The 121,896-nt window shown below is 37.9% G+C and overlaps 2 protein-coding genes across 3 annotated transcripts; both read right to left on the bottom strand.

Annotated features, from left to right (window-relative positions):
* Nucleotides 1–1,033: 1,033 nt before the first annotated feature.
* Nucleotides 1,034–61,713, bottom strand: GYS2 (glycogen synthase 2). The gene is made up of 16 exons (XM_036759622.1): nt 61,390–61,713; nt 57,883–58,064; nt 56,197–56,388; nt 50,429–50,611; nt 39,818–39,962; nt 30,330–30,447; nt 29,176–29,296; nt 25,909–26,015; nt 23,396–23,455; nt 22,482–22,560; nt 18,521–18,634; nt 15,335–15,461; nt 10,457–10,552; nt 8,508–8,671; nt 4,446–4,526; nt 1,034–1,515 (listed from the first exon to the last, which is right to left on the bottom strand). The coding sequence occupies exons 1-16, from the start codon at nt 61,508–61,510 to the stop codon at nt 1,300–1,302; spliced, it is 2,106 nt and encodes a 701-aa protein (XP_036615517.1). The 5' UTR covers nt 61,511–61,713; the 3' UTR covers nt 1,034–1,299.
* A 16,001-nt stretch (nt 61,714–77,714) lies between these two features.
* Nucleotides 77,715–108,683, bottom strand: LDHB (lactate dehydrogenase B). Of its 2 annotated transcripts, none has more exons than XM_036759190.1 (8): nt 108,363–108,683; nt 101,517–101,651; nt 94,950–95,067; nt 89,917–90,090; nt 88,461–88,634; nt 86,605–86,722; nt 80,265–80,388; nt 77,715–78,196 (listed from the first exon to the last, which is right to left on the bottom strand). In XM_036759190.1, exons 2-8 carry the CDS (start codon nt 101,643–101,645, stop codon nt 78,029–78,031), a joined length of 1,005 nt encoding a protein of 334 aa, XP_036615085.1. In that variant the 5' UTR covers nt 101,646–101,651; nt 108,363–108,683; the 3' UTR covers nt 77,715–78,028. The 2 variants fall into 2 exon arrangements, with proteins under 2 accessions (XP_036615085.1, XP_036615086.1); XM_036759191.1 differs by having other exon boundaries at nt 77,828–78,196; nt 108,367–108,450.
* Between the last annotated feature and the right edge of the window lie 13,213 nt (nt 108,684–121,896).

Genomic DNA, 121,896 nt, shown 5'->3' with positions numbered 1-121,896 from the left:
GAATACGCATAAAAGTTAAAGATGAATCAGCATGGCCTGTTAGAAAGACTTCCGGATTTGGACTCAGAAGAACTTTGACACTTAATAGCTAATTAGGCCATTTATAATTGCTCAGGTTTAAGTTTATTCATCTATAAAGTGGGGATAATAATGCCTGTGGGACCTATCTCATAAGATTGTTATAAAGAATACGTGAGATAATGTATACAAAATGTATCATAAATCTCAGCTACTTTAATCACTGGGTGTTAAGTCTCTTACATTGGTGGTTTCATAACATTAAAAAAATTAGTTTATTTTTATTTAGTCGTTTATTTCCTACAGAAGAAGAGTCATATGCAAAGAATTAGGATTTCCAGTTATGGAAATTTAAAATTCTTTGGACTAGTTTCTATCTGAGAGAAAGGGAATAGTCTTCTATTATTATTTCAAAAATGAATTTTGGCTTGTAGAGATTAATATTGAAAATGAAATTTAATTCTTCCGGACCAAAGATGGGCATTTCCTTGTGGATGATGAGTCTCTGAGTCATACAAGCTAAAAAGAGAGAGTCTTTTCTTGTGCAGGGAATGACAGTATTCATATACACCCCAAGCAGAGTCCAAGTTCCTTGAGAGGGACTGTTTCACTTTTGCATTTATGTCCCCAGTGCCTAACACAGTTCCTGGCATATAGTAGTTACAATAAATGTTTGGTGATTGATTCACTCAACTGGCTACTTTCAAACCATAAACTCTGGAGCATGCACTACTAGGGTCTGGACCCTTTGGGAAAAAATGCTTTGAGTTGTCGGGAAGGCAATCACTGTGTCTTTATGTTTAGCACATGATAGGTGACACTTGGTTATGATTCTCAAAAATAAAAAATATTAAAAGAAAATTTCTCAATGTAAAAAAGTATGTTTTGATATTGTGAGGCTTTCCTGATGGAATATTTTCTTCTCCAAATTTTTTAGTTTGCTGGCTAATCACATCTGAGTAGAGAAATTAGGGGAAATACTTAAATAAATAAAACCCAAATGAATAAAACAATGAATTTTACTTATTGGATTTTATTCTAAGGATGGTAGAAATAAATTGTCATATATTTTCTATCTTTTCCGACTTTTTCAGTAGTGACCAGTTTTCTATTACACAAGAAGAAAAGACACTTTCTTTAAAGTTTATTTTATTTCTATAAAGAATATTTTTAGTTATGTTAGCTTAAGTTCCTTAATACGTGGTGATCCCTAATGACTATGTTTTGAAGTTACCGTTTTATAGATGATAAACATCCATGAGAAGGCAATAGTACAGAAACTCAATTCTTGTGTTCACCATGTTGCTTTTTCTTTTCATGAGGGACTTGACTCAGAGAAAAGGGAGACTTAATATTGAGCCGATCCTTTTCAGCCTCTTCTTCTTCATCATATCTCTCATCCTCATCTTCCACATCACTGTTCTGAGGACTAGAATGCTGAGAGCTTGTAGGTGATGGTGGCACTGATGAAGGCCTTGGAAATTTAAAACCTTGTGTCTGCCAGAAACAAACATTATAATGACCGGTTACTCTTTAGCAAAAGTCTGCTTAGTGAAGTTCTCCCATGTGCCTACTTAATAAAGCATATGCCAACATATTTGTCGTTGTCTGCCCAGGTACCAATAATCCGTGGTTTATCCTGACTCTAGTGGCTGATCTAATAGAGCAATCAGCAACTTGAAAGGCCCAGTGACTAGTGCAGTGGAAAGAGGGCTAGATCTGAAGGTGAAGAACCTAGGTTCGAATATCAGCTCAGTTGCCTACTTAACCTAAATAAAAGGAGATAAGTTCATCTGTAAAAGGAAGGGATTGGATTAGACAGCCCCTAAGATCCTTTCCTGATCTAAATCTGTGATCCTCTGTTGATCACTTCAAATGTTCTTCTGCTGATAGATCCTTTGTGTAAGTAATCAGTTATTTAGGCCAGGAAAATTTTGTAGATGGGCAGACCTAAAGGCGATAATGATACCTTTTATAATTAGAAGGCAAAACTAGGAATGGCCTGAATCCATTCAGTTCTTTTGGCAAAAGAGTCTCTGTTTAGCCCTTTTAAATAGAACTGTTCTTCCACTTCCCTTGTCCATTTTGCCCTTTGAAAGGGGGGTGGCATGGGGGAACACATCTATCAGTAGTGGCCATGCTGAAGAATGGGGTATTCCTGCTGTGGATGCTTTAACATTAAATCACCAAGGTTCAGTAAGAATTTTTATTGAAATAAGAGTTACTGTAGTTTCATTTTAACATATTTAGGACTTTTAAATGATCATCCAATCAAAACAGAGATTATTTGCCTTTTTGAATAGCTTCTTGATGAAGTTTTGTGAGATAACTAAGTCGTTGTTCAATCATTTCAGCCGTGTGACTCTTTGTGACCTCAAATTTGGGGCTTTTTTGGCAGAGGCACTGGAGTAGTTTGCCATTTCCTTCTCCAGTTCATTTGAGGAACTGGATAAGGAAACTGAGGCAATCAGGGTCAAGTGACAGGGTCAAGATAGTAAGTGTCTGAGATCAGATTTGAACTCAGAAAGATGAGTTTTCCTGATTCCAGGCCCAGCGCTCTAGCTACTGCTCCACCTAGCTACCCCCAGACCACTAAGTACACACACAGACTATATTGATGAAGGCAAAAATGCTTCTTTAAATGAATATTTGGAACCTTATAAGTGAATATTATTATTCTACCGCCTTTCAAAAACATTTGAGGTAGCAGAGTAATTTCTTTCAGTGTTGGGGTCAAAGTCTGCCCTCTGATCCCCACCTCACCTTTCTTTGGGAATATATCACCTACAGTTATAATGGAATTTAATAGGAAACATGCTTCCATGTTCAAATGCTATGTGCTGCTTGCCTAGGGAAATTTTTTTAGATGGCATGAAATAACTGGACCCTAGAGTACAATAGAAATTTCAAAGCTATGACACTCCGGCCCTGAAATTTGTTCTTGAGCCATAAGTACAGCCAAGTGAGGCAGGGTCATGTTTTATACCCACCAAGGGCTAGAGAATCTGTCCCTTGAGGAAAGAAATGTATGCCATCTGCTGGAGAGTTGTACAACTGCAGGTATCAGCAAAGGCCCTGAGGTGAGTTGCCATAAGGTGAGGCTGAATTTTGCAATACACAAAGTTGAACAGCAAGACTCAGAATGGAGCAAAAGGAAGCAAAAAGGAAGGGGAACAGTGGCCGCTGGTGGTAGGTGGCAGGTGATCAGAAGCGCTGAGGACAAAGCTAGGTGTTGGCCCAGGTAAAGGGGTCTTGGAGCACTTGGAGCAAGCCTCAGACCCTCCCTGGCTGGAGCCCCACCCAGTGTGAGCCACAACCACAGTACAAGTCTCCTGGAAAGAGATGCCAACTAGGGGGAAATTTCTTGATGCTATACGGGCTCAGATGTGAGTTCTTTATGTGTCCATTAATTTGTTCATAAAAATTTTTATGTATTCACATTTAGAACCTGATATTTTATAAAAAAAGAACTTGTAGCTAAACTTTTCTTCTGTTTTAAAAAAAATCATTTATTTTAAACATTCTTTTTTAAAAAATTGACTTCCAAATTCTCTCCCTCCCCCTCCCCTGCCCACCAAGAAGGCAAGCAGTACAGCATCAACTAACTATATGTGAAATCATGCAGTACATATTTTCTTATTTAGCCGTATGGCAAGAAGCAAGAAAAATAAAGAAATGAGAAAATGATACTCCAGTAGGCACTCAGAATTCATCGGTTCTCTCTCTGGAAGTGGACAGCATCTTTTTTTAATCACAAAACTTTGGAATTGTCTTGGATCATTGCAGAGGGGAGGGAGCTAACCAGTCTTCAACCATGTTGGCCTCTAGATTGCAATGATGGACTAGTCCTGATTTCTGAGAAATTTACCTGCAACCAGTCTTGCCCTGTCTATTCCTCCCAGAGATCAATCATAGCTAAGATTTTAATTCTTCTCTACATGGGGCAGGCATGCATGCTTGTCATCTAGAGGTTTCAAACATAAGTTTCTCCCCAGCTTGTTCAGAGAAAAGGAGAGGGCCATCTATCGACCAGGTGAGGGACATTAATCAGCATTCTCTCCTTTATTCTAGTGTCTTACAAAGAAGTATCCTTTCTCCTCACCAAAGCCAAACTCTCTAGTCCTACCCTTCATTCTATCCAGCTCCATTTTCTTGCTCACACAGTCATCAGTCTTAATTTTCATTCTCTTCGTATCTGCTTTGATTTGAATGTGAAGAAGTATTGTATATTGAATTTGTCAGTAATTATATGCTACTAATAGAGTTTCTTATGAAAAAGAAGTCTACGTATGTATGAATATATAAATACATTTTATAAATATTAGATATAACAATATTAAACATGGATAATAATAAGTTGTATATATACATATATGTATGTATATGTATACACACACACACACACACACACACAACTTTTTTCTTACCGTTGGTGGTGGTGGATATTCAGCATGGAATTTATCTGGAAAAGCTCTGCTCAGTGTCAGGCGTCTGGCATGCATGTAGTACTACAATAGGAAAACAATTTTACATTTTTTTTAAAGAAATATAATTTTATATGTTCTTCATTGGTTTCTGAGTTTTGAAACATTTTCTAAACATTTCATTCTTCTCTCACATCTGCGATACTTGTGGCATTGCAAACAGTACAAATTTACTTAGGTTCTGCCTTCCTTAAAAAAGCAAAGGCGGTACCATGCTATTTTATCTAATAAAAAATGCAAGGTCTGCATTGCCCACCAGGTAGCACTCTACCTAGGAGAAGAGTCTAAGTTTTTGTCAGTCTTTCTGTCATATTAGTTTTCATAAAAGCTTAAGTTATTACCCTGCTTAGCCAGCTTCCCCCATGGCTTCAGGCAGAAGTACTGGCCAATTTCAGAATTTAGTTACTGGATGAAATAGCATACCACTCAAAATGTAAAAGTATGTAATCTATGCTCCATACTAGGAATTCCATCACTTTTTCAACCCCCTTGCTTCTTGGTTTTCAGTAAACTTTCCTGTACCTCCATTTAATATAAAAGGAAAGAAATTCTAGCATTTACCATGCATACACAAATAAGAAATAAAATGGACTAATTAGTTTTAATAATATGGCATAATTATTTATCCTAATTCTTCATACCCCTTGATAAACTTCTCATACCCCTTGGTAAGTATACATAGCCCAGGTGGAGAACCATGGCCTAAAATAGCTCTTATCTCATTCCTGGACTCGTTTCTGCTGGTTCACAACCAACATCCACCAGACTTAGATTTACCTAGTATACTGTGATCACAGAGTTTATTTGATGAAAAAATAAAAGGAAAAGGATCACATTTTCCTTCATGAAGCCATTCATCTCTAGCCATCTAATAAACCTCTTCCCACTTACCCTACCAAATCTTTAGGAGTGGTTGGAGAAATTCCTGAATCACCTACATCTGTAGATCTTGGAAAGGAATAAGGGAAAGGGTACATATATATATTATATATATGTATGTATATATATATACATACATGTATGTATATATTTGTGTCCAGGACCAGTCTCCCTTCTCAGTTCACCATCCCCATTGAACTTGATTTCTGGGAATTTCAGTGTTCAAGATCTTCTTTTACCATAGTTATTCCTTTTTTCCCCTGCTCCAGGGTCACAACATTCACAGAGCTTCTCCCTGGCAGTCTCATTCAGTAACCAATATAGTGATCTGGCAGATCACAATCTAGTCTTCTTATGGAAGCCCCATAGTCCCAATGCATATATATTTTGCTTGTGTCCCTCTATCGTGTGGCTTTCTCTTTATTACAACTGTGCATTCCCCAAAACTTCCAGGGAGGGACAGTGGGCAATCTCCCTCTTGTATGTCCCAGGATCATCATGAATCTCTTTGCCACTCTTTACCCCAGGCTCAGAGAAAGATAAATCAAGCAGATAGAAGTCAAGGCATGGCCACAAATTACAAAATATAGAGGAAAAATGCTATTCTGGACCTGATTTTGACTAGTTCAATGTCAAATTGAGAGAAGTACAAATGAAAGGAACCTTGGGGGAAAGCATCTACTAAATCTTATTGCATTAGAGAAGAATAGTCTAGTATGCATTTTAAATGTTGGGAAAACCAATTTCAAACTGTTCAGAAAAAGGCAAGATCCAATGTCCTAAATTTCTGCAGAAGTCACTCTAAAAGCAAAAGTGGGGGAGGACTATTTAAATCAGTCAGTCAAGAAGTGTTTATTAAATGCTAGGCACTATGCCGGCTGCTGGGGATACAAAGAGAAAAATTAAAGAGTCCCTGCACTCAAGGTACTTAAAGACTGGTATGGTTTAGTAGGGATCTCATTTAGCAGCTCGAAATTTTAAAAGACCTTTTCTGGAAGATGGAAGCAAAGGCAGGCCAAAGAAAATGACCATAAAAGAGTAGCATCATTTTCTCTAAGTGTAGTGTCAGGGTTACCAGTCCCCAGAAAGAGCTAAAACTGGCAGAGCATGCTAAAGATAGCAAAAGGGAATTTTTCAAGGTTATGTGCAAGGCAAGAGAAAGATCCCAAAAGGGACAGGGCAACTATTCAGGACAGAGCAAAGTAAGTGAGATGTGAAGGTAGAACTACTCAACTCTTATTTTGCTCCTGTTTTCCCAATGAAGGGATACTTGAAGAAAGCTATCATAATTTCCCCATCTTCTTTTCTCTAGGATAAACATCCCCAGTTCTTTTAACATGATATGGACTAAAGGCTTTACATCATCTTGGTTGCCCTTCTTTAAACACTCTTGTTTATAATTGTCCTTCCTAGATTGAAGCACCCAGAACTGACTATGATACCTCAGTTATGGACTGACCAGGGTAGAGTATAGTGTAACCATTAGCTACTTGTTCCTGGAAAAGATACTTTTCTTAATGTGAGATTGCATTAACCTTTTTGATGGCTGTATTACGCTATTGACTTGTATCGACAAATCCGTTCTGCTACTTGTTGGACATCTTTGCCTCAGTGACCTTTAAGCATTTCCTTTCAACATGCCCAAAACATAACATTTTATATTTCTCTTTAAACCTATCTCTTCTGCAAACTTCCCTGTTTCTGTTGATGGCACCACCTTGCTTATGGTCTGTGATCTTAATATTCATCCCTAACCCTTTGTTCTCTCTCAAACCTCATATGTAATCAGTTGCCAAGTCTTATGTATACTTACTCTTTGATATCTAGTTTGTGTTCTAATCCACTTCCTCCTTTACACTAACATGGCCCCTACCCTACTTCAGGTCCTCATCACCTCTCATGTGGACCCTCAATCTCTAACCTATCACACTGATATTTTTAAAGGACAAATCTGATCAGGCCACCTCTGACCCCACTCAAAAGTCTTCAATGACTCCCTATTGCTCCCCAGGGTAAAAAAAAAATTGTCAAATTTTTTAAAATGACTGGAGAATTACAAAAAAAAATAGAAAAAACTCAAAGAAAATTACCAAAAACTACTACATTCAATATTATGCCAACAAAATTAAATACTTAAAGAATAAATATTTACAAAAATATATGTCCAACTTTATTTTTAAGAGAGATGCCAAACAATTGAAACTCAGAAGGAACATTGAGAAATCCACAAATGAACTCCAAAAGAAAAAAATTCCCTTGCATCTGGACGAGGGAAGTATTGTTACATAAAATTTGGAAACCACTGGCCTAAGTTTTGACCACTTCTATGAATGGTTCAGGTAGATGAAAGAAAGATGTCATGAGAGTTGAGGAATTAAGATGCCAAGGTGTTCAGAGGAAGGCAGTGAGTAGGGGTCAGAGTAGAAAAAAATACTATGAGCCAAGTACTGAATTTAATTGAGAGGAGACTTACTGACACCTGGAGATCCAGAGACGACAGCAACAAAGATCTGGACAGAATAGAGTGAATTTTAAAAGAAATGAAGTGTCTTCTCAGTTATGCTGACAGGAGAAGAGACTGAAAATGGAATGGAGAAGGAGTACCCAAACTCCCTCTCCTGGACTTATGTGTCAAGACATGTGAGAAAGGGAGCATGATCCTTAGAGAGGGAGCCAAGAGATAGTTTGTCTTCAGAGGAAAGCTAGGTTTCAGAGAAAGACAGAAAGAATGTGAAAGGAAGAGATCTAGGGTGAAAGGGTGTTTGTTAACAATAAAGAAGGATTCCACTGGAAAGGAAAGGCAGAGAACTAGGGAGAATTATGACTGAGTTAGTTGTGCAGTAATGATGGCAGCCAGCATCTGCCTCCTTCACCATCCTTGATGCAGATTCCTCACAGACCTGCACAGATCCCATGTTCATTCCTGACATCTCATGAGGCACAGGTCACCTGGCAAGGTGGTGCAATGGAGACAGTGTGGCCCAGAATGGAAGTAGAACCTGGGATCCTGAAAGGTGGTAGCTTAAGGACCAGGTGAGAGAGTGGTTTGGTCAGGGGCCACCATTTTTGTGCCTGAGGAAAGATCCTGACAGCCTACATCTGGTTCAAACTCTAATGTTCACTTACCCTGCCTAAGTATTTCCAGTCCAGCAGATCAGAGAGTCTTTCAGTTCTGTTCCTCTGGATGATTCTCTGGCGACGAGACTGTTTGCAGAATCCGTAGAGAAACTGAGTAAGCTGATTGCAGGACTCATCTGGTGAGCAGAACCTCCTATCCACAATGTAAATACCTGAAGGGCATGAAGGCCAAAACACTGGTAAAATTTCAGTTTTTTGTGACACAAGTTTTCTTTCTGCTTTCCGTCCTATTGTTCTTTTTCCTCCTTCCCTTTATACCCTGTTTATATTATTCTCTTCCTTCCTTCTTCCTTTAGATTGTCACCTGTTTTCTTCCTTGCCTAAAACCCACCCTTTTCCCTATGATCCTTTACTTTCTCTGTGACATCCTTCTAACTAGCTGTACTTGGTTAAAAGTAAAGAGCTGATAGGGTGGGAGCCTTGGAGTACCACACTAGTATGGCAAAATATGTGTGACAACAGTATTACAACCACAAAATGTCAAAGGAGAAAGAAATGGCTGTGTATGATCAAAGCCTGAATGTTATTTTCTAGCTTTATTTGCTGCTAGGTTGCTTAGATGTGGTCTAATTTTTTTTTACATACATTGGTTTTATTCACTTTTTTTATCATTGTGGCATGATATCATACCAAGAGTATGGTGAATTAATCCTATTCTTGCACACCATCTCACAACATCTTCTGGTGTTAAGAGAAATATGTAAGCAAACTTGTATAATTGCACAGTTGTCATAAAAGTCTATTTCATTGTTAGTGGGGTTCCTATTTAATGGATAAACACATTTAAATAACATATAGGTGACTATAATAGGATTGTACTTGTAACCCAATTTAATGTGAACTAACAAGAAGGTAAACTGCTCTTGTTTTGAAGCAGGAGTTCTTAATTTGGGGTCCATGAACTTGTTTTCAAAAATGTTTTGATTAGTATTTCAATATAAATGGTTTCCTTGGCAATCCAATATATTTTATTTTATACATTTAAGAACATTATTCTAAGAAGAGGTGGGTGGGTCATAGGCATCACTAGTTGCTGAAAGGGCATATAATGCATAAAAGGTTAAGAACCTTTGTGTTAGAGCATCCCTCCTAGGGAAAAAGAAAAAAGAAAAAGAAAAAGTCTACAAGCCTCATAGGAAATCTATTTAAAGGCCAAATCATGGGTAAAGTCAGGGCTATTTTAGTCAGAAATAATACATGCTTATTAATTTACTCACCCTCACATTTTGGTTATTATAATACTTATCCTGGACAGTAGAGGGCAAAATAGATACATAGAAAGCAAAGGAACTGATCCATGAACTAAAGGACCATAGGATTTAGAGCTGATAGGTACCTCAGAAATCATTTAGTTTTCTCCATTTTAGTGAAGAGACTAAGTCCCGGGAAGGCTCATTGTTTTCCTAAAGCTTACAGAAGCAGTAAGTGTCAGCACCAGGATTCCAACCCACATCCTCTGACTCCAAATTCAATAATCTTTCTACTACATTGCTCAGCCTATCCTCGTGATAATGACCTGTTTGGGGTATTGGGACAGATCATTGAGGTTTAAAACCTTGTCTTGATCTATAGTCATAGATGTAAATCTAACTTTTATTTAAAACAAGAACATAAATATTCATTAAATATATTGTTAGTTCTATAGAATCAGATATAAGACGAAAAACAGGCCAGCCTTATAGACTGTGTATGTGCATATGTGGAAAGAAAAAGACAGAGAGAGATAAAGACAGAGAGACAGAGACAGAGAGGAGATGATACAGATAGATGCATAGATATTTAGATAGATAGATATATACATAGATGATAGATAGACAGACAGATAGATAGATAGATAGATAGATAGATAGATAGATAGATCTCACCATATATATGTATGTGTGTCCATATATTTAATCCATCTTGTTCTAGGTTTAGCGGAACAACAAAAATCTTACCATAAGCAGCTGGGTCAGTTACGTGTTCTTGCATGAAACAGCCAAAGCCAGAGAGGTTTGTTGTCACACTAGGAATGCCCATCACAGTGCATTCAGCTGTCAATAGTCAGGGAGAAAGGTTCTACTTTATACTTAGAACAGAATTATCTTGTGGAGAAAATAGGCCATAGTTTCCATCTATCTAGTGCCAAAAAATTTCTAGTCCAGGTAGGAAAGGTGGTTGACATTTTCCTTTCCAAAAATACTTTTGCTTACTCACACTGAGTAGAGACCTCGTCCTAAATTGCAAAGCAGGCAAAGTATATCTTTAACATTCCCAGTTTCTGTCCCTTGCTGCCACCCTCCCCACTTCACAGTCACCAGTGAACTTCAGTTCTTTCCCTTTTCTCCCAAAGCCAGAAAAAAGGTTTAACAATTTTTTTTCATTTAAACTGTAAAATATTTATAAGACTTAGTGTTACCAAGGGATAAAGTATTATCTCTGAAAAATAAAATTTGTATTTTAATAGAAGTCAAAGTTTCAACCCAAAGCAATGAATATCGAACCATTTTCATCTTTATCATCACAGAAGCTTATAGAAACCCTCAGCTTGTTTGGTAAATCTGAATGTCAGTTGGGCCCAGAATATATAGAATAGTAGTATAAAAAATAGAGTATGGGCAGCTAGGTGGCACAGTGAGTACAGCACTGGCCCTACAATCAGGAGGACCTGAGTTCAAATCAGGCCTCAGACACTTGACACATTTATTAGCTGTGTGACCTTGGGCAAGTCACTTAACCCCAATTGCCCTGCTTTCCTCCCTCCAAAAAAAAAAGATTATTAAAAGAACAGATTAAAGCTGTTAAGTTTGGTAAAATGTAAGAGTGAATTTTTTCTTTAATTTTGGTTAATTACATTTAGGTAGAAAATCAGTGCAGCACGATGTAATTTATATGCTGTCTCTGAAACAGACCTCCATTTATTTGTATGAGAGCAAAACCAAATGAAGGCAGTTAGGGGGTGCAGTGTAAAGAGCTGTGGCTAGAGTAAAGCGGACCCGAGTTCAAATTTGACCACAGAAATATATTAGCTGTGTGACCCTGGGAAAGTCACTTAACCCTGCTTGCCTCCATTTCCTCATCTGTAAAATGAGCTAGAGTAGGAAATGGCAAACCACTCTAGCATCTTTGCCAAGAAAAGCTCAAAATTGGGTCACAGAGAATTGGACAGGACTGACACAACTCAACAATAAAACAGAGTCATTGAACAAAATTACTTTTTTACTAGTTGTAGGTATGATTTTCAGTCTTAAGAACTTATGAATTATTTATATGATGGGCTCATAGGAAATGTACATTTCAACTAAGGCAGGGGTCATAATGGTTCCCTGGCTTATAAAAGAATTAAATTTAGGGTCTTAGGGTCTTAGTTTTTTGGTGAAAATGTACTTCACTTCAGATTAAAAAAAAAGAGGGGAGATGGTAGAGCTTTAGATACTAAGATTAGTTAATTAATGTTTCTGACTTTCCCGGCAGAGATCACAAAGCATAGTTACCAATACACTAAAGATTTTGAAACATATATAGCTACTGCATAAAAGGAAAAAAAAATGTGGTCAATACAATGCTGTTTATTAATTATTTATATTAGAAACAGATTGTAAAACTCCAGGAATTAGCCAGAGGGCAAATGACAGCATACTGTTTAATTTGAGCATAGAGATAGGTGAGAGAGGAAGAAGGTTAGCCTTCATATTAAGTCTAAACTCAAAACACTTAGCTCTTTACTTTGTCTCTCGGTATGCATGTGTGTGTCTATATAAATGTGCATATACATATATATATATATATATATATATATATACACATACACACATATATAGATATATTTTCTGTCTACATGGTCTACAAAATATGAGATGATACATTCATTAAAATCAGGCTCTTGTTTGTATTATATATTCCTAAGCATAACACAGAATAGGGCTAAGATAGCCTGTACATGAGAAATAAATGATAATAAAATTAGTTTAAATATACGTTCACACTCATATTCTCAGGCCAGAATAAAGGATAGCTTTTAGTCAGTTACATTTTTCCTTCCTATTCAATGGTTAATGTTGAGAAATACTAGGAATTCTATGATAAATGAAAAAGCAAAATATGTTAATATAAATTAAGAGGGGATTAAGGTACTACAAACTGTTTTAAGAGATTTATGTGGAGTATTCAATAGCCAATATCAACTATTCAAAAATGAAACTAAACTCACTGAAGCTAAACTAACTAATTTATGTGAATAATACCCTGACTTCTTTTAGGGGACAGAAAGTCAGTTGAAAGGCTACCATGTCCTACATATCAGTAATCCTCTTTATTCTCTTCTCTCCTCATTCTTCCCTTAAGAACCTAGAGTTTTGGGGGAGTTTTTTTCAATGCTGATTAATTTGCTTCTTAGAAGAAACCTGAACAGTGAGATTATATTCTATGTCCATTTATATAGACCAATAGCTTACTCTTTCTATTGCAAAAAACCAGAAAGGTCTTTCACTCTGTATTTTATATTTCTTTGGACACTAGTATTCACTTTTTACTACAATTGAGTTTCTGAAGATTTTTAAAGTTCTTCATTGTTGTAGTCAAACCTATAATACATAGTTCTCCAACTCTGCCTTCCTTTTATCTGGGTGTTTGTTCAGTCATTTCAGTCATGTCTGATTCTTCATTGGACTTTTCTTGGCAAAGGTAGTAGAGTGATTTGCCATTTCCAGCTCATTTTACAGAAGAAGAAACTGGGGCAAACAAGGTTAAGTGACTTGTTCAGGGTCACATAGCTAGTAAGTGTCTGAGGCCAGATTTGAATTCAGGAAGACGAGTCTTTGTGACACCAGGCCCAGTACTCTATCCATTGCACCATCTAGCTACCCTAATTTGCCTTAGCTGGGTCTAAAATCAATAATTTCGCAAGGGCTATTGTGTCACAAAGACGCAATAGTTCTTTTGCCATTGATTTTAAAACTGAGTATTTTCTCTGAAACTTCTTCCTCTAAAATAACAAATGAAATTATTTCTAAACAAGCAAAGAGGCACATTTCTGGTTAACTATCAGACAAAAAAAAGTCAATATATTCTTTGCTTTCGATATAAAAGCAATTTTTTTGTCTTTTAATTAGGTGTCATAGATCCAGCTAAAAATGGTAACAGTGCTACTGGGTCCATGAGAAACCAATGAGGTAATGGTATTGAAAATAAGCTATGGAAAAGAAGAATACCTGAATGATTACACAATATACTATTATATCACTCTGGTATTGTATCATGCTTACACTTAAAAGTATACGCTCTGGAAGTTATTTTAGGGAACAAAGTAAACAATTGTTAATTATTTTTTTAAATGAGAATACCAAGAGGGTGAAAAGGATGCATGCATATGTCTGCATGTAGAAAAAAGGGTTCTTAACCGGTGATCCATAAACTTAAAAAAACAGCAGCAACATTTTGAGTTGTATTTTAATATAATTGGTTTCCTTAGTAATCCTATCTATGTGTTTTACTTTGTTTTTAAAAACATTATTTCGAAAAAGGGTCCATGGGCTTCTCTAGACTGCAAAAGGGGTCCATGACCCACAAAAAAGTTAAGACCCCCCCCCAATATAGAGGAAGCTAGGTATAACAATGGATAAGCAGATTGTACATAAAGGAAGGAATTCCTAGTTTCAAATCCTGCCTCAGACACTTAATAGCAGTGTGACTGTGTACTTCTCTTTGCCTGTTTCCTCATCTTAAAGGGAATAAATAATTTACTTTTGGGGGAGTTGTTGTGAGGATTAAAAGGTAATGCAAGGAAAGTACTTTGTAAATCTTAAAACACTACCTAAATATGAGTTATTATTATTATTTACAGTCAATGTCCCATTGTTCATAGTAATGAATGAGAATGGAAATGCAGAAAATAGAAAATGCAATTATCCCTTCCACATTGCAGGGGCATAGGAGCATGGCACCCTGAGATCTGGAAAATCCACATAAAATTTTCTGTCCCTCCCTTTGTACTAGAGAAATCTGAATAATTATGATATTAAAAGATAAAACATCTTAATATTATATAATAGTATACATATATTTTATGCATTTATGAGTTTTTAAATTTTTTCTCTGCTGTCTGCTGGCCTTTGCATGTCATCTGCACATGCGTCATCCCCAAAAAATCCCATTTAATTTCTTATGTCAACCCACTATATATCAGAAACCGTGATGAGAAAAGTTATGATGAGGAAGGGATAACTATATTACCTAATCTAATATATATATTATATAACAGGACACTGAAAATGAGTGCATGCTGGCCAGTAGAAATTCCCAGCTTCCATAAACACACACATACACACACACACACCCCTTTATACACATACTTCCTCATAAATTCATATTTTGCTCTGGTCCTCACCTTTGGATCAGACCTGTCTTCTTCCCTCTGCCCTCCATTCCAGGTCATCCTGTTCTCTTTCTTAAACCCACAAACCAACTTAAAGTTAACTATAAATCAATACAATTTAAAAAAATAAAGCAATTCTAGAAAACCATGATGAAAGCAATGTATTATTGACTAATATTATTTTTTAAAAATTTTTTATTGCTACCTTTTGTTTTTATATCACCTTAATTTCTGAATATATTGCACTCATCTGTTCTAACCAGTAAACCATCCCTTGCAACAGAGATTTTAAAGGTAGGCAAAACCAAAAAAAAAAAGCAGTTAAGGAAAGTCAACTGGTATCTATATCATCTGACAGTATGTTCTCAACACATGTCCACATGCATGTGCATGTGCTCATGCATGTGCTCACGCATGCATGCATGTGCATGCACACACACAAATCTTTATACATAATACTAACCTGGAGTATAACCCCAGGGTTCATAGTATGATGGAAATACTCCAAGATGACAGCCTCTCACGAACTCCTCATAATCCATAGGTAATAACGGACTGGTTGAGGAAAGGAATTCTGGATGTAAAATCACCTAGTTAAGCAAAACTCACATGAGAAGAAAGGAAAGGAGGAAATTAAAGCATAAAGGTATCTTATTGTTAATTATACAGTGTCTTAAAATCCTCTCTTTGACTTTTAGTGGTTTCTACAGCATGGCCTCCTCTTATCTTTCTAGCCTTGTGTAATGGCAAGCAAAATGGGACTTTTCACTGTTCTTTGTTTGAAGGGGACAGGTAAAGTGGGATCTTTTACCTTGGAGTGTTTCTCTGCACTAAGACAATCAAGAGTCACTATATTGTATATGATGTGGTGCTGGTGGTTGGAGCTTTCCCACACTGATTTCTCACGCCCTAAATGGTGAGCCTCAAGTGCCCCAGGGCCCTGAGACTGGCATATAAGATCTGAGGTTGGCGTTTGACTTTTGGGGGTACGCTCATTGAAAGTATATGGGTGACGAGACTCTGGGCAAGCCGTTAACTGCCCTGCCCCGGCTTTGTAACCCAGACAGATAGATGTTGGTGCTTCTCCAGTAACTATGAATTGTGATTTGAATCAGACAAGGTCTGTCTATTGATGTTTGTAATTTCTGTTTGTATTTGTCCTGAAGTTCAAGGAGCTGATCTTTTCTCCCTAACTAAATGAATGATACATGTATGTTTGATTAATCTGAGATTATAAACCCCTTAAAGTTGCTTTCCTTAGAAAAGCTGATCAAAGAACCTGTGTTAGCAGCCCTTCTGTGTGCTGGTTGCCACCGTAGCTGCTAGCAGATTGTTGTTACACCTTGTTCCCCTTCTTGTCTTCAGTAGCTCAGCCAGTCTGGCCTTCTAGCTATTCCTCACACGTGGCATTCCATTTGCAATGAACTCTCTCCTCATCTGGGCCTCTTAGAATCCTTTGTTTTCTTTAAAACTCAGCTTAAGGGCCACCTTCTACATAAGCCTAATCTTAGCTTTATATTAAGCTAATATAATAGCTTTATATTCATATTGCATGTATTTTGTAATATTCACATTATATGCACATGTCCTGTCCCTTGTTAGAACATAAACTGCTTGAGGGCAAGGGGTGTTTCATTTTTGTTGTTGTATCTCCAGCACCAAACAGGGCCTAGAACATAGCAGCCCTCTAATAAAAGCTTGTTATAGATTATCTTAATTCAGTAGTATTCATTTTTATAGAAGGTATAAAAGATTAAATTAATTGGAATTTGCTGCCAATAGGGCTCTAGAATATTATCAGTGCAAATTAATTGACACAGAATTCCCAACAGGAACTTTTACTTGAGGTTCAAACAGGGCCGTTTGTGAAATTTGTTAAAGTATTGCATTTAATTTGGCAGACATTAAACATCTATTATGTTCATGGCATTAAGCTGGGTTCCAAATTAATAAACCACATACCTTCTTTCGAATTGATTATTTCCAACTTTTCCTATATATAGATAGCTTGTTTGTACATAATCTACATGTTGTCTCTCCCATTAGACTGTGATATGCTTGACAGCAAGCACTATTTTTGCCTTTCTTTGTATCCCCAGCATTTAGCACTGTGCCTGGTGTATAGAAGGTGCTTATTCAATGCTTATTGACTGACTGACTGACTATTATATAGTTATCAGCATTTTGGCATGACACTGAGTGAAATTCAATTGTCAACCTGAAGTATAGAAATTGTCTTTCTTGATAAAATGTAAGGTCCTTGAGACTAGTAACTGTTTGATCTTTGTCTTTGTGTTTCTAGTGCCTAACATAGTTCCTGGAACATTGAAGGTGCTTAATAAATGCTTATTAATTGGAAAAAAAAACAAACTGACCACTGAAAATCTAGTTGGGGAAAGTTTCATCTAGGAGTATGGTAAAACTAGAACCATCCACATACAAAGTCAGTCCAGATCTGCAGCAAAACAAAAAGATAGCACAAATAGAAAAAATAAGTGATATTAAGCCTTTCAGGGATAGATCCTAGATCATAGAATCAAAGACTAGTGAAAGAGACCTTAAGGATCATCTATCCCTCTATCTTAAATTTTAATATTGGGAAACTGAACTCCAAGGAGATTAAATGACTTGCCCAAAGTCGTGTACCTAATTAGTGGCCAAGCCAAGATATGAATCTGGGTATCTTGATGTCTAGTCTAGTAATTTTGTTTGCAAATGAAATCACAGGCCCCAGTGCAAAAAGGAAAAAAAAACATAAACAAATGTTAATAAGGCATATTATGAGGATTTACTTGGTAAAACAATCTTTAGAGGATGTGCCAGAGGATTTGTCCAGATTCAATGCAATCTCCTATATTTGACTTTTATCATACAATAAGAACTTTTTAGAATTCTGATCTTTAAAATATTTTAAGTTCAGTAATGAAAGAGTTAATAATGTTTATTATATTCTACTACTTCATGAAAAGTAGACCAGTACATTTTAGCAAGAAATTAAACAAAGGTTTTAACAAGTGAAAATTTTAAATTCGGTTTAGCCCAAAAACCCCACCCTTCAAAGATTCTGGTAAAACAAGGTGTAATAACAATTTAGATTTGAAGATCTTTCCCTCCCATTAATAGGTCATGTGCCCTGCTTATATCACAGGAAGCTTAAGTCACATGTGGTGGGAGGAGCTTGCTGAGAGGAAAAAGAAAGTGTATCATAGGAAATGCTCAGAGAGAAAGCAGTTAGAGCTAAGGGAAAGAGCAGACATGGTTGTGCTGTGAGTGTGATTGCTGGTAGCAAGGCCCCAGCACTGGGGGCAGATGGTTATGGGATGAAGTGGTTCTCTGATGTGATATTGTGTATTGAATTCTTTGCTGCTATGATGGATTGGGCTTATTGGTTCTGGGCTCTAGTTCTCTGGTGTCTGAATAAATGTTTTACTTCTTCTACTTTCTATGCGAAGAGTCTCATATTTTGTGATACAGAACCACATAGGCATTTTGACAATTATCATCTATATTGTGATTATTGCCTTGCAATACAAGAGTACAACATGAGGTTGTATTCTTATAACCTGAGCTTCTCGTCTGTGTCCTATAGCAAAGATCTGTAAGTGAGAACTTAATTTTCCAAAACATAAGTCAGAACAATTAGCTCTACCTTGACTCTGTCTGTCCGGCTATTGAAAAGTCCAATCCGCCGGATGGTACTGAGGATGGGATCAGTGGAATCATCGATCATGTTGTGAGTAGTCACTGGAGGCAAGCTTTGTCTCTAGAGGTGTAGGATGAAGAAAAAAATAAGTTTTAGGGATAATCTATGTGTGATTGGAATCAACAACAGCTGATCATCAGCATTTCTTCATTATAACAATATCCTCCCATTAGCATGCCATGGTTTACAAAATGCTTTCCTCATAACCAAGAAAGTTGTGTAAGTATTCTCTCCATTGTAAAAATGAATATTTTGAAGTTGAGCAGTGAAGGGATTTGATCGATCACACAGTTAGGTTTCATAATGGGGACTCGAACCCAGGCTTTTTGATTAAAGGTCTAGACTCCACCCACTATAACCATACTGTCCTTCCTGTCATGATCTTCTACATACAGAGGAACCAAGTTCTCCTTGGGATCTACATCCCAAACAAGCCTATAGGGAGCATAGCAGACTCTTATTGGAAGGGAACATTTGAAATGCTTCTGGGTACAAAGACTCATGAAAGAAATGAGAGGAGTGAAGATTTCAACCAAGGCACTGAAAGAGAGAGGAAAATGGCCAGGGAGCCAACAGGCTGCTGTGTCTGACATTTCACACCATCAAGCAGAAGGCTTTCCCTTTTCTATGATGGGATGCAATAGCTGCAGATTTCTTAGCCATAGTTTCCTTCCAAAATCCCAGATCCAGTGCTTTGATACAAGCCTTCCAGGTCCTAGGGCATCTGAATTCAATCAGGGGTCAAGTAGCAAGTAGCCCTTTGTTCTTTCCTAGGTTGCTTCCTTATGCTGAAGTAATGGCACTAAATGCCAAGAGAATAGGTTCACAAGGCTGTTTTTCCTGTTTAACTAGTTTAAAAACCAAAGTTGGTAGAAAAGCTGGTTGTGAGCAGTGGTTGAATAGGTGGTGAATCCCATCAGGTTCTAGAAACTGGAATGTGGCCATGAGGTGCTGCATCATGGGAAGTTTGTTAGAAGAGATATAGACACGGGGCAGCTAGGTGGCACAGTGAGTAGAGCACCGGCCCTGGAGTCAGGAGGACCTGAGTTCAAATGTAGCCTCAGACTCTTGACACACTTACTAGCTGTGTGACCTCGGGCAAGTCACTTAACCCCAACTGCCCTGCCTTCCCCCCTCCAAAAAAAAGAAGAGATATAGACAGACTAGATAGATAGATAGATAGACAGATAGATAAGTAGAATTTTTGTGGCTTTTCTTTCTTCAGTGAAACTTTTGAATATTTAGTCAAATTGAGGCTATTTGATTTAGGAATTAAAGACCCAGTTAAAGACTCTCCCCCTTCATCACCCATCCCCTCAATAGATAATCAAAAGGATTCCCCTCCACTAAAATTGGTGTTGACCAGGCCAGAGTTTCACTGTAATCATTGTAATATCAAACTACCTTGGAAATTTGTTCTGGTGCTTTTCGCTGAAGTGATAATGTTGAGCTGCCATATTATGTTGCATTTTTGAATAACTATGGATGTGCTGTTTCTATAGAATTGGTGTTCATCATTATCATAAATTTAATACAAACTTTGAAAAAACAATCTGCACACAGTAGATTCATGATTTCATACAGAATCCTCTTTTCTCTTCCTCGTATATTGGAATGTTTGTTTTTGTTGGTAATTGTTAAGCTCCTGATAAAAAAGCAAATTAAATTTACAAATCTTTATGTTCAGTGGTGAAGGGAAGGAAGGGAGGGAGGGAGGGAGGGAGGAAGGAAGGAAGGGCGGGAGGGAGGGAGGAAGGAAGGAAGGAAGGAAGGAAGGAAGGAAGGAAGGAAGGAAGGAAGGAAGGAAGGAAGGAAGGAAGGAAAGAAGGAAGGAAGGGAGGAAGGAAGGAAGGAAGAAAGGAAGGAAGGAAGGAAGGAAGGAAGGAAGGAAGGAAGGAAGGAAGGAAGGAAGGAAAGAAGGAAGGAAGGGAGGAAGGCAGGGAGGAAGGAAGGAAGTGAGAGAGGGAGAAAGGAAGGAAGGGAGGAATAAAAGGGGGAGGGAGGTGGAAAGGAAAGAAGGAAGCAAGGAGGAAGTAAAAGAAACGTGAATTACTATGTGCCAGGTGCTGTGCTAAGAGTTCTGTAAATATTATCTCATTTAATCCTCACAACAACCCCAGGAGATTGATATTATCATTATTTCCATTTTGTAAGTGAGGAAGCTGAGACAGGTAGAAGTTAAGTGACTTGTTCCGGGTCACACAGCTAATAAGTATGTGAAGTAAAATTTGAATTTAAATCTTCCTGACTCCAGGCCCAGCACTCTACCAATGTAGTACCTAGCTATTTCTAGGTAGAAAGGAAGAAAATGGCCAGTGGGTTGGAAAGCATTAAAGAAGCACAAAATCCTCCAGTTCCACTAATCAAGGATAGAGCCAAAAACATTCAACTTTGGTCAGTCTTTAATGCCTGAAAAATGGAGGAATCACCTGAGAAAGAAATTCAGGGTGAGGGGTAATGTGTATACATTGCATAAGTAAGATGTGGAAAACATTCAAGGAGTGACACACACAATCCACCACCATGACTCCCTACATTTTCAAGAGCAGTATTGGAAAATTGCCTTTTTTGAAATGTCAGACCTTAGGAATCCACCTGGAAGAACTGTTATTAAGACTTGAGTTCTTTGTAAATCTCTTCCTGAGATGCACCGCCTTTCATACCCCAAAGCTCCTTGATTCAATCACCGGATGAGTTACTAGCTCCCCTTACCCTCCTGTAAATTTCTTTGGTGTTCTCATGTAGCAGTCATAGAGTCTCAAGAGAGTAATCTCAAGAATTTGTTTTTCCTATTCTATAAATTGGTAAAGGAAGCAAGCTGAGACTTAAAATTCTCTCTAATTCCCCAGAAGTTTGGGAAATGAATAATGGGAGAATTTATTATTTGATTTTCATCTTTTGTTATAGATCTTTCAAACCAGTGTAAATTGCTATGATGTTAAATGATTAATCCTAGCTGGTCATAGAGTTTCAGAACAAAAAAGTAAGGTCTATTGGGCAGTGGGTAGATAAATGATGAATCTTAACAGGTTCTAGGAATCTTAATGTGACAATGAGACACAACCCATATATCTCCACGTTTATATAATGAGGAGACTGTCTATCCTAGTTATACAGAGGATCATACAAAGTATACTCTAAAGACTAGGCCTTCATTCACCAATCCTCCATTGGAGAATGTCACTATAGGTAGTGATTACCATCTTTGTCCCTGGATTTAGCTGAAAAGACAAATAGGTAAATACACATGAGAATTTTTCCTTGGTTTGCCGCTGCAGTAGTAATATTAAAAGCCTATCCTCTGTAGAGATTTTCTCTCTCTCTGGGATTTATTTGAAATCTAAAAATGTCCTGAAAGTCTTTTCTCAAAAGGGGGCACTTGATTCTTTGAGTTGTGTTGTCTTTTGGTATTTTTCAGCACTGGTATTACCTTAGTCATGTTTCTTGATGCTTTGCCTTATCATTATTATATATTAGCATGCTTATTCCCCTGCTCCTTCCACAATTAATCCCACCTCCCCATCCTCCCCACAGAGCAGCTGGCCATACTACAATTTAACACACACACACAGTTTGCTATGGTAATATATACATATACATATACATATATATATATACACACATGTGTATGTGTATGTATGTGTGTGTGTACACACACAGTGTCTTACACATTTACATGGGGAAAAAGTTCACTGAAAAGATATGCATGAGCACATTTTAAGTGAACATGTTAGAGCTGCCCTTCTTTCTTTAGGATACATACACACACACACACACACACACACACACACGTATGTGTGTGTGTGTGTGTGTGTGTGTGTATAAAACAAGATTTTAAAATACCCATTTTCATTCTGGTTTAAATTACTGAACTTCTAGAAGCACGGAAAACTTTTTTCTTTTTTACCTGAGTGGAAAAGATGGCTCTTTTCATAATTGTCACATCATCTCTATCCAGGATCTTATTCAAATCAGGAATTTCTCCTCTGTAGAAGAAATATACAGAATGCAGCAAATTAAAGACTCAAAGTTTGTGAAAGATGTGAAGGAATTCCCTTTCAACAAAACTGGTTCCCATTTACAAAGCATTCTAATCCATTTGACTACTTATACAAGAGACATTTAAAATGGGATCCAGTCATTACATTTGGCATACTCCACCAGAGTACTATTTACTGAAGCTGTATCTGCAGCATACGGATTTTCTATGGAGATCCCCACTCTAAGTTGGACTGGTAATAACAAATGATCCAACGTGGGTTATATCCACCAATATCCATTTAGACCACTACCATTACCACAAGTTAACTAAAGGAAAAGCTTCTCTACATAGTTATTTACAAAGACCTCAGACTACAACTCAGTCCACCATGTAAAAACCCTAATAAAGCCAAAGATGACTTAGAATTTGAATGCATAATGACTTCGCATGTATAATGGGTGTCATATTGCTTGCCTTCTTAACACATTGTGGAGAGAGGGAGAGAGAGAGAGAGAGAGAGAGAGAGAGAGAGAGAGAGAGAGAGAAAGTTTGGAACTCAAAATTTGAAAAAAAAAGAATATATTTTTTTAAAAAATAATTTGATTGCATATATAAAGATCATTCTCATTTGGTTTCACAAGAAAATTTATTCTGTTTGTATCAAATTATGAGATATACAATATCCTGGCCACCTGACATAGCACACATTTAGAAAAGTCTTTGTACATGGTGTACATTTTATATATATATAGTACTTATATATACTTATAATATATATTCTGAATAGAAATCATTTTTAAAAATCCAAATGTTTGAAACAATGTCTTCAGGGTACCTACCTTAGTAGTGCATCATAGAGTTTCTTTCCAAACTTTTCTTTCACTGAATTTGCAGTGTCCCTATTTAAAATAAAATATTTCAGAATTAATTTTTGGTGTCACAGTTTTTCTTATTTAAAACTTTGAATGCTATGAAAAAAGCCATTATTTTACTTCCTTTGAAATTATTCTGACAGCCTACCTATTGGGAAATAGCTAAATAAGTTACTGTGTATAAATGAAATGAAATATTATCATGCCATAAGAAAGGATGAAATGGACAGTTTCAGAGGAAACTAGGAAGACCTCTATGAACTGATCCAGAGTGAAGTACGTGGATCCAGGAAGTCCAAAGGAGGAGAAACAAATGCTTGGGAAAAAATAAAAATGAAAATTTTTAAATGAAAAAGAAAAGAATTTGTACTGACAACTGAGAGTTAAGACTAACTCTACCTATTTTCTATAGTGACACCTCCTCCTCCTCCTCCTTATTATTATTCTTATTATTATTTGCATCCCAGTCTAATCTTCAACCTTCTGCTGGCACCACATCTAAAGTATCCCAAACTGTTGAGAATTTAGCCTGTGGTTTATATAAAACTTTAATTTTAACTCCTATCAACAAGTACAGGAATTCAAATATATGTACACATACATATATAGGTATATATATATACACATACATACATATTGTATATGCATATATTAAAATGAGGACAGAAAATGAATAAGTGAAATGAAACAAAAAATAGATTGTAAATGAGTATAGTGTGTATAGTTCCTTTAGTTAGTGATTCCTAACACCAATTCAAAAATGTATATATTGACTTTTGTACACTAACACATATAACCATCTTTTTGATTCCTTTTTTTTACTTTTTCTGTGAATTTAAGACAGATATATTACTGTTATCGTTGTCTTTAACTACATAATTGTAATGACTGTATATGGTTCTTTTGGTTCCACTTACTTTATTTGGCATCATTTCATATTGGTCTTCTCACATTTTTAAGAATTTATCATATTTTGTTGCTTCTTAAAGGCACAATAACATCACCTTGCATTCCTACGTGACGCTTTTATTCAGTCATTCTCCAATCATTGGACACCTGCTTTTTGCTATTACAATGGTGCTACTAAGAATGGTTTTATGTAGATGGGTCTTTTTCTTTCCTGGCAATAAATTCCTTGGGGATATAGTTTATTAGTATCTCTGGGTCAAAGGACTATGCATATTTTTGTGACATCTATTATGCAATACTATTTTGCTTTCTAAAAACATTGGACAATTTCTCAACCCCAGAAAGAGTAGTGTGCCTGTTGTTACTATAGTTCTGCCAATTAAAAATTTTAAACCACAATACTTAAAAATATCTACTATGTTCAATGCGCTGTATTAGGCACTGGGAATACAATGATAGAAACAAAATATTCCCTGCCCTCGAGGAGCTTGTATTCTATTGGAAGGATGGGACATGTATGAAAATAAATGCAAATTATATCCAAAGTAATAAAAAGTAATTTTAAGAAGGAGAAAGTATAACTTTGGGGATTAGGAAAGTCTCAATGAAGGAAGTAGCATGTGTGGTATATTTTGATACATAGCTCAATCTAGGGACCCTTTGAACTGGAAGGAAGGAATAGTACACTACAGACATGGAGGATCACTTCTGCAAAGTCTCAGAAGCAGGAAATGAAAGTTCATGCATAAAAAACAACTAGACCTCGTCAATTTGACCTCCTAGAAGAGAATTGTGAAGGATAGTAATAAGAATGAGACTGGAAATAAAGCAAGCAGGAGGAATTGGAGAGACAGATTATAGAGGTAATTAATGTCAGACTGAATATTTTGTACAGTTTATTACTGGAGAGGAAATAGGGAGCCATTGAAGAATTTGAGTAGCCTGGAAATAAGGTCAGGTCTGTGTTTTAGAATATCAGTTTGGCAGCTTTTTTTTTTTAAAGAAAGCCAATTTGATTGTACTATACTAGTTCCAGCTCTTTTTCTGGGTCATTATTGAAGTAATTTATTATTTTTTCTTCTAGAGACTTTTCAGGATTTTTCAATCTTTAATATTATTGTGTTGGAGGTGTTATTTTTTCTACTTGTCCATTTTCTTGTTCTTTATTTTTTCTTTCTCTGAGAGACTATCCTTTTTTGAAGGCATTTGGTGGTTCCATTTACCTGTCTGTCTATCTAATGATTAGTATTTCCATCTCTTTTTATATTTGGGGATATCAAAGAGTTGTGCTTCTCACTCTACTATGTTGCCAGAAACAATTCAATCAAATTATAAAGAAGTATCTTACAAAATGTACCCAGACAGTCCATTCCAGTGCAGAACATTAACAGTCACATAGACAGCCATAACTCAGCATAAGGCATTAACTGAGCAGGGCTCATATGGAATTCATTCCCTAATAATCTTGACCCAAGAAAAAGGTGTTCAAGGATATGTAGTAGAAAGTAGTTTTTAAAAGAAAAAAATCTTTTCAGGCTTAGAGCTCAAGAATATTAACAAGAACTGTTTACCACAGCTGCTTTCTCACTGCTTGTCCTTTCAAGGTTTCCACATTAAAATTATTTGTCTTGGCAGGCATAATGAAAAACACCACAACCGTGACATCACTTTTGTGCACCTGAAAACAGAAAAAGCAACAAGAAGTACCAAATGTTGAAGATAAAATGAAAAGCATAGTAATTGACATTTAAACCATAGAAAATACTATTTATATTTCAATCAGCTAAATAGTAAAGATCCTCATTTACAACCTACAGTGTCTAATTCTCTAGCCAAATGTAAGCCCTCTTTATTTAGCCTTCTGAGTGCTCCTTTCATGTATCAGTTTAGGGATTACTTTTTCTTCCAGGTTGGCTTTTCAACTTATAATTTTGTAAAGTTAGAAGTGGAAAAAATTAGGGGTTAGGACGTCTTCACCACACAACTTTCATAGCTTCTATATTAGTTGAACCTCCCACACTGTTTTAATCAACTAAGTATCCTTATCAACTGGCTTTTCTCCTATCTTATTGTTAGCAAACTCTCACTTCCCGATACTCTTATTCCTGCGATTCAGAGTCACTTTCTTTCAAGGCAAAAAAACCCTTTCCTGTTCCTTTTTCCCTCTCTGCCAATTTTCATCAATGTAGTTTAGTTCTATTTGTCCCTGGTCCCTATTCTTCATTGCCCTCCCCTTTCATTGTACCTTTTAAAACAGCTTATCATTAACAAACTCTCCACCATCATTCATCTCTTCTTCTTACATTCTCTAGCTCTTTATTGCTTACTGAGCTGACAAAAACAAAGTTTTCTCCAGAATACACCTTGTCCCTTATTGTAGTCTCAAGTGCAAGGTTTATTTTTCCTGTCATGGGCCAAAAACTGAGCCTAAAGGAGAAGTCAAATTATTGCTTCTCCTCCACATGAATTTCCCAATGCTATAGCTGGTACCATCATTTAGCAACCTCACATTGTTTGAGGTTCACTCCATCCATTTATGTCACCTTGTCCAGGTCCTCATTGTAAAATCATCCATGAGCTTTCAGGTAGGCTTCTCTCCTTGTTCAAGTATGCCTGGATTATAATTGTCATTTGTACTCCCAAATTCGCCCTTACACTTGGGGATTTAAATACTGTTTCAATCTCCCTAATCATCTTAGTCTTCCAATTAATCAGCCTTCTCAACTCTCATAACCTACATCTCAATTCTACCTCAGCCACTCACTTGGTTGAGCACATGTTAGAATTCACCGTCATCCCAAACTATTCCACCTTCATGATCTTGAGTCTCTCTTTCCGATTATAATCTTCTGTCCTTTCATTTCTCCCTCTGCCTCATCCCTCCTAAATCTATTGTCTGTTCCTACTGTGATCTCCAACTCCTCTCTGTTCTCCCAGTCCATCATCCTTAGTTTGGCATCACTTCCTTCCCTTCATGGTCTTGATGCTATCAAACAAGTAGTCATCATCTTCTTCCCCTGGTTCCCCCTTTTCCCCTTGTCCTTCCATGATTCCTTTCCTACATATTCTCCACCTTAGGTTACCTTGACATTCATCTTCTCTACTTCAACTCATGAGCCACTGAACACTGCTAGAAAAATGTCACACTACTATACTGACAAGGTCTGCTGCAAAATTCACTTTGAAAAAAATCTCAACTAAACCTTGATTGATAAATGGCAATATTTTTATTTTTTCCACAACTGAAGCTTTACTACATCCTTTGCAGTGATTGTCCCAATACTTTTCCTTTCTGCTCGTCAATGCCACCCCACCTTGTATTCCTCACAGTAATTTATCTCACTATTTTACTGAGAAAATACTCTGTTGAGTTCTATCACTTTCCCTTCTCTGCACTTTAAAATCTCTCATACATTTATCCATCTTCTCCTCCTTTGTTCTTGATTACATCCTCCCTTTTTCCCACTGGGCATTCCCTCACTCACCTCTTTAATCTCAACATCTACTTGCTGCCTCATTTTTTTGAAACAAAGGATGTAGGGAGTATCCAGGTGGAGGTGATGTGGTCAGTGATAATGAAAGCTACAGAGGTTAAGAATGACCAAAACTAAGAGAAACAAGATCTAAAAACTAAGAAAAGATCAGCCAGCTTGGCAGATCTAGGAATTTGGCAATTAAAGTGAGGATACACATAGGATGATAGTTTGAGGGTGTGGCAAGTGAAAATATTATAAAAGTTGAGGACTGAGTATGTTTTTAGGCAGTGAGGATAGACCGGATTTGCCATGGGATGACTCTCTAGGTGGGGAGGGGAAATGGATATACTCAGAAACAAAGTTGATATTTAAAAAATAGGAAAAGAATATTTGAAAGGATTCAAGAAATGTAGGATTCCAATATGTTTTAACTTTCTATAGATGCTTTTATTGGTTGCATGTTTTGCAGTTGCGCTTAGTTCAGAAACCTTACATGCCAGTCAGACAGCTAATAACCATTTATTAAGTGCCTAGTATATTGTTGTTGTTTGTCCTTCGTGCTCAAAATGCACCATGACATCAGGGAGGTGATGCTATGACATGCAAGTGAATTGGATTTACGTGAGAGAGGGCTGACTATATACTAAAGAGGTAGCTAGGTGGCTCAGTGGATAGAATGCCTGGCCTGAAGTCCGGAAGACTCGTCTTCCTATGTTCAAATCTGGCTTCCAAAACTTACAAGCTGTGTGACCCCAGGCAATTCACTTGACCCTCATTGCCTCCATTCCCTCATCTGTAAAATGAGATGGAGAAGGAAATGGCAAAATACTCCAGTATCTTTGCCAAGAAAACCCCAAATAGGGTAATGAAGAGTCAGACATGACTGAAATGACTGAACAACACCTATGTAATAGGCACTGTGCTAAACAATAGGAATACAAAGAAAAGCAACTCAAGAAACTCACAGACTAAAGGGGAAGATGACATGCAAAAAACTACAAATAAGCGATATACAGGATAAACAGAAAATAATCAACATTATGATGGAAGGCACTAGAATTAAAGGGAATTGGGACAGGCTTCCTTTAGGATATCCTTGTCCTATACATGATTCAATAGAACTTTGAAGAGTATCTTTCAAGTAAAAGCAAGCATTTTGGCAATGGAAGGTAAACATTCAAGTGGATAGTGTGACCTTCTTAATAAATAACCTGAAATGCATAATCAGAATTAAGGTAGGACTCTCCTGGTTGAATAGTTTTATGCTTTCATGAAAACTCTGTTGGTAGTGCTAAAAGCCACTCCACTCATTTAGAAAAGCAGATAGTGTTCCCCACATCTCAGAACCCAGAGTTTTCTTACCCGTAAGAGGAAGTTTAGCCTGGATAAAGCTTCCAAGAAGATGTCAGCTCCTTTGTTTGAAAATTCATATCTCCCAGCAATGAAAAGGAATAAAGTCTTTTCAAGGTCAAAATCAAGATGACTGAAATGAAACGAAATAATAATATGTGTTCATTTGGGGCTGGGAAATGACCTAACTAGTATTCATTCCTCTTACAATGTCATTTGAGGTTCTTAATATCTTTGAGAAGCCTCTTGGCACATTTTTCCTGAACTATTAATGTTGGAGTCCAAAGAACCCAGTCAAACACTATTAAAATGGACCCCAGGGGATTTGATAGTGATTTAATTTTCAGTTCAATACAAATTTTATTTCACCCATAAACACTCTACTATGATTAGAAAGGGTATTGTGACAGAAGGATAAACAATCCCTACTTTACAATGGAGTTCACTGAAGGAGATGCACTAAAAATCTGTTTATTTTTTACAATTTATTGGAAAAGAAAAGGGAATCCTTTCTTGCTGAGAGTTTTTGGTGGACCTTGGGGACCCAGAATTGAAATTTGTGCCAACTCGTGCAGTAAAGGATTCACTATAGATTTCTGTAAATATATTGCCTATAAGGCAGCATATCACAGTGGATGAGTCAGGATGACCTTCTTTCAAGTCTTGCCTCTCATGTGTATTGGCCATATGTGTTTGGTCCAATCATTTAAGCTTAATTCTCTAGACAACTTTCTAAGACTATAAGTTGCAGAACAATTGACTATCTGCATTAGTGGGAGGAATTTCCTTCCCTATAGCTACAAAATCATAGTTCTTGACCAAATGGAATATATCCTATGTGGATGAAAGGAATAGATTAGTGGGAAAACATGGAATTCTTTTTCATCTATGGTTATAATCCTGTATTCTGTGTGCTGGATAACTATTAAAATTCATGTGCTTCTTTGAGTTAGAGAAAGCATATTGGTATAATGGGAAAAGTGTTAGATTTGGAATTAGAAAACCTGGGTCCAAATCCTAGCCCTGCCACTTGCTCCTTGTGAGACCCAGATACTTCATTCTCTGGGCCTCAGTTTCTTAATCTGTAAAGTGAGCAGGTTGGGTTTGATGACTTCTATGGTCCCTTCCAGTTCCAAGACCTCTGATCCTGCTGCCCGTGTACATACCCATAGAAATGACCACGAACAAAATCCTGGATCCTGGACTTGTACAAAGCATGCAAATTTTGAAACTCATGCACAGCTGAAAATTTCTTAATGCTCAGACCATTTGGAGTAACAACATCTGAAAAGGCAGAGAGAGGTCAGAGCAAGAGATTTAGTGAACTTTAAGCTCGGTATAAGGCAATAGTATGATGTTGCAGCCTAAAAATCCAACATGATTTTAGGCTATATTAATAGAAGCATAACATCCAAAGAGGAGAAGTGATAGTCCTGATGTTATCTACCCTAGTTAGACTCCATCTAGAGTCCCGTGTTTGGCTTTCAGTGATACTTTTGCAGCTTTGGGAGGCCACTGATAAACTGAAGTATCTCCACAGAAGGGTAAGCAGGATGGCAAGAAAACTAGTCCATAGTATAAGGGGTCGTAGTTGAAGGAATTGGAGATGTTTACCTTGGAGAAGGAAAGACTTTATCAAGAACATGGTAACTGTCTTCAAGTATATGAAGGATTATCAAGTAGAGATGTATTGGACTTCTAGTGCTAGACCCAAGAGGGCAGAACCAAGAGCAGTGGAAGCTCCCCGGAACTGGATTTCAATTCAACACAAAAAAAACCATTCTAACAACTCAAACTGTCAACAAGTGGACTGGACTACTTCAGGAAATAGTGGATGCACTCTCATTGGGGGTTATCAAAGAAGTGACCATTTGATGGGTACAGATTTCTAGTTAGGCACAGACAGGTTTAAATGACCTCTAAGGTCACTTCTGGCTCTCTGAGATTCTGTGATCCCTCATAAGGCAGAAAAGCCTCAAGTTCACAGTGTTTCAAATTCAGTGCATTTCCCACTGCATGAATCTTTGCTTCAACCAAATCTTGAAAAAAGACAAACTAAAGATTCTAAGGAAGAGCATTAGGGCATGCATCTCTAGCATGTACAATAGCAAATAGGTGGGACATGAAATGCAGAATCCAAGGGATAGCAAATAGACCTCTTAGGCTGAAACACAGTGCAAGAAAAAGAATAATACGAAACAAGTTTGTATGATTAATGAGAGCCAGACTATGAAGATCTTTAAGAGCCAAGGTGAAGAGTCACTGTTTTGTCCTAGAAGCAACAGAGAGCTATTAATATTTTTTAATCAGGATAATGACACTGTCAGTGAATAAGGGAGTGATGTGGTCACGCTTGTACTAGAGGAAGATCGTTTTCAGAGCTGTATTTATGAAGAATTAGAGAGCAGTGTAACAGAATGCTGGAGTTACAGTTAAATATTACTGCAACAATCCATGTGAGAGGTGATGAGGTAAGGGAGTGGTCATGTGAAAGGAAAGAAGGGGAGAGATGGGAGAGAAATTATGGAGGTTGAAGAAAAACAATAATAATGATGACTTGGCAACTGATTGGATATGGCAAGCTAAGGAGGTAGAAGAGTCAAAAATGCTGCTGAGATTATGAATCTCTGTGACCAGAAAGGGTCCTCCATAGAAACTAGGAAGAGTAGAGAAATGGATTAGAAGTAGACAAAGATAAAGTTTTATTTTAGACATGTTGATTTTGTGATATCTTTGGGCCATCCAGTTCAAGACATAAAGGTGGTGAGGAACTGGAAGTCAGGAGAGAGATCAGGGCTGAATGTGTTCTTCTGGGAGTCAATAGGAGTTCATGAGATTACTGAAAGAAGGGAGAGAGAGAGAGAGAAAGAGAGAGAGAGAGAGAGAGAGAGAGAGAGAGAGAGAGAGAGAGAGAGAGAGGTGGGAGAATAAGACATGGAGAATAGTCTATCAGAGGAACCTTGGAGTAGACAGCTAGAAGGAAAACCAGGAGAGACCATTATGAGTGAAATCTGAGGCAGGCATGAGAATTCAGGAGCAGGGGTGGTCACAATGTCAAAAGCTACATAGAGATAAAAAAGAGTGAGGACTTAGAAAAAGTTCTTGGATTTAGCACTGAATAGACTTAAAAACCTAAGAGCTAGCCTTTTCATCTGGCTGTGAGATTGGAATCCATATTACAAGGGGTTTAATGAGGAGGAAGTGGAACAAAGAAGTACAGATGGCTTCTGATCTTGGAGCTATGGAAATGAGGAAACATAGTGGCCAATATCTTCCTATTTAAATAACTCCTCACCTAGAAGGTGCTGGTTATGCCATGTGTGGCTTGTCCATGATGCAGATCTGGAATATGTGAAGGTCTAACACACCTTTTCACCTAACTGCCTCTCCCCATCATATCTACCAATATTGACATGCAGATCCAACTCCAGACACACATCTATCCCTCCTTAAGATGATGGTACATGAAACTCTGGCCTAACATATGTAGAGATAGTCTCATGTTACTGGGTATTTGGAGATGAGATAGAAAGAGGGCATAGGAAATGATTGAGATATACCATACTCAGTGTTTGTGTCAGGCCCAACACAAACACACACGCACATATAAACACGTGTATATGTATGTATATATATATCCTCATCCCAGAGCCACTGAAACTTCTCTTGAGCAGAGCTAAGAGAAAAGGACCCTACTTCAATCAAGCCTTGGAATTCTATTGTTCCTCAGGTATCCCAGCCATTTCTCCCTCCCTAGTTCAAATTTCACATGGTGAGGGAGGAAGGTCTTAGCTGGTCTAAACAGGAAGGCTAAGGCTTCACCAGAACCTGCCATGGTGGGGGTAGGGAGCAGCCCATATTTGTTCCTCCCACTCTCCCTGGGCCAAAGTATCTAGCTTGGCCACAAGAAAGTTTATGATTAGGGAATACCTGCCATTCCCAGTTTCATCCTCATGTTTCTCCTCCTTGCAAATTGCTGGGAGATACTGGGAGCGTTATAGGTAAGGCTATTGAGAGATGGAGAGATGCCCGACTCCAACAACCCAGATTCTATTGAATGGCATAGATCACAATCTAACCTTCCTAATATTGGCCATCCTAATCTTCTCCCCTCACGTTACTGACCATAGCCTATCCTGCAATGTTTCTTGTTCATCCTTTGTTTTGAAGAGGACCAATAACATCATGAGTGATGTCTTAAACTTGTATGTGAATTGGATTTAATTGAGGCAGAGTTGCACAACGTCATCAACCTCATTGTCTCTTCCAGAGTCACTGAAGCCCAGTGGCAGGATAAAAGTCAAGATGACTGGCATCTTTGATGTCTGACCAAGCTTTTAAGCATTTCAAAGCTTCAGTTGTATTCATGGCCATTGGAACAAATTGTTCTCATTCACCCATTCTGTCAGGGAGATCTTCACAAGCTTGGAGTGGACATCTGCCTAACTCACCAGTGGCTTTGAGGCCTGTTGGTTGCCCTCAACCTGGTTCAACCCCTCTACCAAAATAGTTTTACAGGGTGTGGCCACTGAGCATGCTACAGCTTCCTGGAGAATGGACTATAAGCATAATGGGGGCAGCTAGGTGGCTCAGTGGATAGAGTCCTGGGCCTGGAGCTGGGAAGACCTGACTGAGTTCAGATTTGGCCCCAGATACTTACTAGCTGTGTGACCCTGGGCCAGTTACTTAACTTCTGCTTGCTTTAATCCAATGGAGAATGAAATGGCCCTGAGAAACAGTTGATCTACTCTCCCCAAGAGTCTGCTCCCATTCTACCACTCTCTCTGCTCCTCTTTTCACCCACAACCAGGCTCCAACCCTACTTCAGGAATATTTTTTCTGTTAGAGGGTGCTTTAGATTTGCTTCCCCTGAAGCAAAATTCCTAAATTCAGGTAAATCCCCACCTGAGGGGCAAATATTCTCCCAGCTTTTCTGTACCTCACAAGGGAGGTAAAGTGTACTTCATTTGCAGTCTCCATGAATAGTTACCTAAAATGTGATTTCAGTAGAAAGTAAGCTCCTCAAAAGTGAGGATTTTGTCTTTGTGTCCCCAGTACCAAGCGCAAAGTGGGTACTTACTAAGTGGTTAATTGCCTGATATCTCAAATTTCTATTTCTCTCTTATTGTGTAATCCTTCATTCATTCAGTGCTGTTGCTGTGATTGCAACATTAATTTGGGGATGGGGGAGATTCGAATGAAAACACAAGCACAGACATGCTATATGAGGTGAATACTAAGAAGAATGCCCTTGGGAAAGCCTTTCGAGTTTAATGATCAACAAAAGTCCATTGACCTTTCTGAGTTATGAGTGTCTAAAGATTTCACAACTTCAGTCCTAACCTTTCTCTCACTAGTCAGAGTTGAAATTGATTAAAATGTCACTGATCATAAGAGGTTCAGAATAAAACCCTGAGACTCCATTTGAGCTCTAAAGTTCTGATTCTATATTTGAACCACGATAATTAACATTCATATAGACTTTAAGGTCCAAAAAGCACTTTATATACATTATCCCATTCATCCTAACAACCCTATGAAATAATCGTCTCTATTTTACAGTTGGAGTTAAGTGGTTTTTCCCAGGTCACATAGCTCATAAGTGAGGAAGCAGGAATTTGAAGGTCTGGTCTTTCTACCATGCCAAGATGCCGTCTCACACGGATCTGAGCCCAGATTGTTTTGATAGTATATGCCTCAATTAAAAAGTAGCAATAATAAAGGTAGTAAGAACTCTAAGATTTTTTACTCCTTTTTCATTTTTTCAGTATCTATTTACTTCCCAATACTTTCTGATGCTTTATTACTACCCCTAAATTTAGTATTATCACAATTATTATATTGCCATGGCCCAAATATAAGCAATTGTTCTGTCCTCTCCTCTTCTCTTCTCTCCTCTGCTCTCTTCACCTCTCTTTTTCTTTCTCTCTCTGTCTCTGTCTCTCTGTCTCTCTCTCTTTCTTTTCTCAACAGGTGTATCTTTTTGCTCTTGCTCTCACTCCCTGCTGAACCTATTAGCTTCTGGGCAATGGAATAAAGTGCAGATGGTAGAATTTCTGGTATTAGTGGGAAGTCAGGGAGTTTTTGGAAGCAAAGAAAGGGCCTCCCCAGTGCCATTGAGATCATGTCCTCCTCTTCCCTTCTATGCATCTCAAAAGCTGTTAATATCCCCAATTCTCTTCTTTTTCACTCTACTCTCCGATGAAGAGATGGTCCCTCTCCTTCCTATGCAAGACTAACCCCTGTACTCATCCTGTATCTCTCCCACAATATCACCCCTACATTTCTCTCTGATCTTCAATCTTTCCCTATTGTCTCATTTCCTGTTGCCTCTAAACATGCTCAGGTGTCCTCCATTTTTTAAAAGAACTCTCACTTGACCACCCCATTGCCTTAAGCCTTCATTCTATATCTCTTTCTTTCACAAATAAACCCCTATGGGGGGAGGGGAACTGTCTCCTTTCTCTTTCTTTTGTAACCTGGTTTCCTAACCTTCATTCAAGGGAAACTGTTCTCTTCAAAGTTACCAACGATTTCTTAATTGCCAAATGGGTTGGCTTTCCCCACCCCCAATCTTCATCCCTCTTAATCTCTTAGCAGTATTTGCCACTGGTGACTATTTTCTTCTCCTGGATATTACCTCTTTTGGGGATTTTGTGACTTTGCTCTCTCTTGGTTTTCCTCATACTTGTCTGACCAGTCCTTCTCAGTTTCCTTTGCTAGATCATCATCCATATCCCACCTCCTAACTGTGGGTGTTTCTCAAGGATCTCTCTTTGGCCCTCTTCTCATCATTCTCTATACACACTCTCAGAGACTTCATCAACAACCATGGGTTCAATTATTTCTACACAGATGACTCTCCTATCTATATTTCTAGTCCTAGTCACTTTCCTGGGCCTCAGTCCCACATCACCAATTTCCTATTGGACATTGTAAATTAGACATCTTGTAGGCATCTCAAATTCAGCCCATCCAAAACAGGAACAATTCTCTTTCCTCCAGAATTCAGTGCTCATCAGAATCTCCCTGTCTCTTTCAAGGGCTCTACCATCCTTCTAGTCACCCAAGTCTGCATCCTGGGAATAATCCTCAACTTCCCACTTTCCCTCACACCACATATCCAACCAGTTGCCATAACTTGTTGATTCTGTCTCTAAAACAGCTCTCTAGTCTGTCCTTTTCCCTCCAGTTAAAAAAAAAAACCACCACAGTAGTTCAGCTGATTCTCTATAGTAGGAATGAAGAAAGGCCTCTTTCACTGACTCTCTGCTATTCCAAGACTTTTTGTTAAGGATTTGTTCAATCACAGTGTAAGGTGTTCGTTTGGTGAACATTTACTAAACAACAACAGTGTGCAAGGCTTTTTTCTAATACACAAAACTTTATCACAAGTAACCTTCAAACCAACAGGAGAGATAGGATATGTACACAAATAAATGTAACCTGAGACAGGCTATAGTAAATGTCGTAAGCATTGTTAAAACAAAAGGCAACAGGACCCCAAGAAGGGGTCATGAAGAGTCACGTGACTGAAATGACTGAACAGCAATAACAATTGTATAAAATGGGATTTTGTATAAACTATTATCTATAATTGAATATAGGGATTTGAATAGAAATAATAATAATAACCATAGGAGACATATTTTTGGCACAGGAGAACAAGGATTAAGTAGCATTTGAGTTGAGCCTTGAAAGACGGATAAAATTTCAAAAAGATAAGCCGGTAAGAGAAGGGAGGGCCTCACAAACCAAATAAATGAACAAAGATAGAGCCGTTAAAATTGAAAACTTTGATTAGGAAGTAGAGGTAATCCCATTTCTCTGGAGTGTATGGTACGTGTAAAAGAGTCGTCAGAGACATGGTAGGAAAACTAATTTGGGGCTAAATTGTGGAGGTCCTGGAATGCCAAGTTATGAAATTCGGATTTTACGCAGTAGGCAATAGATAGTTATCGAAGGTTCTTAAGCAGAAGGGTTAACGGTATCAAAAGTAGTCTAAGAAGATTAATCAGGAAGCAGTGTATAGGATGGATGAGAGTTGGAAGGGAAGAGAAAGTGGAGTCAGAAAGACTACTTAAAAGACTGTTGCAATAATCAATATATGAGGTGATAAGGATGATGAAATAATATATAAAGGGGAGATGTCCACCAGATAAAAATGGTTGGAAATAAGAGCCTGGAATATGAGAGGTAGGGTTAGTGAGGTAAGATAGGTAGAGATAAAGGTAAGAGGGATAGAGATAGAGATCTGAGGCTCGCCCAAAGTCATAATAGTTGAAGCCCATTCAGGAAGGATGCACAGAGAAGAGAAGGCTAAGGACAGAGCTTAAATTTAGGAGTCAAGAGAATAAAGAGGAGCCGGTTAAGGAAAGAGGGAAGAAATAGTCAGAGAGTCTTAAGGAGAACCAGAATCACGGAAGTCAAAGGAAGAGTTATCTTCAAGAAGAAGACTGGGGAAAAAAATACTTTTTTAGGTTTAGAAAGATGAAGACTGAGAAAAAAAGAAAATTATATGTTTGGTAATAAAGTAGTCATTGGTGAACTTAGAGTAGGTTCGATAATAATAATAACAATGATGATGATAACTTATATGGTATTTTAAAGTGCTTTTTATATACATCGTACCATCAAACATTCAGTGGAGTGGAGAAGGTGGAATTCGGATGAAAGGGCAGTTGGAGGGGAGGAATGTAAGTTCTTTGGGAGTAGGATCTGTCTCGTTCTTTGTATTTGTATGTCTTGGGCCTTGAACCACATCAGGCATATGATAGGTTATTGAAGATGCAAAAACAATATAGCTAATTCACAGGATGTAGGAGTCAAGTCAACAGGCATTTATTAAGTGCCTACTTTATGTGAGGCATAAGCACTGATGATACAAAGAAAAGTTTAAAAAATTGTCCCTGCTTTCAAGGAACTTACCACCTAATGGAGGAGGAAATATGCAAATAATTCTATACAAACAAAAATGTACTTACTAAATTGGAGATAATCTCAAAGGGAAGGCACTAGCATTAAGGGAGGTCAGAAAAGGTTTCGTGAAGAAATTAGCATTTTAACTGAGACTTGAAGGGTACCAGAGAAGCCAAGAGACTGAGACAAGGAGGGAGAACACTCCAGGCATAGGGCGGGGGAGAGGGTGGAGGGAAAGGTAGGGGAGTGGCTTAGCCAGTGAAAATGCATGGATTTGGAGACCACTATCACTGGATTATTGAGTGTGTGGAAGGGAGTAAGGTTTAAGAAGACTGAAAAGGTAGGAAGAAGCCAAGAATAGAGTGTTCTTACAATAATTGGCCCTTTTTAAAAATTGATCTTGACTTCCATTTTCCTAGGTGGAGGCCTAGGCTTAAATTTCCTTAAATAGAATTTTTTGGCTTAAACTCATTGTGAAAACTCACTTCATACCAGAGACAATTTTAACCATGGTTTTCGATCTAATCTAATAATTATTTATTAAGCACCTACTATGTGCCAGGCACTGTGTTAAATGCTGTGGATACAATTAATAAAAAAAGATAGTCCCTGCCCTCAAAGAGATTGTCATCTAAAGGATGAATGAAATCTAATGATTTCCATTACATGCTGCAGAAAACAAGAATTATGTACATCATATGTACAGCTGAGGGATATCATCAAAGATCCACCTAGAAAAAGAGATAAGGCAACCACAAAACAAGGATAAGATGCAATGAAAGAGAGTTCAGTTATTGCATTAATATCCTAGAGATATTTAAAAAAAAAAAAGGTAAAAGGAAGGGTTGCAGAGGAGGCCCTTCCTGAAGGATTTATTGAAAAACATGGACCAGAATTATCCAAAATGAGAAAGTATAGAGATGTTGTAATCTGCATGGGGAAAGAATACCCATGCACAAATGCATCTAAATGTCTAAGCATCTATTATTCTATATATACATATGGAATGGCATTTTATACTGTTTTATATGGTATAAAATGGGTTGGTTAAGTGTTGCATGCAGCAGACAGAGAGTCAGGTGTAGAGTTGGGAAGACCTGGGTTTAAATTTGTCCTCAGACACTTACCAGCTGTGTAACCCCAGGCTCAACCCTGTTTGCTTCAGTTTCCTGATCTGTAAGATGAACTAAAGAAGGAAATGGCAAACCATTCCAGTATCTTTGCCAAGAAAACCTCTGAAAAAGTAGTCAGAAGAGTCAGACATGACTGAAATGACTAAATGACAACAATGTTATAAAATGGAGTTTTGTATAAAATATCATCTATGATTGAATATAGGGATTTGAATGGAAATAATAATAATAATAATAATAGTTATTATTATTATAATAACTGGCATTTATATAGCACCTTAAGTTTTGAAAAGTATCTTACAAGTATCTGATTTTATCTTCAAAACATCCCTAGGACATAGGTGCTATTATCCCATTTTACAAATGAGGAGACAGAGGCAGGCAGAGATTAAGTGGCTGGGCCAGGGTCACCCAGGTAGTAAGTGTCTGAGTCTGTATTTGTACTCTGATCTCCCTGATACTTAGCCCAGCACTCTACCCACGGGGTCACCTGGCTGTCGCAGGTTACGGGTACCATATCATTCCTCCCCATCCCTCCATGCCCCCACCGCTTTATCCATCAACTTCAGAGCCTAGCGACAGACTGTGTAGATGACAATTACCAGGTTTTCTTTTCAGCATGTGTTCAGCTTCTATGGCAGTGATTTCAGAAACCGTGGTGAACACGTGAGCACAATGGACTGAAGCTCTCTCCATGCAGTACCGATGGTAAATCTGTCTCTCCCCAGCTTCTTTGTCTATATCAAACTGATAAACAAAGCACACATTTGCCTCTGTTGAAACTCCTACACAAATAAAGTAGAACAGATCTTTCTCACTGCTTTTGTTCTAGGCTGTTTGATAGGGCAGAATTGTCTGTGGTGTTTCAGGCCTTAACAGAACCATGACTAGGAATTTTTAAGCCTGGGGGAATATGTAGTTGGGTGGGGGTGGGAGGGAGTGGGATTTATAAACCAAGCACCAGTCAGGCCCACTCTCATGCTGGAAATTTCACTCGATAAATCTAAATTGCATGTTGTTTTAGTTTTTATTCCAGCACCCAAAACAAAACCAAACCAAACAATTAGCACTAATAGAACTACATATAAAAATCTCCAGCTTTTGGGAAGCTTATGTGCCAGCCTCTCAGACAGGTAAGAAAGATACACTTATCTTACCAAGGCAGGCTGTTCTTTAGCCTGTCCTCCCACCCATTGCTAACAAGTGAATTTTCCTGGGCATAAGAACATGGTCCCAGTAATAGAGAAAGTTGGGTGCCAGTCGATAAGCTCCTTGGTAATGGGACCCTAAATGTAGAGGAGGTGGTGGCCCAGAGCCAGATGACAGATCAGGAATAGTTGTGCCAGGCAATACAGACAGTCAGAGGACTACAAGGTATAGGGATGATGGGCCAAGGGGAAATCAGGGGATAAAGGTGCCCCCCTGGATGTTGTCACCCTGATGAAGACTCAATCTCCACCCTAGATGTGGTCCTGAGGCTTATTATATGAGTGCATGGCTTGGCAGATATGGTTGAAATAGGAGAGCGCATGGCAGATCTTGTCTATGACCATATGCAAAAAAACAGCATTCCTATATAAATATGCAGCTATGATTTAAAAAAAAAGAAGAAGATTTAGAGACAGACTGGGATAGGCAAACTCAGTTCCCTGGCGTACCTTGTTATATTACCTTCTAATCTGATACTAACTTCCCAGCCTGTAACCTTTCTCCTTCACTGGTTTTCTTTCTCATCTCAATCCTTTTCACTTAAGTCTCCTAAATAAACTGGTATCAATGTAACCTGAATCATTTTTTGATTTATTCTCACTCACTTCAGTACTTGAAATCTATCCCTCTGCCCCTAAGCAAGAGCTGTCTTCCTATGTCTCACTGTTCGCTTAATCACTGGGATTCCCTTATGTGGAATATGGAAGTCATTTGCCTAGTGTTGAATTTTGGTGAACAGCATTTCTTCAATTGTAAAATATGGACAATTAATGGTCTAAAAGGATCTTCCAGATGTTTAACATGTGGGTTTCTGGTATTATTAGCATTTTAAATGTATTTAATATGAAATTTAAATGAATTTAATTTAATTTAAATGTATTTAAAATGAGTGTATGTATGTATTTAATGCATGAATGTATTTAATATGAAAATAACATGTGGGCATCAAAAAATACCATTTTTCCTCCTAATTCTGGTACTTACCAGCCCCCTCTTTCTTCTTAAATTCATCCTACACCCCTTACACACACACACACACACACACACACACACACATACACATGCACATGCATACGCACATACACTTCCACATTTCCCCCTCTCTGGCAGTAATCCCTACTCCATCAAGTCTTAGGTCCACAGATATACTGAAAACCTTTGAAACAAATTTAATCAAATATAGAAAAAGAAATCTCACTTATTAAAATGAAATCAAAGATGCAATTCTTGAAGGTTCAGCAAAATCAGGGGTTTTTAACCCAACGCCTCTAGCCTATGTTTAAATATACTTTGATAATTGTATTTCAATATAATCAGTTTCCTTTGTAATTTTATATATTTTATTTTATAACAATATAATTCTGAGAAGAGATTCTTAAGCTTTATCAGTCTGGCAAGGGTGGGAAGGGTTGTAATAAAAAATAAAAAAGTTAAGAACTACAAAAATCATTTCTTTACTTCTTTTTTAAATTGTTTAACAAAAAATTGACATATAATATTAATACTCTATAGCCCAGCACATTCATTTCCCACACTTAAAAAAGAAATTGGACTATTTCTTTCCCTTGAGACTCTAAACTCTCATAATGTCTGAGAATATTGCCTGTAAACATTGTAGGCGAAAATTCAGCTCAGCGTAAGAAATAATCATTAATCTTATTTCACAGAAGTAAAATGATTTTCCTAAGTTTATGGCCTGCATGATCACTTTATGCTTCATTAAATTAATTGTAAAGCATTCTACTATTAGCTATTTACATAGAAAGAAATTGCCAGATCCTACTGCTGTTTTCCAACTCCCTGGTAACCTTAAGAGACCATGAAAATTAACTTTCACTTTTATTTGAGTGGCAGTTCTTTTAGGTAGTAACAATATAAAAAGTTCATGTCATGGCGGATGCTACTAAACTCTGCCACTGCCTTCTAACTACTCTAATTAAAGATTCCTTCTATAATTTTGTCATTTTAAAGCTTTGCCTGGTAATGCTACGAGTTCTCAGGCTGTTAGAACTTCAAAGAATCCCCTTGTTTTATGGATAAGGAATAAAGGAAGAGGAAAGCCAAGTTTCTTACTGAAGATCATTTGGTGTGGATAGGTGCTAAGAACCCATCATTAAAGGTGCTTTAAAACTCTACCTACCTGGAAGAGTTTGTTGTGAGGACCAAAGGAAATAATGTATACAAAAGTACTTTGCAAAATGTACAGAGTGTCCCTAAAGTCTGGACGCGTAGGAAATTTCATTAACATCTCATTAACCGTTTCACCAAAGACTCTGTATTGTTCAGCGACTTCTTTTTCTGGGGTAGGCTAAAGGAGAAGGTGTACTCAAAATCACAGATGCAACATACTGATTGAATGCATAAAGAGTGAATGTGCTAAAATTGATGGCAATGTGGAGTTATTGCATCGAGTTCACATGAATCTTGCAAAGTACATCAACCTTTGCATCAGAAATGATGGAAATCACATTGAAGATATTATTTGTTCATATTCCAATTAAATAAAATGTTGTTGAAAATGTCATTCATTTCATTTCTTGAAACTATGCATTTTTGCCTACATGTCCAGACTTTAGGAACACCCTGTAAATCACTATTCAGGTGTTAAAAAATGATCATTTACAATTAACATTTTACACTGTAGCTGTTCTATAGACTTTCAACTTTGTCTGGAGCTCAGGGACATTTTTGGAGAATATGAAAGAGAGTTCTTGTCTCATCAGTAATAAAGAACTGTCATCTCTAGTGTGTTCCTGGGCTTTAATGGGCTAATTGGGCCTAATCTCTTATTTCAGTTTTGTAATCCCCCAAATTTTTAAAAGGGGGAGAGTGGAGGAAATGTCACTTAAATTCTCAAAACTTGGGGCATTGACTTTAAGTTACACACCCATTTTATACAGATAAATATATGCATATATATAAAAACATATACATATGTATACATACATACACTCATATGTGTGTCTCTATATATATAATCTCCTTTTATATATATGTCTCTATATAGACATATATATATATATCTATCCCCTTTCACATATATTCATGTATGTGTGTGTGCATGTGTGTATGAAAGGGGAGTTTCTACCTCTGAATTCTCTATACCTAGGAGGGAAAAGGGAAAAGGTATAATTGTGCTAGCTTTGTAGATAAAGTTATGTGTAGCCCTGGATTGACTGATTATTCCTACAATGCAGAGCCATAACTAGAAGTGAGGTAACTAGGGTGGGCAAGGAGGACTTTGGCCCAGAATACCAACGTCTGGAAGGCCCACTTTGCCATCCTCATACTTTATGTTCTCCTCCAGCTCTGCATTGTGTGGTGTAACCATCTCTGATCCCACATATGGCCCTAGGAGACCTATTCCTCTTCCTGTTTCTAGCAGTTGAGGCCTCAGCATGACCCCACTTGGCCAGAAAACCTGGAATTGGTCACCTCAGAAAATGCCGAGAGTCGTTCTCTCAGGGTAGCTTTTCTGTCCCTGCCCAGCCTTGTTCCCTCCCGCAGTTCTCTTCCCAGTAGTAGTACCACAGGATCTCTTCCTACAAGAAACACCCTGGCATCTTGAACTATGTACTGTGGGACAGGACAATCTCATGGTTTCTCTACGGTTTTCCCCCATTTCTCCCCATTTCCTTCAACTTAATTTGCTCCAGGTACCAAGATTCCTAGTTCAAAATCTATCAGAATGAATGAAATATCCTATTGCTTGGTTGATGGATAAATATCAGTTAAAGATACCTCTGCCACTTAGTGACTCAGTGAGGCAGTGAGTCGAGTTTCTAATGTACATGGTTCACTGGTACGTGTAGGTGGAGAGTCAACCTGCCATTTAATTTATTGGTACATACTAGGCCCCTGGGGAGGAGCTGTTGTTTACAATGAGGTAGTCCTCTTGGGCTCATATGTCATAAATCATATCTCTTTACCATGCAAGTGATTAACTAGAATATTTCAAATGCAGGTATACAATATAAAAAAATCTTGAACTTCTAATCTGTCTCTGCTCCCAAACTTACAGATAAGGGCAAAGTTACCCATCAACATAGGCCATGCCAGTTTTACCCTTCTTCCTTACTCCGCACTGGTTTACTCTTCTTGGGGGCAGGGTTACACAGTCATTATATTCATGGGTATTTTTACACCTTTATAACAATGAGAGATAATCTGAGATTCTGTGTATCTATATTATTTTCAATTTCTGGGAAGGAATAACACAAATTTAAAATATATTTACTACTTGAGATAATCTGCCTCCCCAGACTTTGGACAAAGTAAGATGAGCCATTGTATTCTCTGAGGCTCTTTCTGTGCTAGTGAATATGAGCCAGGTTAGGCCTGCAGTTGTGAATGGTTAGGTGAGAATGAGATTGATAGGCTTCACTCAGTTGTTGAGGAGGCAGCTAGATGGCTCAGTCTCAGTGGATAGAGCACTGGGCCAGGACTCAGGAAGATCTGAGTTCAAGTGTGACCTCAAGCACTTACTAGCTGTGTGTCCGTGGGCAAGTCACTTAACCCTGTTTGCCTCAATTTCTTCATCTGTAAAGTGACCTGGAGAAGGAAATGGCAAACCATTCCAGTATCTTTGCCAAGAAAACCCCCCAAAAAGGGGCCACAAAGAATCAGAAAAGAATGAACAACAATCAATTCAATTATTGAGAAGGAAGGTGATATAATAAAAAGAGCCCTGGAAGTCACTGCATGAGGAATCAGAAGAGCTGGAATCTAGTTTTTGGCCCTGTCAATGATCAGTTTATGACCCTGTGCAATTCACTTCCTTCAGGGCCTCAGTTTCTTTCTCCATCTTTGAAACAAGTGGGCTGGAATATATAATATCTCAGGTCAGTTCAAGCGCTGCTACTCTGAGTTTTGTGTTCAGTAAGACTAATTGGAGCTGGTTTTGAGCAAGCACTTGGTCGGATGAGGATAAAGTAGGTACCAGAAAATTTGTGTTGATGATAGGGTGAGAACATTTCAAGGGCAGGGCTGATCTGGGCTTAATACAGAAAAGGAAGCAGAGATTCCTCCCAAGACCATTATAGCAAGGCAAGGCCATAATTAGAAACTAATTGATGCTAAGCAGACAATTGAACTGACAGATGTTAGAATAGAGAAGCTGGGTGAGTAGAAAAGCAAAGGCCTGGCCAACAGAGGCGGTTGCTGCACCCTGGCCTATGAAGGAAAGTTGTGTTGACAGAGGTTAGCAGTTAGGCACCGTGATTGGAGTCAGGAAGATCTGAGTTCAAATCTGACTTTGGTGTCTTGGGATTTACTAGTTGTGTAACCTTGGGCAAGTCACTTAAACTTTCTGAAGCTCACTTTGCAAATCTGCAAAATGGTGGCAATAAAAGATATACTGCCTATGTCATAGGTTTGATGTGAGAAACCATAAAGTTTATATGGGTTATTGCTCTTGTACTGGGGCTTACATTCCATGGAACAGTTAAACACCACGATTTAATAAGGGAGTTGGGGACTTAAAAGTTGTGTAAAAAAAAAAAAAAAAGTTGTGTAACCCAAGGGAAATCATTTAACTTCTGTGGGACCCGGTTTCCTGATCTTTAAAATGAATACGGGACTGGGGAGGACTAAATGACTTCTAAGATCCCTTTCAGCTTTAAATCTATGATCCTAAGTTGCCAAAAGGCAGCTTTAGTTTTGATGTCAATCTAGAAAAATTTCCCAACAACTAGAGATAAAGAGAGTTGTAAGGGACTGCCTGTAGTGGGTTCTTCCTTAGTTGTAGTCTTCAAACAAATGTGGCGTGACCACTTGTTGAAGACATCGTAGAAGGAATCCGTGCTCAGGTTTGGGGTGTGCTAGAAGATATATGAGGTCCTTTCCAATTCTGAGAATCTACAACACTAGGAAGAAGTCATAGACTTGCAGAGCCACCTTTGAAGAATTATACCCATTCTCCCCCTCCCCCTACTTTTTCAGCTTCTTTTTATATATTGTCTTTCCCCATTAGATTATAAGCTTCTTGAGTAAAGGGACTGTTTTCTGCTTTTCTTCGCATCCTCGTAGTGTTTAGCCCAGTGCCTGGAAAGATGTACATGAATGGATGCACATAATAGGTGCTTAATAAATGTTTATTGACCGGCTGAAGAAAGGTGTGGTCCTCTTGTTGTTCAGTCATGTCCAACTCTTACATGAGCCCCTGGACTTTGGGGTTTTCTTGGCAAAATTACTGGAGTGGCTTGACATTTTCCTTCTCCTGTGTGTTCCCATTTTACAGATGAAGAACTGAGGCAAATAGGGGTTAAGTGACTTGCCCCAGTTCACACCTAGCAAGTATCTGAGGCCAGATTTGAACTCAGATCTTTCTGACTCCAAGGCTGGTGTTCTAGGTACTGTACCACCTGGCTATCCAAGGAGTGGCCCTGTATTTGGGTATCAGGATCATGAGAACTGTTTGGAAGTGGGAAGCCAGAATCAAGAGAACCGTTGTTTAAGGTTGCTTCTACCTCTCCTCACGCTGAAACAGCACTACCCCCACCTTTTAATCTGGGAATTCATTTACTCCATGTACGTTCAAGAAAATATACTATAAAAGCAAAAGGAAATGTCAGGATGCTTCTTGTTATAGTGATATTCCTATGTTATCATGGTTAGGAGTTAGATGGACAGATGCATAGACTGTGGGGGTTAAAGGTGAATAAATGCCACCCTCCTCCTTGTCTCAGCAAATTCACACATGTGAAGTATCTCTGATAAAGGCCTCATTTCTCGAATATATAGAGAACCAAGTCAAAATTATAAAAAATAGAAGTCATTCCCCAACTGATAAATGGTCAAAGAATATGAACAGGAAGTTTTCGGACAAAGAAATCCAAATTATCTATTGTCGTATTAAAAAATGCTCTAAATCACTGTTGATCAGAGAAGTGCAAATTAAAAGAACTCTGGAGTACCACCTCACATCTATCAGAGTATTTAATATGACAAAAAAGGAAAATGTTGGATGTTAGAGTGGATGTGGGAAAACTGGGATGCTAATGCATTGTTGGTGGAGTAGTGAACTGATCCGACCATTCTGGAAAACAATTTGGAACTGTGCCCAAGGGCTATAAAACTGTGCATACCCTTTGATCCAACAATACCACTGCTAGGTCTGTATCACAAAGACATACCAAAAATGGGAAAAGGACCTATTTGTACAAAAATATTTATAGTTGCTCTTTTTGTGGTGGCAAAGAATTAGAAATTGAATGGATGCCCATCAATTGGGGAACGGCTAAACAAGTTGTGGTGTACGATTGTAATGGAATATTATTGTTCTATAAGGAATGACAAGCAGGATGATTTCAGAAAAACCTAGTAACACTTAAATAAACTGATGCATAGTGAAGTGAAAAGAACCAAGAAAACATGGTACACAGCAACAACAATATTGTTTGATGAAGAATTGTGAATGACTTAGCAGCTAAGTCTTAGCTATTCTTAGCAATCCAAAGATCCAAGACAATCCCTAAGGACTAATGACAAAGGATGCTATCCTTCTCCAGAGAAAGAACTGATATTGATTAAATACAGACTGAATCATGCTACTTTTCACTTTCTTTCTTTGTTTTTTCTTTTATTCAAGTCTTCTTGTACAAAATGACTAATATGGAAATGTTTTACGTAATTGTACGTGGATAACCTGTATTTGATTGCTTACTATCTCAGAGAAGGGGGAAGGGAGAAAGGGAAGGAGGGATAGAATTTGGAACTTCAAACTTTGAATAGAAATATTTAAAAATTGGAAAAAAAATTTACAAGTGTATCACAAACTGACAATGCTCCCTTAGATGACAGATTTTTATGAAACTTGTAACTTGATGTCAATTTTCCCAGGAAGAGACAAATAAAAATTTTTGATCAGTTTTGATTGCCTCTTAAATAGCATAAAATTCATTCCTTCTACTCATGTAAAAGTTAAATATTTTTTTCTTGTTCTTATCTATTATCATACCTTAGTTCACCTTCCTACTCAACTTAACTGGGGCTGGTTCAGGTTCCTACAAAGGGAAACCAAACTATAAACCATTTAGCACCACTAATTTTTTAAAATGCCTATATATATAATATATATATATATGCATATATATATATCACTTGATATTCTTCTATGTGTCACCTAAAATAGAATTTAAGCGAGTTGTAGGAATTCTTATCTTTTTCATGGTATTACTTTTATTCTATGATGAACAATAATAGTAATATAAAATAAGTAATATGAAATCAATACATATAAGTTTACTTCCTTTTCCCAAAAGAACAAAATTATAATGTGAATGTCCTCTACTGCATTTATATTGAGAAAAGTGTTTCTGAAGGGGAAGCAATTAAGAAGGTTCAAGATATACCTTGACTTAGCATTCATTGTTATTATTTACCTTACTATGGCTGATTTTAAAAGCAAAAATATCCTGTGCCCTTCAGATATCTTGTCTCACACAAAGTCAGATACGTCCACTAGTCTTGTCACAGACCACTGGTTTGACCTTAGCAATCACCTTCTAGGGAGCAGCTAGAAAATTCTCTGAAGACTTTGCTGCCTATCAGATTCCTTAATGAGCATATTTTAAATGAATTCCTTATGTTTATCATCTGGCCTTTGGGTCATGTTGACCTTTTTTATCCAGGAAAGCTGTCACTGATTGTTTTATGAATCTTAAGTTTTGTTGGTATGAACTCTCCTGCATGATGAATATCTTTGAAATGAAAATACCACTTTCCATTCTCATCATCGAACGTGCCCTCATCCATCCAACCCCAAAACACACCTGTGTTCTATTTCATAGAATCATAGACTATTAGAGCTGGAAGAGACCTTGGAGTTCATCTATTACAACTTCCTTATTTGACAGGTGAGAATATCTATGCATCATGGAGAAGAAATACTTTAGCTAGTTTAGTCTTTAGAAAATTTAAGATTAGAACCACATAGTTACTCTGAAGAACTAAATAAATATGCAGAAAGACAAACGATCCAACTGGTTAAGTAAAATGGAAGGATGCCAAATTGAATTGCAATGGAAAATGGTGTTGGGTTCATGTTCTAAAGTAAGTACACATGAGGGTATGGCCACTGAGGCATACAGTTTGCTCACCTTGAATTATGGCCCAGGTTTTAGTATTGCACCCCTCCCATTGTTTACATGCCAAATTTACCCCCAAAAGAGTTAAAAGGAAACAGTAAATACTGACCCCCATCCTATGAAGTCCTAACCACTTGTTTATTTATGGTTGGGAGGAGAGAGGGCTCATACTGAGGGGCAGGTGCCTATGATTTCCTGGATGACCAAGGTGTGGATAAAGGTAGTACCATCAGGACTGAAGGAAGAAAGAAGCCCCCAACTTGCACCAGCCATTGTGTATGCTTTATCCCCAAATCATTTAGGGGGTACTAGAGTGGTTTGCCATTTCTTTCTCCAGCTCATTTTACATATGAGGAAACTGAGGCAAACAGGGTCAAGTGACTTGCCCAGGGTCACACAGCTAGTAAGTGTCTGAGGCCAGATTTGAACTTAGGAAGGAGAGTTTTCCTGGCTCCAGGCCCAGCACTCTATCCACCATGCGACTTAGCCACCCCCATCTCCGCTTATATTAATTATAGCATTATCAATGAAAGTGAGAAGCTGAGAGTATTCTGTATCATTCTCTCCACTGATGGGATAATGATACCTATCTTCATACCCATCACATTGCCAAAAGTGGGAGAAGCTAAGGACACTCATAACATTGGATCCTCCACAAACCTTCTAAATACTTCATGTGATTTAGGTTGTATGGCCCCAAAAGATGTTTCCTTTGAAAGATTACAACTGTGCCATGTTTCATGTGCCATTTACTAGATGTCTGATTTTCCATGAGGAGCATGGTTATGAACACTGAGTTCTACAGTCTGACTTCTTAAAAATCAGAATCAATAATTCTGATCATCATTAATAATCAAAAAAGAAAGGGGGAAGAGGTGGGAAGAAGGGGAAGGAGGGAACAAGAAAAGATTACTTTACCTTATCAAGGTGGTTATAGAAATCAGCATTTGCTGCACAGAGGTACCTTCCAAGCAGTGTCGCATGAGTTGTAAATATTGTGGCGATAGGAAGTCTTCTGGCTCGAGAAAGAATTAGTCCAGTTCCAGCCTGCCATTCGTGAAATTGAACAATGACATGTTTGTCACTCACATGGTCAGTCACCTAACACAGGAAGAAAAAAAAACACTTAAAATTTCCAAATATTTTCACATCTACAGGTTTATATAATTTTATTCACACAAAAGCCTGTTTGTAGGTATTCATTGTTCTTTATTTCATACATAATAAAATTGAAAAACAGAGAGATTAGATGGTGGTACAGTGGAGAGAGCACTGGGTCTGGGGTCAGGAAGACGAGAGTTCAAATCTGGTCTCAGACACTTACTAGCTGTGTGACCCTGGGCAAGTTACTTAACCTCTGTATACCTCAGTTTCCTCATCTCTAAAATGGGGATAATAATAGCATCTGCCTCCCAGGGTTGTTGTGAAGATCAAATGAGATAATAATTGTAAAGCTCTTAGCATAGTGTAAGCATTATAAATGTTAGCTAGTCAGTAGGAAGATCACACAATTAGTAACAAATCCAGGTCTTCTAACCCCATTGGATCAGGCTGTTTCACCAATATCCACTCCTTCTTCCACTTTTATAGTGGAACTAAAAGCATCCTTCCTTCTCAGTTTGGCTTGTCTCTTGTGTGAAGCGAGATGAGAGTAAGAGTTATAATTGCAAAACAGCCAACAATTCAGGAAGCCAGGAGACTGGATGGAGTTTATTTGAATATTAACCTGTATTGGGAGGGGGTGGGGATGGTTTGGTTGGTGTATTTTGAGATATTGGTCTTCCCACACAGTGATCAATGTTAAGATGATGGGAGTATGCATCAGAAAGAACATTATAATTAAATGAAAAAAAGCATTTGACCTAGAAACCAGGAATTCCGGGTTCTAGAAGTAATCTGAAATTAGCTATCTGTTTTACTTCGGGTGATTACCTTAACCTTTTCTGAGTTTCAGTTTCCTCATTTGCTAAGTAAGTAGTAGGATTTAAGTCTCTAAGGTTCCTTTCAGCTCTAATATTTTATAAATCTTATGGTCATGGGGCTGCTTACCTTAGTGGCATGTATGATCAGAGAAATAGACTTAGGGCTTTAAGAAATCTTTACAGGTGAGAAAAAGGAGACCTAAAGAGATTAAGTTTAAGGTCACAAAGTAATAAGTAGTTAAGCCAAAATTTGAAAGGTCTGACAGCTCTGAAAGAAGCATTCTTTCCACTTCCCCTTCTGATGTGATTGGGTAGTAGTAAATATATAGTTCAGAAAAGGGAATAAAGGAGGAAGATTATCTAAAGCTACATTATTAAATTCAGAGAGTTACTTTCCTGTGTTAAGGCTTTGATGTCAGGGTTTCTCCATATTCATTAAATTAACAGAGGATTTTCAGAGGAAGATGAGCTCTAGCTAAAGACTTTCAAATTCTTCAGCTCCTAGCACAGTGCCTTGCTCGGAGTAGGTGCTTAATTCATGTTTGCTCTTTGATTAATTCATTGGTTGGTTAAGGTTACAGAGGAAAGCAGCCATTGATAAAACAGCCTCAGCCTCACCTGGCTCTCACCCTTTCCAATACCAGTTTCACTTTCACTCATACTTCCAGACTCACTGGTTGTGGTGAGGGAGTCAGAAAACTTCTTGCTCCCCATTGCTGCTTACATTTGACTACATTTGCGGTCAGTACTTACATTAACTATTATCACTACATCTCAGTAACCTCTCCCCCTTTGAGGTTCATTCAATCCAAATTTATGATCCAGTCAAGATTCTGGTAGCTATCATCTACTGATGCCCAGGATACACTTCCCCTTTCCTCAGTGGGGTCAGTGCCTGCCTCACATTCTTTCTCTCTACTCCAAATCCTGCCTTCCTACTACAGATCTTCAACATACGTATTGATACTCCCTCAAACACCATAAAGTCCCAATTCCTCAATCTATTCATTTCTAATGACTAATATAATATGCTCTTCCATTCTACCTCAGTTATGCAGAGATGGTTATAACCTTAATATCCATAAGTTTTCCACTTCTACATTCACAAACTACAAAATTCCTTTATTAAATTATAATCATTTATCATTTTTTTTCTCTACCTTGTAACCTATAACACTGTTCTTCATCCTTACAATGACCTACAATGCCTCAATTCTTTTCTAGGCTATCCTGTGAACAAGTTTCAGTTTCTTCCCTTTGCTATCTCAACCCCTTAATGCAGAGGTGTCAGACATGTCACCCGTGGACCATATGCAGCCCACAATACTCCCAAGTATGACCTGAACCGGATTAAAATATAATTAGGAAATAGTTAACAAAATAAATAAAAATACAATCAAACATAGATAATGTTAGTATGTGATTTTCTAAGTCAACATGTACCCACATGGATCATTATATACATGTTGGTAGACCCCATTTCTATTTGAGTTTGAAACCATTGCCTTAATGAATAAGTTCAATTCTATTCTGTCCTCTACACTTGAGTCCCTTGTGCTTTTATCCTACCATCCATGCTTCATCAAGCCTCATCCTTGGATTGCTCTTGCAATCTGTTGCCTTCAAATTATTGATATATTGCTGAACGGGACTGGAGAAAAACACAAAATCATGCTAACTGGGAACAGCACAAATTTAAGTTTCATAATCTTACCTGGACCCTCACTTCAGCAAGGCAATATTTTTACATCTCTCTAATTGAACACAACTCCCATGATCCCGGTAATCACAATGACTATTGCAAATTTTTTTCATCTATACTCATCTCTTGTAGCACCCCTCATCACCTCTCTCAGCTGAAGACCTTGCCTCACATTTCACTGGGAAAGAAAAGTTGAGACTATTTTCTTAGAGCTCCTCCATCTTCTCCCTCATCTCACCTCACTCAGATGATTCCCCCTTGTGTCTTCTCCTTCACCCTTGTTCTCACATGGAGAGGTAGCACTAAGGCAAACCACTGTATGTGCATTGTTGATTCCGTTTGATGTCACCTTTTTCTTACAGAATGCTCCTTCCCATCATCCCCATTTTCTCGCCAATCTTCAATATTTCCCTGTCTAATGGCTGCTTCCCTACTGTCTACAAGTATACCCATGCCTTTCCCATCCTTAAAAACACCCTCACTGGTTCTGACTGTTCCCTATAGTTATTGCACTATACCTCTCCTCCCTTTGATGGCTAAACTTGAGAATGCTGGCTACACTTGGTGCCTCTAATTCCTCTCCTCTCACTGTCTTCTAAACTCTCTTCAGTCCAGTTTTTGACCTCATAATTCAATTGAAACTCTTCTCTACAAAATTACTAATATTCTCTTAATTGCCAAATCTAATGACTATTTCTCAGTCCTCATCATTTTCTACCTCTCTGCAGCAGGTGACATTGTGGATCAACCTATTCTTAATGCTCCCTTCTCTCTTGGTTTCCATTACACTGTTCTTTCCTAGTTCTCCTCTTACCTGGACAATTGCTTCTTTTCTGTCTCCTTTGCTAGACCTTTCATCCAGGTCATGCTTGTTAACCTTTGCTATGCTTCACAGCTCTCTCCTCAGTCCTCTTCTCTTCTCCTTTTTACTATTTTTCTTGGTGATCTCATTAGTTCCCATGGATTCAATTATCCCTGCAGATGATTCAGGTCTATCTACCCAGCCCTAACCTCTGTAGTAGCAATTTAGATTTGAAGATCTTTTCTGCCCATTAATAGGCCATGTGACCTGCTTACATCATGGGAAGCCTGAGTCACATGTGGTGGGAGGAGCCTCCTGACAGGAAAAAGAAGTTATGTCACAGGAAATTCAGAGAAAGAGAGCAGTTATGGCTGCTAATGGCCGCCATTGTGATTGTTAGAACTGAACAGGCTGACTTAGCTGTACTATGAGTTTGTGTTTGGGGAAGATCCTAACAGGGGGTCTGAGAGGTTTGGGGACGGCAAGGCTCCATGTTGTGATATTTTGTATGGAATATTTTACTGCTCTGGTAATAAATGGCTTGTGGGATATGGTTCTCTGGTGTCTGAATAAATGGTTTACTTCTACTTTCTATGTAGGGAGTCTCGTATACCTTATGATACAGAACTACATAGGCATTTTGACAATTATCATCTACGTTGTTATTATTGTCTTACTGATACAACCTCTCCCCTGACTTACAGTCTCACATACCCAACTGCCAATTGTACACCTCAAACTGGATGTCCTGTGGACATCTTAAGCTCATTATGTCCAGAACTGAACTCACTAGCATTTCTCCCATGCCCTTCCCTCTTCCTATTTTCCTTATTACTGTTGTAAGTACCATTATTCTCATAGTCTCCCAGAATCACAGCTTTGGCATCATCCTTGACCTCGCACCCTCGCTCACCTCACATAGCCAATCTATTGCAAAGTCCTGTTGTTTCTACCTCTGTAACATCCCTCATATATTTCCCCTTCTCTTCCCTCATACAGCCAACACCCTGGTGAAGGCCACCATCATCTCACATCTGTATCGTTGGAATGGTCTTCTGGTCTACCTGCCTCGGGTCTCCCTACTCCAGTATGTCCTCTTTGTTGTTGCTGCTGAGTCATTGCTGAGAACATACTACATAGCATTAAGCCTGAAATGTTAAACATTTGTTATTATAGTTCTGAATGAAAAATTGACAGAATTATTCAACAGGACATCGAAGCTTTGTACTTAAAGACATAACTCAGATCATTTCAGTATATCATCATCATCACTGACTACCGAGGATATTTTTTTAAACTATTGATGCTACTTTCAAAAATTAAAAATAATACTATAAATATTAAATGTATAGACTTGCTTTTGATAATTGAAGACAGTAGTATTAATATTTTATTGCCAGTGTTTTTTTTCCAGAGCCATATTTATTGGTGGCAGGCTCTTTCTACTGTTGAAGATGGGCAATTCTTCTGTAACTTACTGTGTTGGACAGTTGCCCGGGGCACTGAAAGTTCAAGTGACTTGGCCAGGCACACCCTTGTAGTAACAATAGTGAGTCTCTGGTCTTCCTGATTCCAGGGTCAGCTCTCAGTTCACTAATCCTTATTGCCTCTTTGATAGCTTATATAAATGACTACCAGATTTATACATCTGCTTCTCCTTGACTGTGTAGGCTGACTTTTATATCAGTAAAATAATGACCTAGAGATTAAAAAAAAACCATACCAATGAGCTGGTAGGGCTCTGAAAAAGGGTTTAAAATACTAGTTTGGTTTGCAGATCTGTAGCTTTCTAAAATCAGGAGAAGGATTAGAACAGAGATACAGTGGCATGGTATTTCTGTCTTTGGCTATGCTCCAGAAATTAGTATTTACACCAGTTAAAATAAGTTTCTCAGATTCATTGGAAAAGGTCTTAGGTCAGCCAATAATTGCATAATCATTTTTAATTTGCTTAACCTAAAAAGAATAGAGTTTCAGTGTAGTGAAGGATCTTAGACATCATTTAATTTAACCCTTTCATTTTATAAGTGAGAGTTAGAGAGAGAGAATTATTTGCCCAGAGCAGTATCATGAGTTAGTGGTAGAGCTGAGACTGGAAACCATGGCCCCTGACCACTAACCCAGTACTCTTTCTAATACTGCTGGCTTCCTCTTATACTACATGCCTCTTGTGAAATCATTCTTGAGCACTAATCTACTGTGTCTGAAAATGAAAGCAGCTTCATTACAACCCTGGAACATTGCTATCTGGAAGTAGTACCTCCTTTAAGAACCAGGCAGTTAATGACCCAAATATGAGCATATCGTTAGCTTCCCGGTCATGGTAAGGAATTCCTACGTGGCACGCTTCCCAGAGGTCTCCTTTCCATCTGTCCAAATTCCAAGCAGAATATCCTATGTCAAATAGGACCACGTAAGGGCTCCCTTCTATGAGCCATCTTCCAAAATGAACCTGTTCATCATGCAAGTAAGAAAAACTTGTGGTTAGTGAATGAATATATTTTTTGTTGAGTAGAAAATTATTTTCTAAGTTAAATAGAAAGCTATGGTGATCATTTTTTAGACCTGATTGAAATGCTTATTTGAAAAAGAGAACTTAATGAGCTCTGCTAATTATCCATTCATCTATATTATCCAAGTTCTATCCATGCATTAAATTAGATAAATGCTCATTTTCCTCTGAGCATCCCAAAGCACATATTGCTCATATGTAGTTAGACCTGTCTACAATGACTTCCCTTCTCCTCTGATTTATTTAAATCCTACTGGTTGTCTCCCCACCCCCCTCACCCCAGATTGTGCTTAAGTCTCTTCTCTGCTGTTGGAGTTTTTCAGAACCTTTCTCCCTTATTCCTCCTCCAACTTTCACATGGCTGCCCTCCATTCCCATAGACCACAGTGGTCTCTCCTGTCTCTGAAGTCCTATAACACATTCTCTATAGTGGCATTTCATGTTTGCTTCTTTGTACAAAAAAATAAAGTGGCAGTATTTGTCCTAGATCCTCAGCTAGGCTGCCTAGAATGCTTTGTACCCAGGAAATGTTTTGTTCCTGTCACTTCCGATGACACACTCATAAATCAATCAAGAACATGAAGAGAAATCTCGAGAGTATAGAATGGTTCCTTTTGTCTGTTCAGAATTTAACATTTCAGACTTCCATCATTATAAATCATGTCTTTAAAATGAGCAATACTGCCTTTCCCAAAGGGCTATTTGGAAGTGTAAGTTTAGTAGGAGTTTTAGAAATGACATAATGCAGAAACTGAGTCTGAATTCAGTCTTCTATCTATTGTAATTTCATTGTGGGTAGGTCAAAAAAGGATAGCTCATTAATATGGCTAAGTAGGCTTCCACCGGTGTACTGGCTGGGCCTGTCTCAGGCCAGTTCTGTGGTAGTTCACATTTGATACTGGGACAAAATGAGACACTCAGTGGCATCTTTCTCCCACTGCACAAAGTGGCATGTGGGGAGGGGGAGAGAGGAACAGTAAGGGAGTTACGTGGGGACTGATGTCACAGAGGACATCTCAAGACGATTCAGCTAAGCCGAACACTCTCGCTTGAGTTGTCCATGGTCTTTCACCAGGCGGGCACTTGGAGCTCCTTATGCTTGTTTTGTACTTAAGCAACCAGAAGTGATATGAATACCTGAGATTTTAAGTCCCCAAGCCAGTTAAATCTGAAAGATAGATTAAATACCTTTTAGGGAAAAATTAATCTTACATGGTGACAGGGGTTAGTTTATTGCTCCTTCTACAGCAGGGGATGTAACTTTACTCACTTCCTTAAAAATTATTTTTACTAAATTATCTACACTAATCTAATATTGAATAGGTGAAAGGGCTTTAGCTATTGGGACTTCATGTACCAACTGACCTCAAAATAATACTAAATCAATTGGATGCTTTCTTTGTTCTTTTTTAGTTCCTGAGAGAAGCACAGTACCTGACACCCATGCAAATTCATTGCATCCACTGCTTTTTTAATTGCAGGGTTTGGAGGCTCACACTCTTCCACTTGGGTCTTCATATTGTGTTCAAAATATGGACCAATCAGACAATAATTTTCTCCCCATTCATCCGCAGTTGTTTTTGCCTTGGTCTGTATTACGGTATAGATGCCACCAACTGTTTAAAAAAGTTTATAATGGTTTCATTAATTTTAAGTTCTTTCTAATTCAAACGAACTCATTTGCTGGTTAACATTTAGGATTCAGTGAAACAAATCCCTATTAAGCTAATTTCCTTAGTGATCATGAGGATTCATTTCTTGTCTGGTTCACTCTAAGAATAACACTTGACATTGGCTTCCCCACCCGCACCCCATCCCCCACTTACCTGGCAAATTATTAGGAAGGAGAGCGCCTCTTTGTGGTTGAAAAAAGAAAGTACGATAAACAACCCTTATAACAAACACTCTCAGGGGCTTTAGTCATGACCCTCTCACCTCTACCATGGCCACATGTGATGGAGAGGAATAGCTGGAGTCATGGAAAACAATCACCATGAGCGTAATATCAATTTCCCCAAACTATAAGGCCTCTAGCTGACCTCCAAAACAAAACATAGAACCCTATGAGTGGACTTATCCAATAGAGGTGATGTGTTAATGCGGAGATCCTCACCTTCCCAACTAGTAAATAATAAGATTTCATAATGGCTAAATCATCTGTAGTGTGGCTCAAAGCCTGAAAAGCTTGTTGGTCACATATACATAATAAAGGAAGGAATTTGTCAGAGCATTAACTAGGGAAGGACCATTGAAGCTTAGGTTGAGAAACTTGTTATAGGGATAGAGATCACTTCAACCCAGACCCTGTTAAATTCCAGGGGAGGTCCCTATTGCCTTCAGGATAAAATATAAAATGCTGTAGTTGGCATTTAAAACCTTTCCCAATCTGATCCTTTCTTTTCTTCCCAGTTTTTTCCCCATTTTATTCTACAGATTCAAGAATCTAGCTACATTTATGTTTGCCAGCCCGTAAACACACCATTTCCTGATTTTGACTCTGAGTCTTTTCACTAACTATCCACCATGCCTGGAAGGTATGTTTGCACAGAGTTGTTATCATGTTTTCTCATCTATTACCATGTGAGCTCCTTGAGGGCAGAGATTGTGCTTTTGATTTTCTTTCAATTCCTGTGCTTAGCACAGTGCCCAGCACATAATACAGGCATAGAAAAATTTCTTAACCTATTGACTGAACTGATATCTCCAAAAAGTAATATACTATCTCTATGGAGGGATATGGTTGGTAAATTGACTTAGCCTGGGTAATGGTGGAGGTGGCATGGGGACAGGGGGAGGGAGGAACAGTAAGGGAGTTACTTGGGGACTGATCGCTGATGCTAAAAATAAAATCACCTTTCTTTGGGTTCCAGCCGGCAGAGCCACCTCCTTCTTCCCCACCACCCTGAGCTCTTGCCCAATGCCAGCAACATCCCCCTTCCCTTCCACTCTCAACACACACACACACTGCATGGACCTGGGATTGATGGACTCTAGAGATTGACTGTGAAAACATGGACTTTGGGCAGAAAGTGTTTTAAGTACCTCTGAGTTAGAACCTGCCTGGAGCTGTGGAAGAGAAGCTGGGATTTGGACTCAGGGGAGGCCTAGGTCCAGTTCCTGTCTTTCACTATTCAAGTCACTCAATCTCTCTGTGCCTCAGTTTACTCCCCTTTAAAATAGAGAAAATAATATTTATTTTCACTATTTACGCCATAAGGTTTCAAGGAAAGTACTTTAGAATCCTGAAAGCACGACATAGTCCTAAGTTATTACCCTTTTTTTTTTTGCTCAGACCTGTGAAAACATCCTGTGCCATGATCATCAGCATCTCATTAGTGACCTAAATAGTCTAAAAGAGTTGCCTGTGGCACTAAAATTTTAAGTGACTTTCTTAAGTGTCAAAGGCAGGACTTGAATCATGTCTTCCTTACTCCAAAGTTGACTTTCTAACCATCATGCCATGCTTCCTCTGGATATTACAAAATTTATAATGCAAAATTCTGCACTTTTCCACAAATCTATGCCATCCATAGATCCATCTTCCTATGAATTAGAGAATTAAGAGGATTTCACAGTAATTTCCATAAGTAGAACTTACTCATTTATAAATTTATGCTGATGGGAATCTCGATGAATAAATATTTATGAGCCAGTTTGAAGATGAAAATCCTAAACAGGCACTATAGGGCTATAGGACTTTAATTTATATCTGGTAGTAACTGTTACTGGTTACCATCTTACCATAAAATTATGGAACTTGCAACTGGAAAGGACCAGAGAAATATTATTATTTTCAACTTTGTAGAAATCTTCAAATCAGTCAGATTCTGATTACCATTTACCTATCAATGATTTAGAACAGTCTCCAAAATTTTGTAGAACACATGTCCCTCTCAACAGCTATGTGATCAAGAAATGAACCGAAATTTTGTTATAAATATTGTCATCAATATCCTCTCACTGTCTTTTTGTAAAATTTCTTAAGGAAGCCACCAATTTAGTAATCATTTATGATATCTCTATAAGGCAAGATCATTATAAACTGTGAATCTCATTTTCTAGGAATCCAAAAGGAAACTGGTATCTATAATTATTAGTAAATCACTCCATTAGCACAGCTTTTTTTTTTCTTTAATGGTTTTCATGTAATCAGATCAATGAGAGAATTGTTGTTTCTTCATATTAATGCAAATATCAACATTTTCCTATGTAGATCAGAGTGAATGAGAGTTTAGCTGCCACTTTCATTAGGATAATAGAATTTGGAGCTTTAATGAACCATATGGAATGTCAAGTCCAATCCTCTCATTTTACAGAAGACAAAACAGAGGCCCAAATGGCTAAATGACTCGTCCATGGTCACACCAGCAGGTCACACAGGCAGGTTGCACAGGAGCAAAACTGGTATCAGAATGCCCATCTTTTGAATTTAAATACATGGCCCTACCTACTTCAACAGGCTTTCATCTTAAATGATCAGGAAATAGGTTTAACAATTCACACAATCAATAATAATAAAAATAAATAATGAATAAAAATGGAATGATCAAGATTCTAATTTGATCTGATTAGATTCAATCTCTCTGTAAAACCATTCAGTTGTTCATTTGGCTAAGAAATCCTCTGAGAAGGAGAGAATAAATATATAGATATATCCCCCAAACCTTAGGTATTTCCATTTTCTATAATCACTTGGCCTCTGTACCTACTTGAAATGCACACACTCCTAAATTAGTTCCAAGATACTCAATTCTTCCCATCTAAAGTGTAATCACCCACTTAAATTTTCATTCCCTACCAGAATAACTAAATTTGCTACAAAATGTCAAAGTTCTTTGGAATATTTTATTGACAGTCCACCAATAAACTAATTCTTGTTTTGATCATTTCTAATCCATTTCCAAAAAAAGTAAGCGGTTTTTCAAAAAATGTTCTACAAACCTTTATTGGTCACTTCCCAGGCAACTTCAAATAACAGCAAGTCCTCTATTGGAAGTTCTTGCACATCCCACAAAGGCAGCCCACCCAGAGAGGCCACGGACAATGATCTTCCTCGTAGCATTTTCCTCTAAGTGACGTTCAAATAAAATTTTAAAATTCCCAGGTTCCCAGAGAGGTAAATACTCTCAGAGAAATGTGTGCACAGGCTGCTTGCTGCCAGACACGAGGTCGAGGTTGTTTGCCTTAGAGAAGTAAACTCACGTTAAATCCCATGAGCTTTTCGAGAGCTACAGGCTAAAGCTCCTCTTTGCCCTCTGGGCCACCTAAGGGAGGTCCAGACAGAAGAAATTCCCTCCCCACACTTCTCTGAAGCCACCTGATACAAACACAAGTAAAACCCACGAACACAGGACTTATAGGTAACTACCTTCCTGCTCAGTGAGGCCCTAATAGGTTCATCATCTGATGAAAGTCCTGCTTTTTTGGCCAAGCTACCTGCCTCACATACTTACCACTTCATCCAGAAAGCATTTTATTCCATAATTTTGAAAGAGAAACAATATCAGAAGCTTCTAGAAAGTTTTATGACAACCAAAGAGTCTCTGGAGGAAAATTGAATCCTAGGGCCAGTGGAATGAATCCCCTGTCCAACATCTCTGCTTTAATATTTCCCCTGGAAAAAAATTATCAACTGAAGCAGTCTTTTCATTTTTGTCTCAACCCGATTATTAGGAAGTTTTTTCTTCTGTTTTCTGAAATCTTTTTTTTTTTTTTTTTTTTTACCTTTCTGACATTTGTTCTAGTTCTCTGCTCTATAAAGTTTTGGAACTTTATAGAAGTACTAAAAATGGATTGAAACCTTTGCTCTACCCCAATAACCCTCTGGATTTCCATGATTTACTTTTTTTCTTTCCTGATCCCCCTGGCTGCTAGTACTTCCTCCCCCCAAAATTACTATGAATTAATTTGTAGAGTTTTTATGTATACTTTCATGTATATGTGGGTAGTTAGGTGGCACAGTGGATAAAGTGTTGGGCCTGGAGTCAGAAAGACCCAAGGTCAAATCCAGCTCCAGACACTTATTAGCTATGTGACTCTGAGCAAGTCACTTTACCCCTTTTTGCCTCAATTTCCTCATCTGCAAAATGAGCTGGAGAAGAAAATGGCAAAACACTCCAGTATCTTTGCCAAGAAAACTAGCCTTTACTTACTTACATGTGTGACACTGGACAAAGCTTTACCTCAATCATCTCATTTTAAAGCCAGTGATGATGGTACTTGCTACCTATCTCTCAGGTTTGTAGTGAGGGAAGTACTTTGTAAACCTTGAAATGATCCATAAATGTAAATTGTCTTTGTCTACTCTTTGGGGAAGGAAATTCTTAAGTTAGCATCTCTGCCACTTTAAGCATCAGGCAGACATAAACCAACTGGTTTCATCTCATTGCATGGACATCTTAGAGGCAGGTTAATCTCTGCTATAACTAGGATCCAATCTGACAGAAATTAAACAGAAAAATAAAAACAGCAGCCAAGGTCTTAGCAATGTCCCTCTCTCATTCTCTACTTAGTGCTAAGTAGGATTTCCTTGGGGGTGGGAGAGAGGGGAAACAACACTTGAAATTCAGCAAAAATTCCAAAATGGAAAAACTCGATCTGAACAAGCAAGGGACCACTGGACTACTTTAGCAATTGTGTTTTTGCTCTATTTCAAGTTTCACCTATCTTTTATTTCATACTCCCAGCCTAGAGTCAATCAGTACTTTGGAATATTAATACTTATAATCAAGATTAAAAAGTCTTATTGAGCCAACAAATGTTTATCCTTTGCAGTAAAACTATGAATGAAATTCTGAGGTACTAATGTCCCCATAGTTCTTAGCTGTTTCAGGCATTAGTCTCTGTTCAGTGTTTAGTTTTAGCAGTCTGTTACTTGAAACAGACTTGAAATAGCACTTGAAACCCTTTCGAATGGTAAGCATCATTAAAACCAGGCCCCATCACCTTCCATTACCACAGAATTATGCTACATGAATCAAGAGGACCAAAGGGTTTTGTTCTAAATTGAATTTGTTTAAACATCATATCCAGCTGCATCTGGAAGGCAAAGTGAACAGTTTAATAGTTAGTCAGGGATTATGACCTGTGTAGAAAAACAATTGGGTTTGGAAGAAAAGCATCTGTTTTCCAAAATATAAGGGTTTAGGCCTGAATTATCTAAATTATTATCTTACTTTTGAGTTATAATTTGCTTATGTCAACATTGCCTCAATGTTCCCTCAAGTTCCAATAGAACCAGAAATATGTTAAAAATGGTATGCGAGTGTATTAATAAGCCAAAATCATATGCATGTGTGCATGCATACACACATGTATGTCAACCTGAATTCGAGAGAAAACAGCCAATATAGCAAAATGGAGGTCTTTAATCAAGGCAAGTAAATTGTAACTGGGGTGCCACACAGCAAGTGCTCGGGTACCAGAGGAAGGGACTGGGAAAAGAGGTTATATAGAGTACTAAAGGAGAGGGCATGGCCAAGCTGTAGGCTGGAGGGGTTAAGCAGAGGGAATGGCCAAGCTACATGTAGGAGGGGTTAGGCAAAGGAATAGCCAGGCTGCAGATAGGAGGGGTTAGGGGCTTCTCACCATTTCACTAGCTAAATTGTGTTGCATAACAAGTGAAAGTCCATAGAGAAAGCTTGGGAATCTTTGGAGGGGAGAGTTTAGGAGATTTACATAATAGTGAAGAGGCTGAGTTAGTAGTCTAATCAGCCCTCGTCAATTCATTGGCCTGGGAACAGAGACCAGATCAGCTTCGGTCAGTTCATAGTCAACTCTGTTTGTCATATATAAATATACATGTATACATATACATATACTCATAGACAAACTTTAAAGGGTGTTTATTCAAAACAGTTAAAATATAAACAATATTCTTCATCCATTTAATCTTTCCTTTGGACAGCCCAAACTCATCCAAATCATCTTGTATCTCTTCCAAGAGGATCTGCAACATTCTGGGGTTTAATGCAACCCACACAATGTTCTTCTCCACAAATATGACCATCTGGACAGTGTCATCATTTACAAGGAATCCCTCTTCAACCTGAACTCCATGCTGGTTCTCCTCAATTACGTTAGATAATGTATTTGATGAGCTTATAGCTCCCTATTTTATACCTCACCTTATATTTATTATAAGAAGGTTTTTAAACACTATAAATTATTGTGATATATATGGTAGATACCTTATTGTAAAAGAGCCTGTGAGGATGCATTTTATTCTGCTGAATCAAATACTGAATCAAATGTTGACAAACTATAGGATCTAATCTCTATTGTATATGTTTCAGGTAAATATGATATGTAAATGATGGGGTTCACTGACGAATATTTATTTTGAAAGCCTACTTGTCCCCTACTAGTATCTTATTAAGATGCCCTTAGTTTATGTATAGATGACTCTCATAAAGAGTTTGCATGGGTTGGAGAGTAGGTATACAGATTGTTATCTATTGAGGTTCTCTCATTTTTTTAATGTTGACAATGTCTGAAATTTTCTCTATACCTTTGGTATCTTCCCCTCCTTCAGATACCTTGTGTAGATAAAAGATTGCTTCATATCCCTTGTACTGGCCCTTGATGTTCTCACAATCGTGTTGCTTCCCAAAGGTATCTCCTTAATGGACATTTGATATGATCTGGCTGTTTTTTTCCATATTTGTTCTCACTGGTGTCATTTCTACCTCTTTATAAGCACATCCAAGATTTTGAGGTTTGGGTCCAGGTGCAGCACTTTCACTCTCTTTGATGAAAAAATAATTCTAAAGCAATTTTTGGAGGGAGTGAAATAGCAATTAAGGTTAAGGGTGGAAATCAGGAAAGCCTTCCTGACAAAAATGGTGCTTCTTCCATGAATATATTAAGATTGTTTTTGAAAATTCTCAATAGACGAAACAACAGAAATAACTTGGATCATCTGATAATCAATATTAAGCAAGACATACATCTTGGAGATGTCAGTTTACCACAATATCACTCTAATGGAGAAAGTCTAGTGGAAAGTCCAAGTAGAAGAGAGCTTAATTGCAGAGGATGAGGTTTTTATCTTGTCTGAGGATGACATTGTGGTGATTGAATTAAGCCTTACAACACTGAGAAATCTTTTAAATAAGATCCATAATCACCAAGAGAATACTAGCATAATCCATGCAGAAGAAAAAAATCAAGTGGATAAAGAATGATTGTTGTCCAAACTACAATATGCAGTTGAATGGATAACCTATGAGAATGAACATCAGTATTTATACACATACGTACATACTTAAACACATACATACATATATAAATATCCTTAAGCAGAGGCATAAGACAATGGAATGATGCACCCTTTTCAGAAACAATGGAAGTGCTGATTTGATTTTGATTCCCAGAGCAAGATATAGACTCTGGGGTAGGAGTGGGGGTGATTGACATTCTTAGTGGAGTAGTGGAGAGGGTTAGTGAACTGTATGATGTGAGTTCTGGCCAGCCATCAGGGTCGTAGAGTTGCAACTAGAGATCTAGTTGGTAGGGCACCTAGCAGGAGACAGGAACAGGATGGTGTGATAGGTGATTAATTGTACCCCTATTTCATTCCAATCAGTGTTGATCAGTTTGATATGATTCCCTAGAGATGGTGATTATCAGTTCTAATATTAGTCCTCAGAGCTGTGAACTGCAGATTGCAAGTTCACTTGCTTAATCATAGGAAGCTAACTAGAGGACCTCCATCCTCATTTTTCCTTTTTATGGTCATCCAGCATGACAGACGACTCAATTACATGGAAAGTCCCCCGGCTATCTTTGTTGCTCCTCCATCCTTTGTCATCCCTCTATTGCCCAGCATAGGGAGATGACCATGAACATGTAGCCAACGAGTGGCCCTGGTTGCTATCCTGTAGTCTGCCCTTCTATCAGCCCATTGGCCCATGTAGATGTTATGACATCCTCTTATCAGCCCAACCCCATGAGTCCGCTCATTGACTTTGGTAGGACCTCCTGGAAGGTCAACAGATCTATTAATGTCTGCTCACTAGCCGTTTGTCAACCAATGAGGGTCTGTCTGTATTTTGTGCAGACTCTCCTGAAGGGTCAGGGGTAAGGTCTATCCACCAATCAGACTCTCTGTTTTTGGCCTGTTCCACCTGTATTATCAGGGTATAAAGCACTATAAAAGTAAGGCCCTAGGGGAAGGGGGTATCTCAGATCGTGAGGAAGATCCGAGGTCCACTTCGTTAGAGGGAACCGTGAACCCTTTAATAAAGTGCCATCGGCTCAGAGCTCTGCCTCAGTGGTTTTTCTTGAAGATTGGACAATTTGGAAAATCCCCACAATAGCAGGATGAATTGAAAGTATGATATCATTATGTCCATTTGTAAAATCCTTGAACATCATAAATGTTACTTTTACTCTATTGAAAATACTTTATGCTTATCATCCTCGGAATTATTTAGCTTACTATATTTACTAAAGGATGAGCATTTAATTCATGAGGTTTGAAAGTGTCACAGCTGCCTAAGAAGAAATGAGAGTCGTATTGACGAGGCTCATATTCCTTTGTTACTAAGAGAAAAGGTCATAAGCGGCAGCTAGATGGCACAGTGAGTAGAGCACCGGCCCTAGAGTCAGGAGGACCTGAGTTCAAATTCGGCCTCAGGCACTTGACACACTTACTATCTGTGTGACATTGGGCAAGTCACTTAACCCCAATTGCCCTGCCTTTCACCCTCAAAAAAAAGACTCTAGTGTCAATGGAAGGAGCCTCCTGAAACGTGATAGAATTGATTCATTTTTAAAATTTGTAAATTTTGGGATTCCTGAAGCATACTGTCCTTTGCCAACTACATTATAGGGGGTAGGGATACTCAGGAGTTCTAAAAAGGAAGGATGCTCCAATGAATCATTCTGCAGCCCCTATAGTTGCTTAGTATTCTCTTCTGCACTCCATCTAACTCTATTCCCTTCTAATACGATATGGCTCTTTTGGATATCTATGAATATTTTGCATCCAAGCTTGACATGCTCCAGTACCTCTTCTCCTTAATCTTTCAGGGATACTAAAGCTGAATTTGATCTTTCCTACTGTACAGATCTTTGTCCATTTTTCCTTTGTGATATCACATTCAGATCATCCAATATTCTGGCACATTCTCCCCAAGGAAAGTGGTGAATCAATAAGTGAGGATCTTTGGATTATTCCTTAGTTAAAACAGAAAGACATCACCAAGGATACATGATGTCCTATAATGGAAGTTAAGGATAATAGATGGACAACTCAGAATGTTGCACTTGCAACTATGAAACATTAATAAAACTAGAACAGGGCATCAGGACACAATAAACAAACAGGTGAATGACTAAGTAGATAAATGAATAGATGAATAACTTAGTAAGTAAATAAATAAATAAGCAAACAAATAATGAAAGGACAAGAGGAATGTCCCTAGTACATCAAATGATTATCTTTGGAGAGTTTATTAAAAATTATGAATGAAGTTCATACAAGTTTAGGAACTGGGATCTACACTAGAGGAGGAAGATCCTGAGCAGATGAAATCATAAGTCCATCAAAATATAACACCTTCTCTAGGAATTCTCCTCCTAGCTCACATTCACATTTGCAAATTAGATCACAGAGGAGTGCCTTCTATTCTCAGGTTCTAGGCTAATGGTACGAGAGGCTACTTCTGATATTGTAGTTCTTGAGCCTCCACCAGTGTGCTTCCCATTAACAGTCAGTAGATTTAATTAGCTTTTAGTAAAAATATTGACTAAGCTGGTATAGTAAGAAGATTCTGTTTAAAACATTCTCCCCCAAAGTTTGGGATACAATCTCCCACAAACACGCACAATGCCAATGGAAAGAGTAGGATCAGACTCAGATTACAATGGTAGTGAGACACAAGCCAGAGCTGTCATCTTTATATTCCACCAAGGCCACCTCATCATCTGCCTGCTGTTGCTGGCCTACTTTTCCCCACTTAGACTAGTACCCCCACCCCTACCCCCACGCTAGACCTGAAACCATGCCCTAGTCCCTGGGAAAGCTAATATACTCATTTTCCAGGCACCCACCCCAAGGTTTTATACTATTGATTGTTTTAATAAGTATGTACTAACTAGTGTGTTGTGCCCACTATTTCTACCATACTTCAGCTTCACGGCCCATCCAGTCATCCAGTAAAATACCCAGGTCATCTCACTATATGTTTGTTCGTCTGTCCCCTCCCTCCACTTCCTACTTCCCCAGAACAAAACTCCCTTTCCTAGTTACCCCTTATGTGTTGTCTTCCCCTACTAGAATGCAAACTCCTTGATCAAGTCAGAGACTGTCTCTTTTAATTCTTGTGTACCCAGCTCTTAGTGCAATGTCTGGCACATAGTAAAAGCTTAATAATTTCCCCCCTTCATTCATTTTCATTGATATGCTGGAAATGGAGCAAAGGGAAGCTATTCTCAGGCCAGTTGGCACTGCTCATTCTTAAGTCAGTATCTGGCATGTCTCTTCAGCAAAGGGAATTAAAATGTTCAACCTCTTTTGGATCTCTTGTCTGTCCTCTCTCTTCTCTCAACCAAATGCACAGTCTTTTACTGGCCTAGTCTCTCTAATGATACTATCTATTGTGGGGACTGAGAAGGAGGAAAGTAAACAATTAGTCAAAAATGGTTTTTCCCTGGAGCCATTCCCTCTCAGGGGCTTGCTACCTCCACTTCTGTCTCTAACTCTTGAACTGACCTGAAGGAACTTGAAATTGGAATTCTTCCATTCCTGGACCAGATAATTGCTGAAATTCCTCTAGGTATTTAAAGCCCTCAAAGGCATGGTCAACTAGTCTGATTAGTCAATCAGGCTATTTTCTTGATTCAAAGAGGTTTGTACCTCATAAAAGGATCATAGGGTATAAACTGATTATATTGACACATTTAAAGCTTCATAGCATATAAAGTCATCTTATTGACATTTAAAATTTCATCATACGTAACTATGTTACGTTAGGGGAGCTTGGTGGGGAAGAAATCACATCCCCATTTCCCTTACAAAAGTATCAAAGTGAAGCCCAAAGAATACTGTCACAATTTTATTAAAATTTCACATAACAGAAAAGCACTTTATGAAAATGTATTTGCAAAACAAAACAGAACAAGCTATAACTAATGGATTGACTGTACTGAAATGAATTGTTCTTAGAAACGTTTTCCAGACTGCAAAATGAATAAAGACATATTCAAGGTAAAGAGGGATTAGCTTTCCTCCCCACCCCACCCTCCTACTCCCACCCTTTTCTAACATTCCCATACTGCTTTGATATTCCTTGGTGCCAAAGTCTTTTTTGATAGGTGAATGAAGAGACAAAGAGGACTAAAAGATTTTGGTCCTACCCAGCTGGTCTGCCCAAAACCCAGACTCCTGTGTTTGGCTCCTATGTTTCTTTCAAGTACAGCAAATAGATAGAAGCCCTAGGGATATGAGTTTTTAGTATTTCTAAGAGTGTTTTTGTTTTACTTCCCATTAGAAAATACATCCTGCTCTTTACCTCTGTCTCTCTGGGCTTGTCAGATTTACATTCTTCCTAGTACTTAGGACTTTCCCCACAGTTGAATACTTTGTTTTGTTTCATCTTTATCATTATTTTTTTTCTTTTTAAAATGTGGCCAGCAGGTGATACTTATAATGATTTACTAGCAAGTCTGATGCTGGCTCTGTCAGTTTGTATGTGTCCTAACAGGTGGTAGTCCTCAGTAAGTGTTATACACTCCTCAGAGACATGAGACCTTTAAACCCACATTGCTGCCTCCTTCTATGGATAGCCCATACCAAGAGGCAGGCAAATTTGTAGATCTAAACAATTGAAACCTCCCTTGACATATTTCAGTAGCTGCCAGTGTAACATGGTCTTGACATAATGATGGTCTCTTTTTAAAGAAGTTGATACACATGTTTAAATAATGCATACAGCCTTTGTTCCTGGCACAGAATCAACGACCAAATAAAACATGCACAATAACTCTAGATAATAAACATTCAAAATATTTACCTAGCAGTGCTGTGAGCTTATGGCTCTCTCAGACCCTAGAAGTCACCCAGACAATATTAAAGCTGCTTTGGCCTAGGAATTGTATAGCTTGAGCTCTCCCCTGAACAACAGAACAAAAGAGCAGAACAATGCAGTTCCTCAGGATGTAGGAGAATTGGTCAACAGGTCATAGATGAGCACAATGGCCACAGGATCAAAGAACTAGAGCCAATGGACCTCGGAGGCCATCTAGCCCAAACCCTTCATTTTGCAGGCCCAAGGAGAATAAGTTATATGCCCAAGGTCACACAAGTAATAAATATCAGGAACATGATTTGAAGTAGGTCCTCCAACTTCAGAGCCAATGTTCTTTGCACTATACCAACACAGTAACTTTGGAGGAATAGTGGACTTGGGACTCCTAGCATGTAGGAATGTACTATTGTTTCTGAGCGGACAGAGTCTTGGTTCATCCTGGGCCACTTCACCTAGTCGTGGCTGTCTTGTCATTGGCAGGGAGGTGTGACCTCTTATGGCCACAGCTAACCCTCATGGAACAGGGTGAGTGAACTCAGTCATGGGCCATAACAACAAGGAGAAGTCTGTTGCCCCCATTTCTCTGTCCTTTAACTTTGAACCTATGATAAGTACTCTTCTCTTGTTCTCTTCTATGCAGCAAGAGGAAGGGGAAGCTGTAGAAACAAGTGTTCCTTTTCTTCACCAAAAAACAAAAACAAAACTCTAGCATTACTTTCATTGTCAAGTCCTGAAATAAAGTCATGAATTGAGGAATAAAGCATCTTTAATTGAGATAACAGGATAGCAAACCTGCCACCTGGGGGATATCCCATGATTGCAGAGCACAATAGATTTCCCAACTCAAAGACCCATGGAGAAGCTTCTTATACCTTTAGGAGGAAAGGGGAAGGAGGGAGCAAGGCTTGGTCATGAGACCCCAGTAGCCCTTGGCAATCTGGGCAAGGAAAGCCACTTCATTTTGGCTGTTTTGCCCTTAATGTCATGATTTGCAATGGAAAGGGGCAAGGACAGTAGAAGCTGAGATCCAGCTTAAGCTAGGTTCCTTTACAAGGTAAAATCTCTGGTTGGGGGTAATTAGGGTGTGGTTCAACCTAATCAAGGGTAAATATCTTAAGAGTAGGAATGTGAGGACATTTTTGAAATGCTGACATTATAAGGAACATTTAAGGGAGTGGCAGTCCATATTACATTTGGTATTAACAATTTCTGTCATTATATTAGCAATTTTCTGTCATATTATCTCCTGCTCAGGCATCAAGTTGTTGGTTTTTTTTTTTAACTGAAATAGTTTTGTGGTTTTTTTTAAAAACTGAACTGAACTTATCTAAGAGACCAGAGATGTTTTGTGTCTATGCTCTTCTGCTAAGGCTGCAGTTATTTTTCACACTATAATAAATGTCCGCCAGCTAGGACCTGGCCTAAGATGGCTCACTTTAGATAATCCACCTGGAAAGAAAGGCAACTTTCCTCTTGTTGACTTCCACCACCTTCAAGCCAATCCTTTAATGATATCTTCCATCTCAATATTAAGACTAAGATGAACCTGGTGTAAGATTAATAATATCAACAGCAATAACAATAACTGCCATCCAATGGCAAAAAGCAAGGACCCATGTTTGCCAGAAAATTTATGGCAGCTGCTATTTTTTGGAGCAGCAAAGAAACGAAAACAAAGAAGATGTCCATTGATTAGAGAATGGCTAAGCAAGTTCTGGTAATGGAATACCACTACATTGTAAGAAATGATCATACAGGGAAGCATGAGAAGACATGAAGTGATAAAAAGTGAAGTGAGCAGAATCTTGAAAATTATGTACAAGTTGTGACTACAACAATGTAAATGGAAAGGATGACAACGAAACAATAAATTTAGTGCTAAGAAATTGTAATGGCCAAGCTTGGTCCTTGAATAAGAAATATGAAAAGGTACTTTACCCAACTTCTTTGAAGAAGTGGAGAACTATGGGTGCGGATCACTGCATATAGTGTCAGATTTTTCTATATCTTGCTTAATTTTCCTGAACTTTTCTTTTTCTTCTTTGTATTGTTTGTTATAAGAGATAGCTGGAGGTGAAGAAAAGAAGAAGGGATATATTGATAAATGTAGGTGATATAAAAACAAAAGATTAGTATTAGTGTCTTCCCTTTGAAGTTATCTTCTATTTACTCTGGCTGTAGGACCAAAGAGGACCAAAATGACATCACTATGCTAGAGTCAAGTTTCAGTGTGTCCAACTGTGGCTGATCAGACCAACGTAAGCTTGGAATATTCTACCACAGGTTGGGCACAAATAGTCCATGTGAACGTTTGGGATGGATTCTCTTGATTTGCTCATCTTGCATTTCCTTTGAGCTATTTCAATTCTGCTTTGCTCGTAGGGCACAGCACCTTCTCTGATGTGGGCACACCATGCTGACCGGTCCTGTGCCAGTGTCTCCCATGTCACACAATCAAACCCAAGGTTCTTAAGAGAGACCTTGAGAGTGTCCTTGTACCACTTCTTCTGACCACCATATGAACGCTCGCCCTTTGTGAGTTCTCCATAAAAGTCTTTTTGGCAAGCATACATTTTGCATTCAAACAATGTGGCCAGTTCATCAAGTTGCACTCTCTGAGGCAGAATTTGAATGCCTGGCAGTTTAGTTTGAGAAAGGGCCTCAGCATCTGGCATTTTATCCTGCCAGGTGATCTTAAGTATCTTCCTAAGACAATTCAAATGGAAGCAATTCAGTTTCCTGGTATGGCTCTGGTATATTGTCCAGGTTTCACAAGTATACAACAACGAAGTCAGCATAACATCTCTGTAGATCTTCAGTTCGGTAGTCAGTCTCTCTTCTCTTCCATACTTTCCTTCAGAGCCTCCCAAACACTGAGCTAGCTCTGGCAATGCATGCGTCAACCTCATTATTAATGTGTACAAACCCTGAAAAGTATACTACCAAGGTAAGCGAATGCCATTAGGCTCCTTTCATGTGGCAAAGCAGCTGGTGTTGATTCTATTCCAGCTGAGATTTACAAGGTAGGGGTTCCATTGCTCATACAAAAGCTGACAGAAATTTCCAGGTAATATGGTAAGAGATTATCCCCCAGGAGTTCAAGGATGCCTCCACTGTCCATCTCTATAAAGGTAAAGGAAATAGATTGTCCCATGACAATCATAGGGGTGGGGGGAAGGAATCTCTCCCTTAGTCATTGATGGCAAGATTCTTGCCAGAGTCCTCCTTAATAGGCTGATCCTTCACCTGGAAGATGGTCATCTACCTGAGAGCCAGTGTGGCTTCAGAAAGGGCCAAAGAGTGGTAGATAGGGTGTTTGTCTATATCATATATGAATGTAGTAATTTGCATGTTGTCTCTCCCATTAGAATGTGAGCACCTTGAGGTCAGGGACCTTGTTTTAACTTCTCTTTATATCTATGGAACTTAGCATAGTGACTTGCACATAGTAAGTACTTAATAAATGATTGTTAATTTATTGCCATGAATATGAATTGTACAGTAAAAAGTAAGAGATGTGAAGAATTCAGAGACATGTGGAAAGAAGTATATGAACTGATAAAGAGTGGAATAAACAGAACCAATAAAAGAATATGCAAAATGATTACAACAGTGGAAATGAAAAGTACAAGAAAAAGAAGCCTAACTCTGAATAACTGAAAAGCACACAATGGTCCTAGAGAAAAGATGATAAAGCATATATTCCTGATCTTGGCAGAAAGGAAACTACAAGGGCAAAATGTTGCAAGAAGTACAGTGTTAGATATGATCACGGTATAGGTTGCTTAAGGTGAACAATGGAGAATTCATTGTTGCATGTCATCATATGGTTCTATTGTTCCTTAAACATTTTTTGATGTGTACACCTAGTCTCCCTACTTAGAGCATAAAAAATTGAAAATGAATAATTTCTGCAACTAACAGGAAACACTTATGTAGCCAGAACAAATTGCCTTTTCTCAATATTCCACCTGAAACTACGCTCTTAAAAAAATAGTAATAATCATTTCTATAACCTCTGAGAGGGGCTATTTTGAAACATGGATTACACCTCCTAAAATCTTATGATCTAGTCGTCATTATTTGAACCCTTTGTGCAATAAGCAGTTTTTCCTTCACACTATCTCTTACAGGACTGGTCGTGTAACAGATGATCTATGAAAGTTTGTTGAATTTAAACTGAAATCCTATAATATATTTTTAAAGCTTCATGCCTGAGTCATAGCCCTATATACCATGATCATAGCAGAGGTCATTCAGTGCCATCCTGCTGATACTGTTCTTTAGATTTCCCTATAATTAAACTTTAATAAATACATTGTAGAAAAAGTAACAAATGAAAATAAGCCATTGTTTGCATGCTTCTTTGAACAAGGAGTACCAAACTGCCTACCTGTTATATGTCGTTCCTTGCTAATGCAAACAATGATACACCTAAAACCAACCAATAACTATACTGTTTACACTACATTATCTCGATCTCTACTGAGTGTTACGTCAGTAACTGTACAGGCTATGTGCCAAAGTTTAACCAAGAGGTATGTAAGCATTCTTTCCACTACAGAAATTTAATAAGGGAAAGGCAATATGTCCTACAAAACACACGATCCTTCAAAGTTTTACTGAGTCCAGATGCTTTCTGGTAACTAATTTTCAGACTCTCACTCCGTGGTACATGAATCGCATGACATTCACTTCTCACCTGCTTTCTTGATATTAAACAAAATACTTGCATAAATAGCAGTTGTTAATTGCTTGAATGGAAAAACATGTTTGCTTTTTTCTAATTTCCATGAATGTCTTGAGAAGTTAAAGGATTCCCTTATTATTTCAAGTTTATCGGCATTCTTTGGATACAATAGTTGACTAATAAATATTTGTATCACTGAGTTGCTGAAATTTCATGTCACAGTGATTTCATAAGTTTTAGAGCAAATCTTCTTTTGGGGGTAAAGTGATCCAGTTTCATGTATAATTACGGCATAATTCCTTTAGGGAATACTTGGTAGGGCATGTCATACTGCACGTAGCTGAAAATTTGTGTGTTTGAAGAATTCCTGATTTCCTTATTTCTATCAATATCACATTCTCCAAACACTAAAGCTCAAAATCTTGCAGTTATTCTTGATTCCTTCAACTGTGGAATCCAGCATTCACCATGTTTATTCATCCACTCAACTCTCATGCTAAATTTTGAGTTATGGGACCTGGGTTTGAAGCCCAGACCTGAAATTTAGATGTAGGTGTCACTTGTTTACTTAACTGTAAAGATAATCCCTGAGGTTTGTTCAAGTTTTAAAGCTCTATGTTCTTTTTTTCCTATGATCCTAATATCTCTGGAAAGACATGAATTGTACTATGGAGTGAAAGGGTCTTCTGGTTGGCTGAGGAATCAGAAGAACTGAGGATACTGTAAAGGAACTGAACATGCATACAAAATGCTTCAAACAGACTATCCCTTGCTCCCTTCCTTGGCAGAATGAGGAAGATTGTTGAGAGCTGCTGATGAAAGTAAAGGAATTTTCTGCTTTATCTATCCACAGGGTTATGCATGATATATGTGTGAATGGATTGCTGGTCTTGGATGAATGAGTATCCAGAAATAGAATAGACTTTAACTTTGAAGAGCCTCTCAGCAAAGGGAGTCAGTAGCAAAGACCACCAGAGCCAGTACAGCAGCCAAGTGACCTCCTCAACCCATCCCAGCAGTGAATTGACCTATCAGCTGAGATTATCCTATTCTGAAAAGAGCCAGCCCAGCTGAGCAAAGACATTAGTCCTCAAAGTGAACTTAATGGAGACCCCTTGAAGGGAGAAAAGGACTCACCGAGCCAGGAACTGTGAAACATATTCTGTATCTTGGATCCTACAACTTGGAGGGTCCAGAAATTCTCCCTCCTGTGCTGACCTGATGGACTACAATCTGCCTCCTTTGAGACACAATTTTGCCTAGTTTACCAATGTCTCCATATGGTATGAGAGAGGCATATGCAGCTGAATTTCAATAGCTACTAATCTGTATAGAAATATACCTTAGTGATTTGAGTTTTTGGCAAGTCCTTCCACTGGACTGAGTTCCTGAATGTGGGGCTGACATATGAGAGAACCATGGGGATGAGGCAGAGAAGATCTCCATCTGAACTGATTCCAGGGCAGTAGCTATGGATCTGGCCAAGTAGTCTGAAACCTTGAAAGAACAGGACTAAATAATCTTTTGGGGTCAGGACCAATGGAAAAAAATTTTCTAACATCTCCTACTGCATACCATTATTTGTGGGGTATGTCAGCAGACATCAGAGACATTTGTTCTCTGCAGAACTAAACTGGAGCCATCACAAGAAGAGTAGAGGTAATGGATGGGGTCCATTGCCAATCTAGATGGGGGTAGACTAGGTAAAGGACCCTATGGTCCCAGTCCCCTTAAGGGTGAGGCAGCTATTCCAGTCCATCTGGACTCCTTATACTAACTAGAACAATCACTCCATACAATTTTTTTGCTGTTATTGTAAAGTTTATCATCCCAAATTAGTAATCAGACTTATTGGATGCTAAAGGACCCTGTTTCTGTGAAGAAACAAGTAATTACTCTGGAAAACAAGGGGCTAAGATTAGTTTAAATAGTAAGCTATCCAATGACAATTCCCTTGTGCTATACAGTACTTATCCAGTCAATCCTTCCCAACTGTCCTTCCTCTACCTCCCCCAAATCCCAGCCAAGGGGGCCTTTCCTGCCAAAAAAAAAATGAGGTGGAGAAATTCCAACAACTTTGTAGTTCCCACTGGGTGAATCATCAATTTACACAATACAGCAGGTTTATTTCTTTGTGATATCTTCCATTTGCCTTGAGGTTGATGTAGCCAAAGTGCCAGTTACCAAAAATCTTGTATTTTGATCTCTCTAGAAAACAACCAATAATTCACCATCTATCCCCACCCTCCCTTCTCATAGTCACAGATTTCTTCTTCACTGCCTCAACTCTATACTTCTTTTTGGCTCTGAAAACAGTCAAAGAGAAATCAGGTCTTAACACTATAATAGAGGGCCAATCGAACAAGACTGTTTTTGGCAAGGTGCTGATAAAGAATGTTTCCACCTCAACACCATTTTCATTTCTTTGTGAAGTATGAATTATATTCCAGCTCCCTCAGACAAAGCAATATTTGCCAAAATATGAGCAGTGAATAGCATTAAAAGCACAGTTTGCTTTAAAAAAAAAAAAAGCAAAACCAAACTCTGGAGACACAGATTATTTACTCTAGCAATTACAGCTGTGTTTTTTAAAATCATACTATTAGGTTAAAAAGAAAAAAGCTATTTATATAACTGGAAATATTAAAACAATATATCTTGGGGAAGAAAGCACACTTCAGTAGTTTATTTATTGGTTCATAGGTTCATATAGCAAGCCTTTTAATCATGTACTTTGATGCTGTGGCCAGAGATGAGTTCAAGAGAAAAATTCTATCCACCAAGATGGCTAATTACTAAGTGGGCACAGCAATTCATATCATGTTGATTGGGTTTCTACAGAATATGACTACAAATGTTACAGGTCTTTCAGGTCTTTTTGGATGTCCCACAAGGTATCTGCGCTCTTCTTGAGTTGAGCTACCTCATCATCTTTCAGCTTCTGGTTGATAACGCTGGTCAGTCCTCGGGCATTCAGAATGCATGGAAGGCTGAGGAATACTTCATTCTCGATGCCATACATCCCCTTTTGTAAACAAATAGTATCTATTAGTCTAAGAAAGACATAAAACTATAAGCAATTTAAAATATTTTCAAAGGAGTAAGTTCAAAAATTGAACCAACACTGTTTCATTCACATATTTCAACAGAAGAACTGGCATTAGGGTTACTGAACACTAGACAAAAACATAGAAATTCTGTCAAAAGTTCTTTAAGAACACAAACCTATAACAATAAGCTTGGAGTCAGAGGCCTTGCTTTCAAAGTCCAGCTGTTCAAATACTGCTTGTGTGACCTTGAGCAAATTTCGGTTCTTCATTTTTAGAACAAGGGGGTTGAACTAGGAAGCCTTTAAACTTCCTTCCAGCTCTAAATCTGTAATCTTCTATTAGTACTGAATTTGGCTATTCATGAAAAATTGTAACCCACCTGTCCCACAAAAATAAAAATTGAATTTGACTTAATTATACTGAAGACCTAGAGAACCAGATTTCCCTGAAATCTCTCCAACAGAGTGGTGGTGTTTTATACATAGAAATGGGCAGACGGACAAATCAAATTACAGTGTTGGGAAATGTGCACCAGATATCTTCTTTATTATTGTATTCATAGAGTTGCATATTTTCTCTGTGATTAGCCTGTCTATGGGGAAACATAGAACCAATGTGTGCAAGTAATAAAAACCTTGTCATAGAATCCCAAAGTCGAAGAGACGTTAGAAAGCAGAACCTCCTGGGCAGCTACTATACCTCAGAGAGTTCAATCTCCCTTTGCTTCCAAGTATAGGAGGAAAAAAGGTCAGGTGCACAACCCAGAAAACTGTTAGTCTATCAAAATCAAAGCTAATGTTTCCAATAAAGACACCATTCTGTGACTGTACTGATATGAAGGGCAAAAAGTCCCAGTAGAGTTTAGCATATTTTCTAATAGGAAGTCATTCAATATTAGCAATGGATGAATTAATTTGAGTTCTATGCTGTTTTTGCTGTAGACTTCCCTAGGCAAGCGGGAAAGCAGCAAAAATAATGAGTGTAGGGCTAAAATGGTGACAGTTCCATTTACAATTTTAATTATGGAAATATGATTGACTTGCTATGATTTGGTTACTACCACTGGAGTCTATGACTTAATTCAGTGGTTCCCAAACTTTTTTAGTCTCAAGACTCCTTTACACTCTTAAAAATTACTGAGAACCCCTTAAAGAACTCTTGTTTATGGGAGTTATATCTATCAATATTTTCTGTATTAGAAATTAAAACATCTTAGTATTTTTATGAAAACAGTTGCAATCTCATGGATCTCTTGAATGGGTCTTAAGAGTCAATAGAGATTCCAGGTCTACACTTAGAGAACCACTGACTTAGTATATTAGTCCTAGGAAGCTGAGATACAAAGAAGTTAAATGATTTTCCCAGGGTCACGCTGCAATTGTTACAGGCAGGATATGAATTCAGGTCTTCTTGATTCTAAGCCTAGTACTCAAATCCCTTATGGCACACTGTTTCTTTCCAAAATATGAACATCAGTATATAACGCAAATGATATTTCTAAATATAATTTTCAAGTCTATCCTTACATTTTCTTTTCCAAGTTCTCCAAGTAATTTTTGTTTCATAAGACTTTTGCAAAGCTCCATTAGTCAAAGTAATTACTGAATGTGAAAAAGGCTAATTTATTATGCTAAGAAAAATAAGTAGAACCAAAAGAACAATCTACATAAAGACCACAATGCAAAGGAAAAGACCACTGTAAGGAAGCCAGACTCTGAGTAACCAGAAAACTAAAAATGGTCCAAGGCAATATGTAATTGGCATCATGGACTTGTGAGTCTTTTTGAAGTTTGATTATTGTGATTATCTTTGGGTGGAGTGATAAAAACCAAGGGAACATGTAAATCTAAGGACCAGGTCCTGGATGCCTCATGACAACCTCCATTTCCTACCCCACCCCCTGCCTATCACCCTCCCACCCCGGTAAATAAACCCTGTGAAGACCTGCCTGAGAATTCAAACAATTATTGTCCTTATTAAACATCTCTTAACAGAAAGGAGTAAAATAACATGTTATTTCTTTACAAGTTTTTCTTTTTTTACCTTCACCATAGTGGACACAGGATGAATCCTGGATAGATTTTTTAACATGGTCTCAATTAGATCGGCAACACTTAATCCAATAGCCCAGTTAGTGTATCCTTTGAGTTTGATCACTTCATAGGCACTAAAATATAATGAAAGAGAGCATTGAAATAAAATTAAAACACTCCTTAAAATGCAACTTCACATTGTGTTAGGCTCAGTTGATATGTTGGCAGTATGCCAACATGCCAGAAGGCAGAACTGACTTCTTCCCTTCCTCACTCTTTCTTTGTTACAAGGGATGTCTCTCTGGGTAGAGAAGAGGGAAGTATATGTTTGGAAATGAAGGTTATCTAAAAAGCAAAATTTATTGATTCGTTTTAAATAAAGATGTGCCCAGAGAGTTTAACAATTTTGAGTTACAAAATTATAATTTTAAGATTACAAATAGCTCAGCTTCTTAAATAATTATAAATAGTTTGGTCAAGAATAAGTTCACCATGGTTCAAAAAGCAAGCTCAGACAACATCAACAAAACTGAGTTTTGGAGTCATAGGGCTGAGGTTCAGATGCCATCTCTGCCCAGCTCACTTTTGAGACCTTGGGCAATTTGCTTAGGCTCTCTGAGCCTTAATTTCCTCACTTGTAAAATGAAAGGGTTGGACTAGATGACTATTAATATCCCATCCAGCTCTCAGTCTACAATTTCATATAACTCCATAACTTTTTAGAATGCAAAAAAAAAAAAAGCTACTCAAAAGGTAAGGTAAAACTGTGGCAAAATAATCACCACAAATCAGATTCATATACATAAATACCCAAATAGCCATATGTTCAAGAAAGGATAAGAGGGGTGGTAGGTCCATTTTTTTTTTTCAAATAGAATGAGTATTTCCTTTTCTTGAGGCAAAGACCTCACTGAAGTTAGGCATGTTTGAAACATTTTCCAGCAAGGTAAAGTCTTGCCTGACGATTTTCAATCATTCTGATCGATGCCACAGAAATGTACTGGGGAGTTTCAAAATCAAAGGTAGAGGGAAAGCATGGTGGAGAAGAATGTTGCGGTCAAAACATCTAGATTCCAACCCTGTTACTATTTAGCTTGGGACTGTGGGAAAATCAATTCATCTCTCTGTGTGCCTCACTTCCCTTATCTTTAAAATGGGGCCAATAATATTTGTATTATCTACTTCATTGGAATATTACAAAGAAAGCATATTATAAAGTGTTATGTAAATGTGGGCTATTATGTGGTCAATCAATCAGTCAATTGACAAACATTTATTAAGCACTTATTATGTGCCAGGCACTGAACTAAGTACCAGGGCTGTAAGAAAAGATGAAAAAAATGTCCTGGTCCTCAAAGAGTTCACATTCTAATGGGTGGAGACATAGTGAAGGAATAGAAAATCTAGGGCTAGAAAGCACTTTAAAGATCATTTAGTCTAACCCCTTTATTTTACAAATGAAGGATCTGAAGACCAGATAGCTGAAATAACTTGACCAAGATTACACAGGTAGTCAGTATTAAAACTGAGATTTGAACCCAAGTCTCTGACTTCAAAATAACATGTTGCTACTCTGGGACAGTACCCTGAATGGGGAGATGAGTTCTAGACATGGCCCTACCACTAATTACTTGTGTGGGCTTGAGTAGATCCCTTAATCCCTCTCTACCTCAATTAAACATGTTTCTAAGATCCTTTCAACTAAGATTCTCACTTCCACACCAAACTCAGGTTCTCTATGTAACAATTTCATTGTAATGCAAATGTCCCTAAAATAAAACTTCAGCAAATTTCTAAGGATACAGGCCATAGTAATAGGGATTTGTTGGCTTGGTTATTATAATTCCATAAAAAAGAAATAATCTAATTGAAGGAATGTTTTTTTCACTGCCATCTTATGTAACAGAAAATCTAAACCTTACTGTATGGCAAACACAAGTGCGAAGGGCTGCAAAGAAAACAATATTGTTGGAGACTGAGGAAGAAAACCATTTAAATACCTTTAAAGAGTCAAAACAGGAACTTATCCCTGCCTATGAGACCTGAACTAATTAATCACTCTTGTCCAAACAGTCAATATCATTAAGTACAATATTACAACTTAACAAAGAACTTAGAATCAAACTCACAGAATTTCCCTTTTCAAAGGACCCCAGAAGTCATCAAATCTAATTCACAAATTAACCAAAAAAAAAAACCCTTTACCAACATATCTGACAAGTAATTATCCAGCCTTTGCTTAAAGCTTACCATTGAGGATGAATCCTTATGTTCCCAGGTAAGCCATGCATCTTTTGGTTTGCTACAATTCTTAGAAAAATTTCCCTTTATATCAAGTCTAAATTTCAATCTTTACAATTTCCACACATTATACCTAGTGCTGTCTTTTGGGGCCAAGCAGAACAAATCTAATGTAATACCTCTCTCAGAGGATAGCCTTTCAAATACTTGAAGACAGCTGTAATAGCTGCCTCCATCTCCTCCCTCCTCTTGGCCAGTTTTCTTTTCTCCAAGCTAAAAATCCCCAGAGCCTTCAAATGATCCTGACATAATCTACAGTCACTTCAGTATCACCACCCTGGTTGCCCTCCTTTGGACATTCTCCAGGTTATCAGCATCCTTCCTACAGAACCAACCAATTAGTCCTTCAATTGATCAGCAAGCATTTATTGAGTTCTACTAGGTATAAAAACAACATCAACAAAAATATAAAAACAAAAAAGGGCAGTTCTAGGTCTTAGGGAGTTGGCGTTTCACTGATCTGACCAGGATGGAGTTCACTTTTCTCATCCTGTAAACTGCCTCTCTTAAAGCTGCCTAAGATTATATTAAGTATTTGGGGGCTGCTGTATCACAGCAGTTTGGGCTCCAAGTCCACTAAACTCCACAAATCTTGTTCAAACTGTACTCTCCTCATCTTTTCCCCCATTAGCACGAGTGACTTTGTTAAATGCTTTGCTAAAATATTCACTAACTCCATCTAGTCTTACTCCAATCTACCAGACTAATGAACCAGCCGAAAAGGAAATGAATTTAGCCTGACATGAAATGATCTTGACAAAGCCATGCTGGTACTTTGTGATCACTGCTTTCTTTTCTAGCTATTAACTAATGATCGCTTTAGCAAAATGCTCTGAAATGTTGATTTTAATAGAAGTCAAAGTAATCAGGCCACAGTTTGTAGACTTCATTCTCTTCCTTTTGAAAAGCAGGACATCAGCACAAGTGTTATGGTCTGTCTCCTATTCTCCATGATCTTGTCGTTTGTTTTTAATTTTGTGTTTTTAAAGAATGAATGTTACTCAAAGGAAACAGGCAAAAATTGTAATCTTACAGAGCAAACTTCAATGACTGTGAGAAAAATTGCAGCATCTGTTGGTGTAGGAAAGTCAAGCGTTTTGAAGTTCATTCAAGATCATAATGAAACAGGATCAGTCTCATTGAAGTACAAAGGAAAGTGATGTCAAAGAAATAAAAACAATGCCAAGAACTGAAGACCACTGCCACAAGCCAGCCTAATTCATCCTCCAAGAACAAGCAAAAACCTTCAGAATGACCTGGAAGCTAGAGGGGCTGATACTGATTCCTTTAGAGAATGGTGTAGCCTTCCCAAAGTTGGAAAAACATCAAGATGGTTTAAAATAACAACAGCTGCTAACTGTTACTATGAAGAAAATACATTGGCCATGGGACAAGATGTTACAATAATGAGGGTGGGACTTTTTTTTACTGTTTTCTCTTTTAGAATGCTAAAGTAATCAAGTGCCTTTGATTAAGCCTTACTAGGTGCAAAGCCCCAGGCCCATACCCTTTTGCTGATTAGATGTGAGCCCTTCTGGCCCTAAGAAGAAACTCAGAGGTTAGCATTTTGTCTGGGGCTCTCACTCACTGGAAGAGTGTTGGCATGGAGACTCTGGGTAGCTGCTGGCTTGTAAACCCAGATGTTGATGCTTCCCTGGTAACTATGAACTGTGATTTGAATCAGACAAGGTCTGTCTGTTAATGTTTACAATTTCTATTTGTATTTGCTCTGAAGTTCAGGGTGCTGGCTTTTCCTCCTGAATTAAGTGAGTTATATATGTGTGTTTGATTAAAGTGAGATTGTTAACCACTTAAAGTTACTTTCCTTAGAAAAGCAGATCGAAGAACCTGTGCTGACAGCTCTTGTTGCTGGTCTTGTTGGGTCTTACACCCCTACAGCAGCTGCTAGCCAAATTGTTGTTACACAAGACAATACAAATTAAAATACTTAAAACATTGGGAAAGGGTAGTTTTTATTGTTGAAATGCCCCCTTTCATTCAAGGGTCTACTAAAATCACTGTCAAAAAGAAGTCTAGAAGAGCCTGCAAGATCTGGGCATCTTAATTAAACTGTAAGACATCCACCCCAAAATACATTTTGGGATTTTTTTTTTTTAGTTTTAGTGGGCCTGGAAGTCTTGTCCTTAATAATGATGATGAACTCTGACAAATATGTTCATATACTTAGAGGCAAATTTGCCTAAATTACAGAAATTCTCAAATGGAGATGTAACATTGTGACATAATCTTATACTTTGCTACATTTAACAAAAGGATTGAGAAGTTTGTCAGAGAGAAGGTTCAGTGGCTTGGGAACTCACCTTATTCAAAGTCTATTGAAAACATGCACTATAATCAAGGCTAGATTTGGAAAAATGATCTGTTTGGCAAAAGTACAGAAATTTAAGTTTGATGATGAAGAATTAAATAGGGGTCAAAATCTTGTGAATTCAAATGCCAAATTGTGTAAAACAAGTAAATGCAGCAAAAGGGGGAAATGTTGCATAAAGTGTTATAAACTTCGTTTTTCAAGGAAATAAAGTTAATTATTTTACTTTTTGCGAAGATTTTGCACACAAGAACAACTGATAGGGGAATGCACTTTTGCTGCAATACAGAGGTTGGTACTATGAATATAAAATGCTGCATATATTGTTAAATGTGGTTTCTGTGTGAATTGTATTTACTTTGCTTTGCTTAAAATCCAGATCTCTCTCCTCTGGGAAGAGCCTCTTCTCTGTTACTCAGGTTCAAGTATTCAATGATCTTTCTTCTTCTCTTTCTCCTCCATGTGACATTCTTCCACCTGCCAATCTCTTGGCACAAGTCAAAAATCCTCTATGTTTGTTCAAATAATTTTTCTTTTTTGATTTAACAGTGAAGCCATTCTTATATTTTTAAAGGAATACTTCATTCTCATCTGCTCATTCACTGAACTCTTTTAAAGTTTCTTTTCTAGGAGAGAATACAACCTTCACTTTGAACATATATGAATCACTTGGCCATGGCAGAAATCCAAGCATTATTATCATCATCATCTTTATTATAGTTAACATTTATATAGTGCTTACTATGTGCCAGATGCTATGTTAAGCATTTACAACTATTTTCTCATTTTATCCTCACAACAATCCTGGCAGGTAGGTACTATTATTATACCTATTTTACAGAAGAAGAAACGGAGGCAAATAGAGGTTAAATTACTTGCCCAGGGTCATCTAGCTGGAAAAGGTCTGAGGTTGGATTTGAACTCTGGTTTTCCTGACTCCAGGTCCATCATTCTATCCATAGTGCCACTTAGCTGCATTGGTATAAAGGGTCAGTTCAAAATTATCCCTGGTCTCCATACTTTTTGGAAATGAGAGCCTCATTCTGTTCTTTATTTTTTTAAGCCCAGACAATCAACAAAACAGTAAATTTAGCCCTGATTTGTATCATCATTTGCCAATTTTCGAGTTGTAAATGCTCAGACTGAAAAATTAGCAATCAGCTCTTGTAGGCCAATATGAACTAGCTCCAGCACACCCCTAGAAGGAACCAAATGCATCATCTCATCCCACTCCCTAATTTAATACATTGGCAAAGATAAACCTAGAGAAGTAAGGTAATTCACTCAAGCATGACTCCTACTCTAGTGTTGTTTGCAGTATTTCTCACTTGTTAAAAAAATTCCACAAGAAAGGCAATATTTGATTTTTATTACATAGTCTGTCTATTACAAGTTTCATTAAATAAGCAGTAGAAATGCTTCCAATTTTACCTCATTGGATGCATATAGTGGTAAGAGAGATGCCAATTTAATGGGTATGAAGTGGTACCTCAAAATTGTTTCAATTTGCATCTCTTTGACTATTTGTGAGATTAAACACTTTCCCAAGTGATTACTAAAGAATGGCTGCTTTATAATCTCTTATCCAGCTTGGCAACCTATATGCTTATGGCTCTGGTTAGTTGAGAAGACAACCAAAATAACTATATAGAATTCTACCCAGTGGGCAGGTAATGGATAGTAAATCAAGGAGCCAAGGTGAACTACCATGTCCACTGACCTTTCAACCACCAGCTTATGAACTTCCTTCCAGTTCTCACTGTCATTGTCAGTTCCCATTTCTGGATTCAGGTCTTGGAGGGAAACACCTGCCACATTCACTCCACTCCACACAGCCACTGCATGAAAAAGAAGAGAAAAAATATTCTCTACCTGGGGAGCTGAGGAAGAAAGTCTTTATTTCTTATTTTAATTACTCCAACTTTACCTTTTCAATAAGTTATGACAGCATTGAAGCTGAAATCTAATGACATAATGGTAGCCCTTAAGAGCTACAGTAGAGATTCTGAAGAGGCTTATTTTTTTATATTTAAAAAAAATTCATGAATAACCTTCAATACTCAAAATTTTTCAACAAAGGGCTGTCCCAAATTTAAGGAAGTTTTTAGTTCATGTTCGGACAACATGAAATACTTCAGGTTACTTTATAAAAGGCTAACGAAAAGAGAACAAGGAAAACTAGCTCTAGTTTAGCCTAAACTTTTATTTTGAAGGCTTTTGAACCCTCTTGAACCCTCTTCTTCATCAAAGCTTAGATGACAGAAGGTGAAGATGCTGTTTTGTTGATATGCCTCCTCCCTGGAGTGGATTTCAGAAACATTTGAATGTGACTCAGATCATTATCACTTCCCTCTAAGCCTATTAATAATCTAATCTAGCCTGGATCTGAGTGAAAACTGAGGAGACTGTAAGGTCCTGGAATGGACTGTCTGTGGGTCTGAACTTAGATGTTCAGACTGTGAAGTTCATGGGGTGTAGAGGTAGGCAAAGAATGATCTTACCTACTGGAGGCCATAAAAATGGCCTCTTTAGTCCAGAGTATGCTTTTGCTTTCCCACAATGTTATATACTTATCTGAATTTCTTTTGCTGCCCTTCCTTGGAGAGTCAAACTGTTGTTGTTGTTGCTTAAAATAAAAATAACCATGTCTTAAGCTTATGTGTTTTGCTCTCTAACTCTGCTTCATTATAAGGCCTATGGACAAGGAATAAAATTTGTAGGTGGTAGCATGTAATAATTTCAAGGGAAGTTTTACATTCTTTGTCACTGAAATTAGTGAAAACTTCACATGCATATTTTAGGAAAATATTTGGGGTTTTGGGGATTGCAAATTTTAGGAAAAAACTAGCCATTTATTAATCAGTAAAGTTCCAATGAATTAATACTACAATCACATTATATTGCTGGTCACTTCACTCTTTTGTGACAGATATACAAATCTGACGGATGACTATTCAGATTTATTTTATATTATATTATTATTATTGTTATATTATTACATATTGTCATTGAATATTTATTGATATTCCCAAAAATCTAGGCAGCATTTTTTTCGAATGACAAAAAGAAGTATTAATTTAAATTTGATGTGTCAAATTAAACCTCCATTTAGTTCCTCAAAGATCTGGTGGTTTGGATAATAACTCCATTGATGTTACAGGTACATATTTGCGGCATTGCTAAAACACTTTAGGGTAAATGAATGATATTATATAGCTGTAAGGGCAGGGTGTACATTAGTATGCAGGAAAGGATAGTGGAAAAAAGCTATTCATATCTATTGATAGATTAATACAATGTTCCTCAGTCACTTTGTAAAGAATGAATACACTCCATTCCAAATGGCTTTTGAGTACTTTATATGGTAATGAAGATTTCATATTATCTTTTGTCTTCAAGTAGACCACTGACCCATGAGATTTCATATTCGACATTCCCTCACACCCACTTACAGTTAAGGATAGGGGAGGTTAAAAGTCACTCTGTGAGATAAATATAGATCATTTGTTTGTCCTCAACCCTGAACCATGCCTTAATGCCATAAGAAAACAAAACAAGATTTTTTTTGTTCTTTACCACTTGAGTCTCCATGCTCTCCAAGGATCCAGCCATGGCAGCTACTTGGATGGATGCCAAGTTTTTCAGCCATGAGATAGCGGAATCTGGCAGAATCCAGATTGCATCCACTACCAATCACCCGGTGCTTTGGCAGGCCACTCAGTTTCCAGGTGACATAGGTCAGGATATCCACTGAGAATTAAACAATGTCATAAGTGACCAAGAATTATATTCCTGATTAGTTCATTGTCATGCCCTCTCCCAAAAGTGAGAAATGGCCACAAAGGCCTAACACATCCTGTGCTTTTCAACCTTCACACTTTTGCTTACACTATTCATAAATTAAATGTCCTTCCTTCACTTCCTTTCTCCTCACTCAGTGAACTAGTATCCATCCTTTGAAACTTAACTCAAACACTGCTCTTGCAGGTAGTCTTCCTTGATTTATCTCCCCATGACCCCCCAAGTTGGTGATTGCTTCTTTTTCTCTCTCACATTCATCTTACATCTTTCTGATGCACTCACTATATGTTATTTTGCAATTATTTATGCATTATGTGCATGTTTGCATTATGGGAGACATATATATTTTCATATTCCCCTAAAAGACTCTAAACACCACAAAAGCAGGCACTGGACTTTACCTAATCTTTGGATCTCCTTCAAAGCTTAGTACAATGCTCTTTACATGGCAGGTTCTTAAAAATGCACTGAGTGTTTTGTTGATCTCGGTGTGAAAATGATATTAGAGAAGGACAAAGCTCTTAAGTGAAAAATTTTCCATTTATTTGGAATAAGATAAATGAATATGTATAGGAATCATGTTAAAAAGAAAGAGCATCAATAAATTTTTTTTTAAAAAACAGAAGTCATTCTTTCAAAATTCACCTCTGTTAATTCTTTTCAGAGATTTGCAGCAGGTGGGAACATGAAATTCATTGTGTTTCTCATGACAAAAGAGCAAGATCATTAAATGAAATGACTTGTTATCAAGTGAGGTTGGGGCATTCTAATGTTTTCTTATATATCACATTACACACAGTTTTTTTTGAGACTTAAAGGTGTGAATGGTCAATAAAAACATGCCAGGGCTAAGAGATGAAACCTTTTATGCATCTCTACTCCTAAGCAGTCTTTAGTTGTCATTTTGTAGGTTGACCAAAGGGTAAATAATGTAATGTAACTTGTTTCCTAATGAGAGGCAAACAAGTTATAACAGACCAAGGCTTTGGAAGTCAGAAAAACTTGAATTTGTCCTATTTAGGCTACAAATACCACTGTATGACTGATATTAATTATACTACTTCAAAAGTCCAGGAAGATTAAATTAGATAATGTATGTACCATAGAAATTTAAGTTAGTATGTAGTGGACAACTAACACAGATTTAATTAAAAATTAAAGTTAAAAGTTAAAAGCCAGTTTTTAAGAACTTGGTGAATCAAAGTTAAGGAAGTTAAGGTGCTCTATTTACCTGGGTTGGAAACCACAATTATGATACAGTCTGGGCTATACTTTACAATCTGGGGAATAATAAATTTGAAGACATTCACATTCCTCTGTACCAAATTGAGGCGACTCTCTCCCTCTTGCTGGCGGACTCCTGCAGTGACAACAACAATCTTGGACCCAGCAGTGACAGAATAATCTATAAGACAAAAGATAAAAGGTTAAAATGATTACATTTGCAAAATGACTATTTGCACCCAGAACGTAGGAAAGTGCTCAATAAATGTTTCAATGGATTGATGAACCATAAGAAACATTTCCCTTTTCCCAGTAACTTTGTACTCCGTAGTGGGACTTTCCTACAGAAATCCACAAAACAAGAGCAAGGAAGGAATGGCTTTAAGATTTATATTTTTTGATTTTGGAAAATGATCTGTCAGTTTTTGAAAATAGGTTAAAAGTCATACATTAACCCTGAAGGTATACCAGTAATTGGAAGACTAGAAGATCTCCTTTCAGAATGATAAAGATTTGACTGAATGTGACAGCTCATTCCACTTTTGAATAGTTTTTATACAGTTTTTCCTACATTGATCCCAAATGTGTGCCTCTTCACCTTCTTCCCATAGTTCCCTTTAGGACCATTTAATAGCTATACAAGTAGTTAAACAAGGCTATCTCTTCCTCCTTAAGCCTTCTCTTCTCCCCTCCAAACACCCCCAGTTCCTTCAAATGGTGGTCCTCATATGGCATGATTCTAAGGCCCTTTTCCATTGTAGTTTTGCTCCTCTGGACAATCCTTACCATGTCAATGACCTTCTTAGAATGTGCCACAAAAAAACTAAACAATACACCAAATGTGGTCTGACCAAAGTAAAATGGGGGTGTGGCCTCGTGTTAAGCAATCGCCCAATTAAATGTTTCAAAGGCACTTGTTGGGACTTGATTGCTTCAATTAGAGATAAAAGGCTCTTTTTAAACTCTTTTTGAACTCCTGAAATTCAAGAAAACCAACCTCTTGCAGCCACAACAGTTTCTTCATTTATAAAATGAAACAGTTGAACTCAATAACTTCTAAGGTCCTTTTTCTAGTTCTAAATCCTATACACAAAGAGCTCTACTGAACCATTTATCATTCCTGAAGTCTTCTACTTCGGGGCTTTGAATCTATAGTTCTGATCTGAGAGGGTAGAAGGGAATGATTCAATCCAGATTTCTTCTACTATTGGGGAGATTCTGAAGTATCTTGAAATTTTAGTTAATTAAAAATCAGATTACTTTATTAAATACTTTCCAATTAGACACAAATGTAGAACTTTGGAACTAAAAGAAGTCTTGGACACCACATTCTTACAAATGAGGAAACTGAGACCTATCCATTATTTCTTTAGAACTATTCCTTTTATATTTCTAATCAAGTTTTATTTTATTTTTCAAGTACTATCATTTCTCATATAGATTTGAAGCTTTCACATTTCTACTACTGGAGAATAACTTTGTTTTCCCCTTTAGATTAATTTGGTTCATTTCAAATTAGGAAAAAAATTTAATTTTGTATTTTTATGGCCTTTTTCGGATATTTATTATTGGGTGGCAGTTAAATATCAAAAGATATAAGCATAGATCTTTTGACGTGGAAGAGGAACTAGGAGTTACCTGATAAAAGTTATACTTTGGAAATTAAGAAATTTAGATATCAACAAATTCCAGCTGATATTCTTGAAAAATGCATCCATCATGGTCAGGGAAACATTTGCTCTTGGGAGGACCACATAAATGAACTAGTCTTTAGCAAAAAACAAACATTATTCTCTAGCCTGGTGGCTTGCTCTGCAAAGGAGTCTAAGTCTAAACTAAATTCTATTTTAAGAGATTTTCTTGAGAAAGAGCAAAGGATCATAAACTAAACGATTAGTAGTAGTAGTAGAGAGGATAATAAAGTAGTGAAAGTAATTTTTTTTTCAAATCACAGAATATAAAAATGAGAATGAGAATGGGAAAAATAGCTACTACAAAGTCAGTTGGTGCAAAGTTTTGTGTGAGATCTTGAAGAAAATCACTACATTTAATTAGGCACATTTTGTTAATAATATTGAATACTGAAATAATTGTGCTTATAGCTCAACCCTCCTCTTACCACTCTCACCATGGTCAATCTTCCCCCCTCCAGACTGTGTTCTTATTTGCTCTCTCTCTCTCTCTCTCTCTCTCTCTCTATATATATATATATGTATATATATATATATATATATATCACCACCAATCAACAAATATTTATTAAGCACCTACTATGTGGAAGGCACTGTGCTGTGTATTGAGGAATAAATACATACATACATACAAAGTATGAAATAATCCCTACACTCAAGGAGCATACAGTCTAATGGAAGATCAGTACACATAAAAATATATGCACAAATATAATGTGAATAAATAGAAATATATAAAGTAGTTAAATACAAGGTAGGGAGGTGGGGTACTAGCAGATGGGGAGCATGGATTGAGAAAGGTTTCATGTAGAAAATGGTACTTGAGCTCTGTTCCTTCTCTATGAGATAGGGGAAAGGAGGGGGTACATTCTAGCATGGTAGAATGAAATATAGCAAAAGCAATGGAATATCATATGTTTGAGTGACAGAAAGAAGGCCAGTTTGTTTAGATTGTAGAGTGAAGGGATGGGGGGTAATATCCAAAAAGGATGTAATGATAGGCTGGATATATGCTTTAAAAGCTAAACCAAGAAGTTTATATTTGATTCTAAAGGCCATAGAAAGTTACTGGAGTTGACTGAATAGAGGAGTCACACAGACAGATCTGTGTTTAAGGAAAATCAATTTGGCAGTAGTGTGGAAGATGGACTGAAGTGGGGAGAGACTTAAGGCAGGAGACCGATTAGGAGGGCACTGCAATAATCTAGGTAAGGGGTGATGAAGACCTGAACTATGGTGGTAGCTGTATGTACAGAAAGAAGAGTTTGGTTGTGAGAAGTGGTGTGGAGGCAGAAATGGCAAGATTTGGTAACTGGCATTTGCAGTGAGGGAGGGTGATGAGTCAAGGTTAAGTATTGTGAATCTAAGAGGCAAGAAGCATGCTGGTGCCTTTGACAGAAATAGTAAAGTCTGAAATAGGGGATGATTTGTAGGGAAAGATCATGAGATTCAAATCCATCACTTTGTCAATGCTGACCAAAAAAGCCCATAAGGACAAATGCTGGCAGGGCTTCTGGAAAATGGGTTCACTAGTACATTATTGGTAGAGCTCTGAGTTGGTCCAAAAATTGTGGTTATCACCTTGGAATTATGCCCCAAAAGATACTTTTTCTCAGCAATAACCATAAGACCTGTCCCCCAAATCTCAAAGAAAGAGGAAAAGGTGGAATAGGAATAAAAATATTCATAGCAGCTCTTTTTGTAGTAGCAAAGAACTGGAGACTAAGGTAATACTGATCAACTAGGGAATGGCTAAATAAATTAAGATGTATGAATGTAAGTACTATTGTACTATGAGAGTTAACACTGTCAGAGAAACTCGAGAATATGTATATTAATTGATGCAAAGTGAAGTGACCAAAGCTAAGAGAAAAATTCATACTATAACAACCATGTTGTAAAAAAAAGTTAAATTTGCAAAGATTAGATAAAACTGATCAGTGTAATGGTTATCCACGATTCCAGAGAGCTAATAAAGAATGCTTCTGTCCTGCATCATAACAGACAAGTGATGGACTAATATGCAGAAGAAGAGAACATATTTTTGGATATAGCCAATATGGAGATTTGTTTTGCTTGATTGAACTTATATGATAAAAGGGATTTGTATTTCCTTTTTCTCCCAGTAGGAGCAGGGATGAGGGGAAATGGGAGGGAGAAAAAATGCTTGATAATTTTAAAAAACAGTTTAGAAAATAAAGATACTGAGTTAATTTAGGCCTACTATTCAGAGTTGTGAATTGCTGTGGATCGCTAGATGTTCTTCTTCACGTGCCTACGTGCTAGGTCTCTCTAAGTATGTTCCTACTCTTCTATAAGAATACTATATGAATTGGTGGGAGAGTGTGACTCACATTTACAAGTGGACTGTTATATCTTGATTACTTCTGCTTTTGCTTTCCATTCTTGCCTTCTTGTTTAGTAAATGTTTCATGTTTAAGAGTCAATGATGTTATTCCCATACATCTGATTGCTCACCATCTCGGGGAGGGGGGGAGGGGGGAGAGGGAGGGAAGGATAGAATTTGGAACTCAAAACTTTTTCAAAATGTTAAAAAATTGTTTTTACTATATAATTGGGGGAAAATTAAATATATTTTTAAAAGAAAAAAAAGAAAGATCATGAGTTTAGTTTTGGACAGATTGGGTTTGAGATATCTCTAGGAGATCCAATTTGAAATGTCCAACAGAAAAATGTAAGAAACTAGGGCTATATTTATAGATCTGTGAGTCACTGCATAGACACAATAGTTAAAACATGGGAGCTGTTGAAGTTATTGAAAGTTCATAAGGGAGAAGAACAGAGGGCCTAGGACAGAACCTTGGGGAACATCCACAGATGGGGGCATGATGTGAATGATGAGCTAGCAAAGGAAAGGAGCAGCCAAACAAATGGGAGGTGGGGAGAGAGGGAGGGAGAGGGAGGGAGAGAGAGAGAGACAGACAGAGAGAGAAAAATCACGAATACCTAATCAGGAGAGAGTATCTGAAAGAGCTTGGTCAAGAAGGATCATGACTGAAAATGACTGAGAAAAGACCATCAGATTGGGAGTTTAAGAGACTATTGTTAACTTTGGAGAAAACAATTTCAGTTGAATGATCAAGTTGGAAGTCAGATTGCCAAAAAGTTGAGGAATGAATGGGAGAAGAAGTGGAATCAGTAAGGACAGAAAGCTTTTTTTCAAGAATTTGGCTGAGAAAGGGAAGAGAGATATAGCACTAACTTGAGGAGATCCCAGGGTATAGTGAAGGTTTTTAAGGATGGGGAAAAACATCTATTCTATGTTTTTTTTTAATTATGAAAAATTCATTTGCAGTATCAACATACAGTAATACAGATTTGAAACTACCTTTGTCAGCAACAATTTTAGGAGTTTGAAGAAATAAGCTCCCATGCTGCAGATCCATCATTTCTCCTTTGAGTTTGTCTTCCAAAACATCAACAAGGGCAAGTTCATCAGCAAGACTCTATAAATACAAAAGCAGGCCTTTAAGTGACAAAATATTCAGCAAATCCAATCTTTGCACTAGAAAGATTTTGTCTCAGGAGCTGTGTGATAATATCTAAGAACTAGGTGAAATATAAATGGTCAGCTGGTATTTTGCTTACCTCATAGGATCACAGATTTTGAGCTGGAAGTGACCTTATGGGTCTAACGAGTTCCCTTAATTTTACAGATGAGATAACTGAGGGTCAGAAGCACAGTGACTTTCCCAAGGTTATACCAGTATGTTAAGGGGCTAAGCCAGGATTTAAACCCACATCACCTGCCTCCAAATTCAGTCCTATTTCCCCTTATAATTACCTAATTCCATTTCCTACTGCCATGCTAAAATAGTACTTACACACTATTAATACACCTTTCATTGTATTTGTTTAAAAAGAAACTTCATAATTTCAAAACAATATGAGAAGGAAAATATTTCTTATTGATTTAGCAAATTCCTAAAATTAAAAAGCCCAAGTATTATATTATCCATACTAGAACACACACTTGAGAATTGAGATTTATTTTGCCCTTTAAACTACTGTAATACTAATGGGGAGAAAATATTACATCACTGTTACAACCTGAAAATCGGGCCCTGATGGCATAATATTATATTTTTTTAAGAGCTTGAAAGAGACTAGTCAATTCAGCTATTCAGACGAAGTCTGAGTATCTGAATCAGTCAATTCAGATGAAGAAGCTAAGCTGTAGAGGTGACTGAAGAGTTTTCCATTAGATCACACTGTTACATAGCAGCACAGCCAATGACTAGGTCTACTGATACCTGGTCCTCTAGTGATCTTTCCACTTTACTACCTTGTCCCTTGGCAGAGGAAATGATTTAAATCAACTTGAATATTGAACCTAAATAAGCTAAGTTTGGTCAACATGTCATAAAACTTAGAGTAGATTATTTGGATTTGCTAATATAGGTTGTTTGTCTTAATCAGGATCCTTCAGGATTTCACATCATTTTGTGGAAAAACCTCACTAATTCTAGCAAAGCTGATTTCTAATTATGACAAATGCTACCTCAGCCAATTACTAGAATAATTTGGAATTAGGGATCATCTGGACATGAATTCATTTTAAAACATATATCAGGGTCTAACTCAGTTCCAAATATGTACCTACAGCTTTATGGCAGCTAGGTGGTAGAGTAGATAAAGTGCCAGGCCTGGAATCAAGAAGGTTCATTTCCTTGAGTTCTTGAGTTCAAATCTGGCCTCAGATACTTACTAGCTGTGTGACCCTGGGCAAGACACTTATCCCTGTTTGCGTCAATTTCCTCATCTATAAAATGAGCTGAAGAATGAAATGGCAAACCACTCCAGTATCTTTGCCAAGAAAACCTCAAGTGGTGTCACGAAGAGTCCGACATGACTGAACAACAAGACCTAAAGCTATGTATGAAATAGCATTTCTTGTTAAATGCTGATTCAGATTTTTTTCACTAATTTAAATTGGCCCTTTCCCATTAATACAAGTTTTATTGTATTTCATATTTTCCCTTTGTAATCACCAAATGGTAACCAAACTTAAATGGAAAAAAGTTACACAAGAGATAGAAAAGAAATGTAGATGAGTTTCAACTAATTCTGATTGGTCCATTTTTCTTCTTTATCTGAATTTAAGGAAATAGTAAAAATGAATTTATAAGAGCTACTCCTTAAAGATTGAAGACACTTAAATTAGAAACTTGGGGAGAATACATTGTTGTGAAATATGAGGCCCTTTTCATATTTCAACATGAAGGAAATCTCCATGCCTTGGCCTAGAGATAAATTTAGTACAGATGGGATGGTACCAATTTGGATAGGACAAGTTCTCTTAGCAATGTCCAACAATTCAGGGAAAATATGACCTGTCTTAAAACCCAAGTCTGGAGCACTCCAATGAGACTAAATGGATTCAATGATGACTTATTTCCAGGCATTCGGATTTACTCTAGTGTACTGGCTCCCAAACTGGGAAGATAAGGGAAAGAAAAGAAGTGAGAAATCATATGTACATCAATCATTTATGTTTTTATCATTATTTAACTCCAACAAATATGCAATGTGATTCGGTACGTCAACATAATAAACCTACCTCCTGTAAACTTATCAATATTTTGCACTTCTTTATTCACAGAAAGATGCTACAAATGTACAATAATAACACCAGTATTTTCCTGGTTATTTTTAACACCAGTATTTTCCTGGTGATGCTGTATGGTTGCAAATCATGTGATGGTTCAGCTGAAGTTGGGGATTACCCACAGGGCAATGGAGAGATGAATTGTGGATGTGAGCAGGCTGCAACACATTGCAAATGAAAACCTGCTCAAAAGAAGCTGAATAAAGAATGGTCTTAAATAAATGAATGACAAGAGAGAGACAGAGAGAGAGAGACACATAGAGAGAGACACAGAGAGAGAGAGAAGAGAGGAGAGGAGAGGAGAGGAGAGGAGAGGAGAGGAGAGGAGAGGAGAGGAGAGGAAAGAGAGAGGTGGGTCCAACACAGAGCAAGAGGGAGGGATAAATAATATATGTCCACATGCTCCGCTGGTAGCCACATGATTTCAAAAGGGCTTAGAGGAAGGTCTCCAGACCCTTTGTGGAAATTTTGTTGGAGAACATGGAAAGGGTCACCTTAGATGAACATGTGTGGATGGGTATCATTAGATGAAATACCTGCATTGATGGGATGCTCCATTTAAGTATAGAAGTATATAGTAGTTATAGGATCTGAAACCAAAATGCATATAAATCTATATTGTTCAAGGTCCCACTGCACATAAAAAGTCAGAGTTATGATTCTAGCTCTGGAAGGATAGATTGGAACCAGATTGTGGAGGGCATATAAATGCCCTAAATGCATTATTTAGAGATGGATTTGACTCAATAAGACAGCCTGATATAGCAGCAATCATACTGCATCTGTTGTTAGACTGGGTTCTTTCTTCAATGATTTTGTTCCACTTTCAACATTTGTTCTTTTACTATTTCTGAATAATTTGGTCAATTCAACATGAATTCAACTCAACAACAGCTCAACATTTGTTTCTCTAATAGGTTATTTTAAATAAAAACATTTAAATTTACCTTAAAATAAGCTATATGTATTTCATTGCAGCCCTGGGTCCAATTAGGCAAATTCTTCATTTATTTCATTAAAAAAATGGACCCCCAAAGCCCTAAGATAATAGACCACTTGATAATACTAGTGGTGCCCAGTCAAGAAACTGAGCAGTAATGAATGTTGGCTTATTTTAGTAGCACCACATGTGTGATGAAGCTAAAAAGAGCAAAAGAATGCAGGCTTTAAGCGCAAGAGGATGTCACATGATCTCAGATCCTGTTCTCCTGTTTCAGTGGGTGTGAAAAAAAATTGGCTGAGAAATTCATACTCAGCAACCAAGGAAGGAAGAGATCCAGCACTTTAAAAACATCACTGAAGCTCCGAATTTAGATGCATATAAACTAATTAGAATTCTAGACAGCCTACAGTCACACAAATAGAAAATGTGATTAGGTGCTAAAATCTTTTGAGGTTTAAATAAATCATTCTTTTACTCCTAAATATAACCACCTATTAATTCATATAGCTAGGAGGTTTCTTTGTGTGTGTGTGTACATGTATGCACCTATATACTTACATTTATAGATTATATCATATGTATACATATATACAAACATGTATGTGTGTTTATGTTACCAAAATATTATTTGAAAAAGTAATAATTTAGCTTTATTGCAAGAGTGGTCATTTTGTTACTAAGAAACAAGGTTATTAGCCATGAAACTACCATTATGGATCTTGATAAGCAATGATTAAAATGGCTTTCTTCAAGCTATTTGGCCCCAGCCTAGACCAGCCTTTAGCTTTACAGTCTTTCCCTTTCTTCTGTACCAGACTTATGGCTTCTAGTATTCATTTTGTGGTTTTTGAAATCATACAACATTGTAACTGCTTCACTGCTTTAGTATCTCAATAGGACAGTATCCACCTTCCCTACCAACCTTGCCTTCTCTCATCTTTCCACCTGAAGTCCCTGGGCTCCAATTAAAAGAAAAAGAATTATATAACTTAAACACTACAATCCTGAGCTCATTAACATAGATTTGTAAACTTCTAAATCATGAGAACAAATTTTTTTTTTCTTCAAGAGGAAGATAGCCACCATTATTTTCAGTCTTCTCAAATAGTAAATAATTTTAACTATTCTTCCCAAAGACTTCATGGAGTATCTTCAATTTGTAAACCAGAAGTTTAAAGTAAAGTCATACAAAGTAGTGGAAGAATTAAGAGAGAATTTACCCTCCCACCCTTGTCATCGAATGCTATATATATGACCACATATTATGGACATTTAAGGGGAAATGTCATGCTTTAGAAAGGGATTGGACTAGAAAACTTTTAAGGTTCCTTCAATCTCTAAATTTTTTTTCGAAAACTAAATATTTTCATTTATTTAAGAGGAAATCTGAGAATTAAGTCTCTTAATGAAAATAAAATGCTCCTTTGTTAAAATATGGAATTTTTTTCAATATCTGGAAAGCTTAATATCAGTCCCATGAGAAATCCAAATTTTTAAAAGTGGATGGAAAAGGAAAAAAAAAATTAGGTCCTGTCTTCTTTATTCCAGGAGAGAAAATACATGACAATACAGAGCAATTGTTTTTTTCAAACTGGAAATTAAAACTTAGGTATAACTTACCTTAAGTTATCTAGGATTTGGGGGTATGTTGGTTTTTTTTTTCTTTCTGTAGCTACACTAAATTCCAGACTCATAATACATTTATATCAGATAAAGGAAAATAAAAGGAATTCATCCATTTTATGTAGTCCTAGATTTTCCCAAAATCATACAGTAAGAACAGGACAGTGTGGTAAAAAGAGCAAAAGATTTGGAGGCAAAGGACCTAAACTCTAATCCTAGTTCTGCCACTCACTACCTGTATGACCTTGTCACATAACCTCTCTTATACTCAGTCTTCTCATCTGTAGAATGGGGCTGTTAATGGTGGTGGTGGTGGAAGTGACTTCCAAGATCCCTTTCAGCTCTATGATCCAATGAACTGGCAGGATGAGGTACCAGACACTGAGGTCCTTTCTCGAACTAAATTGCCAAGCATTCAGACTCTACTGCAGAGAGCAAAACTCTAATGGGCTGGTCACATTGTTCAAATGCTAAATATACATTTACCTAAAAGACTATTTTATAGGGAACTCACACAAGGCAAGTGTTCACATGGTGGTCAGAAGAAATGATACAAGGACACTCTCAAGGTCTCCCTTAAGAACACTGGAATTGATTGCATGACATGGAAGACACTGGCACAGGACCACCCAGCACAGCATACCCTCATCAAAGAAGGTGCTATGCTCTATGAGCAAAGCAGAATTGAAGTAGCTCAAAAGAAACGCAAGATGTGCAAATTTCAAGAATCCACCCCAAATGTTCACATGGACCATTTGTGCCAGACCTGTGGTACAGGATTCTGAGCTCCTATTGTTCTAATCAGCCACAGTCAGATATACTGTAACTTGACTAACAGTGATGTCATTTTGTTCCTCTTCGAGAATGAAGGAAAACAACCAACCAACCAACCAACCAACCTATAAACTTAAATAAATCTTAAACATGAAGCTCCAGTAAACATTCCTGACAAATGGTCGTCTCCACTCAAACACTTCAACTAATTGGCAACTCATTATCTCAAAAGGTAGTTACTGGGGACATTTCAAATTATTAGGAAGTTATTCATTATTATCAGGACCAAGTGTATAATATGCTTTTTAGGTCCATTTCTTGGGTTTCTGCTACTAAGTAACATATTGAGAACTTAAAACATCTGAACTCTGAAAATGCTAAAAGTGCACGGTCAAGGCATTGTACAGGCATAATTCACAATTAGTACAATGATCCATTATATTCAGTGGAAGAAAAAAGCTTTTTTTCCTCCCTCTACATTTAAGGAATCCATTATAATGAAGCAAAGCTTTGGAAGAAAATTAGAAAAAAAAATAGAATTGAATAGGGTACCAAACATTCTTCTCTAAAAAAGAAATCTAAACCAGAGAAAAGTTGTTTAAGACTTGGCCAAGAAGAAGTGTGCATGGGGCTAGATAGAACCTGCTAAATGGTATGACGAATGGATAAAATATAGCCCTGAATAGGGTCCTGGAAAGAGAGTAGGAGAGGAACAGTTAGTTGTACTCTATCAGTTCCAAGGTCCCTATTGTTAACTTAACAGATGGCTCATGACCTCTTCAATTATTCATTGGGCCCAAATAAAGAGGCTATACAAAGTTCTCTTTTTGGACTATCAAAAATAAGTTTAAATTGTTCTTTTAATAACATGATTCACTTCTGAAAAGAACACAGATAATGTGTAACTAGCCTAAGTTACAATAGCCATGTACTTTTTGGAAATGTACCTTTGCAAGTATGCTGATAGCACAGGCCATACCAACTTGTCCAACACCTACAACAGTAATCTTATTGTTTGGGGCTGCTGCCTCCTCTTCTGCAACTGGCACAATCAGTTTTTCTTTAAGAGTAGCCATTTTGTTCTGCAAGAAAAAAGGAAAAAAAAAACATTATGCACAGATGTATACTTGAACTGAGATTGTATCTTCACATAGTGGCTGGAGCAATTTGCTAACTAAAGTACAAGTTCTGGTATGCCTAAAGGGTATTATGAGGAATTCAGGGAGTATTTTTTTTAAATAGATGATGCATTTATTGGAGGATTTCAATCCAAGTAGTCACATACAATTTCATTTTAGCTAACATCATTCTGATTTCTTTCCTCTTATTCATTTCCCCCTTCATTTTCAACATGAGTCTTTCCTTTATACCTCAGTCTCCTTGTTGTTGCATTTTTAAATCACCACAAAATATTGCTCAGCATTTCATTCATAACAGCACCCTAATTTGGGGGATGGTCCTTATCTTCACTTTTGTGGGACCAAACCTATAATTTCATTAGTATAGGGAGCTATCAGGAAGAAAATTCCCTTGGCTATTGGTTACCTACTCTGAAACTTGTAGTCTTAAAAGATTCTCCTATGGCAGTGGTGTCAAATTCAAATAGAAATGGGGCCACTCTTCCATACATGACGATCCCTGTGACCACATGTTGACTTAGTTTTAAAATGTAATATTTTTATTTTGTTAAGCATTTCCCAATTATATTTTAATCTGGTTTAAGGTGCACTAAGGAGCCACAGGGCACAAGTTTGATACCTCTGGACTAGGGCACTGTGAGCTTAAGTGCCTTGCCTGGGCTGACAGTATGTGTCAGATATGAAACTTAAGGTCTTCTAGATGCCAGGGCTAGATCTCTATCCACTATTCCATGACACCACTCTTCCTTCTGTACTAATAAGAAATTTATAATGTACTCAAACAGTCATGAAGTTCAAGTACTAAAAATGGTTTAAAGCTAGACCCAAAAAAGCAGACTGGGAATAAGAATTTGCAGTTAAAAAAAATAACTTACGTGTGGAACCAATACCCAGACAGCCTGGGGAGGAACTCCTTTGGGAGACCTCAACAAACTAGCCAGCTGGTAGTTTCCTATTTTAACTACTTATTCTTGCTAACTAGGGGCTAAGCTCAGTTGATTTTACCTGCTATATTAGTACAGTTACTGACAGCATCCTCTAGAGGAAGCCTGGTTACTACTCTGAAAACATAATCCATTGCCAAAATGTGTTCTGAATAGCTAATATTTCGCTAGCTTGAAAGGTTTGAAGCACTTCATGTGTTATTTCATTTGAGTCTCACAACAATCCTGTGAGGTAGGTACTACTGTTATGTCTATTTCTTAGACGAGAAAATTGAGGACAAGAGAGGGTAAGAGATTTGCCCAGGGTCACTTTGCCAATTAGGGAGGATTTGAACTTGGGTCTTCCTAATTCTAACTCCAGCACTCTACCTACAGAGTTACCTCAAATGTTAAAAGGAAAGGGCAAATTTGCGGTGGCGATTTTAGATAACATTTTTAAGGGCTGATAATTTTAAAATCCACCTATAAATGAGAACAGCAATGTAAATGGAATGAATAACAAGAAAAAAATGAAAACTGAATGTTGTAAAATGATAATGACCAAGCCATGTCCCAAAGAAGAGATATGAGAAGGCCCATTCCCACTCATTGGCAGAGGTAGGAGATTATGGATGTAAGGCACTACATATAATGTCAGACTTTTCTATGCTAGTTAGTTTTGCTGAACTGGTTTTTTCTTGAACTCTATCTTCGATGTAAGGGCTAGCTCTCTGAGGGAGAGGACTTTATTGGGAAATGAAAGTGATATAAATATAAAATATATTAATGTAGATTTTTATTTTGAAAGAAAATATTCTATCAAGAAGGCAGATTTATCAAACCAGAGAATGGGGGTTTGGGGATAAGGTTGCAATTCTTTTTATTTTTCTTTTATTAGATTGTGAAGTCTTGGGGGGGCAGTATCTATATTTTACTTACTGTGTATTTCCCATAGCACTGAGCATGATAAATAAATGCACATAGACTTGCTTTGGTGGTGAATATATTCAAAATAAAATTGCTTTTTAATTTCCTTTGGCAAAGATATTTGCCTTACTGGTAAATAGCAAATAGTATAACGGAGTACATCCTATTAGGGATCATAAGGGATTATCTGTCTTTTAATTAATGGTTCTTTGAACCTATCAGTACTACAATCAATAGATGCCAAGTACTATAGAGATAGGGCAGCTAGATGGCACAATGGTATTCCTAGTATCCCTGGTATTCCTAGCCCTCTCTGAGCAGAAGTCTGAAAGCCAGCATCCAGGAATGACTATGACCCAAATCAAGAAGAATGGCACCAGATAGGAAGGGGAAGGCGAGCTTTGGAAATTGCCTCTTCTTTCCCTCTTTGATAGACTTTGCATTTGGCATCTTGATGGACGTGATCTATTGATTCATCTGGGGTACTTTGACAGGAAACTCACTGAAAGCAAGAGCACAGAGTTATGGTTTCTCCATGTTGACTTAAATTAAATAAAGTCTGCCTTGGTAACTGAAAAAAAATGACCCTGAGCAAGTCATTTAATCCTGTTTGCCTCAGTTTCCTCATCAATAAAATGGGCTGGAGGAGGAAATGGCAAATCATTCCAGGATCTTTGCCAAGAAAACCCCCAAATGGGGTCATAAAGAGCAAACACGATTGAAAGACTTACATGAACTGATGTATAGTGAAATATACAGAGCCAGGAGAATGTTGTACACGGTAACAGCACTATTTTTTGATGAAGAACTCCGAATGACTTAGCTATTCTCAGCAATACAATGATCTAAGACAACCCCAAAGAAGTAATGATGAAGTATACTATCCACTTCCAGAGAAAGAACTGATATTGTTTGAAGACAGATTGAAATATATTTTTTCGCTTTCATTTTTTCCCTTTTATTTGAATCTTCTTGTACCAAATGAACGATATGGAAATGTTTTACATGACTGCGCATGTATAACTGATATCTGATTGCTTACCATGGGGGGTGGAGGGAGAGAGGGAGGGATAGAATTTGGAACTCAAAACTTTAAATAAAAATATTTTTAAAAATCGAAAACAAAAAAACCAAAAATCTATACTACTGGTGGGATTCCTTCTTTGTATACAGTGGTCAAAATAAGAATAAAAAGTACCTGAAATGTGAAAAAAAATTATATGCTAAGTATGAGTTAGAAATATGACTGTATGAAGATTTATGGAGCCATAGACAGGAATTTTTATGGCAGTTATTTTGGGTGCTTAGAAGTCACTTTTTTTGTTTCTTTTCCAGCCTGTCTTCCCAAGAGCTGAGGTTGAACAAAATTACTTCAGCACACACTTCCTGTGTGTGGTTATTTCCTCAGCTCAAATAGAAAGCAACTCCTCCATTGTAGGCCTTCTAAACATTAATGTATGGTTTAATGAGTTGCTATGGCCAAAGAAACTCATCACTTATTGACCAAACCGATGACAATGAACTTCAAACTTAGCTAGTCTCCATAAGACATAGAGTCAGTTTCTGCATTCTATGACTTACTGGGTCTTGTGTTCCTCCACCAGAGCCTTTGAGATCTCAAGGTCACCTCCACACCATAAGCATCAAAATAGGACACATTTCCTCAACCAAGGGTGCTAAATGACCTCTATTCTACCTTCCAATGTAAAATTCATGATCCTTCGTGAAGGTGTTAATATGCTGATGCTGCCTTTTCAAATATAAACTTTGCACTTTCTCATTTTTGAAAGGAGGAAGGTGGCAAAGTTATGCAGCTCCTTCCTTTTTCCTATCTAAAATAAAGGCAATAACTATGATATTTAGATAAAAAAAACCATCCTTTTAGAGTAGGTACAGAAGAAAAATTGTCACACCTATTCTTGATGAAAAATATGAAAGTACAATTTCCTATTATTTAAGTGATTATTGTTATTTTTAAATATACATTGGACTAGGCATAGAGAGAAGTGTGTGTTGGGAAACAAGTACTGGACGAAGAGTCAGAAAGATCTGAATTCAAAACTAGCCTCGGATTCTTACTATATGGCTAGTGAAGTGGCAAGTGACAAATTAGTTAATTTCTATCTGCCTTTAATTTCCTTGTCTGTAAAATGGGCATAATAACACCTGCCTCCCAGGGTTGTTTTGAGGATAAAATGTGATAAAACTTGTAAAGTGATTTGCAAACTAGCACTATAAAATGCTAGTTGTTTTTATTGTTGTTAAATGTTAGCTATAGAAATAAAGTAACAACGCATGTGGCCGATGTTGAATTGCTTGACTTCTTAGGGAGGGTGGGTGGGAAGGGAAGAGGGGAGAGAATTTGGAACTCAAAGTTGTAAAAACAGATGTTCAAAAACAAAAAAAAAATTTTTTGCATGCAACTAGAAAATAAGATACACAGGCAATGGGGCGTAGAAATTTATCTTGCCCTACAAGAAAGGAAGGGAAAAGGCGATGGGAGGGGAGTGGGGTGACAGAAGGGAGGGCTGACTGGGGAACAGGGCAACCAGAATATAGGTCATCTTGGAGTGGGGGGGAGGGTAGAAATGGGGAGAAAATTTGTAATTCAAACTCTTGTGAAAATCAATGCTCAAAACTAGATATATTAAATAAATTAAAAAAAAGAAATAAAGTAATACTAGGTGTACAAAGTATCCCAACTTGGACACTTTATAACATAGACCTTCAAAGTAACCAATGATTATCTGTCTCCCTTATGGATTGATTTGGGCGATTGTGATGCACTCATCTGTTGTCTTTAAGGGATTAATGAAAGCACAGCTCACTGAATTAGTCGTATACATATATATGAGCAGGATAACAACTTGTACCCCAACCCATATCCTCCTTGATCTACATAAATGTACTCACATTATTTGCCCAGACATGTTTTAGAATGTAAATAGGTGTAGGCAGGTGAGTATTAAGTAATAAAAACAAGCCAGGAAGGTTCTAAGAAACATGGCTTTTATTACAGAAAACAGGCTTATTATCTCTTGTCATCCCTCTAGGGCCTTTCAGAGACTCCTCCAGAGATTAACTGGGATCACAAAGCTCCTTGTCTTAGGAGATCTTTCTCAAGTAAGTTCTTTAAAATATATATGTGTGTATGTACGTATATTTATAGTTAGTAGTTCAGACCTTTTACTTCCACAGTCCCCACTACTTGAACTTGAACCCCTTCACTTATACAAAAAAAATGAAGATTTATCTGTTCACAAATAATATAGCAGGCCTATCTGCAATACTATATGGTATATGAGTTGCACCCCCAGCAATGATGGATATGAAGAATTCAAAGAAATAAAGAAAGCCTTGTATGCAGTGATGCAGGGTTAAAAAACCAATTGAAATGACTATGCACAGAAAAACCAGCTATAAAAATGAAGTCAAATGCAAACAAGAGATTTTGAAATTCAGTAATATTAATACTAATATTCAAGTTTTAAGTACTTATACTTTCTTTTAATAAAGGCTATGCTGTTAGTGAAGTTAGCATAAACTTTAACTGTAAACTGTTAGTGAAGTGTTAGGTTTCACGTATGATCAATCAAAATCACTTCTATAGGTCCTGTTTTCAGGAGTAGATTTTGTGGGCACGGTTAATAGTGAGTCCGTTTCAGGAGAGTGTGCATTATCAGAACCAAATTTATGGATAAAAATTTAAGGATTAAAAAAAGAGAAAAATCCTTTTTCTCGAGTTTAAACAAATGGTGCCTCTCCCACCTCCCACCCTTGGGGGGCCTGTTAATTGCAGCCTGCATGCTTTTTGCCTCCCACGCGTACAGCCCGTGTGCTGCTCTGCTCTGCACCGCACTGCACACGGAAGCTAAGGAAGAGGAAGAAGATACTGAGACAGTTAACAGCCACAGCTCCCTTCAGAAAAAGGTCCCTGGAGAGAGACTAGACCGTTTCGACTCAGCTTACGGGGATGGCGAGATCAACAAAACCCATCAAGAAAAGCCTGGAAAGAATTGGACAGCCAATTACTTGACACGCACTGGGTAGGAGGCTATGCCTTCTTCTCTGTATGTACAGTATAGCATTCGTTTTCGGATCAGTTCTACGTTTCTGCTGTTCCCTCGACTACTGGACCGCATCACTATTGATATCCGTGATGGGCACCCAGAGAAAAGACCCTCCACCCTCTCTCCAATTGGTAGGAGGCCCGGTTCGGAATCATTCTGTCCCTATTCCTCTGTCCTGTTTCTCGGTCTTCCCTCCATCTTCTCCCCTAGGCTCTGCAAACTTCCCCCACCCCCTTACTTCTCCCCTTTCGGCCCCCCTTGTTCTCCGGGCACAGTGCCAGCAGGCACAGCCACTCTGCCAGCAGGCACCAGGATGATGAGAACTCAGTGAACCTCTCAAGGACACAAAGGGCCCTCAGGGTTTGGCTGCAGACATCCATAGGCAACAGGTTTCTTTGCCATACAGCATAGAAAGGGGTTCGGGCCCTCTCTGCTGCAGTGCGGATGTGAGGATAAAAAAAATTCCATCACCATACACTCTACAGAGCTTCCCTCTTTCCCCGACAATTGCATCTCCCCTTTCTGGAAAAGCATCTCAGGAACTGGGACGGGGGTGGGGAGGGTACCCTAGTGGCTGTCAAGATGTGCCAAGGCTCGCTAGGGTTGGAGGACAAGATATCCTTCTTGCCAGGATCCTTCCCCGCCCCCCCCCCCAAAAAAAATTGCGCTGCACCTTCATCCCTTCTCGCCTTCCTGATGGAGCAAAGGGACCAATTTCCAGGACCAAAACTTACCTGCCTTTAGAGTAGTTGATTGCCTGTGATGAAATTTGTCCCAAATTGGAGAAGAGCGTCAGCTACGTCTTTCTCCAGCCGTGCCCTAGCTACAAGGAGAGAAGAGGAGGCGGGGCCCCAGCACCCTCCACTGCCTCTAAGGTTTCTCTATTGTGATTGGAAACTCGAGAGACGCCTGCCCTCGGCTCACTCAATCGCCTTCAAGGACAAGGGCTCAAGTATGCAGTTGTCCTTCCCCTTCCCTGGATCGGGCGGGGGGGGGGGGGGGGGTAGGTCACCTACAGAGAGTTTCCACTAGGTCGACTTACAGCTACCCTTCCTTCTTACAGCTTTATTGCTACATGCATGTATATGTATACACACACACACACACACACACACACACACACACACACACACGGTTTAACTTTACAATCGCATTTTAAAAGCCCGTTTCTTTTCTTAGGATAAGATCTTTGACATGGGTTTTGCTGGCATTTCAAGAATACAGAACTCACTAGTTAAAAAAAAAAATTGTCTGTGCTTGAGAACCTCTGTCATAAAGATGCTCCTGGAAGTAAAATGGCAATTCAATGGTGTGAGATTTCAGAGGTAATTAATTTGCCTTTTGACTTTATAAAGTTAGATTTCATTTTGTTTAGTGGAAAAATAAACACCTCATCCCCTCACAGGCGGGGCTTTTAAAAGTACTTTACTCTTATTTTTTCTTTTGGAAAGGTACATGGCAAGAGCAGAAGTTTGGAAGTGCATCAGTCAACAAGCATTTATTAAGCTCCTCCTATGTGCCAGGCAACTGTGCCAGGCCCTGGGGATACAAATACAAAAAAATGAAATAATCCTCAATCTTGTAATGAGGGGACATTCCAAGTTTCTGAGCAATTCAATCCAATCAAACAAGCATTCATTAAATGCAGTGTATTGTGCTAGGCACTGTGGGAAAACTATTACTTCAACATTTCAAGGGATCCAAGATGTGCATTATGTGGGTACTCTCTACAGCTATGTAGATTAAACCCATCCATCCCTCTAATCCCGTGGGCCTGTTTGATACCCATATCCCCTTGTAAATCTTCTATAAAGACAAAGGATCCACCTGTGTGCTACAAGGCTTTGAATCTCCAGCACCATGTATATTCTTTGATCTTGGTCAAGTAATTGGATTACCTTTCTTTTTTCCAGTCAAGGGGCAGTTTATTGTAACATAGAAGTGGACAAAGTTCCTAGAGAATCTATGACTTAATGGGGGTGAGACTGATGCTTACATACAAAAAGGATGGTGAAGGGATCTGGATGGGATTTAGGAGACTGACCCCAGCTTCTGGGATAAAAACTTCCTACTTGACAAAAATTCCTGGGAAAACTGGAAAACAACACAGCAGAAACTAGGTATAGACCAACATCTTACACTATATAACAAGATAAGGCCAAAATGAGTACATTGTTTAGACATAAAGGGCAACACCATAAGTAAATGAGGAGATTAAGGAATAGTTTATCTGTCAGATCTATGAAGTATGGAATAATTTATGATGAAGCAAGAGATAGAGAGCATTAGGAAATGTAAAATTAATAATTTTGATTATGTTAAATTTAAAAGGATTTGCACAAACAACCAATGCAGCTAAGATTAGAAAGAAAGCAGAAAGCTGGGAAACAATCTTTACAGCAAGTGTCTCTTGATAAAGGCCTCATTTCTCAAATATATAGAGAACTGAATCAAATTTATAATACAAGCTATTTCTCAATTGATAAATGGTCAATGATATGAAGAGGCTGTTTTCAGATGAAGAAATCAAAACTATCTATAGTCATGAATAAATGCTCTAAATCACTATTGATTAGGGAAATGTAAATTAAAACAGTTCTGAGGTAATACCTCACACCTATCAGATTGGTTAATATGACAGAAAAGGAAAATCATAAATTTTGGATGGAATGTGGAAAAATTGGGACACTAATGCACTGTTGGTGAAAGTTGTAAACTGATCCAGCTGTTCTGGAGGGCAATTTGGAACTATGCCCAAAGGCCTATAAAACTTTGTATACCCTTTGATCCAGCAATATCACCATTAGGTCTGTATCCCAGATATTTTTAAAAAGGAAAAAGACCTATTTGTACAAAAGTGTTTATACCAGCTCTTTTTGTAGTGGCTCAGAATTGGAAATTGAGAAGATGCCCATCATTTGAGGAATATCTAAACAAATTGTGGTATATGATCATAATGGGATATTTTGGTACTATAAGATATAACAAGCAGGATGGTTTCAGAAAAACCTGGAAAGACTTACATGAACTGATGCAAAGTGAAGTGAGCAGAAACAGGAGAATATTGTAGACAGTATCAGCAACATTATGTGATGATCAGCCATGAATGACTTGGCTCTTCTCAGCAATACAACGATCCAAGACAATTCCAAAGGACTCATGATGGAAAATGCCATTCACATTCAGAGAAAGAACTGCTGGAATCTGAATGTAGAGCAGAACATACTATTTTCACTTTCTTTAATTTTTTCATGGTTCTTTTCTTTTGGCCTGTTTCTTCTTTTATAACATGACTAATATGAAAATGCTGCTGTTTGTCTTTCCTTCTTGTGAAGAGGACCAGGACATCAAGGAGGTGATGCCACAAAGAAACAAGTCAAATATCATGGAGCCACAAGATAACACAGGATTTAGCAGCTTCAACATTAAAGTATCAGAGAACTTGGAATATGATATTCTGGAGAGCAAAAGAGCTAGGATTATAACCAAGAATCATGTATACAGCAAAACTGAGTACAATCATTCAGAGGAAAATGGATGTTCAATGACATAGAGGTTATGTATGTGCAATTATATAAAATATATTTTCATATTGACATGCAGGTGAATTAGATGTAAGTGAGGGAGAGCTGTGCAAAGTCACCAGCCTCACTTTTTCCTCCAGAGCCATCTGGGTCCAGTGGCCAGACATGGATCAGGACAACTGGAGATGGCCCAGGATGCAGTGGGGGACCTTGGCCTTTTCAAGCTAAGGTCTTTAACAGGTCTCAGTTTGACAGAGGCAGTGCCCATTCGATGTTTAAGGCTTAAGAAAAATGAGGCGAAGAATGACCTCTTAAAAAAAAACAAACTAGATCTGGGAGGGAAAGACCCTCAGGGTTTCCAGCCAAAACAGAAACAATTATTATTTACATCATTCTGAGCCAATCAGGGCCCAAACAGTGACCAAGTAGGGCTTGGTCTGGGACCAGAGTTACTTTGGGTTAAGGATGGTCTTACAGAGAAAAACAAAACAAAACAAAAACAATCACAACAAAAATTTCAGAGATTAAAATTTATGTTACCTTTGGGCAGAGCACAGACAGGTAAGGTTGTGATACCCAATGTGGAAAGAGAGGAAAGAAGGAGAAGATAAGTAAGAAATAGAGAAAAGACAGACAGAAAGACTGAAAGAGAAAGACAGAGAGAAAGAAAGAGGAAAGAGAGAGAGAGAGAGAGAGAGAGAGAGAGAGAGAGAGAGAGAGAAGGAAAGAAAGAACAGAGAGAGAGAAAGAGAAGGAAAGAAGGAAAGAAAGGAAGGAAGGAAGGAAGGAAGGAAAGAAGGAAGGAAGGAAGAAAAAGAAAGGTGGAAAAGGTGTTGCTCAACAGGAAGCTCTTTACTCACAGAGGTTGCTATTTGTCCTTTGTTGCCACCTCTGGCCACTGGACCTAGGTGGCTCCAGAGGATAAAGTGAAGCTGGTAAAAGACCCCTCCGCCCTACACTTTCCCACACACTTCATCAGCTCAGGTGGCTTTTTGCCTGAAGCATCCATTCGGTCTGAGTCTACCTAGATGTTCAATGATCCTTCTAACTGCCTTTCACTGTGGTTCTCCACCCCATTTCAGACCACTTAACTCCTTTCATTGTCTACACCTGGCTCACCCCAGGCTACCTGCCACTCCTTTATCCCAAACAGATCAGCTCATGGTCTTTTCTTGTATTTAAGTACCAATCTCATCCCCATTAAATTGGATAGATTCCCTTAGAATCTCTCCTGCTTCTATTGGTGATGCAATAAACTGCTGCTTGACTGAAGGATTGCTTGAATGTTGGATTATTTTGAGGCAGACTCCCTGTATCCTTGCATTTCAGGGTTCCCAGTACCCCACACCACATTAGCATCACCTTCCTGATGTCCTGGTCTTCTTTGAAAATGAAGGACAAACAGCAAACCTCTATGAGTAGAGAACTTCCAGTTGGGCAACACCATTTTTTTCTTTTTTTTCTTTCTTTCCTTCGTCCCTTTCTACCTCCCTTTCTTCCTTCTCTCTTTCTTTTTTCTTTCTTTCTTCCTCTCTTTCTTTCTTTTTCTGTCTTTCTTTTCTTCCTTTCTTTCCTTTTTTCTGTCTTTCTTTCTTTCTTTCTTTCTTCCTTTCTTCTCCTTCCTTCCTTCCTTCCTTCCTTCCTTCCTTCCTTCCTTCCTTCCTTCCTTCCTGTCTTTCTGTCTTTCTTCCTCTCTGTCTTTCTCTTTCTTCTTCTTTCTTTCATTCTCTTTCTTCCTCTTTCTTCTTCTCTCTCCACATATGGTATCAATCACAACTTTATCTGCCTGTGCTCTGCCCAAAGGGAATACAAATTTTAATCTCTGAAACTTTTGTTGTTGTTGATGACTTGTTTTGTTTTGTTTTGTTTTTTCTCTGGAAGACCAACTTTAACCCCCCCAACCACTCTGGTCCCAGACCAAGCCCTACTTGGTCACTGTTTGGGCCCTGATTGGCCTAGAATGAGTATAAATAACAATTATTTCTGTTTTGGCCAGAAACCCTGAGGGTCTTCCCCTCCCAGATCTAGTTTTTTTTTTTTTGTTTTTTTTTTTTAAGAAGCCATTCTTTGCCTCATTTTTCTTAAGGCTTAATCACTGAATAGGCACTGCTTCAGTCAAACTGAGACCTGTTATAGACCTTATCTTGAAAAGGCCAAGGTCCCCTACTGAATCCTGGGCTATCTCCAGCTGTCTTGATCCATATCTGGCCACTGGACCCAGATGGCTCTGGAGGAGAAAGTGAGGCTGGTGACTTTGCACAGCCTTTCCTCACATCCAATTCACTTACATGTCAATATGAAAATGTTTTATATGATTGCACACACATAACCTCTGTTTCATTGAATATTCACTTTCTCTTGAATGATTATACTCAGTTTTGCTGTGTAGGTGATTCTTGGTTGTAATCCTATCTCTTTTGCTCTCCAGAATATCATATTCCAAGTTCTCTGATCCTTTAATGTTGAAGCTGCTAAATCCTGTGTTATCCTGTGGCTCCATGATATTTGACTTGTTTCTTTTCGGCTGCTTGCAATATTTTCTACTTGATCTGAGGGCTCTAGAATTTGGGGAGGGGAGAAATAAAATATTATATTTAAAAGAAAGTGATGGAGAAGATGTTAATAATGTAGATTAAACTTAAAAGTATATCCAGCATGCTTTTTTGTGTGTGTGCCAGCATTCCCCTGACTAATGGGTTCTTTGCTATTTAAAAATGTTCATTACTGGTTGTTCACATTTTTACTTTCTTAGATAAATATAAGATAACTCTCAACTAAGTTTGTGTGATGCTTTAGAGACTGTGAAAGAGGGAAGGGAAATCCTATAAATAACTAAGTATGCTAAATTCAACTGACTGGGAGATCATCTTCACCTTTGCCATCAAGAGATTCATGAAGGTTGAGTGCATTTTATGAATTCTATTTTCAATTTGTACTTTTAAAGGTTTTTTTTTTCTAGAAAGGAAGAGAGAGAATGTTATTTATACCATAAACCCTTTGGATATGTCTAGTGAAGCCTATAGACCCCTTCTTTTAAAAAAATAATATTTTATTTTTCCCTAATTACTTGTAAAAACAATTTTCAACATTCATTTTTCAAATTGCGTTCCAAATTCTCTCCCTCCCCATGCCACTCATTTAGAAGGTAAGGAACTTGATACAGGTTATACATGTGTAATAATGCAAAACATATTTCCATACTGGTTATGTTCTAAAAGAAAACATAGACCAAAATAAACCGCCCCCCCAAAAAAGAGAAAGTTAAAAAAGCATGCTTTGATCTGTATTCAGACTCCATCAGTTCTTTCTCTATGGATAAATTTTTCATGATAAGTCTTGGATCATTGTATTGCTGAGAATTGCTGTTATTTACAGTTGATCATCTTACAATATTGCTGTTACTGTGTACAATGTTCTTCTGGTTCTACTCATTTCACTTTGCATCAGTTCACATAAGTCTCTCCAGCTTTTTCTGAGAACATCTAGCTAGCTCATCATTTCTTATATCACAATAGTATTCTATCACAATCATATATCACAAATTATTCAGCCATTCCCCAACTGATGGACATCCCCTCAATTTCCAGTTCTTTGCCACCAGAAAAGCGCTATAAATATTTGGGCATAGTTCCAAAATGCTCCACATAATGGTTGACTCAGTTCATGACTCCACCACAAATGCATTTAGTGTCTCAATTTTTGCACATCTCCTCCAATATTTATCATTTTTTTTGTCCTATTTGCCAATATAATAGGTGTGAGGCAGTACCTCAGTGTTGTTTTAATTTGTATTTCTCCAATCAATAGTGAGTTAGTGTATTTTTTCATATGGCTATAGATAGCTTTGATTACTTCAATTGAAAACTGACTTCATATTTTTTGATTTTTCAGTTGTGGAGTGGCTCTTATTTTTATAAATTTGACTCATTTCTCTATATATTTGAGAGAGAGGGGCCTTTTTCAGAGAGACTTGTTTCAAAATTTTTTTTCACAGTTATGATTGCTAATTGCATATCCCTCCATCCTATAACCCCCCTGTTTATTCTATTCTATCTCTCCTTTAACCCTGTCCCTCCTCAAAAGTGTTTTGCTTCTGACTATTCTCTCCCCCAATTTTCCTTCCCTTCTATAAGCATTCTCCCCTTCTCTCATCCCCTTCCCCTCCTATTTTTACATAGGGTAAGATAGATTTCTATACCAAGTTGAGTGTGTTTGTTATTCCCTCTTTGAGCCAATTCTGATGAGAGTAAGGTTCAAGGGTGTAAGGGCAAGCAAAGAGGGACTTTTTACTGTTTTTTTCTTTTGGAGTGCTTCTCAGCACTAAGGCAATCAAAGTCCTTTGATTGAATATTGCCTTTGTTTGTAAGACCCATAACCTTTTGCTAATTAGGTCACTAGAGGTGTGAAGCTCTCAAGAGGCGTGAAGCCTTTGGGCCCTGCAAAAAGGTATATATACCCAGAGGATAGCCATTGAACTCAGAATCAAGAATTGAGAAAAAAGAATTCTCAGAACTGGAGGAGGAGAGGTTTTGCTTTGGGGCTCACTCACTGGAAGAGTGTTGTGTGATTTGACCAGATAAGACTCTGGGTAGCCATTAAGGAGCACCCCCCTCCACCCCAGCTTTGAAAAACCCAATGTTGGTGCTTCTCTCTCTGGTAGCTACATATGTAATGTCTTGGACAGACAGCTAGAAGTCTGTCTGCTAATTTTGTGTTATTTTGCTCTGATTATATAATTTCTGCTTGTGTTTTCTCTGAAGTTCAGGTGCTAACTTTTCCCCCTGAACTAAGTGAATGATATATGTGTGTTTAATTAAAGTAAGATTGTTACTCCCTTAAAGTTGCTTTCTTTAGAAAAGCAGATCAAAGTATCTGTACTAGCAGCCCTCCTGTGTGCTGGTATTATCGGCGCTACACAACCACAGTAGCAGCAAGTAGCATTGTTGTTACAGAGGGTGCCTAATACCTCCCCATTTTCCCCTCCACTGTAATAGCTCTTTCTTGCCTCTTTTATGTGAGAAAATTTGCTCCATTCTACCTTTTCCAGTACATTCCTCTTTCTCACCCTTTAATTTTATTTTTAAAGATATCATCCCATCATATTCAACTCAAACCTCTGCCCTTTGTCTAAATATACTCTTTCTAACTGCCCTAATAATGAAAAAGTTCTTATGAATTACAAGTGCGACAGACTTTTCCTGACAAACTTTTCAGCTGTCTTGGGCTGGAAAATTGTTTCACCCTATCCTTTCGTGGGTTCTGCCACTCCAGGATTTGTTTTAGGGCATTATTTGAAAGACTTTTAAAAGCCAAGAGAGAGGGGACTTCTGGGGGTTGAGCCAAGATGGTGGCTGGAAAGCAGGGACTTGCGTGAGCTCCCCACCATGTCCCTCCAAAAACCTATAAAAAATGGCTCTGAACAAATTCTAGAACTGCAGAACCCATAAAATAGCAGAGGGAAGCAGGGATCCAGCCCAGGAAAGCCTGGATGGTCACTGGATGAGATCTATCGGAGGGGAACGGAGCTCGGCATGGGAGGCAGCAGGACCAGCCAGACCAGGAGCCAGGCAGAACAGGCCCTAGCACCCTGAATCAGTGAGCTGTGGCAGTTACCAGACTTCTCAACCAACAAACACCAAAGACAACAGAGAAGGTTAGTGGGAAAAGCTGCGAGGGACAGAGTTTGCGGTTTGGCCACCACCCCAGGGGCAGCGGGGGAAGTGCAGCTACAGAACTACAGCTGCAGTTACTTCCGGCCCCAGGCCCATGTGGTGGGAGGAATTAAGTGGTGGATCAGAGCTGGAGTGAAGAGCCTGCTGAAGATTTGCGTCAGGTCTGGGTTGGTGGTTCTTGAGGAAGGAGGAGTGCTGGGGTGGCAGAGCTGACCATATAGAAATAGCTCTGAAATCAACGGCGCATCCCCTCAAGCTTGGAACAAAGTACTCTTAGCTCCACAAGCAGTCATACCCCACTGAAAAACTCAAGGGTCAAGTAAGTTGGCTGGGAACATAGCCAGGCAGCGAAAACACACCCAGATTCAGTCTCAGACTTTGGAATCTTTCTTTGGTGACAAAGAAGACCAGAACATACAGCTTGAAGAAGTCAACAAAGTGCAAGAGCCTACACCAAAAGCCTCCAAGAAAAACATGAACTGGTCTCAGGCCATGGAAGAGCTCAAAAAAGAGTTGGAAAAACAAGTTAGAGAAGTAGAGGAAAAATTGGGATGAGAAATGAGAATGATGCAAGAAAACCATGAAAAACAAGTCAATGACTTGCTAAAGGAGACCCAAAAAAATACTGAAAAAAATATTGAAGAAAACAACACTTTAAAAAATAGACTAACCCAAATGGCAAAAGAGCTCCAAAAAACCAATGAGGAGAAGAATGCCTTGAAAGGCAGAATTAGCCAAATGGAAAAGGACGTCCAAAAGACCACTGAAGAAAATACTACTTTAAAAACGAGATTGGAGCAAGTGGAAGCTAGTGACTTGATGAGAAATCAAGATATTATAAAACAGAACCAAAGGAATGAAAAAATGGAAGACAATGTGAAATATCTCATTGGAAAAACCACTGACCTAGAAAATAGATCCAGGAGAGATAATTTAAAAATTATTGGACTACCTGAAAGCCATGATCAAAAAAAGAGCCTAGATATCATCTTTCAAGAAATTATCAAGGAGAATTGCCCTGATATTCTAGAGCCAGAGGGTAAAATAGAAATTGAAAGAATACACAGATCGCCTCCTCAAATAGATCCCAAAAAGAAAACTCCTAGGAACATTGTCACCAAATTCCAGAGCTCCCAGGTCAAGGAGAAAATACTGCAAGCAGCCAGAAAGAAACAATTTGAATATTGTGGAAAAATAATCAGGATAACACAGGATCTGACAGCTTCCACATCAAGGGACCAAAGGGCTTGGAATACAATATTCCGGAGGTCAATGGAGCTAGGATTAAAATCAAGAATCACCTACCCAGCAAAACAGAGTATCATGCTCCAAGGCAAAATATAGACTTTCAATAAAACAGAGGACTTTCAAGCTTTCTCAGTGAAAAGACCAGAGCTGAATAGAAAATTTGACTTTCAAACACAACAATCAAGAGAAGTATGAAAAGATAAACAAGAAAGAGAAATCATAAGGGACTTACTAAAGTTGAACTGTTTTGTTTACATTCCTACATAGAAAGATGATGTGTATGATTCATGAGACTTCAATATCATAGTAGCTGAAAGGAATATGCATATATATATGTGTGTGTGTGTGTGTGTGTGTATACACACATATGTGTGTGTATGTATGTATATATGTAGGTATATATACATATATATATATACACACACACACAAAGGGCACAAAGTGAGTTGAATATGAAGGGATGATATCTAAAAAAATAAAATCAATTTAAGGGAATATATTGAGAGAGGGAGAAAGGGAGAGATAGAATGGGGTAAATTATCTTGCATAAAAGTGGCAAGAAAAAGTGGTTCTGTAGGAAGGGAAGAGGGGGCAGGTGAGGGGGAATGAGTAAATCTTGCTCATTGGATTTGACCTGAGGAGGGAATACCATACACAGTCAATTGGATATCTTACACCACAGGAAAGAAGGAGGAAGGAGATAAAAAAGGGGAGATGATAGAAGGGAGGGCAGATGGGGGGAGAAGGTAATCAAAAACAAACACTTTCGAAAAGGGACAGCGTCAAGGGAGAAAATTCAATAAAGGGGGATAGGTTAGGAAGGAGCAAAACATAGTTAATCTTTCACAACATGAGTATTGTGAAGGGTTTTACATAATGATTCGCATGTGGCCTATGTTGAATTGCTTGCCTTCTTAGGGAGGGTGGGTGGGGAGGGAAGAGGGGAGAGAATTTGGAACTCAAAGTTTCAAAAACAGACATTCAAAAACAACAACAACAAAAAAAAGTTTTTGCATGCAACTAGGAAATAAGATACACAGGCAATGGGGCATAGACATTTATCTTGCCCTACAAGAGAAGAAGGGAAAAGGGAATGGGAGGGGAGTGGGGTGACAGATAGAAGGGCTGACTGGGGAATGGGGCAACCAGAATATATGTCATCTTGGAGTGGGGGGAGGGTAGAAATGGGGAAAAAATTTGTAATTCAAACTTTTGTGAAAATCAATGCTGAAAACTAAATATATTAAATAAATTAAAATTAAAAAAAAAAAGCCAAGGGAGAGCCCAAGCAAGTCCCTGTCTTCTCTCTGCCATCTTGGCCTCTCATTCCTTAGACCCCTTCTAAGAACAATATTTTAAAATGAAGAAAATAAAATATATAGGATTATATAAGAAATCAATTATATTGAAATACTGTTATCAAAAAGTTCCAAGTTTGTAGACTCCAGTTTAAGAATCTCTGCCCTATATTTAAACTCTCACCAGTTAATCTCTTTATCACAAAGCAAACAGTTTGCTTTGTACCAGGGGCCTTTGGGGTTTCCTCCACCTCTTCAAAAGGGAAAGGGGGAGATTTCAAGAGAAAGTTATATCCTAAGCTAGCCACAGTGACCTCTACTGGGCAACAATAGCATAATAAATAATAGCCCTTGGGTGAAGCTATTAACTAGCCAAAAATGCAGAAGGCCTTGGAGAATTTAAATAAGCTCACCCAAATTCTTAAGCAAAGGAAAATGAGAAGCAGTTGGGGTTCTTGGATAAAGGTTGTCCAAAAGAAGGAATATACCATGTTTGGTTCCTATACCTGTATTTGGAATTTGTGATAAGGATGCAGGAAACTCAGTTTTAAGGCAAGTCACTTCATGTGGAGAACATGAAAAGAGCTGTGGTAAAGCCTTAGTGAGAGAATATCTCTGACTTATCTAGAGCTATGATGTACTGCAAGGAGGCAGGGGACTCATAAGGCCCCAAGTACAAGTTTACCTGCTTGAAAATCTTGGCACTAACTGCCATGTGGGTAAGATTGTCAATACCCTGGAAAGGAGAAGAATCTAGTCCTTCCCCACATCTCACTGGAGTCACATCTTACCACCTAGATAGCTGAGGCAAAGAGGGCAGGATATGGAAGCTGTCTTTTCTTTTAACATGTGAAATACTCTATCACCCTGCTGCTATAATAGAGTGGTGGGACAACCAATGAACCACTTAGAATTTACCATGTCTTTTGAAAATGCTCCATCTTTTTTAGTAGTGGGTTACTACATGGCTGGAAAGAGTTTCAAAACCTTTACATGCCTTATCAGAACTATGCAGAGAATACATACATACATATATATCAACATACAATCAATCCTCACTAATCTTTGATTCTGTATTAACAAATTTACCTACATGCTAAAATGTATTTTGTAACCCCCAAATTGATACTCACATTGCTTTATTGTTTATTCATGGATATGCACAGAGTGGCGAAAAATTGGAATTAGCCAATGAGCATGTTCCCACTGAGGTCAAACCTGGTGATGCTTTGTTTCCATGGTTCAGCTCTCACACTGTTAACAAGTATCTTTTCCATAGACCATTCAGTGCCACATTTTTTCACATTTTTTTTTAAATTAAATTTATTTATTTAACATATTTGGTTTTCAGCATTGATTTTCACAACAGTTTGAATTACAAATTTTCTCCCCATTTCTACCCTCCCCCCCACTCCAAGATGGCATATATTCTGGTTGCCCTGTTCCCCAGTCAGCCCTCCCCTCTATCACCCCCCTCCCCTCTCATCCCCTTTTCCCTTCCTTTCTTGTAGGGCAAGATAAATTTCTACGCCCCATTGCTTGTGTATCTTATTTTTTAGTTGCATGCCAAAAACTTTTTTCTTTTGAACATCTGATTTTAAAACTTTGAGTTCCAAATTCTCTCCCCTCTTCCCTTCCCACCCACCCTCCCTAAGAAGTCGAGCAATTCAACCTAGGCCACACATGTATCATTATGTATAACCCTTCCACAATACTCGTGTTGTGAAAGGCTAACTACATTTTGCTCCTTCCCAACCCATCCCGCTTTATTGAATTTTCTCCCTTGACCCTGTCCCCTTTCCAAAGTGTTTGTTTTGATTACCTCCACCCCCATCTGCCCTCCCCTCCATCATTCCCCCCCTTTTATTTTTTTTTTTATCTTCCTCCCTCTTCTTTCCTGTGGGGTAAGATACCCAATTGAGTATGTATGGTATTCCCCCTCAGGCCAAATCTGATGAGAGCAAGGTTCACTCATTCCCCCCTCACCTGCCCTCTCCCCTCCTCCCACAGAACTGCTTCCTCTTGCCACCTTTATGCGAGATAGTCCACCCCATTCTATCTCTCCCTATCTCCCTCTCTCAGTATGTTGCTCTCTCATCCCTTAATTTCATTTTATTTCTTTTAGATATCTTCCCTTCATCTTCAACTCACCCTGTGTCTGCTCTCTCTCTTTTACATATATATATATATAAACACACATATATATATACACATACATACACATACATACATATACACATAGATATATACATACATACACGTTCATTTATATATATACATAAACATATATATATGCATATCCCCTTCAACTACCCTAATACTGAGGTCTCAAGAATCATACACATCATCTTTCCATGTAGGAATGTAAACAAAACAGTTCAACTTTAGTAAGTCTCTTGCAATTTCTGTTTCTTGATTACCTTTTCATGCTTCTCTTGATTCTTGTGTTTGAAAGTCAAATTTTCTATTCAGTTCTGGTCTTTTCACTGAGAAAGGTTGAAAGTCCTCTATTTTATTGAAAATCCG

The sequence above is a fragment of the Trichosurus vulpecula genome, chromosome 5, assembly GCF_011100635.1.
Source record: "Trichosurus vulpecula isolate mTriVul1 chromosome 5, mTriVul1.pri, whole genome shotgun sequence".
Taxonomy (NCBI): Eukaryota; Metazoa; Chordata; class Mammalia; order Diprotodontia; family Phalangeridae; genus Trichosurus; species Trichosurus vulpecula.
Note: the sequence above shows the minus strand (reverse complement) of the source record. Positions and strands in the feature narration are given on the sequence as shown.

Coding starts and splice junctions, on each gene's coding strand:
- GYS2 (XM_036759622.1), bottom strand. CDS start 61,510: ATGCTACGAGGAAGATCATTGTCCGTGGCCTCTCTGGGTGGGCTGCCT. Junction 58,065..61,389: donor CTGGGAAGTGACCAATAAAG/GTTTGTAGAACA, acceptor TTTTTTAAACAG/TTGGTGGCATCTATACCGTA. Junction 23,456..25,908: donor GCAGTGAGAAAGCAGCTGTG/GTAAACAGTTCT, acceptor TATTTTAAATAG/GGACACTGCAAATTCAGTGA.
- LDHB (XM_036759190.1), bottom strand. CDS start 101,645: ATGGCTACTCTTAAAGAAAAACTGATTGTGCCAGTTGCAGAAGAGGAG. Junction 88,635..89,916: donor AATTGTGGTTTCCAACCCAG/GTAAATAGAGCA, acceptor TTTAATTCTCAG/TGGATATCCTGACCTATGTC. Junction 80,389..86,604: donor CATAAGCTGGTGGTTGAAAG/GTCAGTGGACAT, acceptor ATTATATTTTAG/TGCCTATGAAGTGATCAAAC.